The following is a 109802-nucleotide window of genomic DNA, read 5'->3' on the forward strand; positions in this document are numbered from 1 at the left end:
AGGCACCAACTGTTTTTTTTTTGAGAATGTAAAATCTTCCCGGGGATCACAACTGTTGTTTTTTAAGGAAAATTAAACCTTCTCAGGGGGCCCAAGTGACTTTTTTTACAAATATACAACATTCTTTAGGGCACAAATTCTCTTTTTTTAAAGTAATGTGAAACCTTCTGAGAGCACCAATTTTTTTCAGAATGTGAAATCTTCCCAGGGATCTCAACTGTCCTTTTTAAAGAAGATGAAACCTTCACGGGAGTGCCAATTGTATTTTTTTTAAAGGAGGTAAAACCTTCTCAAGGGCTCAAACTCTTTTTTTAAAGAATGTGTAACTCCCCAAATGTCTTCTTTTTAAGAATGTGAAACCTTCTCGGAGGCATCAACTGTTTTCTTTTTGAGAATGTGAAATCTTCCCGGGGATCTCAACTGTCCTTTTTCAAAGAAAATTAAACCTTCTCAGGGGGCTCAAGTGACCTTTTTTAGGAATATCCAACCTTCTTTAGGGCACAAATTTTCTTTTTTTAGAGTAATGTAAAACCTTCTGAGAGCACCAATTTTTTTTCAGAATGTGAAATCGTCCCAGGGATCTCAACTGTCCTTTTATAAAAAAGATGAAACCTTCTCAGAGGGCCCAAGTGTCTTTTTTTTTAATATGGAACCTTCTCAGGGCCTCCAACTTTTTTTTTAAAGAATGTGAAACTCCCCAAATGTCTTCTTTTTAAGAATGTGAAATCTTCTGGGAGACATCAACTGTTTTTTTTTGAGAATGTGAAATCTTCCCGGGGATCTCAACTGTCCTTTTTAAAGAAAATTAAACCTTCTCAGGGGGCCCAAGTGACTTTTCTTAGGAATATACAATCTTCTTCAGGGCACAAATTCTCTTTTTTTAGAGTAATGTAAAACCTTCTGAAAGCACCAATTTTTTTTCAGAATGTGAAATCTTCCCAGGGATCTCAACTGTCCTTTTTTAAAAAAGATGAAACCTTCTCAGGGGGCCCAAGTGTCTTTTTTTTTTAATATGGAACCTTCTCAGGGCCTCCAACTCTTTTTTTAAAGAATGTGAAACTCTCCAAATGTCTTCTTTTTAAGAATGCGAAACCTTCTCAGAGGCACCAACTGTTTTTTTTTTGAGAATGTGAAATCTTCCCGGGGATCTCAACTGTCCTTTTTCAAAGAAAATTAAACCTTCTCAGGGGGCTCAAGTGACTTTTTTTAGGAATATCCAACCTTCTTTAGGGCACAAATTTTCTTTTTTTAGAGTAATGTAAAACCTTCTGAGAGCACCAATTTTTTTTCAGAATGTGAAATCTTCCCAGGGATCTCAACTGTCCTTTTTTAAAAAAGATGAAACCTTCTCAGGGGGCCTAAGTGTCTTTTTTTTTTAAATATGGAACCTTCTCAGGGCCTCCACCTCTTTTTTTAAAGAATGTGAAACTCCCCAAATGTCTTCTTTTTAAGAATGTGAAACCTTCTCGGAGGTACCAACTGTTTTTTTTTGAGAATGTGAAATCTTCCCGGGGATCTCAACTGTCCTTTTTTAAAGAAAATTAAACCTTTTCAGGGGGCCCAAGTGACTTTTTTTAGGAATATGCAACCTTCTTTAGGGCACAAATTTTATTTATTTAAAGTAATGTGAAACCTTCTGAGAGCATCAATTTTTTTTCAGAATGTGAAATCTTCCCAGGGATCTCAACTGTCCTTTTTTAAAAAAGATGAAACCTTCTCAGAGGGCCTAAGTGTCTTTATTTTTAAATATGGAACCTTCTCAGGGCCTCCAACTCTTTTTTTAAAGAATGTGAAACTCCCCAAATGTCTTCTTTTTAAGAATGTGAAACCTTCTCGGAGGTACCAACTGTTTTTTTTTTGAGAATTTGAAATCTTCCCGGGGATCTCAACTGTCCTTTTTTAAAAAAAATTAAACCTTCTCAGGGGGCCCAAGTGACTCTTTTTAGGAATATACAACCTTCTTTAGGGCACAAATTCTCTTTTTTTAAAGTAATGTGAAACCTTCTGCGAGCACCATTTTTTTTTTTTTAAAGAATGAGAAACTTTCCCGTAGTTCCCGAAAGTCCTTCTTTAAAAAAGGTGAAACCTTCTTAAGGGGCACAAGTGTGTTTTTTTTAAGAATTTGAAACCTTCTCAGGGCCACGAATTGTCTTTTTTTAAAGAATGTGAAACCTTCTTGAGACCACGAATTGTTTTTTTTTAAGAATGCGAAACCTTCTCGGGGCCACAAATTGTTGTTTTTTAAAGAATATGAAAGTTTCTCGGAGATCCCAACTGTCTTTTTTGGAGAATGTGAAATCTTGCGGGGAATCTCAAGTGTCTTTTTTTTAAAGAACGTGAAAACTTCTTCAGGGGGCCAAATGTCTTTTTTCTAAGAATATGAAACCTTCTCGGGGCCACAAATTGTCTTTTTTTAAAGAATGTGAAACCTTCCCGGGGTTCCCAACTGTCCTTTAGTAAAGGTGAAACCTTCTCAGGGGGCACAAGTGATTTTATTTAAGAATGTGAAACCTTCTCGGGGCCACAAATTGTCGTTTTCTGAAGAATGTGAAACTTTCTCGGAGACTCCAACTGATTTTTTTTTAAGAATGTGAAACCTTCTCAGAAGCTCAACTGTATTTTTAGAGAAGGTGAAACATACTTACGGGTCTCAACTGTCTTTTTTAACAACTTGAAACCTTCTTGGGGCCCCAACTGTTTTTTTTTTTTTTAGAGAATGTGAAATCTTCCCGGGGATCCCAAATGTTCTTTTTTAAAGAAGGTGAAACTTTCTCAGGGGCCCCAGCTGCTTTTTTTTGAGAATATGAAATCTTCTCGGGGCCACAAATTGTCTTTTTTTAAAGAATGTGAAACCTTCTCGGGGTCAAAAATTTTCTTTTTTTAAAGTAATGTGAAACCTTCTGAGGACACCAACTGTTTTTTTTTTCAGAATGTGAAATCTTCCCGGGGATCTCAACTGTCCTTTTTTAAAGAAGGTGAAACCTTAGGGGGCCCAAATGTCTTTTTTTTAATAATATTAAACCTTCTCGAAGGGCCCAAGTATCTTTTTTTAAGAATATGAAATCTTCTCGAGGCCACAAATTGTCTTTTTTTAAAGAATGTGAAACCTCGGGGGCCCCAACACCATTTTTTTTAAGGGTGAAACCTTCTCGGGGCCACAAATTATCTTTTTTAACAAATGTGAAACCTTCTCGAGGGCACCAAGTGTTTTTTTTTAATAATGTAAAACCTTCACATGGATTTCAACTGTCCAACTGACTTTTTTTACAAAATTTAAAATTTTCTCAGCGGAGCATCAACTGTCTTTTTTTAAGGTGAAACCTTCTCGGGGTCCCCAACTGTTTTTTTTTAAGAAGTGAAATCTTCTCGAGGATCCCGACTGTTTTTTTTTTAAGAAGTTGGAACCTTTTCAGTCCCTCCAATTGTCCTTTTTTAAAGAATGTGAAACCTTCTCGAGGGTCCGAAGTGTTTTTTTTTTAAGATTCTGAATGACATCGGAAATCGTTCCTCTGGATCGAATTTACCTGTCCAAAATTTTTGAGAATTTTCGAAGGCGTTTGAAAAATTGTTTTCGCCTAGTGCTCCTGAGTGTTTAGGTTCGAAGAAGTACAAAGGTGTGATTTTTCAAATCAAAAGGTTAAAATGTACAAAACTTGGTATATTATTGTTGTGCGTGTAGAGGAATTCGATTTTTGTAGGTTTCAAAGACCTCCTAAACTCACGTACCGAAGCAAGTAAAAAATTTAAACAAACTTCGACATATTTAACAACAGAAGAAGCACTAAATTCAACTATATTGAAAATCGAAAGGATACAACCACGAAGTACTAAAATTATGCATAAACCGGAATACGTTGCCCATAAAATTCAAAACAAGCTAGCAAATTTCAATAAAGAAATTCCAAAATCTGATAAAAGCAAAGCTGTACAAATTAATGGTACATACAATAAGGTAGTTCCGACCTGAAAAACGGGTATTCAAATGAACGAAAGTTTTACAACATTTTACCATATAAATTATAATAAACAAAACGGAAATTCAACTGAAACAACTATCGACTATCGCGTTAAAAAAAGTCGACTTTTTTTAACAAAAATTGTGTAAACACAAGATAACTTGACTCGAATTTTTATAATTAAAACCACTCATAACCTACTTTGTAATCTTTAATTATCACAATAAATAATTTACGTTACAGAACACATAAAATCAACCACCCGTCTAATACTGATTTCGCTCCTCGCCGCTCCTCCTCAGACCCCTACAACATACCAAATTAGCACCCATTCGCACCCATTTCCCAGTACCCACCTCCACACACGCTCATGCAGACCTTCTGGGTGAGGAAATTGTTCCCGTTACCGTCGCACCCCCCGAATTTGAACTCGTGGCACTTCCCCGTCGAGGGGTCGTATCTCCACCGGGGTAGAAGCGCCCGGCAGTGTCCTCGAGCCTCGGGGAGCTTGCACATGACTGTAGGGCTCTGGGTTTCTGAAAAAGGAACGACAGTTCGAACCGTCGAGGGCTGAATGGGACTCACCACTAGGGGACGTCGTCGGCTTGCCGGAGACGACGCTCACGACCACGGCCAAGACCAGGACTGCGACAAGAGTTTTCAGGGGCATTTTCGTCTTCACTCGGTGCCGGTTGGCTGATATCACTGACGCTGACGAAGAACTGCCGGTATTTAAAGAGACATGCACGTACGTCACACGTGGACAGGTGAAATCACTGCAGACGTGGGACAGAGGCGGACGCGAAGGTGTAAAACCCAAGAAAAATAACCGACAATAAACATAAAGGAGTAATAGCTGCGATAATATCGAAAGTCTTATTCACGGTGTTTCACAGGGTGCTGTCACCGGACCGCTCTTAGTCCTGGTGTATACAACTTCAAGTCGGTTTTCTCAGCGGGCCCTGACGCCGCCCCTGGCGATGGCATAATCTCGACTTCTAGAATGACGGTTCAGTGGACTTTTGGGCTGACGCACAGACGGATCTGGGTCAAAAATATTTTTGTTGTTACTAGTACAAGTGCGTTCTTATGCAACACTGTGGGATCGCTGAAGTTCAATGAATGGGTAATTAAGCAATTTCGCAAAAAGGTGAACGAACCGCGCACTGCCAGGGAGTGGAAATAATTTATATTTTTTGGCGAATTTTCTGACGTCCGAAACGATGAATGGCTTTCTGTTCAATCGACTCGCTAATTTCGTTCAGAGTAAACAAGTTTCACTTCTCAAAACCCGAAATGAAAAAATTAGCGTAGAAATAAATGGGGCAACAACTGGCCGAAATTTGGCGTAAGGTGTTTAAAAAATTCCTTGACCTCGTGGATTTGGCAACTTGTTGAATGGACGCATCTTGTACAACATCCTGTTTGAAGCCCCACATTAAGAGGTAGTTTCTTCATGGGTGATCACGCGTCGTGCATTTTTATTTATTTATTTATCAGTTTTTATTTATTAATTTACAATTTTCGGGACTTAATACACACAAGAAAACAATAAACGGCCTACATTACAATGTATTGTGCAACAGTTAAAACTTCTATGTATTGTAGTTACAACACAATAAGTCGTTTAAAAGCTTGTGGCTTTAAAGTTCACTCCTGTTAAGACAATGTTTGCCATTAATCTACACATTATAACATTTATTCATTTACAGACGATTAGACAGCACTTCAAGATTGACACAAAATACCCACTACCGAATTATCCCGTGTAAATAAATAAACATTAAAGCAAACACATAATGCATACGTCTTCCAAGCCATTTACTAAAAATTCAATTGTTCCGCATTATACAAAAAAAAACTCTTCTTTGTGTCCGATAAGACACCTACATTATAAAACACCAAAAAACTAAAACAGTTGTCATCAAATTGAACTTAGATACGACTTATCCTTTATCCCCCAGAAAATGCAATTTGCTGATATTGCAGACCTCCCAAGAATTCGAGTTCAGCGCCTGAAAGATTCTTCACATTTTTTTTAATAAGACACCACAGCCCCTGAAATTCTTTCAAATCGCTAAAAAAAGACCAGGGATTCTTTCAGATCCTTAAAAAAGAAACACCCCAATCTCCCGATATTCCTTCAAATTGTTTCAAATTTAAAACACCTGAGGTTCTTTAAATTTCTTTAAATGTAAAACACTAAGTACTCCTGAGATTTTTTAAAATTCTATATAAAATAAAACACCAAAAGCACCCAAAATTCTTAAAGTTATTTCAAAAGCAAAACAAAAAAGGCTCCCGAAACTCTTGTTGCCGGCAGGATTCTTTAAAACTGTCAAAAATAAAACACCAGGAACCCCCGAGGTTCTTTAATTGTTTCAAAACCAAACGCAGAAGCCCCTGAGCTCCTTTGAAATTCTATTAAAAAAGAAACTTCGGTAGTTCATGGGAATCCTTAAAATTCCTTAAAAATAAAACACCAGGAATTCTGAGATTGAACTTTATTAAAAATCAAACAAAAGTCCGGTGATGCCCTAAACATTTCAAATTTATTCACAAAGAAAGCACCATAGCCCAAAACTCTTTAAACTCTTTCAAACATAAAAATCTGGGGGGCAGGATTTTTCAAAGGTGTTTAAAAATAAAACACCAAGAACCTTCAAGATTCTTTCAGTCTTTCGAAAACAAAAAACCAACAAGGCCCCCAAAACTTCTAAAATTTTTCAAATTTCTAGAAAAAGACCAGGGATTCTAGGCATTCATTAAATTCTTTCAAAATTAAAATACCAGGAACCCCCTGGAAATTTCTTTAGAAATAAAACACTAGGATTCCCAGATGTGTTTTAAATTATTTCAAAACTAAAACACCGGAAGCCCCTGAGATTATTTGAAATTCTATTTAAAAGAAAAGCAAAACTCTGGTGGTCCATAGGATTCTTTAGTTTTATTCAAAAATAAAACACCACGGGTCCCAAAGATTCTTTTAGATCCTTAAAAAAACACCACACTTTCCCGACATTCCTTAAAATTCTTTCAAATTTAAAACACCAAGAACCCCTGACATTCTATAACATTCTATAACAAAATAAAACACCTGAAAGTTCTTTAAACTAAGGTATTTCAAAACGAAAACACCGAGGGCCCCTGGGATTATTTGAGATTCTATAAAAAATAAAACCCCGGTTACCCGTGAGATTCTTTAAAATCCTGTAAAAAAATAAAACATCAGGGACCCCCGAGGTTCTTTAAATTGTTTCAAAACCGAAAACAGGAGCCTCTGAGATTCTTTAAAATTCTATTTAAAAAAATACAAAACTCCGGGATTCTTTAAATTTCTTGAAAATTAAAACACCAAAGCCCACGAAATTAATTCTTTAAATTCAAAGTTAAAATACCAGGAACCCCTGAAATTCTGGAAATTTCTTTATAAATAAAACACTGGAAGTCCCAGAGATGTTTTAAATTATTTCAAAACCAAAACACCGAAAGCCACCGAAATTATTTGAAATTCTATTAAAAAAAAAACTCCGGTGTTTCATGGGACTCTTCAAATTTTCGCAAAAATGGAACACCAGGAGCCCCGATATTCTTTAAATTGCTTCGAAACCACTACGGGCTTTTGGAATTCTCCCATATTCTTTAAAAAAACACCAAGGGCTTCCGACGTTCTTTCCCTGAAACCCTTTAAATTTCCTTAAAAATAAAACACCGAGAACTCGAGATTCTTTAAAACTTTATTAAAAATCAAACAAAAGTCAGGTGGTGTACGAAACACTTTAAATTTTTTCACAAAGAAAGCACCATGGCCCCAAAACTTTTTAAACTCTTTCAAACATAAAGATCTAGAGGGCAGGATTAAAATAAAACACCAAGAACCTCCAAGAGTCTTTCAGTCTTCCGAAAAGAAAAAACCAACAAGGCCCCCAAAACTTCTAAATTTTTTTTCAAATTTCTAGAAAAAGACCACGGATTCTAGGCTTTCTTTAAATTCTTTCAAAATTAAAATACCAGGAACCTCTGAAATTCTGTAAATTTCTTTAGAAATAAAACATTAGGATTCCCAGATGTGTTTTAAATTATTTCAAAACTGAAACACCGAAAGCCCCTGAGATTATTTGAAATTCTATTAACAAAAAAGGCCAAACTCTGGTGGTCCATAGGATTCTTTAGTTTTAATTCAAAAATAAAACACCACGGGCCCCTAAGATTCTTTTAAATCCTTAAAAAAACACCACACTTTCCCCACATTCCTTCAAATTCTTTCAAATTTAAAACACCAAGAACCCCTGACATTCTATAACATTCTATAACAAAATAAAACACCTGAAAGTTCTTTAAACTAAGGTATTTCAAAACGAAAACACTGAGGGTCCCTGGGATTATTTGAGCTTCTATAAAAAATAAAACCCCGGTTACCTGTGAGATTCTTTAAAATCCTGTAAAAAATTAAACATCAGGGACCCCAAGGTTCTTTAAATTGTTTCTCTGAGATTCTTTAAAATTCTATTAAAAAAAATACAAAACTCCGGAATTCTTCAAATTTCTTGAAAATTAAAACACCAAAGCCCACGAAATTAATTCTTTAAATTCAAAGTTAAAATACCAGGACTCAGGGGTTCTGGAAATTTCTTTATAAATAAAACACTAGAAGTCCCAGAGATGTTTTAAATTATTTAAAAACCAAAACACCGGAAGCCACTGAAATTATTTGAAATTCTATAAAAAAAAAACTCCGGTATTTCATGGGACTCTTCAAATTTCTTCACAAAGAAAGCACCATAGCCCCAAAACTCTTTAAACTCTTTCAAACATAAAAATCTAGAGGGCAGGATTCTTTAGAAGTGTTTAAAAATAAAACACCAAGAACCCTCAAGATTCTGTCAGTCTTTCGAAAACAAGAAACCAACAAGGCCCTCAAAATTTCTAAAATTTTTTCAAAAACAAAACGCCGAAAGATTGTTCACATTTTTTCAAAAATAAGATACCACGTCCCTTGAGATTCTTTCAAATCACTAAAAAAAGACCAGGGATTCTAGGCATTCTTTCAAATTCGTTCTAAAACAAAACGTCGATGACTCCCGACATTCTTTAAATTCTTTCAAAGTTAAAATACACCCGAAATTCTTGAAATTTCTATAGAAATAAAACACTAGGAGTCCCAGAAATGTTTTAAATTATTTCAATACCAAAACACCGGAAACACCGAATTATTTGAAATTCTGTTAAAAAAAACTTCGGTGGTCCCTAGGATTCTTTAAATTTCTTTAAAAATAAAACACCACGGACTCCTGAGATTCTTTCAGATTCTTAAAAAAACGCCACAATCTCCCGACATTCCCTCAAATTCTTTCAAACTTAAAACACCAAGGATCCCTAAAACCCTCTAAATTTCCTTAAAAATAAAACACCGGGAATCTTGGGATTCTTTAAAACTTTATTAAAAATCAAATCAAAGTCCGGTGGTTCCTGGAACACATAAATTTCTTCAAAAAGAAAGCACCATAGCTCCAAAACCCTTTAAACTCTTTCAAACATAAAAATCTAGGAGGCAAGATTCTTTAGAAGTGTTTAAAACTAAAACACCAGAAACACCCCAGATTCTTTCAAATTTTAGAAAACAAAAAACCAATAAGGGTCCCCAAAACTTCTAAAATTTTTTCAAAAACAAAACGCCGAAAGATTGTTCACATTTTTTCAAAAATAAAATACCACGTCCCTTGAAATTCTTTCAAATCTCTAAAAAAAGACCAGAAATTCTAGGCATTCTTTCAAATTCTTTCTAAAACAAAACGTCGATGACCCCCGACATTCTTGAAATTTCTATAGAAATAAAACACTAGGAGTCCCAGAAATGTTTTAAATTATTTCAAAATGAAATTCTGTTAAAAAAAACACGGACTCCTGAGATCCTTTCAGACTCTTAAAAAAAACGCCACAATCTCCCGACATTCCTTCAAATTCTTTTAAATTTAAAACACCAAGGACACCTGGGGTTTTTTAAATTTTTTTAAATCTAAAACACTAAGTACCTCTGAGATTCTTTAAAATCCTATAAAAAATAAAACACCAGCGACCCCTGAGGTTCTTTAATTGTTTAAAAATCAAACACAGGAGCCCTTGAGATTCTTTGAACTTCTATTTAAAAAAAAAACTCCGCTAGTTCATGGGACTCTTTAAATTTATTCAAAAATGGAACACCAAGAGCCCCGATATTCTTTAAATTACAGACGAAATTACAAAAAGACCAAGGATTCTACGCATTCTTTCAAATTCGTTCTAAAACAAAATGTCGAACGCCCTCGGCATTCTTTAAATTCTTTCAAACTTAAAATACCAAGGACCCCTGAAATTCTTGAAATTTCTTTAGAAATAAAACACTAGGGGTTCCAAAGATGTTTTAAATTGTTTCAAAACAAAAACATCTGAAGCCCCTGAGATGATTTGGACTTCTATTAAAAAAATAAATTTCTTCAAAAATAAAACACCACGGGCCCCTGAGATTCTTTCAAATTCTTAAAAAAAAACACCACTATCTTTCGACATGTCTCCAAATTTTTTCAAATTTAAAACACCAAGGACACCTGAAGTTCTTCAAATTTCTTTAAATGTAACACACTAAGTATCTCTGAGATTCTGTCAAATTCTATAAAAAAAAATAAAACACCAAAAGCACCCAAGGTTCTTACGATTATTTCAAAACCAAAACACCGGATCCCTGAAACGATTTGAGATTCTATAATAAAGCAAAACTCCGGTGACCCCTGAAACTCTTTAAATTTCTTCAAAAATAAAACACCAAAGGCTTCCGAAACTCTTTAAATTCTTTCAAGCATAAATCGTTGCGGGCAGGATTCTCCAAAACTGTCTCAAAAATAAAACACCAACTATCAGTGAGATTCTTTTTAAATCTTATAAAAAATAAAACACCAGGAACCCCTGAGGTTCTTTAATTGTTTCAAAACCATACACAGGAGCCCCTGACATTCTTAGAAATTCTATCAAAAAAAAACTCCGATAGTTCATGGGACTTTTTGAATTTCAAAAATGAAACACCAACAGCTCCCATATTCTTTAAATTGCTTCAAAACCCTGAAATTCTCCCATTATTCTTTACAAAAAACACCAAGGGTCCCCGACATTCTTTAGTTCGTTTTAAAACCAAACGTCGATGCTTTAAAATATTTCAAACTTAAAACACCCAGGACTCCTGAAACCCTGTAAATTCCCTTAAAAATAAAACACCCGGAACCCTGAGATTCTTTAAAACTTTACTAAAAATCAAACAAAAGTCCGGTGGTCCCTGGAACACTTCAAATTTCTTCAAAAAAAATTGGTCTAAAGAGTTTAGACAGTACTTCCCTCGCTGTCGGAAACTTGACGACTGCATGCCTATTGTGTTTTTTTTCTCATTACATTTTTGTAGTGGGAATTTAAAAAAAAATTGCGATGACGTCATCAACATTTTTGCAAGGACACGTATATCAGTTGGGATAGATGTAGTGTAATACTAAGAATAAAATTATTATATTCTCAAATTTTCGGGAAAATGAATTGGGTCGTTTTGAATATTGATTTGTAATAATCAATAAAATAACGAAACAATTTACTCACGTATACGGCAACTGAAAATCGTTTATGTATAAACATTCTTAATTTAAGATGACAAGCGTAACAGCATACGTGAGAGTCAAACAGAGAAACTGTAAACAAAACGACCATCGGTTTTATTGCTTCGACTTCCGCTTATTATATAAAACATTGGGTTTTATTTTAATTCTTGACGGTGAAATTCACAATTGGTTGATTATAAACATGTCTATTTCACATTCGCGGAACCAAGTGAGCGCATAAAACAAATGCAGGTCTGTAATGTTAAAGTCGATGTAAATAAGCGTGCTACCCTTATGTTTCAACCGAGTTTTTCCTTTAACAAATTTTGTGTCTACCAAATTGGGTTGGTTGGGGTGTAATACTAATAATAAGTGTTGCCTTTAATTTAATCAATTAAATAAATTGACTTCATTAATTTTTTTGAACCACCTCTTAAGAAAATCTAAAAAATATGAATGGAATGATAAATCACAAGTACAAACTCATCATATTTTTTGCATTTTAGATAGGATTTATTCAGCAAAATTTAAGGGTGACGTCATCAATTTTTTTAGGAGGGATGAACAAATACATTTTGAACAAAAGTTTACCATGCTTATAATAACTTTAGAATATTCCCAAGATTTCAAAGCATTCGGTTTTGTAATTCCTGATTAAATCGATAAAATAAATTCACGCCTTCATTAATTTTTTTGAGTCACCCTGCATATGCAAATCCAAAAATATGAATGGAATGATAAATCACAAGTACAGACTCATCATATTTTGTACATTTTAGATACGATTTATTCGGCAAACTTTTGAGCTGACGTCATCAGTTTTTTGTAGAAGATAACCAAATATATTTTGACTAAAAATTTATTATGCTCTTTATAACCTTAAAACATCTGCAAGATTTCAAAGCATTCGGTTTTGTAGTTCCTGATTAAATCAATAAAATAAATTTACGCATTCATTAATTTTTTTGAGTCACCCTGTATATGCAAATCGAAAAAATTTGAATGGAATGATAAATCACAAGAAGAGACTCACCATATTTTGTACATTTTAGATAGGATTTATTCAGCAAAATTTTGTGGTGACATCATAAATTTTTTAGGGGAGACGACCAAATACGTTTTGATCAAAAATTTACCATGCTTATGATAATTTTAAAATATCTTCAAGATTTCGAAGCATTCGGTTTTGTAGTTCCTGAGTAGTAAATCAGTAAAATAAATTTACGCTTTCATTTATTTTCTTGAATCACCCTGTATATGCAAATCCAAAAAATATGAATGGAGTGATAGATCACAAGTACAGACTGATCATATTTTGTACATTTTAGATATGATTTATTCGGCAAATTTTCGAGCTGACGTCATCAAGTTTTTGGAGGGGATAAGCAAATATATTTTGACTAAACATTTATTATGCTCTTTATAACCTTAAGACATCTGCAAGATGTCAGAGCATTCCGTTTTGTAGTTCCTGATTAAATCAATAAAATATATTTACGCATTCATTAATTTTTTGAGTCACTCTGTATATGCAAATCCAAAAAATATGAATGGAGTGATAGATCACAAGTACAGACTCATCATATTTTGTACATTTTAGATATGATTTATTCCACAAACTTTTGAGCTGACGTCATCAAGTTTTTGGAGGGGATAAGCAAATATTTTTTGACTAAAGATTTATGATGCTCTTTATAGCCTTAAAACATCTGCAACATTTCAAAGCATTCTGGTTAGCAGATTAAAAATTAAATTTCAAAATGTTGTTTTATAATTTTGATTTTTTTTCCAAAAATCTGGACGTTTCGGGTGAAAAGTCGATTTAGAGTTGTAAACTACATGTGTAGGACTATGTTATTTTATACAATTGAAAACCCATTTACTATGTACAATTTTGAAGTGACGTCATCGCATTAGTGGTGGGGATGATTAGACAAATTTTGGTTAGCGTTTTACCATCTACATGATATTCTTAATATATGTACAAAATTTCACAACAATCGGTCGAGTACTTTCGGAGATTATCTGTCTAATAAAAATCCGGGACAACAGACGGACAGACGGACAGACGGACGGACAGACGGACGGACGGACGGACAGACAGACGGAAATGGGAGACCTATTTCTTCGTCTTCTAGGGGTCATGAAAGATCGAGAAAACGTAAAAGTAGAGAGTCGGCCGACGGACTCGATTACAATACTTCCTTTGCTTACGCTCGGGAAGTAATAAAACATCATCCACCCCCGAAGTTCTTTAAATTGTTTCAAAACCAAACACAGAAGCCCCTGAGATTCTTTAAAATTCTATTAAAAAAAAAATAAAACACCAAAACGCCCCAAAATTTTTAAATTCTATCAAACACGTAAACCTAAACCTGGGAGGCAGGATTCTCTAAAATTTTGGAGGTCAATTTTTTCAGAGTCTTTCAAAACAAAAAATCAAAAATAGTCCCCAACACTCTTTAAATTCCTTAAGAAAATAAAGGTGGGGAATTCTGAGATTCTTTAAATCTTTTCAAAAATAAAACTCCATGGACCCCGGAGATACTTTCAAATCCTTAAAAATATACGAGGGGTCTCGACATTATTTCAAACTTGTTCTAAAACAAAACATGGCATTCTTTAAATTCTTTCAAGGTTAAAAAGTCGGGGACCACTGAGATTCCTTAACTTCTTTAAAAATAAAGCACCGGTTCCCCTGAGAGTCTTTAAAATTGTATAAAAAATAAAACACTAGAGATCCCGAGATTCTTTGAAATTCTGTTAAAAAAAACACAAAACTCCGGTAGCCCTGGGACTCTTTCAATAGATTCTTAAACAAAACGTTGAGAACCTCCAGCATTCAGAAAGAAATCAGCTGAATAAGATTTTTTTTTGCAAAGATATTGACCCAGAGAAACTCTGCTACTGCTGCTTAGCAACGAACCGCTCTTTGACAAATTCGTTCGAAAACGCAACATATTTGCAAACTATTGAACATATTAATATCGCAAATATTGTACGTTGTTTCCATTTTTGTGTCGCTCTCCGCAAACAATTTATTTATGCCCAAATAAATACGCGCCTACATAGTACATATTCAGCGGCATAATTATGAGCTGATTTATTTTTAAACGCATTCGCATTGCCATGTATTGAATAATCCGAAGCTCGCATTCGTTGTGGTTCATTTTGTTCGATTTAAAACTGCAATTGTTCTTTTTCTCTTCGCGTTTAGCACTTTCTCGAAGAAGTGTGCTCATCGCATGTGAGCGTAGGTCAGTGCTTTTCCACTGAAACCGATAATGAGTGAAAGTGGCGTAAAATACTATAAACGAATTACGAGCGTCAGCGGCTAGTTCAATCGGCTTAGCAACAAGGGATTTAGTCCACGGAATACATTAGCGCCAGCATTAATCAAATCGATTTTAATAACCGCGAGCCAGCATCCGAGTCAACGCTCTAAATGTGTTCTAAAAGCGAAATTTTTGATAATAGAATCCTTGACGATAACGGCGAACGAAAGCCGAAACACAATTATTCTTCAATTAGCACGCAAACCCGGTTAAGTTGGTCGGACGCAATCCGATTACATGACCTTTTTTCTTTTATACAAATTAAATCAGTTCCATCCCTCATTCAAGACGACAAATTAAAAACGAATCTGGACACGGCGTTTTTGCGCGCTTAATAAAGCGGGAATTCGGCGGGAATTCGCTCCCGCCGGCCGCGCCGCAACCAGTTATACAGTCGGGATACAAATGATCGGCGTCAAATTAAAACATAATTAGTTAGTCGAGTGAATTGTAGGGGCTATATGGTAGTCCTGACCATTACTTTGCGGTGCGGAGAATTGTTACTTTGTTCGGCGCCGAAGATGGTGATTGACAGATGGGGTTACGTTTAGCACTCCTGCCCCTTCGAAGACTGTCGTAATTAATCTTGTTTAGGCAATCGATTTTAAACAAAACTGTTTCTGGGGCGTTTATCACTTCGCCCGGAACGGCTTGCTAAATGTACGGCTGCGGCGAGAAATTTCAAACATCTTCAAAATTTTTCAAGGGTTTTTCACAACCGGAAACCGATAAATAAACAACTATTTACTCAACACTGTCGTGATATTTTGTAAACTATTCAAATAACAGAACTTATTCGCATTTCTATGTAGCACAAAGTTAAAAATTCACACAATGCGTCATTTCATAAATCCGAATTGAAAATAAACCACGTAAAAACCAGTATCGAATTTCAATTAATAAAGCCTAATGATGATGCATTCTGGAAACTAGTTGGTTATATTTTAACAGAACGTTTGACTTTTGGCCTGTTCTAAACATAAAATCAACGGCTGAAATTAAACATGATTAACGAGCGGCTGACTTGTCAAAATCAGATGTGCCCCCATCCTCCGACCGATGCCTCGGTAATAAAAGCCAAGGCGAGCCGACGCCGGAACGCCAAAAATGCAACATTCAGAAATATCGTTTCGCAACAAAGTTGCAGAAAATCGTCGCTCCTAAGATTTTTTTCCAACACCGACGCGTTTTTATTAAATTTAATGCCTAATTTTTGTATACTAATAGGTGTTGTTACTATTTTCGTTCGATTGTTGAATAAAATTTTAAATACTGTAACCTCATTTGACATATACCTTGTAAAACTTTTATGACTTAAGCGACCTATAGATGTATTTTGTGAATTATATTTAATCATATTTAAACATTGTAAATAATTTATAGCGTTGACCGACCAACTCCAATCGTTTCGAAAATTTACCCAAAATTCAAACATTATCGAGTAAACGAATCACAGTACCTAATAAATTAAAACTGAAGTCGTACTTGCCCCGTTTTCGGTCCCAACACAACACATTTTCACTAATATTTGTTAATAATAAATTATAAATTCGCGAAAACAGCCCTACTTTTAAGCCGCCCCGGACTCCGATGTTGCTGCCATCAAACAGAAATTAAAACTGAACACAAAGGACCGAAAACGTGACCTTTGGACAGGTAGCTCACGTGACAGTGACGTCATCGTACGTCACAATGAGATTCCAAAAATAATTTTTCATATTTTGGCCGAGAAATTGCACATTTTCGGGGTTAATTTAATAATATTTAAACAAATTGATTTGTTTTTAGTAATTTTGTGTTTTTAACAAAACGGTGTTCGATTTAATTATCATATATTAACACTTATCGTATTTAAAAATTATAAATAAATCTTCATAACCTAAGCAATCCTCGCCACACCCGGAACTCCCGGAACGCTCAGAACATTACTTGTAATCCGTGGAATATTTGAAACCCTTAAAATCCCTCGAATTTTTGGACCCTTGGAATCCTTGAAATATATAAAAACGTTGGCACGTTTGGAAGCTTTCGGACATTTGGAACCTTCGAAACCCTTAGGATATTTGTCATCGTTGAAACCTTTGGAAACCTTAACAACCTTAAAATCCTTGGAATCCTTAGAATTTGTAGGAAATTTAGACTCATTGAAATCTTTAGAAGCTTTTAAAACCTTTGAACCCTTGGAATGACTGGAATCCTTAGAAGCCATTGAAACCTTGTAACCTTCGGAAACTCTGGAAACTGTGGAACTTTGAAACATTTTGAATCTGTGGAATTTTTGCAAACCCTTACAATACTTACAATCATTGAAATTCTTGATATCCTTGGAATCCCTGCAATTTTTAGAATCGACAGAATTTTCGGATTCCTTGAAATTTTCGGATTCCATAGGGTCTTAATATATTTAGGTTCTTTAGAATCTCTAGAACCTTTAGAACATATAGAATCTTTGGGATTTTAGGAAATGTTACTTGGTATCCTTATAATCCTTGGAATACTTTGACAGCTTCTAATTCTTGGAACATTTGAAATTCTTGGAATTCTTGGAATTTTTGGAAACCTTGGAACCCTCGGTGCTCTCGGAATTCTCGAAGTTCTCGAAATCCTCGCCATCTACAAAATTTTTAGAATCTTCAGAATACTCAGAATTTTCAGTATCTTCAGAATTTTCAGAATTTTCAGAATCTTCGAAATTTTCAGAATCTTCAGAATCTTTAATATATTCAGAACCTATGCAATTCTCAAAACACTCGGAACTCCTGGAAACCTCTGAACATTACTTGGAATCCTAGTAATCCTTGGAATACTTGAGACCATTGAAATCCTTGAAGTGTTTGAAACCTTTGGGCTCCTTGAAATATATAAAAACCTTCGAAACCCTTAGAACACACTTGAACGTTGGAAACCTTGGAATCCTTAACAGCCTTGAAACACTTGTAACCCTTAGAATCTATAGAAACTTTAGAATCATTGAAATCTTTTGAAGCTTTGGAAACTTTTCAACCCTTGGAATGATTGGATTCCATAGAATCCATTAAAATCTTGTAACCTTTGGAAAATCTGGAAAATTTGGAACTTTTGGAACATTTGGAACATTTTGAACATGTGGAATTTTTGGAAACCCTTGCAACACTTGCAATCCTTGCAGTTCTTGGAACCCTTGGTATTCCTGGAATCGTTACAATCTTTGGAACCGTCTGAACTTTCGAATTTCTCGAAATTCTTGTATTTCATAGGATTTTAATATATTTCGGTTCTTTAGGTTCTTTAGAATCTTTAGATTATTTAGAATCTACAGAATCTTCAGAATGCTCTTATGCTCAAATATTATTTAATTATATCGTGAAAATTTATAGCAACTTCAATCGTTCCGAAAATTTCCCTAAAATTTAAACTTTGTCGAGTAAACGAATCGCGGAACCTGATAAATTAAAACTGAAGTCGTACTTACCCCGTTTTCTGTCCTTTTCGGAAAAATATCCATTTTCTTTCGTGTTCACAACAATAACACAACACATTTTCCCTAATATTTATTAATAATAAATTATAAATTCGCGAAATTGCTCTGTTTTTACGCCAAAAGGATGCGACGATCTTGTCACCATCAAACAGAAATGAAAACTGAACACAAAGGACTGAAAACGTGACCTTTGGACAGGTAGCTCACGTGACAGTGACGTCATCGTACGTCACGATGAGATTGCAAAAATTATTTTTCATATTTTGGCCGAGAAATTGCACATTTTCGGGGTTAATTTAATAATATTTAAACAAATTGATTTGTTTTTAGTAATTTAGTGTGTTTAACAAAACGGTGTTCGATTTAATTATCATGTATTAATACTTATTGTATTTAAACTTTATAAATAATATAATTTATGTTTAAATATTATTTAATTACATCGTGAAAACGTATAGCTTTGATCGACCAATTTCAATCCTTTCGAATATTTCCCCAAAATTTAAACTTTGTCGAGTAAACGAATCACGGAACACGTTAAATTAAAACTGAAGTCGTACTTTCCTTCGGTTCTTTTCGGAAAAATGTCTATTTTTTCGTGTTCACGACACCAACACAACACATTTTCACTAATATTTATTAATAATAAATTAAAAATTCGCGAAAAGAAGTCTACATTTAAGCCAAAATACTTTGCCTTTTTTTCTTAATGTTCGTAGTCTTCTTTTCGCAACAGGAAACTTAAAGCGTGTTTAAAACGGAAATATGGATTTTGTAATTACGCTCCGCCCCTTAGTCTGACAACGAATGGAAAATTCATCACGATTAAGAACTGAGATCGGGGTGGGGCTTGTCTTTTTTTTGAAGAACTTGTTTCACAGCAATTCTTGTAGAAAAATACGGATTTTGCAATTCGACGATTAAGAAAAAATTTATCACAGTTGATATAGGGCGGGTGGGCGGGGCTTATATTTTGCATTTTTTTTTTCTTCTTAATATATATCGTTTTTTCCCCATAACAAGAAACTGAAAACATGTTTAAAATGGTAAATTTTATCCCATACACTTCTTTACTAATTTACCCCTTTAAACATGCTTTCAATTTCTTGTCGTGAAAAGAAAAATACGGAAATATATTAAGAAAAACAAAGGCAAAATACAAAACCAAAGGGCGGAGTTTATTGCAAAATGCTTATTTCTCTACAAGAAACTGAACTGAAACATGTTTTTAAGTAACATGTTGTTGAAAAGAAACTATATGTTAAGGAAAAAAATCCAAAAAATAAGCCCCACCCACCCGCCCTAATCTCAATTGTGATGAATTTTTCATTCGTTGTCAGACCGAGGGGTGGAGCTTAATTGCAAAATCGTTGTTTCTCAACAAAAATTTACCATTTTAAACGTTTTAAATATGTGTGTTGTCGTGAAAATATTGTTACGTATATCCAGAACAAAGGCAAAGTTTAAGTTTTGCCTTCCCACCGCCATTAAAATTGTAATAATGTTATTCGTTGTGAATATTGAAATTGTAAAAAATCGTTATATTTCATATTGTAAATTGTGGAGACCAATTTTTTCTTTTTTATTAAATTACTAAAAATTCAAAATTTGAGTTATGCAACCAAACATACAAGTGAAAATTTGTATTAATAAACATAAGTACGTGGTTTATTACATTTGGATATGTAGCAAAGCATAAAATACTTTGGCCACAAGCTTGCTATTAAGCCTTTTTGGGAAGTTTTGCAGAAGTATATGTACTTACAAAGTACTGGTAATACGCATGATATTACGGATTCCGTTTTGATAAATCTTAATTCAGGAAATTTTTGATGTTTAGAAATATCATTATTAATAAACTATTTTCGTACATAAATCATGCATAAATCTCCTCATTAATAAATGATCACCGGAACAAATATTTTATCGTAGTATATAATTCTACTGTATAACACTTTTACTGAGAAGACTTTCACCAATAATCCTCGGTAGTATAGTGGTCAGTATCCCCGCCTGTCACGCGGGAGACCGGGGTTCGATTCCCCGCCGGGGAGGATTTTTTTTTGTTAAAATAGCACAATTTAAAAACCAATTCAATTTTTTCTTTCAAACAACTCAACTCACATAATATACCAAGTTTTTCCGCAATCTATACACACAAATACTCTTGAAAAAAATTAAAATAAAAATGACAACCACGTGACAGCTACTCAGCAACACATAACCCAACTTCTCGTGCAATGTAAAATTCGCAACCCAACATTTCCGAGTAATGAGTGTCTTTCACGACGAAATCGAAATCGAGGACTTCGAGTACGACGAAGACGACGAAATCTACTACTACCCATGTCCTTGCGGCGATAGATTCCAAATTTCGAAAGTACGACCCACATAACCTCAAATTCCCATGTCTTTCTAACTTAAAATTTCAGGAAGAACTGCTAACCGGAGAAGAAGTAGCCACGTGCCCTAGTTGCTCCCTCATAGTTAAAGTCATCTACGACCAGGAGGCATTCCAGGAGGAGCAAAATGAAGTAACGAAACTCTCAGAAGACTTGAAGAAGCTCGAAGTAACTAAATAAAATGAGCGGGAGAGGCGGACGTGGGGGCAGAGGCGGGCGCGGCGGCATCTCGAAATCCTTCAACCGGGAGCAGTTGAACGCCATGGGGGTTTTAAGCAACGAGGTTCTACCCGGACCGGTGACGCAGCCGCCGCCTTTGTACCCCTTACTAGATCACAAACCTGTGCCTTTAACAGTAAGTAGTAAGTTTTTCACACTACGTGGTTTGACTTGAAACTTGCAGCCTTCAGTGGAAACTGACTACCTCTTAATTCTCAAACAAGATTTGATCGACCATATGCAGTTGTCACCGTCGTATTTGAAAATGCCGTACGACAAGAACAAGCAGCCGGAGCAAGAAATTGACAAACTGGTGGCGCAGCTGCCAAGTGTGAAGGAGAAGTACGACTGGAAGTTGTTTCCGTCGGAGCTTCGCCCCAAAGTTTTGGCCCACCGGGTTAATAAAGCCAAAGTGAGTAAAAGCGTGGATGTGCAGCAGAGGTTGAACCAGCTGGAGAAGATTGAGGAGAAGACTGGCGATAAAGTCGTCAAAGAGGAGGAGGACGAGGAGGTGCAGGATGAAGAAGAGGAGATTATTGAGGAGGATCAAGATGAAGAGATGGACGACGGGACGGACTACGCTAATAACTACTTTGACAACGGGGAGGGGTACGAAGACGAGGATGATAACTTAGATGACGGACCTATTTTTTAGTGTGGGGGTGTGTAAATATTGAAAGCTCACGACGATTGAGGTTTATTTTAAATAAATTATTTATAAATTAAGGCACCAGTTTTGTAAAAGAGCAGTTCCGAGTCATGGAGGCACTATTCTTGCGACAATATGTACATATTGCAACGAACCAAAAATTTAAATATACATGTTATTCAGGACTATAGAATTCGCTATCTGCGAAATGCACACAGTCTATGCTAAATAATAAATTAAAAATCACATTGTTAATCAAATATAGCTAAGCAACCAGAGGGGATCTATTGAGTAGGCTTACTAGAGATCAATCACAAAACTTCGTTCTCCTCTCTGATTTGTACACTAAAATTGGGCTAATATTAACTAGGCAGTACCGCTTGAGTCCTATGATACCCTGTACTCGGATGGAAGACTTTGTAATATAACAACATAAATATTAATCCGGCGAAAAACGGGATAATATTTAAGTAAACGATCGGCTTATAGTAGATCTGCTCTTGCAGAGTGGGGTCTGCACTACAGTACCACACCACGTTCGCGATAGTGTTTTCTACAAAAAGGACTACATAGAAGAATAAATATTTTAAAAAAGTTGGTCCTTCAACTAGAGTAACGGGCGTGAAAATATACACCGTCCCGAAAATCGAGTAAAAAAACATATCGTAAACTTTGTTATGTTTACAAAAATTATTCTTCTGGTTCGTACACGACAACCACAACGTCATCACGAACCAATGGAGCAAAATTACCAAAATCGTTGGCACTAGATGCTTCGACGCTATCACACTGATGCATAAAATTCTAGAAACTGAAAAACAAACAATTAATCAAAGACAGTTTACAAGCGCTATATAAAGGTCAGAGTAAAAATTATTATGTCGCCAACCATCCTCCGCAAAGAATTGATGACGTTCTACCTTGCGCATGCGCATCATAAACATAACCTAAAATCTATTTATTGATTGCAAAATCAACTTAATAATTTTTCCTGTCCTTCAGCGCTTTCTACGTACTAACCCGTGACTAGAAAATGCCACATGAATTGAACTAGAGTACCCGGCCAGGAAATGTTGTTTTTATTTTTAAGCGAAACCCGCAACAACCTCTGATAAGAGGCCATCGACCACGCCATGCTCACGAACGAACTTCCGATTGAAAGCAACTGATGAAACACTAAAACCACACAAGATTAGATAAGATTAAAACCACCCACGTAACTCTGACTTACAGGTGAACGTGTCGCTCTGATTCAGGCTATTTTTATCATTACTATTTGTACTAAAAATGATCGCGAGTTGGAGTATTTGCTGCGGCGCTGCTTCGAGGAAACACTCGAGCACCCGCAGCAGCGCGACGTCAGAATCCTCCTTCACCATCAACTCGTAATATTTCCTCTGATTCTCAGGATCTTTATTTTTCTCGGCCCGTTTTGACTTGAGCGCGTATTGCAAAGCGTCAAAGTATCGCAGAACCGGCGCCAGTTGAAATATCAGAACGGCGAAACAACATAATCTTCTTTTGGTAAATTTGTCAGTCAGAGTGGCGCTGCGGTCGGCGTTGTCTTTGTCACTGTCGAGCATGTACATTCTTATACTGAAAACCGTGTTTATGAAAGCCGGTATGAGTATGAAAGCTAGAGTTGTGAAGAAGTAGGCGAATTGCTGGTGGTCGTAGTAGCGGTAGGCTATGTTACAGTCAAACAAGACATCGAGGAGATGGCTTATTATAGAGATGATGAAACCGGCTATGTCCCAGTTGGTCACACGGTCCACTGAAGGCAGTCGGTCTACGACGTCAGTAGTGGGCGCATACATCTTCGTTTGATATATCACTGTCATTATTCGCAGTTGGACGACCCGTCTTCCCACGATTCAACATCACACTGGAACCTGAGGCACTTTTGGCACTGAAAAACTAACATTGACATAGGTTATCAAAGCAAACATATTCCACTTTTATGCATACCATTTATTATCCGAATTTTATTATTCATGATTAGTTTCACGTAAATGACTCATGACCGAGTCTGGACACCTCCAACCTCAACAATTAATAAAATAAAGCTAAAAAAAAGAGATATGTCAATTTTTTTGTTGTGACGTTAGGGATTTTGACGACCGCTAAAAACCCCACGCGATCCACCACAAATTATAAAAAATTCGTCTACAAATTATTAATTATACAATCGCAATTAGTTGCGGTTCCCCTAGAGCTAAATTCTTTCAAAAATAAAATGCGGAGGACCTGTGGAATTTTTTAAAGTCCTTCAAAATAAAGCACCAGTTATTTCAAACATTTATCAAATTTCTCTCAAAAATAAAACCACCGGTGTCCTCTACGATTGGTCAAAGTTCTTCAAAAATAAAACATGTGAGATTTTTCAAGCTTGTTCTAAATTGTAATGCCGGTTATCCTAGAGGTTCTTCAAATTCCTTTCAAAAATAAAACATCCCGGACCTATGAGATTTTCTAAATTCCTTTAAGAATAAAACACCTGATACGCCTGAGATTACTGAAAAGTCTTTCAAAATAAAACACCACATAAAACGTTTGCAAAAATATAACATTGATAACATTCTTTAAGCTTCTTCAAAAATATAACAGCGGGTATCCCAGAGATTCTTTAAATTTCTTCAAAAGTAAAACACCAGGTGTGTGTGAGATTCCTAAAACTTCTTCAAAAACATAACACTGGGTATCCTAGAAATTCTTGAAATTTCTTCAAAAGCAAAACACCGGATGCCTCCGAGATTCTTCAAACTTTCTCAAAAATAAAACACCGAGTGTCCCTGAGATTCCTAAAACTTCTTCAAAAATAAAACACCGGTAGGCCTGAAATTCCTAAATTTTCTTCAAAATTAAAACGTCGGATGCCCCTGAGATTCTTCAAACTTCCTCAAAAATGAAACAACGAGTGCCCCTGAGATTTCTAAAACTTCTTCAAAAATAAAACACCAGGTGCCCCTGAGATTCCTAAAACTTCTTTAAAGATAAAACACCAGGTCCACCCGAGATTCCTAAATTTTCTTCAAAAATAAAACATCGGATCCCCACGAGATTTTTCAAACTTCCTCGAAAACGAAACACCGAGTGCCCCTAAAATTCCTAAAGCTTCTTCAAACATAAAACACCAGGTGTCCTTGAGATTCCTAAAACTTCTTCAAAACTAAAACAACGGGTGCCCCCAAGATTCCTAAATTTTCTTCAAAAATAAATAATCGGATGCCACCGAGATTTTTCAAACTTCCTCGAAAATGAAACACTGAGTGCCCCTGAGATTCCTAAAACTGCTTCAAAAATAAAGCACCCGGTACCCCTGAGATTCCTAAAACTTCTTTAAAAATAAAACACCGAGTGTCCCTGAGATTCCTAAAACTTCTTCAAAAATAAAACACCGGTAGGCCTGAAATTCCTAAATTTTCTTCAAAATTAAAACGTCAGATGCCCCTGAGATTCTTCAAACTTCCTCAAAAATGAAACAACGAGTGCCCCCAAGATTCCTAAATTTTCTTCAAAAATAAATCATCGGATGCCCCCGAAATTCTTCAAACTTCCTCAAAAATGAAACACCGAGTGCCCCTGAAATTCCTAAACCTTCTTCAAACATAAAACATCAGGTGCCCTTGAGATTCCTAAAACTTCTTCAAAACTAAAACAACGGGTGCCCCCAAGATTCCTAAATTTTCTTCAAAAATAAATAATCGGATGCCTCCGATATTTTTCAAACTTCCTCGAAAATGAAACACCGAGTGCCCCTGAGATTCCTAAAACTTCTTCAAAAATAAAGCACCCGGTACCCCTGAGATTCCTAAAACTTCTTTAAAAATAAAACACCAGGTGCACTTGAGATTCCTAAATTTTCTTCAAAAATAAAACATCGGATGCCCCCGAGATTCTTCAAACTTCCTCAAAAATGAAACACCGAGTGCCCCTGAGATTCCTAAAACTTCTTCAAATCTAAAACAACGGGTGCCCTCGAGATTCCTAAATTTTCTTCAAAAATAAATAATAGGATGCCTCCGAGATTTTTCAAACTTCCTCAAAAATGAAACACCGAGTACCCCTGAATTTCCTAAAACTTCTTCAAAAATAAAACACCGGGTGCCCCTGAAATACAAAATTTTCTTCAAAAATGAAATATCGGATGCCCCCAATATTCGTCAAACTTCCTCAAAAATGAAACACAGAATGCCCCTGAGATTCTTAAAACTTCTTCAAAAATAAAACACCAGGTGCCCCTGAGATTCCTAAAACTACTTTAAAAATAAAACACCAGGTGCACCTGAGATTCCTAAATTTTCTTCAAAAATAAATCATCGGATGCCCCCGAAATTCTTCAAACTTCCTCAAAAATGAAACACCGAGTGCCCCTGAAATTCCTAAACCTTCTTCAAACATAAAACATCAGGTGCCCTTGAGATTCCTAAAACTTCTTCAAAACTAAAACAACGGGTGCCCCCAAGATTCCTAAATTTTCTTCAAAAATAAATAATCGGATGCCTCCGATATTTTTCAAACTTCCTCGAAAATGAAACACCGAGTGCCCCTGAGATTCCTAAAACTTCTTCAAAAATAAAGCACCCGGTACCCCTGAGATTCCTAAAACTTCTTTAAAAATAAAACACCAGGTGCACTTGAGATTCCTAAATTTTCTTCAAAAATAAAACATCGGATGCCCCCGAGATTCTTCAAACTTCCTCAAAAATGAAACACCGAGTGCCCCTGAGATTCCTAAAACTTCTTCAAATCTAAAACAACGGGTGCCCTCGAGATTCCTAAATTTTCTTCAAAAATAAATAATAGGATGCCTCCGAGATTTTTCAAACTTCCTCAAAAATGAAACACCGAGTACCCCTGAATTTCCTAAAACTTCTTCAAAAATAAAACACCGGGTGCCCCTGAAATACAAAATTTTCTTCAAAAATGAAATATCGGATGCCCCCAATATTCGTCAAACTTCCTCAAAAATGAAACACAGAATGCCCCTGAGATTGTTAAAACTTCTTCAAAAATAAAACACCAGGTGCCCTTGAGATTCCTATAACTTCTTCAAAAATAAAACAACCGGTGCCACCAAAATTCCTAAATTTTCTTTAAAAATAAATCATGGGATGTCCCTGAGATTTTTCAAACTTCCTCAAAAATGAAACACCAAGTACCCCTGAGATTCTTAAAACTTTTTCAAAAATAAAACACCATGTGCCCTTGAGATCCCTAAAGCTTCTTCAAACATAAAACACCAGGTGCCCCTGTGATTTCTAAAACTTCTTCAAAACTAAAGGTGCCCTCAAGATTCCTAAATTTTCTTCAAAAATAAATCATCGGTTGCCTCCGAGATTTTTCAAACTTCCTCGAAAATGAAACACCGAGTGCCCCTGAATTTCCTAAAACTTCTTCAAATATAAAACACCGGGTACGCCTGAAATCCTAAATTTTCTTCAAAAATAAAACATCGGATGCCCACAATATTCTTCAAACTTCCTCAAAAATGCAACACCGAATGCCCCTGAGATTCCTAAAACTTCTTCAAAAATAAAACACCAGGTGCCCCCGAGATTCCTAAATTTTCTTCAAAAATAAATCATCGGATGCCTTTTCAAACTTCCTCGAGAATGAAACACCGAGCGCCCCTGAATTTCCTAAAACTTCTTCAAAAATAAAACACCGGGTGCCCCTGGAATCCTAAATTTTCTTCAAAAATAAAACATCGGATGCCCCAAATATTTTTCAAACTTCCTCAAAAATGAAACACCGAGTGCCCCTGAGATTCCTAAAACTTCTTCAAAAATAAAACACCAGGTGCCCTTGAGATTCCCATAACTTCTTCAAAAATAAAACAACGGGTGCCCCCAAGATTCCTAAATTTCCTTAATCAAAGCAAACATATTCCACTTTTATGCATACCATTTATTATCCGAATTTTATTATTCATGATTAGTTTCACGTAAGTGACTCATAACCGAGTCTGGACACCTCCAACCTCAACAATTAATAAAATAAAGCTAAAAAAAAAGAGATATGTCAATTTTTTGTTGTGATGTTAGGGATTTCGACGACCGCTAAAAACCCCACGCGATCCACCACAAATTATAAAAAATTCGTCTACAAATTATTAATTATACAATCGCAATTAATTGCTCAAACACCGTAAATATTTACCCAATAAACCTCCGGTCGACGTTCTTTTAAAAATTAACAACAACAAACATAACCCCAAGTACGTGACAGCTGGCGGTGACACAAAAATGTTCGCAAGACCCAAACTAAGTTTTCGCTTTTAATTAATACTACACTAGTTTAAGTAAAGTCGCTTCGATGGCTTCGCGGAGTCTCACCGACGTTTTTTTGTTGATGCGGAACAACGCGGTTCGCAGTAGGCACATCTACCCAGACCAGGTTAGTATTTCGCAAACGCAGCCCCCCATTGACCCAGCTTCCAGGACAACTCGGAGCGGATGCACCTAGTCTCGCTGAACGACGTAGAAGAGGGCTTGGGTGACCGCAACGACAACCGAATGCCCCCAATGTGGATAGACTACTTGGAGAAAGCTCAAATGATTTTGCCAAAGCTGAAAGTCAAGATTAACGAACTGAAAACGCTACATTCCAGACATTTACACAGGCCTACGTTTGACGAGAGTTCGGCTGATGAAGTGGCCATTGAAAATTGCACGCACGAAATCACGCGGATGTTTAACGAAACACACAGACTGGTGCAGATTATCAAGAGCCACTCGTCTGAAGGTAAATCGGGTGATTTAGTCCGTCGTGTCTAACTGCGGGTTTTAGGTCCCATGAAAGAACAACGGTTGACCATAAACGTCTACCATTCACTCGCGAGTGCTTTGCAGGAACTTTCAACCATGTTTAGATCGACCCAGAACAGCTATTTACGCCAAATTCAATCGCGTGAAGACCGCTCCAAAATCTACTTCGATAATCAGTTAGAAGATGAGGATTTGTATAGTCGGGAAGTAGACGACATCGACAATTATTTTATCAACTCGAAGCAGATGAGCCAGCAGCAGTTGTTGCTATTGGAAGAGGAGAACACGCGGTTCGCGCAAGAGCGCGAACAAGAAGTCAACGCCATTGTCAAGTCAATTGTCGATTTAAACGAGATTTTTAAAGATCTTAGTCAGATGGTGGCAGATCAGGGCACTGTGCTAGACAGAATTGACTATAACGTAGAACAAACTCAAATTCAGGTGTATGAGGGTTTCAAACAACTGCAAAAGGCTGACGCTTATCAACGCAAGAATCGCAAAATGTGCGCCATTCTTGTCCTGGCGATAACCACAATCCTACTATTTTTCATCTTAATCATTGTCAAATCCTAGTCATAACACGTAATTTTTATATAATTTATCCATTATCTACTAAGCCAAATATTTATTTATGTAAATAAAAACAAGTCAAGTTTAACATGTTTTTTATTTAAATTATATATAACACCCATGAAAATATGAAAGTATACAGTAACACAAAATAGTATTATGCAGTCTATTATACACAATGACGCCTCATAACTGAAATCTTTGCTAAATAAGCAACATCAGAAATTAAGACTAGACTTCTTTGTAAGATTCTAAAAGAAGCTTTTTGTACTCATCTTTTTTCTTCCACTTGTCGGCCGCGGTGGTGTTTAGCGGACTACTAATATTAGGTTCGCCCAATAAGGCTTGAATAGATAACAGAATAGTCCTAACGTCGTACAAAGCCGACCACTTCTCTTTCAAAATATCGAGGCAAATATTACCACTTGTGTCCACGTTGGGGTGAAAGCACGGCGTTATGAATTTAACTACGGGGGCCGTGTAGGGGTAGGAATTGGGGAACTGCAAACTCAGTTTGAACTTCAAATTGTCGTACACTGTGTCCTTGGGCCCCATGATGGTGCCTACCCACTTGAATAGATTGTCGCCCTCTGGAAACGCAGAGATGCTCTTATCTTCGGACATCATCAGAGTCATCAGTTCTTTGTGTAGTCTAGGACGAAAGACACGATCAGGGCTGCGCTAGCTGCAATTTTCGCTTTTCTTACCTTTTGGTCACTGCGTGGTTGTCGTTGGACACTTTTTTCGAACTTTCAGCTTGTTTTACATTTTCGGGCATCTGTTCCACGAACGGGTTGAAATTTTGGGCCATTTTCACAAAATTCACTTAGAAATTATCCTAAATCTACTTTTAATTGATTTGTTGAAAATTCGTTACAATGCAGATGGATGCCAAACGTCAAGTCGGGTTTAAATCGGCCAATGGCGGGCGGCGACGGAGTCACTAGATTCAAACAGCGAACGAAACAACAAAGTTGAACAAAGTCCCTAGTTTTTCGAAAATTTCCAAACGAGATTTCGAGATTTGGCTCCAAGAGTGTTCCAGTGATTTAAACCAAACGTCGAAATTCGTTGATTCCGATAATCCATTCCAGCGCGATACACCCAGCGCAAGCTTCGCGTTATTTGGTTAAATTAAGTTCCATAAAGTGAGGTTAGGCTGCATTGTTATTTTTCAAACTATTGAATGTTGTTGTTGTTGTTTAGATCATGCAGCGGCAACGAATCGCCCGAGAATTGGAAAAACTGGCGAGCGCCCCCCCGACGGGAATCAGCGTTGCCCCCAGAGACGACAAGCTCAACTTTCTCGAAGCGCAAATGATCGGCCCTGACAACACCCCATACAAGAATGGGGTGTTCAAAGTGCAGTTGCAGATTTCGGAGAAGTATCCCTTCTCACCACCCATAGTGAAATTTCTCACTAAGGTGTACCACCCTAACATTGACGACAACGGGCGCGTCTGCATGGATCTAACTAAACTACCACCAAAAGGTTGCTGGAGGCCGACTGTAGGTCTAGAAGGCGTGTTAATAGCAGTGAGAATGCTCCTAGAGAGCCCCAACGCCGATGACCCGTTAATGGTAGACATAGCAGATGAATACAACAACACCTACTCTGAGTTTGTTAAGAAAGCCCAAATGTATACAGAAAAGTATGCCTGTTAAATGAGTTGTATTTTGAGTTAATAAATTACATTTAATTACTGAGAAGCCCTCCTTTCCATTTCGATACTCCCACTATCAGTACTCTTCAAGTGAAGACTCCTCCTATTATCCTTCTTGTTGCTAGCGCTACTATCATTCAAATCATCATCTTCCTCACACTCTTCCGCCAAACTACTCCGCACAGCTTCAGCAAAAGCGTCAGGGTACTGCGTCGACAGCTTCGTTTTTATGGCACGAATTTTTTTGAAAATGTAGTCCAAGTCTTTTTTCGTTTCAAGCAACAACTGCGTGTGCTTCTTGAACTCTGGCCCGATAGTCTTGAGACGGTTGGCACTTAATGCGTTACAGTTTGTGAGCATTTCGTTTGTTTTTTCGAATCTTTGTAGCCTTAAATGAGAGAGGTGTTAGGTTTTGGGGGGTTATGGTGTGGGTGAGTTACATTTGTTTCTGGGCTCTTATCATTGTTTCGACATCTTGTTGATCAACTATTCCGGCTAAGCCTTGTATGAAAACCTCCGGGGCGGTGTAGTTTTGGAAACACTCGATGCTGAAATCGCTCTCGGGGGTACCTTTGCTGTCGTCCATTGTGAGAAATCGCGTTTTTATTCTTTTTTGGAAAATTTCATTTTTAAGTGAGGTTATGGTTAAGTATACAATTTGTGGGTGACGTCACGATGCGGAATGGTTGCGCACGACAGGACCGAACTTAAAATTGTTGGAGGGGCGTGTGGCGATAAATTCAAATTAACTTAGTCAAATTTATTAGATATCTATTTAAACATTTGTTGTTCGAAATGTACACGCTGAGAATGCAACTTTGTTATCACAGTAACATGTATTAGTCCGACAAGTTCCATTTGTGAAGCCTTGGTCTAAACAGTTCAAGTGACAAGTTTTTTCAGGAGTTGGTTTTGGTAGTGATCGTAAAATGCGACCTAAGAAAATATTTTTTAGAGATAGGACAGATTTTAGTAATGTGCATTTATTTTTTGTGTGTTTTGTAATTACCTGTAGCACTGCCATCTTCAGCAGGGTAACAGAGAACCCTATTCACTGTAATATGCGACAAAAGAACAACCGCAAACAAAATTATTGTAGTCTTCATTGTAAGTTTTTTAACAAAGTGCAACGTCTGCCTGGTCTTATAAACAATTTTAAAGCTAGGTGGATCCCCACTTCTAGAGAGTGCATGTGGAATAGTAATTCCCCAGCAGGTTAATAAAATCAACATCATAAAATTCAAATTCTTGCAACTGCACACACATGATATATTATTTTTAGCGTTTGTTGAAAAATCCGTTGAGATAACCTCAGATCTAAGGTCAGGCTTCGTTTTAATAATAGCTTTTGGTTCATATTTATTTATTTATCATCCTCGACATTACATATTTTAAAAATATATCTATTTTTTATCAATTTACTTATTGCTGCAGTAACAAGCGTTACCCCTACATCTCCCAACTTGGAATTCTTGTGACCAACAAACTAAATCGCACTCAGACTCTGTGATTGGCTTTCCCGACTTGTTAAGAATGTGACAAGTTTTTTCTTCTCTTTTCGGTCTCAGTTTTCGTACCAAAGCATCTGAAATCGTCACACATTAATTTTCTTATTTATTACAAAAAAAAAGTTAAATATACTTACACGTTTCATAGTGTTCGTCGATTGGGATAGCACTTACGGCGCCCAAAATGATGTTGAAAAGAAGTATAACTGACAGAAATGTTACGAGGACCTTCATATTGAACCAGTGGCAAACTTTAATCTGAGCTACTACAAATCTGAACGTCATTTAAATACCATGGCTTAAAGTCAGGGGATTTTTTGGTACACAGATGTCAGAAAATTTGTTTAAAAAAATTGGTCTAAAGAGTTTAGACAGTACTTCCCTCGCTGTCGGAAACTTGACGACTGCATGCCTATTGTGTTTTTTTCTCATTACATTTTTGTAGTGGGAATTTAAAAAAAAAATTGCGATGACGTCATCAACATTTTTGCAAGGACACGTATATCAGTTGGGATAGATGTAGTGTAATACTAAGAATAAAATTATTATATTCTCAAATTTTCGGGAAAATGAATTGCGTCGTTTTGAATATTGATTTATAATAATCAATAAAATAACGAAACAATTTACTCACGTATACGTATCAGAGGCAACTGAAAATCGTGTATGTATAAACATTCTTAATTTAAGATGACAAGCGTAACAGCATACGTGAGAATCAAAGAGAGAAACTGTAAACAAAACGACCATCGGTTTTATTGCTTCGACTTCCGCTTATTATATAAAACATTGGGTTTTATTTTAATTCTTGACGGTGAAATTCACAATTGGTTGATTATAAACATGTCTATTTCACATTCGCGGAACCATGTGAGCGCATAAAACAAATGCAGGTCTGTAATGTTAAAGTCGATGTAAATAAGCGTGCTACCCTTATGTTTCAACCGAGTTTTTCCTTTAACAAATTTTGTGTCTACCAAATTGGGTTGGTTGGGGTGTAATACTAATAATAAGTGTTGCCTTTAATTTAATCAATAAAATAAATTGACTTCATTAATTTTTTTGAACCACCTCTTAAGAAAATCTAAAAAATATGAATGGAATGATAAATCACAAGTACGAACTCATCATATTTTTTGCATTTTAGATAGGATTTATTCAGCAAAATTTAAGGGTGACGTCATCAATTTTTTTAGGAGGGATGAACAAATACATTTTGAACAAAAGTTTACCATGCTTATAATAACTTTAAAATATTCCCAAGATTTCAAAGCATTCGGTTTTGTAATTCCTGATTAAATCGATAAAATAAATTCACGCCTTCATTAATTTTTTTGAGTCACCTTGCATTTGCAAATCCAAAAATATGAATGGAATGATAAATCACAAGTACAGACTCATCATATTTTGTACATTTCAGATACGATTTATTCGGCAAACTTTTGAGCTGACGTCATCAGTTTTTTGTAGAAGATAACCAAATATATTTTGACTAAAAATTTATTATGCTCTTTATAACCTTAAAACATCTGCAAGACTTCAAAGCATTCGGTTTTGTAGTTCCTGATTAAATCAATAAAATAAATTTACGCATTCATTAATTTTTTTGAGTCACCCTGTATATGCAAATCGAAAAAATTTGAATGGAATGATAAATCACAAGAAGAGACTCACCATATTTTGTACATTTTAGATAGGATTTATACAGCAAAATTTTGTAGTGACGTCATAAATTTTTTAGGGGGGAGGACCAAATACGTTTTGATCAAAAATTTACCATGCTTATGATAATTTTAAAATATCTTCAAGATTTCGAAGCATTCGGTTTTGTAGTTCCTGAGTAAATCAGTAAAATAAATTTACGCTTTCATTTATTTTCTTGAATCACCCTGTATATGCAAATCCAAAAAATATGAATGGAGTGATAGATCACAAGTACAGACTGATCATATTTTGTACATTTTAGATATGATTTATTCGGCAAATTTTCGAGCTGACGTCATCAAGTTTTTGGAGGGGATAAGAAAATATATTTTGACTAAACATTTATTATGCCCTTTATAACCTTAAAACATGTGCAAGATGTCAGAGCATTCCGTTTTGTAGTTCCTGATTAAATCAATAAAATATATTTACGCATTCATTAATTTTTTTGAGTCACTCTGTATATGCAAATCCAAAAAATATGAATGGAGTGATAGATCACAAGTACAGACTCATCATATTTTGTACATTTTAGATATGATTTATTCCACAAACTTTTGAGCTGACGTCATCAAGTTTTTGGAGGGGATAAGCAAATATTTTTTGACTAAAGATTTATGATGCTCTTTATAGCCTTAAAACATCTGCAACATTTCAAAGCATTCTGGTTAGCAGATTAAAAATTAAATTTCAAAATGTTGTTTTATAATTTTGATTTTTTTTCCAAAAATCTGGACGTTTCGGGTGAAAAGTCGATTCAGAGTTGTAAACTACATGTGTAGGACTATGTTATTTTATACAATTGAAAACACATTTACTATGTACAATTTTGAAGTGACGTCATCGCATTAGTGGTAGGGATGATTAGACAAATTTTGGTTAGCGTTTTACCATCTACATGATATTCTTAATATAAGTACAAAATTTCACAACAATCGGTCGAGTACTTTCGGAGATTATCTGTCTAATAAAAATCTGGGGGCAGACGGACAGACGGACAGACGGACGGACAGACGGACGGACAGACGGACGGACAGACGGACGGACAGACGGACAGACGGACAGACAGACGGAAATGGGAGACCTATTTCTTCGTCTTCTAGGGGTCATGAAAGATCGAGAAAACGTAAAAGTAGAGAGTCGGCCGACGGACTGATTACAATACTTCCTTTGCTTACGCTCGGGAAGTAAAAAGGAATTTATATAATTATTGTTTATTAAACTCCTTCAACTTAATTTACAATTTATTTCTAAGACTAACTCTAATACATTATGTGGGGCTGCAATAACAAGCATTACCCTTACATCTTCCAACTTCGTAACTCTGTTCCCAGCAAACTAAATCGCACTGAGATTCTGTGATTGGCTTTCCCGATCTGTTAAGAATGTGACAAGTTTTTTCTCCTCTTTTGGGTCTCAGTCTTCGTATCAAAGCTTCTAAAAATAGTCACCCATAAACCTTTCACTTTATATAAATAAAAGGTAAATAAACTTACCCGTTTCGTAGTTTTCATCGACCGGAATAGCATTTACAACACCCAAAATGATGTTCACAAGAAGTATTACAGACAGAATTTTTACTAGGGCCTTCATCTTGTAGACAACAGTCAAGCTGGATGCAAACTTAGTCTGAGAAACAACAAATTCGGACGTGATTTATATGCCACGGTTTAAAACTGGGGGATTTACGCATATCTATCTGAAAAATTGTGACGAGAGGGACTTTTTGAAACAAAAGTGAATAAAAAATTTTCTTTGATTTTTTTTAAGGTAACATTTATTTAAACGAAAATTTTTCCTTCCTTCCTTTCCAGAAAAAAACATGAACCTTTAACTGTACTCTTACTTATTTATGTTTACGTTTGTTTGACCGCGGGGATTTTTTTATACCCATAGCAATGAACTCTGGCTTGTAAAGTCACTGAGATAATCCATGACGCAACTTCTGTACACAGAACAGAGTTTAATACCTGCAAATTGTAATTCCCCACGTTTATTCGCAGCACGCTTAACAATAAATCGGTCACAATGTTTACAATTATTGTATTAGTTTATTTTTATTTTAATGAACACGTTTTTATCCAGCGACTATTAATGACTGAAACAAATTTTTGTTTTTTTTTTCATTGTTTTTTTAAATTTACTGTTACATCATAAAATTAAAATCATTATTTAATTCATGTTTTAAGTTTCTTGTTATGAAAAAAAGACTGCCCCGCCCACCCACCCCATCTCAATTGTGATGATTTTTTTTATTCGTCGTGCGCATGGGGGCGGAGCTTAATGGCAATCCTCATTTTTTTCGAAGAAATTACGATGTGAAACATGTTCTTAAGTAATCGTGTTGTTCAAACAAAAACTACGTGTATTAAGTAAAAAGAGCCAAAGATTAAGCCCTACCTATAACCGCCCCAATCTCAATTGTGTTGAATTTTGTATTTGTTGTCATACCGAGGGGCGGAGCATAATTGCAACATTTATATTTCGCTACAACAATTTACTATTTTAAACATGTTTTAAGTTTCTTGTTATAAAAAAAGACTGCGCATATTATTACACACTTATAAGAAAGCAATAGCCCCGCCCACCCGCCCACCTCTTGTTTCTGGTGACTGATCTTAATACTGTTACTTAATGGAAACACAATTATCTTATAGAATCTTAGGCAAACACGTTACACCATTGGCAAAAAAATTGGCAAGCCGTAAACAAAGTACCTAGAAAGTATTAAATTGGTATTAAATAAAAATATCAAATCTGAGAATTACAAAAAATGCAACATTACTGATGCTCCTCCCACTCACTCAAGCTCCACCTTAAAATATCGTTTCATTGGCTCGGAGATCAGGGAGGCGCTAAATTCTACTACAATGTGTCTATTTTAACTAACTTTTTTAATATTTCTATATAAACGTTGGTGGCAAGGTCGTTTTTCGAATAAGTGCTAAAATAAAAAAAAAAAATGTTTTCTATAGATTCAATTGTTTGTCAATTTAAACCCAACTTCCATCTCAGAGCCAATAGAAAGGGTCATCAAAAGGGAATACGGGTAGGTGGGTGGGGCTACAATCTTTTAAGAAAATATCAAATGTGATAATTACATTTAAAAAGCAACATTACAGATGCTCCTCCCACCCACTCAAGTTCCACCTTAAAATATCATTTCATTGGCCCGGAGGCAAGGACGGCGGTAAATTGTGTTTACTTTAAAATGATTTTTTTTTAATATATCTATGTAAACGTTGGTGGCAAAATAGTTTTTCGAATAAGTGTCAAAATTTAAAAAAAAATTGTTCTCTATAAATTCAATTATTTGTCAATTTAAATCCAACTTCCAATTCAAAGCCAATAAAAAGGGTCATCAAAATGGAATAAGGGTGGGTGGGCGGGGCTCCAGTCTTTCTCTCAAGCAATAGCCCCGCCCACCCACCCACCTCTCGATTCTAGTGACTGATCTTATTTCTGATTCAATTATTATTTGTAATTATTTGTCAATTTTCAATTTAAATCCAATTTCCAACTCAAAGCCAATAAAAAGAGTCATCAAAATGGAATAGGGGTGGGTGAGTGGGGCTCCAGTCTTTCTATCAAGCAATAACCCCGCCCACCCACCCACCTCTCGATTGTAGTGCCTGATTTTAATACTCTTAATTAATAGAAACATTATTGTCTTATTCGAATCATAAGCAAATATGTTATACTGTTGGTATAAAAAATTGATAATTCGTAAACGAGGTATCTAGAAAGTATTAAGCTGGTATTAAAAAAATATATCAAATGTGAGAATTACCTTTAAAAAGCAATATGACTGATGCTCCTCCCATTTACTCTAGCTCCACCTTAAAATATCGTTTCATTGGCTCGGAGACAAGGGCGGCGCTAAATTGTACTACATTGTATGTACTTTAAATGATTTTTTTTAATATTGCTATGTAAACGTTGGTGGCAAGGCCGTTTTTCGAATAGGTGTTAAAAAAAAAACAATAGTCCTTTATAGATCCAATTGTTTGTCAATTTAAATCCAATTTCGATCTCAGAGCCAATAAAAAGGGTCATCAAAATGTAACAAGGGTGGGTGGGTGGGCCTATCCTTTTATAAATTAGCAATAGCCCCGCCCGCCCACCCACCTCTTGATTCTAGTGAATGATCTTAATTCTGTTAATTAATGGGAACATTATTGTTTTATTAGAATCTTAGACAAATATGTTATACCGTTGGCAAAAAAATTGATAAATCGTAAACAAGGTATCTAGAAAGAATTAAGCTGGTATTAAATAAACATATCAAATGTGAAAATTATATTTAAAAGGCAACATTACTGATGCTCCTCCCACCCACTTAAGCTCCACCTTAAAATATTGTTTCATTGGCTCTTAGACAAGGGCGGCGCTAAACTGTACTACATTGTGTCTACTTTAAATGATTTTTTATGTATGTATTTCTAAGTAAACGTTGGTGGCAAAGTTATTTTTCGCATAAATGTTAAAATTAAAAAAAAATATTCTCTATAAATTCAATTATTTGTCAGTTTAAATCCAACTTCCATCTTAGAGCCAATAAAAAGGGTCATCAAAATGGAATAAGGGTGGGTGGGGCTACCCTCTTATAAACAAGCAATAGCCCCGACCGCCCACCCACCTTTTGGTTCTAATGACTAAAAATGATAAATCGTAAGCAAAGTATCTAGAAAGTATTAAGCTGGTATGAAATAAGCATACCAAATGTGAGAATTACATTTAAAAGGTAACATTACTCATGCTCCTCCCACTCACTCAAGCTCCACCTTAAAATATCGTTTCATTGCTTCGGAGACAAGGGCGGCGCTAAATTGTACTACATTGTGCCTACTTTAAATGATTTTTTTAATGTTTCTATGTAAACGTTGGTGGCAAGGTCGTTTTTCGAATAAGTGTTAAAATAAAAAAAAAAATAGTTCTCTAAAAATTAATTTATTTGTCAATTTAAATCCAACTTCTATTTCAAAGCCAATAAAAAGGGCCATCAAAATGGAATACGGGTGGGTGGGTGGGGCTCCAATCTTTCTATCAAGCAATAGCCCCGCCCACCCGCCCATCTCTTGATTATAGTGGCTGATTTTAATACTGTTAATTAATTAATAAAACATTACTGTCTTATTAAAATCTTAGACAAATATGTTATAACGTTGGTAAAAAAAAGGATAAATCGCAAACGAGGTATCTAGAAAGAACTAAAGTGGTATTAAGTCAAAATATCACAATTGAGAATTACCTTTAAAAAGCAATATTACTGATGCTCCTCCCACTCACTCAAGCTCCACCTTAAAATATCGTTTCATTGGCTCGGAGACAAGGACGGCGCTAAATTGTACACATTGTGTGTCTTTTAAATGATTTTTTTTAATATTGCTATGTAAACGTTGGTGGCAAGGCCGTTTTTCGAATAGGTGTTAAAATAAAAAAAAACAATAGTTCTCTATAGATTCAATTATTTGTCAATTTAAATCCAACTTCGATCTCAGAATCAATAAAACGGGTCATCAAAATGTGATAAGGGTGGGTGGGTGGGGCTATCCTCTTATAAAGAAGCAATAGCCCCGCCCACCCACCCACCTCTTGATTCTAGTGACTAATCTTAATTCTGTTAATTAATGGGAACATTATTATCTTATTGGAATCCTGTACAAATATGTTATATCTTTGGCAAAAAAATTGATACATCGTAAACAAGGTTTCTAGAAAGTATTAAGCTGGTTTTAAAAAAATATATCAAATGTGAGAATTACCTTTAAAAAGCAATATTACTGACGCTCCTCCTATTCACTCAAGCTCCACCTTAAAATATCGTTTCATTGGCTAGGAAACAAGGGCGGCGCTAAATTGTACTACATTGTAACTACTTTAAATGATTTTTTAAATATTTCTATGTAAACGTTGGTGGCAAGATAGTTTTTCTAAATAAGTGTCAAAATTTAAAAAAATAGTTTTCTATAAATTCAATTATTTGTCAATTTAAATCCAACTTCCAACTCAAAGCCAATAAAAAGGGTCATCAGAAGGAATAAGGGTGGGTGGGTGGGGCTCTAGGCTTTCTATCAAGCAATAGCCCCGCCCACCCGCCCACCTCTTGATTTTAGTGACTGATCTTAATACTGTCAATTAATAGAAACATTATTGTCTTACTAGAATCTTAGACAAATATGTTATACTGTTGGCAAAAAATTGATAAATACTAAACAAGGTATCTAGAAAGAATTAAGGTGGTATTAAATGAAAATATCAAATGTGAGATTACATTTAAGAGGCAACATTTCTGATGCTCCTCCCACCCACTCAAGCTCCACCTTAAAATATCGTCTCATTGGCCCGGAGGCAAGGGCGGCGATCAATTGTGTCTACTTTAAATGATTTTTTTAAATATGTCTATGTAAACGTTGGTGGCAAGATAGTTTTTCGAATAAGTGTCAAAATTAAAAAAAAAATAGTTGTGTATAGATTCAATTATTTGTCAATTTAAATCCAACTTTCATCTCAGAGCCAATAAAAAGGGTCATCTAAATAGAATAAGGGTGGGTGGGTGGGGCTACACTCTTTTAAGTAAGCAATAGCCCCGCCCACCCGCCCTTCTCTTGATTCTAGTGACTAATTAGAATCTGAGACAAATATGTTATATCGTTGGCAAAAAAAATGATAAATCGTAAACAAGGTATCTAGAAAGTATTAAGCTGGTATTAGATAAAATTATCACATGTAAGAATTACATTTAAAAGACAACATTACTGATGCTCCTCCCATTCACTCAAGCTCCACCTTAAAATATCGTTTCATTGGCTCGGAGACAAGGGCGGCGCTAAATTATACTACATTGTGTCTACTTTAAATGATTTTTTATGTATTTCTAAGTAAACGTTGGTAGTAAAGTTGTTTTTCGAATAAGTGTTAAAATTTAAAAAAATAGTTCTCTAAAAATTCATTTATTTGTCAATTTAAATCCAACTTCTATTTCAAAGCCAATAAAAAGGTTCATCAAAATGGAATACGGGTGGGTGGGTGGGGTTCCAATCTTTCTATCAAGCAATAGCCCCTCCCACCCGCCCAACTCTTGATTATAGTGGCTGACTTTAATACTGTTAATTAATAGAAACATTACTGTCTTATTAAAATCTTAGACAAATATGTTATAACGTTGATTAAAAAAAAGGATAAATCGCAAACAAGGTATCTAGAAAGAACTAAAGTGGTATTAAGTCAAAATATCACATTTTAGAATTACCTTTAAAAAGCAATATTACTGATGCTCCTCCCACTCACTCAAGATCCACCTTAAAATATCGTTTCATTGGCTCGGAGGCAAGGGCGGCGGTTAGAGAAATACTACATGGTGTCTACTTTATATGATTTTTTTTTAATATTTCTATGAAAACGTTGGTGGCAAGGTCGTTGTTCGAATAAGTGTTAAAATTTTGTTAAAAAAAACAGTTCTATATAGATTCAATTATTTGTCAATTTAAATACAACTTCTGTCTCAGAGCCAATAAAAAGATCATCATAATAGAATAAGGGTGGGTGGGTGGGACTACAATCTGTTAAGCAAGCTATAGCCCCGCCCACCCACCCACTTCTTGTCTAGTGACTGATTTTAACACTCTTAATTAGTAAAAACATTATTATATTACTAGAATCTTAGACAAATATGTGATACTGTTGGCAAAAAATTGATAAATAGTAAACAAGGTATCTAGAAAGAATTAAGGTGGTATTAAATTAAAATATAAAATGTGATAATCACATTTAAAAGGCAACATTAATAATGTTCATCCCACTCACTCAAGCTCCACCTTAAATTATCGTTTCAGTGGCTCGGAGACAAGGGCGGCGTTAAATTATACTACATTGTGTCTACTTTAAATGATTTTTTATGTATTTCTAAGTAAACGTTGGTAGTAAAGTTGTTTTTCGAATAAGTGTTAAAATTAAAAAAAATAGTTCTCTAAAAATTCATTTATTTGTCAGTTTAAATCCAACTTTTATTTCAAAGCCAATAAAAAGGGTCACCAAAATGGAATAAGGGTGGGTGGGTGGGGCTAGTCTTTTAACCAAGCAATAGTTCCGCCCACCCACCCACCTCTTGATTCTAGTAACTGATATTAATACTGTTAACTAATGGAAACATTATTATCTTATTGGAATCTTGTACAAATATGTTATATCTTTGGCAAAAAAATTGATAAATCGTAAACAAGGTATCTAGAAAGTATTAAGCTGCTATTAAATAAAAATATGACATGTGAGAATTACATTTAAAATGCAATATTACTGATGCTCCTCCCATTCACTCAAGCTCCACCTTAAAATATCGTTTCATTGGCTCGGAGACAAGGACGGCGCTAAATTGTACACATTGTGTGTCCTTTAAATGATTTTTTTTTTAATATTGCTATGTAAACTTTGGTGGCAAGGCCGTTTTTCGAATAGGTGTTAAAATAAAAAAAAACAATAGTTCTCTATAGATTCAATTATTTGTCAATTTAAATCCAACTTCGATCTCAGAGTCAATAAAACGGGTCATCAAAATGTGATAAGGGTGGGTGGGCGGGGCTATCCTCTTATAAAGAAGCAATAGCCCCGCCCACCCACCCACCTCTTGATTCTAGTGACTAATCTTAATTCTGTTAACTAATGGGAACATTATTATCTTATTGGAATCCTGTACAAATATGTTATATCTTTGGCAAAAAAATTGATATATCGTAAACAAGGTATCTAGAAAGTATTAAGCTGGATTTAAAAAATATATATCAAATGTGAGAATTACCTTTAAAAAGCAATATTACTGACGCTCCTCCTATTCACTCAAGCTCCACCTTAAAATATCGTTTCATTGGCTCGGAGACAAGGGCGGCGCTAAATTGTACTACATTGTAACTACTTTAAATGATTTTTTAAATATTTCTATGTAAACGTTGGTGGCAAGATAGTTTTTCTAAATAAGTGTCAAAATTTAAAAAAATAGTTTTCTATAAATTCAATTATTTGTCAATTTAAATCCAACTTCCAACTCAAAACCAATAAAAAGGGTCATCAGAAGGAATAAGGGTGGGTGGGTGGGGCTCTAGGCTTTCTATCAAGCAATAGCCCCGCCCACCCGCCCACCTCTTGATTTTAGTGACTGATCTTAATACTGTCAATTAATAGAAACATTATTGTCTTACTAGAATCTTAGACAAATATGTTATACTGTTGGGAAAAAATTGATAAATACTAAACAAGGTATCTAGAAAGAATTAAGGTGGTATTAAATGAAAATATCAAATGTGAGATTACATTTAAGAGGCAACATTTCTGATGCTCCTCCCACCCACTCAAGCTCCACCTTAAAATATCGTCTCATTGGCCTGGAGGCAAGGGCGGCGATCAATTGTGTCTACTTTAAATGATTTTTTTAAATATGTCTATGTAAACGTTGGTGGCAAGATAGTTTTTCGAATAAGTGTCAAAATTAAAAAAAATAGTTTTCTATAAATTCAATTATGTGTCAATTTAAATCCAACTTTCATCTCAAAGCCAATAAAAAGGGTCATCAAAATGGAATAAGGGTGGGTGGGTGGGGCTACACTCTTTTAAGTAAGCAATAGCCCCGCCCACCCGCCCTTCTCTTGATTCTAGTGACTAATTAGAATCTGAGACAAATATGTTATATCGTTGGCAAAAAAATTGATACATCGTAAACAAGGTATCTAGAAAGTATTAAGCTGGTTTTAAAAAAAATATATCAAATGTGAGAATTACCTTTAAAAAGCAATATTACTGACGCTCCTCCTATTCACTCAAGCTCCACCTTAAAATATCGTTTCATTGGCTAGGAGGCAAGGGCGGCGCTAAATTGTACTACATTGTAACTACTTTAAATGATTTTTTAAATATTTCTATGTAAACGGTGGTGGCAAGATAGTTTTTCTAAATAAGTGTCAAAATTTAAAAAAATAGTTTTCTATAAATTCAATTATTTGTCAATTTAAATCCAACTTCCAACTCAAAGCCAATAAAAAGGGTCATCAGAAGGAATAAGGGTGGGTGGGTGGGGCTCTAGGCTTTCTATCAAGCAATAGCCCCGCCCACCCGCCCACCTCTTGATTTTAGTGACTGATCTTAATACTGTCAATTAATAGAAACATTATTATCTTACTAGAATCTTAGACAAATATGTTATACTGTTGGCAAAAAATTGATAAATACTAAACAAGGTATCTAGAAAGAATTAAGGTGGTATTAAATGAAAATATCAAATGTGAGATTACATTTAAGAGGCAACATTTCTGATGCTCCTCCCACCCACTCAAGCTCCACCTTAAAATATCGTCTCATTGGCCCGGAGGCAAGGGCGGCGATCAATTGTGTCTACTTTAAATGATTTTTTTAAATATGTCTATGTAAACGTTGGTGGCAAGATAGTTTTTCGAATAAGTGTCAAAATTAAAAAAAAAATAGTTGTGTATAGATTCAATTATTTGTCAATTTAAATCCAACTTTCATCTCAGAGCCAATAAAAAGGGTCATCAAAATGGAATAAGGGTGGGTGGGTGGGGCTACACTCTTTTAAGTAAGCAATAGCCCCGCCCACCCGCCCTTCTCTTGATTCTAGTGACTAATTAGAATCTGAGACAAATATGTTATATCGTTGGCAAAAAAATTGATAAATCGTAAACAAGGTATCTAGAAAGTATTAAGCTGGTATTAGATAAAATTATCACATGTGAGAATTACATTTAAAAGACAACATTACTGATGCTCCTCCCATTCACTCAAGCTCCACCTTAAAATATCGTTTCATTGACTCGGAGACAAGGGCGGCGCTAAATTGTATTACATTGTGTCTACTTTAAATGATTTTTTATATATTTCTATGTAAACGTTGGTGGCAAGGTCGTTTTTCGAATAAGTATTAAAATAAAAAAAAAATAGTTCTCTAAAAATTAGTTTATTTGTCAATTTAAATCCAACTTCTATTTCAAAGCCAATAAAAAGTGTGACCAAATTGGAATAAGGGTGGGTGGGTGGGGCTAGTCTTTTAACTAAGCAATAGCCCCGCCCACCCGCCCACTTCTTGATTCTGGTAACTGATCTTAATACTGTTAATTAATGGAAATATTATTATCTTATAGAATCTTAGGCAAATATGTTATATCTTTGGCAAAAAAATTGATAAATCGTAAAAAAGGTATCTAGAAAGTATTAATCTAACAAAGGTATCTAGGAAGTATTAAATTGGTATTAGATAAAAATATGACGTGAGAATTACATTAAAAAAGCAATATTACTGATGCTCCTCCCATTCACTCAAGCTCCACTTTAAAATATCGTTTCATTGGCTCAGAGACAAGGGCGGTGCTAAATTGTACTACATTGTGTCTATTTTAAATATTTTTTTTATATTTTTATGTAAAGGTTGACGAGGAGATCGTTTTTCGAATAAGTGTTGAAATAAAAAAAATAGTTGCTATAGATTCAATTATTTGTCAGTTTAAATCCAACTTCCATCTCAGAGCCAATAAAAGGGTCATCAAAATGGAATAAGGATGGGTGGGTGGGGCTACAGTTTTTTAAGCAAGCAATAGCCCCGCCCACCAGTGAGAATTACATTTAAAAGGCAATAAAAAACAAAAAGACCATCCGTACGGAAAAGTGAGAAGACGAAGACAATCGTCACGTGTTTTGAAATGACAGCTGTCATAAATTTCAATCTGGCAATCAGAAGCTCCATCACAAAATTTTAAATATGTAGCCAACCGAACAAAAAAAATCACAGACGTTATAGTCACTCGGTGTTTTCCAAATGTGTTTATTGAACATATTTAAGTTGTGTGGAACAGGACAGAAAAACACACTTTTAAAAACGTTAGAAATATTTTTATTGCAAAAAAGAATAATCACAACCTATTATTTACCTATCCTTAAAACTACAAAAATCTGAATTTGGCCTTAAGTTCGTTCCGTCAGTCTAAACTTCAGAGGTTGCTCAGGTACATACGTAGGCGTTATTTTATAAGACAAGGGTCCATAATTATACTCAACTTTATATTTTCTAAAGATCTGAAAATTTCAACTATTACAATTTTAAATACACCCCTCGAAACACAAACCTTTGCCAGCAAAATTTGTAACTCGGCTTCAGCAAACCGCCTGCCAAGACAAGACCTCCGACCATACCCAAAGGGCAAACTCACAAATGGGTGCGTTTTGTGTTTGACAGGACAACCATGGGTCTTGAGCCACCTTTCCGGAAGAAAGCGCTCCGGTTTGTCAAAATATTCCTCGCTGTTACTCACCACCAAGTGTGGGAAAATAACGTGAGTCTGAAACCCAAAAATAAAAAATATAAACAGTTTTGGCTATGTCAGTTTTAGTTACCCCCTTTGGTACGTGATACCCGGCGAGAACTGTGTCCTGCTGAAGACTTCGCCCGTTTCCGATGATCACGGGGTACATCCGGAGGGTCTCTCTAACACAAGCTTTCAGATAGGGGGTTTTATCGATGATGGACACGTTAACTTTGGAGTCGTTTTCAGGCAAAAGCTGCCGCAGTTCTTCGAAGAGTTTCTGCTGCTTGTCTGGATTCTGCGACAACTGGTAGAGCGTGGAGGCGGCGGCTATCGAGGTCTAAAATTCCGCCCTTTGTTCGACTGTGGCTACAGTGACTAAAACTTACCGTGTCCACCCCCACTAGCAACAAATCCAGAGCTAGAACCGCCGCCAGTTTGGGATTGTTGGTCTTCAACAATATCCTCTCCACAATCGAAACGTCCTTCTCCTTAATCTCGTCGAAATTTTTGCCCTCCATCTTCTCCATTGACTTGTTGATGTGTTGCAAGCACAACCTACAAATTATTTAATAACAAGGAAGAGTGATTCCATTCACCTTGCTTGCAGTCAAGTTCAAAGTCAACTTTCACGTTAGAAATCGAAAGTGAGCCGTCTCATTATCTAGGTTAGCGGTTCGCGTAATACTTACGTTCTGAAATCCTCCAAAGCGCCGATGTATTTCCTGAAGGATTTGTTCTTGTACACCCTCCAAACGGGCATTTTGAGCTCCACTTCGGCCACGTTCCAGAAAAAGGTGTTGATGGAGTTGATGATTTTTTGGGACTGCGAGTGCGGGGGTAGGTTGGGCTCGAGGCACCCGAGACGGGTGTCGAGGGAGACTCTAGCCACGGCTGAAACAGGTAAATCAGGAAGGGTGGAGTCTGGAGTGAAACTTACATTCCAGAGCCCATTTGTAGATTTCCATGAGGAAGTGGTCGGGAAGCTCGTGGTTCGCGTCGAGCATTTCTTCCATTCTGAAAAAAAAATGCAAATTTAAAAAAAAATGTGATCTTGATTCCTTTGACACTTGAATTTCAATACAGGTGCTTTCACAGGTCATCACCTCAGCCACTCCACTCGTACCACATGTACAATTTTCATTTATTTCGAAATTATCTAATAAGTTGTTATTACATAAAAACACAAGCTGCACACTTACAATTCCATAAATCTGTTTAGTCTTCCTTGTTGTGGCTCGATTAACATACATGACATAATAACACAAATTTTTCCAGTACCGCCTGGGAACCACGAAACAAAAAATCCTTATTAATCTGTCACAGGATATCACGTAATCGCATTTTATAAACAAAATAGCGTTCGAGCTAATTTAGAAACACGGAAGAAATTTTAAACAAATCCGTTCGTGGTGTTCATTACCCAAACAAAACAATGCTCCTTCAGGTTCCTTATTAACATAATCCGCGCAGATTGAAATCATTTCCTGGATTGTAAAATCGACAGATTTATGGTTTGTTGTGATAAGCAAGTTTTCTCAGACGCAGGAACCACCTGAAGTCTTATAAAACTCTACTTTTACCACAAGTGGGTCACGGAACGCTATTTGGTATTATGCAATACCCCCAGGACCGTACCAGATACTTCGACCGATAATTACATATTTGAGATAATAATCCGGAAATCACTTACCGGTGTAAAAAATCGCCGGCTATGACATCGAGCGGTTCGACATAGTTTTTGGCTATGTGGGGCGGGAGCAGCGCGTGTTGGACTTTCTTCCTGAATTCGTCCCATTTCGGGCCATGCACCCCTATAACTCCTGCGTTTCCGTCGAAGAAGTCCTTCTTCAGGATTTGTTTATAGTAGTGTAAGGACGGCATGGAGGGTCGATGGGGCATGGTTTCCTCCATCCTGAAAACCTTCTCGATGTCGTCGCCATTGAACACAAACAGGAGATCCGGATGCCCTATCAAACCCCCCACTTTGACGATCCTTCCGTACTCCTTGTTCAGCGACCACATGACCTTATCCAGTTCCTGGATTTTATACTGGCCTATGATGGGCGCGAAGCGCCACGCGTTTCCAATAAAGGGCAGCTCTTTAGGTCCCGGAACGGCACTATAAGGTTTAGGGACACTGTCGACCCTTTCGACCCTCTCCACCACAGGAACCTCGTCGAACATTCCAGGCATTATACCCAAAGCAGTCGAATAAGGGCGATCTGTACCATAGCATCTCTGTGCCACCACCAGGACCCTCTTATTGGAAGCCAACAGTTTTCGCGAAACCGACATTTTCTCCCTTACAAAAGCGTAATTTAGGGGTAGTTTAGGGCTACGATTTACTTACTTTATTAAATTGCGACACTAATCCTACAGCATGGTCTTGAAACTACTCCGGGTGGTTGCTTTTGCTTATCTTTATAAACTCGGTTGTGTTGAGGGGGGGAACGCTTTTAGAACTTTTGCAATGCTTCAGTCAGAGTGGGCGAGACATATACAGGGGGTTATGTAACGGCAAGATCTTTGCCGAGCCTATCAAGCCGTGAACTGGGTTGCGTCATCGAAATATTCTCCCAAGAAAGGTCTCTTCCTGGTGCCCTACATTTGGCGTTTAATATGTAGATGGAATTGTTAAGGTGGTGGTTTATGGCAGACATAAAATGTTAAGTAGCGTGGAAATTATTGTCTCATCGGGTGTTAGCATTGAGGTGCTAATTAGCTGATTTGCATGAATATTGAACTGATGCAAAGTTGGAGATTTATGGGTCGATTTTTTAGTAGTGTTGGAAATCGTCTTTCAATATTGCTGAATGGTAAGTAGCAAAGTGAGAAAATCACATACAAAGCCATTTTTCGATTTTGAAAACATTTTATTTGGAAAACGTCGCCAAAAATTCCAAAAAAATTCGGAGATATAGAGTTCGATGTGTTTATTTTAAAAAAATCTAGCCTGTTTATTGTTCGGGGACAAAATTTTAGAAATATATGAAATTCAATTTTTTTTCAAAATCCAAAAACCTGTCATATTTCAATAGACGATTCGAAAATAACTTCCGGAGGTCGAAATCTACAAAAAAATGCCTTTGATTAAGGTGTCACGAAGGTTGAAAAATGCCGACATTTTCATAAGAGAAAATACTAAAAAATTTTTATTTTGAAAAAAAATTCCTAAAAATCACAAAAAAATTTTGGAAATAGATTTCGACGTGCCGATTTCAAGAATATAACGTGTTCTTGATAGTTACGATTTTAGAAATATTGGTATTGAAAATTATACCGAACCGAAGCAAAAGTTCGGTATTGTGCAAATTTGAAAAATTATTCCTTATTTTAGAATTAAAATTTAGACTACATTTTTTGTCAAAAAAAACAAAAAATCTTATCTTATCTTATTGGCTGTGACACGAAAAATTGATTTTATATTGACGAACTAAATAAACTAAAACGTAAAATTAACCCCACCCACTTGCGTCTGCATTTCATTGGCTTATTCTATTTATTGTGTATTTTCTATTGATAACTAGTGGAATCTAGACAAAAAAGTGTAAAACTAACTCCACCCAGCTCCGTTTTTGAATTTAATTGGCTTATTTTATTTTCTCCGAGATGAAAATTTTATTTTAGTTCGTCAAGTGGTCCAATAAACGCTTAAAAAAATTCAAAGTGGCCCCTCCCACCCACCCGCTTTCCTTTCTGACCACTCATTTTATTGGACAAAAAGTGGATTGTAAATTGATAAACAGTGGAATCTGGACAAAAAGGTAAAATTAACCCCACCCATTTCCACTTTTGATTTTCATTGGCTTTTTTGATTAGATGAAGGTCGAATTTTATTTTGTCAAGTAGTCGAATCTTCGCTTAAAAAAAGTGGCCCCTCCCACCCACCCGGTTTTCTAACTTATCAGTGATTTTATTGGACTAAAAGGAGGTTTTATATTGATAAACAGTGAAATCTAGACAGAAAGGTAAAACTAACCCCACCCATTTCGCTTTTGATAGGACGAAAAAGGACGAAAAGGACGAAAAAGGGTAATAAGGACAAAAAAGGACGAAAAGGACGAAAAGGACGAAAAAGGATAATAACCACGAAAAAGAACGAAAAAGGACGCAAAAGGATAGTAAGAACGAAATAGGACGAAAAAGACGAAAAAGGCCGAAAAGGACAAAATGGACCAAAAAGGACTAAAAAGGACGAAATGGACGAAAACGGATAATAAGGACGAAAAAGGACGAAACGGACGAAAAAGGATAATAACGACGAAAAAGGACGAAAAAGGAAGCAAAAGGATAATAAGAACGAAATAGGACGAAAAGGACGAAAAAGGACGAAAAGGACAAAAAGGACGAAAAAGGACGAAAAAGGACGAAAAGGACGAAAAAGGACGAAATGGACGAAAACGGATAATAAGGACGAAAAAGGACGAAAAGTACGAAAAAGGACGAGAAAGGACGAGAAAGCACGAGAAAGGACGAAAAGGACGAAAAAGGATAATAAGGACGAAAAAGGACAAAAAAGGATAATAAGGGCGAAAAAAAAACGAAAAAGAACGAAAAAGACCAAAAGGACGAAGAAGGACGAAAAACGACGGGAAAGTACGGAAAGGACGAAAATTGACGACAAGGACGAAAAAGGACGAAAAAGGACGGACAGTGTGAAATGGACGAAAAAGGACGAAAATGACGAAAAAGAACGAAAAGGACGAAAAAGGACGAAAAGTACAAAAAGGACGAAAAAGGGACCAAAAGAACGAAAAAGTATAGTAAGTACGAAAAAGTTCGAAAAGGACGGAAAAGGATAATAAGGACGAAGAAGGACGAAAAGGACGCAAAAGGATAATAAGAACGAAAAAGGATGCAAAGGACCAAAATGACAAAAAAGGATAATAAGAACGAAGAAGGACGAAAAGGACGAAAAGGACGAAAGGGACGAAAAAGGGACCAAAAGGACGAAAAAGGATAGTAAGTACGAAAAAGGACGAAAAGGACGGAAAAGGATAATAAGGACGAAGAAGGACGAAAAGGACGCAAAAGGATAATAAGGACGAAAAAGGACGCAAAGGACCAAAATGACGAAAAAGTATAATAAGGACGAAGAAGGACGAAAAGGACGAAAAAGGATAGTAAGTACGAAAAAGGACGAAAAGGATAATAAGGACGAAAAAGGACGATAAAGGACGCGAAGGACCAAAATGACGAAAAAGGATAACAAGGACGAAGAAGGCCGAAAAGGACGAAAAGGACGAAAGGCGCGAAAAAGGGACCAAAAGGACGAAAAAGGACGAAAAGGACGAAAAGGCCGAAAAGAACTAAAAAGGATAACAAGGACAAAACAGGACGAAAAAGACGAAAAGGACGGAAAAGGATAATAAGGACGAAGAAGGACGAAAAGGACGAAAAAGGACACAAAGGACCAAAATGACGAAGAATGATAATAAGGACGAAAAGGACAAAAAACGACGAGGAAGGACGAAAATGGACGACAAGGACGAAAAAGGACGGGAAGTATGAAAAGGACTAAAAAGGATAATTAGGACGAAGAAGGACGAAAAGGAGGAAAAGGACGAAACAGGATAATAAGGACGAATAAGTACGAAAAAGGACGAAAAGGACCAAAGGGACGAAAAAAAATAATAACGACGAAAAAGGACGAGAAAGGACGGAAAATGATAACAAGGACAAAAAAGGACGAAAAGGACGAAAAGGACGGAAAAGGATAATAAGGACGAAGAAGGACGAAAAGGACGAAGAAGGATAATAAGGGCGAAAAAGGACGAGAAAGGACGGGAAAGGACGAAAAGGACTAAAAAAGATAATAAGGACGAAAAAGAACGAAAAGGACGAAAAGTGCGAATCAGGACGAAAAGGACGAAAAAGGACGAAAAGGACGAAAGGCACGAAAAAGGACGAAAGGATGAAAGGACGAAAAGGATGAAAAGAACGAAAAAGGACGAACAGGACGAAAAAGGATGAAAAAGGACGGCAAAGGACAAATAGGACGAAGAAGGACGAAAAAAACCAGAAAGGACGACAAGGACGAAGAAGGACGAAAGGGACGAAAAGGACGAAAAAGGACGAAAAAGGACGAGAAATGACGAGAAAGGACGAAAAGGACGAAAAGGACGAAAACGACGGAAAAGGACGGAAAGGACGAAAACGACGAGAAAGGACGAAAAAGACGAAAAGGACGAAAAAGGACGGAAAGGACGAAAATGACGAAAAAGGACGGAAAGGACGAAAATTACGAAAAAGAATAATAAGGACGAAAAAGGACGAAAGGAACGAAAAGGACTAAAAAGGACGGAAAGGACGAAAATGACGAAAAAGGACGGAAAGGACGAAAAGGACGGAAAAGGACGAGAAATGACGAGAAAGGACGAAAAGGAAAATAAGAGTAATAAGGACGAAAAAGGATAATGAGGACGAAAAAGGACGAAAAGGACGAAAAAGGACGAAAAACGACGGAAAGGATGAAAATGACGAAAAAGAATAATAAGGACGAAAAAGGACGAAAGAGACGAAAAGGACGAAAAAGGGCGAGAAAGGACGAAAAGAACGAAAAAGGACGGAAAGGACGAAAATGACGAAAAAGAATAATAAGGACGAAAAAGGACGAAAGGGACCAAAAGGAGGAAAAAGGACGAGAAAGGACGAAAAGGACGAAAAAGGACGAAAAGGACGACGAAGGACGAAGAAGGACGAAAAGGACGAAAAGGACGAAAAGGAGAAAAAGGATTTCATCTTTTTTTACATAAGTTGTTTAAAAAATAATGAGTTATAGTCAGAGATTTATTATTATAAGTAGTTCATTTTTGAAGGGCGTAGGCAAAATTATGCAAGACAATATACACACATTAAAGACGACAATTATATTTTCGATTCGAATAATCCACGATTACATATTAAAACAAAATAAACAAGCAATTTTAAGTTAACAATAATGTGACATTTTAAGGACACAACTTTTTGGTCAAAACGTCCATGTTGACGTTGATTTTTTTGCAAACATTGTAACGCATGAAAATTGTTAACTCTTTTACCGATTTTTTCCATCTTGCAGTCTCAATCCGGGGACATACCGTAAATTACAGAAACACTTTTTATGTGTTTTTTATACCTCGGCTGCGTCTCGAATAAAAATAAAACCCGTCTCAGTTTATGTTTGCAAAATAAAAATATCAAATGAACGAATCAGTTTTACTAACGTTATTACAATGAAGCGGCATTTTACCGTAACAAAACTCATTTTTCACGAATCCCTATAGAAATAATATCCTTCGAATTATGTGGTCGTAAAGAATTTATCTCTTGTCGAGCCGACAATAAACAATATTTTATTTTAACGTTGATAAGAAAAATAGAAAACACTTCCTTGTGGTTGTTCCTGGTGTACGAAGAAAATCAGAAGCAAAAAGTGGTTGTTTATATCATCATCGGGCATTTTTGAAATAGTCTTACTGGAAGCAGTAAGGAGTGACAATTAATTTCATCAACTTTCCAACAATGCAATGCGTAACTACTAAAACAAACAGTTTTACTTGTCGATCTATTACAAAAATTGTCAACCTTTCTGAGAAAAAAAATTAATCACGCGCATTCCTGACCTCGATAACAATTAGAACAAGTCAAAGATCGTCGATTAAGCACAACATTGCCATTTGTTAGTCACAGCGTCGTCCTTGCGATTTAACACGGTATTTCCCTATAGTAAAACCAACCTTGAACAGTGTTGTTGAACTTGTTCATGCTAATATTTCAACATCGCTTTGGTTGGTTATTACCGTTATTAGTGTCACCACCACAAATGTCTTTCATAAAAAATGTCGAAACGCAAAATCAGCAAAACAATGATATTGCATCGAACAATAATAATTAGCCTAATTTAGGTAAACGCCAGCGTTTTCAGTCTTATTATTATTAGTCAACGCAAAAATGACATGAATCACCGTAATTGCGGCACGAGCATGCTCATCGAGTGAAAGGACAATTCAAACACTGTAAACAACAAACAGACATTTAACCCAGTTAATTACAAGCAAGATTACGCAACCCCGTCTCCGATTTTCACACCCCTTTGAATATCCCGTAGTTCGGGGGCAGCGGCGGCGGCTTGTCCACATCCGGCCCGTACTTCTCCAACCCGAACTCCGGCTTGCTGGGTATCCACCCGTACTGGTGGTTGGTGGTCTGCGGAACAGGAGCGATGCTCCTGCGGTCCTTCTCTCCCGTGTCCTTATTAACTTCGTTCAAGAACTCCGAGGTCTTCGAGATTTCCTCCAGCTTCCGGTGCAGCTCCCTGAAAACACACATCAGTCTGACGAAGAAGTCGCCACAGTCGTACTCGTATTCGTCCAGAACCCAGCCCCATTTCCTCTTCCAGAGTTTGTTGGTTCGCTGGGTCGCGCGCTCGTGGGTTCGAAGCATGCGGTCCTCGAGGACCGCGTTCTTGATTCGCTTGACGTCGGAGGATTTGCCAAAAGCCATTTTGTAATAGTGTCAAAAATGATGGAGTTGTGTCATTAAGATGCCACTTGATGGAATGAGGGGTAAATAGAAAGTCATTAACGGTGCTGCGATAATAGGAAGATTGCTTGAAATGAGGAAATTTTGACGATTTGATTTTGTAAACGATTTTGACATAGGTTGTTGGTGCCTAGTTTTGGTCGCTTTCAGTTTGCACTGTTCATTAAGGAAATGTAATAGTGTGCAAAAGCGGTGTTTGTGGGGATTGGGTGACAAAATTTACTAGTGTTTGACAAAAAAAAAGTGTAAACGGAATTGTTGTGGTACTGCAGCAGTCTGGTTAACTTTGAAACTTTGTGAACAATTTTGATAAATAATATTGATACCGTTTTCAAATTACACCAAAATTGAAAAATTGAAACATTTTCAATGACAAAAATCGGTAAACCGAAAAATTGAAAAATCTATAAATCGAGAAATTAAACAATCTAAAAATTAAACAATTTAAAAATAGAAGAATTGGAAAACCAAAAAATCTAAACCGGGAACTTGAAAAATCGAATAATCGAGAAATCAAAACATCAAGGAAAACAAAAAAATTAACGGAAAATCTAGAACTTAAAAATTGAAAAATTAAAATACCTATCGAAAAATTGAAAAACCGAGAAATGGAAACATCAAAAAATGAAAAAATTGAAGAACCGAAACATTGCAAAATCCCAGAACTGAAATACTGAAAAACTGAAAAATGGAAGGAAAATTGAAAATTCGAAAAAGTGAAAAAATTCAAAACTGAAATCTTGAAAAACCTAAAAGTGGAAAGAAAATTGCAGAATCGAAAAAGTGAAAAAATCCAAAACTGAAACAGAAAAATTCAGAAATCGAAAAATAGAAAAATCGAAAAATTTAGAAACGTCAAAAATTGAAAACTGAAAAATAAAAAAATTTAAAAATCGTAAAACTGAAATATCGGAAAATTGAGGAATTGAAAAATGAAGAAATTCGAGAAACCGAAAATATGAAGAATCGTGAAATCGAAGAATCGATAAATTGAAAAATCCCAACAGTAATATGTCGAAAAATTGAGAAATCGAAATCGAGCAAAATTGAAGTATCGCAAAGTTAATAAATTGAAAAACTGAAAATTTTTGAAAAAAAAATCGTATTAAAAACTAAAAATTCAAAAAATCGAGAAATTGAACAATCAAAAAATCAAAACATTGAAATCCCAGTAAGTTGATAAATAGGAAAATTTAAGAATTGAACAACAAAAAAAATCTAAACCTGAAAACTCAGAAAATCGAATGATCGAGAACTCAAAACATCAAAGAAAACAAAAAAAAAATATCGAAAAAATTAAAAACCGAGAAAACACAATATCAAAATTTTGAAAAATTGAAGAAACGAAATATTGCAAAGTTCCAAAGCTGAAATTTCAGCTTTGGAATTTTGTAATATTTCTTACAGGTTATCTCATTACTCAAAATCAGTTTTATCTCAGAAGGTGATGATTGTTTTAATCCTTAGAAACTTAAAGCATGTTTAAAATGGTACATTTTTGCACGGAAATATGGATTTTCCAATTAGGCTCCGCCCCTTAATATATGTACAGTTGTACATAGTATTCTTTGAATATACCCGATACTCAAACAAATGTCTTACATAGTAGTTTCCTGTAGAGAAATAATAAGAATTTTGCATTTAAATAAAAAAAAAATCTCGACAATTAAGAAAAATCATCACAATTGCGACAGGGTGGGTGGGCGGGGCTTATATTTTGCCTTCTCTTTCTTAATTTACATAGCCATTTATTCATAACAAGAAACTTAAAACATGTTTAAAATGGTAAATTTAAGCCCCGCCCCTCGATTTGACGACAAATAAAAAATTCATCACAATCGAAAATTGAGAACGAGGCGGGTATGGGTGGAGCCTAATCTTTGGCTGTATTTTTTTCTTAAAATACACAGTATTTTTTGAAAAACACGATACTCAAAAATATCTTTTTAATATCTGGTAGAGAAATACAACGAATAAAAAAATCATCACAATTGAGATAGGGTGGGTGGGCGGGGCTTATATTTTACCTTCTTTTCTTAATATATATAGCCATCTTTTCATAACAAGAAATTTAAAACCTGGTTAAAATGGTTTTGGCAAGGAAACATGGATTTTGCAATTATGGGGCGGGGCCTAATTGCAAAATTGATATTTTCTTGTACAAATTTTCCATTTTAAACATGTTTTAAAAAAGACGAAATCTGAGCCCGCCCACTCGCCCTGCCTCAATAGAGATGATTTTTTTTATTCGTCGTTAACCAAGATTAACTGCAAAGTAAACCTTTCACAAGAAACTAAAAACATGTTTTTGAGTATCGTGTTAAAGGAATACTATGTATATTAAAAAAAAAACCGGAAAATATAAACCCCGCCCACCCACCCCATCTCAATTGTAATGATTTTTTTAATTATTAGAAAATTAAAGCACATTCAAAATGGTAAATCTTTGTAAAGAAATATGGATTTGGCAATTAGGCTTCGCCTCTATGCCTGCCAACAAATGAAAATTTCATTACTATTTAGATCATTGATGAGCTTAATTTTTGGTTTTCATTTTTTCTTTATATACAAGGTACTCTTTTAATAACACGAGACTCAAACATATCTCTTACATGGTAGCTTCTTGTAGAAAAGTAATAAGAATTTGGCATAAAAGTTTTGAAAAAAATATCTCGACAATTAAAAAGAATCATCACAATCGAGATAGGGCGGGTGGGCGGGGTTTATATTTTGCCTTTTTATTCTTAACATACATAGCCATTTTTTCATAACAAGAAACTTAAAACATATTTAAAATGAAAAATTTGTATAAGGAAATATCGATTTTGCGATTAGGCTCCGCCCGATAATTGCAAAATCCATATTTCCATATTGAAAAACCTAAAAATTAAAGAATCGAAACAGTGAAAAAATCCCAAACTGAAACATTGAAAAATTGAGAAATGGAGAAATGGGAAAATCAAAAAAATTGGTCTAAAGAGTTTAGACAGCACTTCCCTCGCTATCGGAAACGTGACGACTGCATACCTATTATGTTTTTTTTTTCACATTAGATTTCAAAGCATTCGGTTTTGTAATTCCTGATTAAATCAATAAAATAAATTAATTTTAAGGTCACCCTATATATCCGAATCCAAAAAATATGAATGGGATGATAAATTACAAGAAGAGACTCATCATATTTTGTACATTTTAGATAGGATTTATTCAGCAAAATTTTGAGATGACGTGATCAATTTTTTAGAGGGGATAAGTAAATATATTGTGACTAAAACGGTCCTGGTTTAATAACAGAAAAATATTGTTCGTCTATGAAACAAGCTCGTCTTAGACAAAGTATTCGTAAAAAAAATATGTCGTATGCTGGTCCCGACTACGATTATATGGTTTAAGGCTCGCGTCTGGATCGGTTTCGCCCTATATTAAATACATTGAAAACATCGTCGTGGTTTCCGGAGTTGCATTTTAAAAATACGGGATATATCGCTTTAAAAAAATTATATTTCGAATTAACAAACTTGAGTCCAGGGGACCTCCATATTTATATTCATATCTAGTCCGCAGTTTTTACAAAAAAAAATTATAAAGTTGACCAATTTTTACACCAGATTTAACCGGTACATTGATGCATTTTTTGAAGAAGTGCTGAAGTGATTTGCATTCTGAGATAGGAGGTCCCCTGGGGAAAAGTGTGAGCTTTCTTTTGATACCATTTATAATCCTAAAAAATTCACAACTGAGGTAAATAACTCTCGAAAAGACAGAATCTGTTGAAACGAGAAATCGGCATTAAACGAGCTATGATGCCGTAGCAGAATACAGGTTTACTTAGATTCTGGTTTGGTTGCAGACTTAATAAAATATAATAAAATAATAATAGGTCTCAAATCTGATACCACAGATGCTTTTGGTTTCTTAGGCAATGGAATAATTGTAGCTATTTTCCACTGATTTGGAAATATGCCAGTTTTAAAGGAATGATTCATTATGTGTGTTAAGGCTGATTGACAGTAAGGAAAAACAATTTTTACCATTTTTAGGGTCATTTGATCTACACCAGCTGCATTTGAATGAATTCTATTGATGGTATCCTTAATCTCAACTTCTGTAATTGGTTCAAACTGGAGTTCATTTGTTATGCCTGGACGTATGTTATTCTCAAAAAAGGACATTGTGTCTTGGCTAACAGAATGGTTATTGTTTTGCTCAATTAGGTACTGGTTAAATTGATCGGGTGTGATATTCTCTGAAATGATTTTAATTGGTTTTTTGTGAATATTTAGCTTCTCAAGAGTTTGCCATAATTGTTTCGGACTTCTGTTACAAACATGAATTCGATGTCTCATATAGGCAATTTTTTCTTTTTTAATGGCTTCGGTAACAAGTTTACACAGTTCTTTATAGTATATACGATGATTTTCATGCCGAGTAACTTTGTATTTTTCGTAAGCTCTATTTTTTATTTTAATCATTTGCTTTATAGTTTCAGTTATGTAGGGTGTATGACAGTCTTTAGACTACAGTAAAGCATTTGACACAATAAATCATGATCTTTTGTTAGCTAAATTGAACTATTACGGATGTAGTAATTTAGTTGTTAATTGGTTTCGAAGTTATCTTAAATGTAGAAAGCAAATCGTTAAAATTGGAAAGAAAACATCTGGAATAACCAACATTACTGAGGGAGTCCCGCAGGGTAGTGTACTGGGTCCTGTGCTCTTTACTATTTTCACAGCCGATATGCTTTGCTGCATTCTACCGAAATTTGTGTTTCATTTGTATGCAGATGACACGCAGCTGTATACATCTTTCAACGTACAAGAAACATTTCAAGCGGCGGTTTCCATTAACAAACAAATCAATGACATCATTAGTTGGAACGGACGTAATGGGTTACATCTGAATAGGAAGAAATGTGAAGCACTATGCATTGGTTCAGTACATAATATTAGTCGTGTACTACCTGATTTAAAGAGATTAATCAAAATAGAAGATGATAATTTACAGTTTAGAGACAGTATAAAAATTTTAGGAGTCCACATAGATAGTCAATTAAAATTTCATCACCACGTGAATTATGTACTAAGCAAATGTTATCCAAAATTTGGGTATTTGTATCAATTCAAGAATTATTTAGATAGCAATGTCAAGTGGAAATTGTGTAATACTTTACTGATCTCTAATTTTGATTATTGCTCATCCGTTTATTATCAACACCTTACAAAGGAATTCAAATATAAATTACAGCTAATGCAAAACACATGTCTTCGATTTAGCTATTTATTACCATTCAGAGAACATATCACACCTAACTATTTCAAACTAGCCATTTTAAAAATTGAAGAAAGATTTAATTTGATATACATAAGGGCCGTATATAGCATAATCAAAAAGGGAGAACCAGTGTATTTAATAAAATGTCTAAGAAGGAGAGAAGATATACACCAGCGCAATCTTAGAAATAAAGAGCCCTATGATATTCCTAAACACGCTACAGAAAAATTTAAAGCTTCATTTTCATATATTTGTACAAAAATTTTAAATGAATACGGTGACAAAATTGTAAGTAGTAATAGTTTTATTTCTTTAAAAACTCAAATTGTTGCATATTTTCTATCGAAATATTTAAGTTAAAATAAAATAACATATTTGTTTTAAGTTTATTTAGGCTTTAGAGGGGATGCTGAAAAACGCACAAAGTGCGATGCATCATCCTTTTAGAATACAATCCTGTATTGTTTCTAATAAATATTATTATTATTATTATTATTATAATTTAATGTGGACCTTGTCCACCAGGGGGAGCTGTTTTTACTCAGCGATTTATCGGAATAAAATTTTGATATCGCATTTCCGATTTTACAATACCATTTCGGTTTTTAGAAGTGACAAAATAACGTATCCATCTTTTTTACTGTTTTAGTAAAAAAGATGGATACGTTAAAAGTTAGTTATTAAGTATGTTTTATTTAAGAGATCAAAAGGTATTTACAATCCTCCGCAGCTGAGGCACATATAAATCTGTTTTATATTAATTATTTTTTATCCTCTATGAAAAAATAAAATTGAAACGTGTTTTATTATATATACTCTGAAACGTCATTGAGTTGTTGGTGAAGATGAAAGAAGTAAAACGATGTCAAAGTTTTGTAATCATAATCAACCTACGCCGATATAGGTATGATTAAAAAGAGATGAATTGATGGCAGGTAGAAAAGCATATTATCTTCTGTAGGACAGTAACAGAACAAATCGGGTTAGCGACTTTCTATCCAGACTGTAATACTCAGTATAATTTATATATGTTTTAGGTAGACACTGACAAAGTGGTAGTAACATTGGCAACTGTTCCAAAACTGAGTTTTGCCGAAAAAAGTTACTTTACGTGCATTTCAAACAATAGGACTCTACCATTTCTACCAGCCAGATGTAAACAACCACCTACAATAAATTTAACAACTTTTGTTTGTCACCGGAAGTGGGACTGGTATTGCGGACTGAAATTATCCCTTGTACACGCTTTCGACTCCATTTGAGTAACAATTTTTTTCCGAATTTAAAATTACGTTCAAGCTGTTGTTCAAGCCTAAAATAAAATTTAAAATTAAATCTTTCCGAAACAGTATGGCAAATATGTAGTGAACAAAAAATATTTACACCTTATACAAAAAAATGAGGTTTACGATGCGCAAGCATATGATATACGTAAAATTAAAAGTGCAAGTCAAAGTTAATATGCATACAAAATAGCAGCTGCTTCTATTAAAAATTTAAAATTAATTATTTAAATCCTTACAAAACGATATACTAACAAACAGTTTAAGCAAAGTCAAATTTTTAAATAAACTGCCTTCTGCCATGCAGTTAGCCGCCAAAATAATTAACATGAATATTTTAGTACTTACATAAAAAACCACCGTTGAATGCTTAGAATTACTTGCATACAACGTACTAATGATTTGCGTTGAAGAAAGTAAAAAATTTTGCTATGTGGCTAATAGCTTCAAGGACACGCTATTATTCATTTTCAAACGATTGCGGCTAATAATTTTAACAATTTATTGTTATTTACTTGGTAAATATATTTTTATTTTTATTACTATTGTTTTGTTGCAAACGATAAAGTAAATAACAAAACCAAACTCTTATACATTATTAAGTTTAAGAAAAATTTTCCGCCAAAAATATTCTATTTGTAATGAATGGGCATCTCCGAGAGTGCAGATAGTAGGAAAATAATAAAAATATTTACTTATACCGGAAATATTGTTAATTCTCTTATTTCAAGTTTAGCCTACAAATGTGGCAAATCCCTCCCGTTCGTAAATAGTACCTTGGCGCGACCAATTTTTGCTTTACATGATGTTCCTGTAATTCAGACAAACAACACATCCTTGATAGGAATAAATCACATATCTACAGATGATTCCCCGACAGTAGGAGGTACTTTAATATTTACATATATTTAATATATTTACCGAAAACAATTTAAGTACGGAAACAAAATAAATAACTGGAAAGAATTAACTGTAGCCAAAATAGGAAAATGAATCAGTGAGTTTTACATCTTTCCGGTTTTGAACGGTCAAGGGTAAATTCAGGTACCCGGGTTTTGTTTGCAATTATTATGGCTAGACAGGCACTGCGGCTTGTGTACTAAAACTTATTTCCGTACAGTAAAATGTAGAATTCTACGGATCGGTGCTGCATTTATTCACATTTTAGCAATTCACTAACAGGAGGCAGCATCTCCCGGGTCGTTTTATTCTCACTTTGACCAGGCAGATATTTGGCCTCCAGACGCGAGCCTTAAATATTTTTTAGAAAATCCTGTCATGGATGTAGAAACATTTGTGACAGCCAAAGAGGTTTTTTTGAGAAAATTATCTTTGAATTTAGACCAAATTGAAATAGACATTAGGCAACAGGCACATTTGGGTAAAAGAAAGAGGAATTAGGGTTACGGCTTCAAATTTTGGACGTATTTACAAACTTAGACCGACTACAGCAATAGCTGAAACTGTGGAGTCTCTGTTGTACAGTACATTTAGAGGTAATAGTCATACATACTATGGACAGCAAAGTGAGGAAAAAGCTGTCAAGTGTTTTGAAATAAATAAAAATATAAAAACTGAACGGTGTGTCTTGTTTATTTCAAAACAATTTCCTTACTTGACTGCTAGTCCAGACAGGGTTCTAGAGGATAGGAGTGCATTAGTCGAAATTAAATGCCCTTCAAAATCGCAAGATTTGTCTCCCGAAGAAGCGGTTAGAAAAAAAATAATCAAATTTTGTACATTGACAAACAGAGAATTGAAACTAAAAAAAAATCATGATTACTACTTTCAAGTCCAGGGACAAATGCTTGTTACGGGTATTTCACAAGTTTATTTTGTTGTGTGGACACCCAAAAGAATAATTATAGAAAAAAATTATAAAGACGAAGAAATATGTAAAAAGATGGCAGATAAACTTGGCAGATTTTACTTTGGCGCATTATTGCCCGAAATAATTGATTTAAGAAGAAAGGGGAACCTGCCTTTGCCAGAGATTTTTTTAAAATAAATAAAATTTGTTTCTATTTTTTTATGTACTTTAATAATTTACTAGGAGCACATTTTTCATCACCAAGACTTGCATATTTTTATTATAAATATATTCTGAAAATGATCTCTCGGCAAATGAAAACATATACGAGCACTTTTTTCGAGTAAACAGTGAAGGGAGAAGTTACTGGGCGTAGGGCTTTTTTAAAACACCTCCTTTCTGGGAGAAGTAGTAGATACACTTAGCTACTTATACGTGTTAAACAAAAGCTGTATTTTATATATTTTTTATTATTATTATAAATATGTTTATTAGTTTTATTAATTAACAAAGCAAAATATATATTAACAATAATATTACAATGAATTTTTAGTAATCATGTGTATTGAATTCAGGATCCTGAGTGGAGTAAAAATATTATAGTTCCCCAGTTTTAATTCGGTTTTATGATAGTACCTCTTTGCGTAAAAGTTAATTTCCTTAACAATAGATTACTGCGGCCGGTCCTGGCGACTTGTTATAAAACTGAGTTCCTTGCCATAAATTAGAAAAATCAGTCGAGAACTCTAACAATCAGCTTATGGTAGAGCAGCGATAAGGGTTTCACCTGGAAAGTCGCTTCCGTAAATTTTAGTGGTGCTCCTATCGGCAAAGTACTGAACTAACTGCTCAAATTCTGTCGAATTGATACCCATTTTTTTCAATAATTGTTAGTTTTTGTTAAAAACTCTGGTAACCAATAGATCATTAATTTTCCTCTGATTTTTCTGTCGATTTTTCGACGTATTTTGCATTAATTTGTGGTATATTTTGATTTTAATAAACACATTATTATTTAAACAAATTGTACCACTAACAAACATTTAATGACTCTGCGCCCTGTAAAAAGTGATGTTTTATCCATGTGCGAATTTTCAAGCGATTTTATGATGGTTATGACTCAAAAAACTCGAAAAGAAAACATACAATGGTGCTTTTTTACGATATTTCTCAGCCATATTTTTTTAGTTGATTGAACTGGTCTCTGCGCTCTAGATTATGAAAAAAGCTGCAGTTTGATGTATGTTACATCTATATTAATATTATTTTTTCATACAAAAAACCAAAAAAAAGTTATACCTCTTCTAGCGAGTCCCCTTAACATGTCCTTGTGTCTGTATATTGAGTTGCCTACTTCACTTAAAAGAAAATATAAGTAAATAAAGGCTTTCTACAATTACGAAAAATGTTTAACATGTAAAATTGTGATGTCTGTCTAAAATCTTTATTATAAAAATTCTGTGTAAAGTTGTAATTAAGATAACACTTTATGTATATATTTTAATGACGTGTATAAACAATTTAGGTGCAAAAATACGAAAATAAATTATAATAATAATTATTATTACTATTATTTACTGTAATATCAGGTTGTCATTTGATACAGCTCTTGTGACAATATTCAAAACATGGAGAAGATCATAAGAACTCTGGATCTAGTTTCTTCTGAAGTCGTTTCAAGCTGTCCCTTTTATAATTGTTAGGAAAGTCCGTTACAGTCGCCGTCTGATAACTTTCTCGTCGCTGACATACCTCCCTATTTGAGTTGAACGGGTATTTTTTAAAGATGTACCTAAAAACACACCCATAGACTCGAGTGTCAGCTATAGTGTAACAACAGACGCTAGAAGAAGATATCCCAGGCAAATTAAAGTGACAGCAGTCATTATTATTAAACATAAACCAGTGACTTTTTGAAAGAAGCTCCAGTCTTTTTCGGTGTACGAACCTCTCGGAAGCAAACGATAACGTTTACCACTTTTGACATCTTCAAGTAACATTTCGTAAGATTGGGTCTTCATAAAAACTGCTACATTACGAGGGATTTGTGCTTTAACGTAACCATTTTGTTCTTGTTGTAGGTTTGTTACATTCCAGTTGGAGTTCGCATCGTCAGGGTTAATTAAAATAGTAAAATTCGAGCTTTCGGTTGTAGCACCATCTGGTGTCGGTACGTGTAACTCATAGTTTGTTTCTGACCATACTTTTATAATAGGGTTCCCCGACAAATTAAACTCTGGAGGCTTCGTTTCCACTTCAATAGTTACTTGTTCGCTTTGACAGTTTACACTCGACACGACTAATTCAACTTTGCCTTCTCTGCCAACTGAAATCTGAAAAATCGTTGAACATTTTACAAAAACTGATTGAATTGACTCACGTTAAATTCGCCGTTGGAATTTTGTGAGCTTTCGTTTTGGACCCGAATGGAGAGGTTGTTTAGGTGATGCCACCGGAAAGATATTTCTGGTGGAGATGGTACTACAGTGAAATTTTGCAGAATGTCTTTTACTAAAACATAATAAATATTTATAAGAACAAATAGTTGTGTAGCTAACCCAGGGGCACAGAGGAAAGTTCAACAGACTTGGGGGCTCCCAGTTTTTTGACTTTTCGATTTTTTGCTCGAACCTCAATTTTAGTTATGTTAGGTTCTAGTTGTATGTTTGTAGAAATGAAAGTGTCACGGTTGTCATTATCTGGTGGTATTGTTGAGTTCCCTTGAGAGATAATGTATTTTGACACTTGACCGGTTGGTGGGTCCGGTGGTAACCATCGTAACCAGACGGTACTACTATTCCGACAGTCAATTGTCAGGTTTCGAACTTCCTTGGGTGCTACAAAATTATGTTATACTTTTGTAGATTTTAACTTTATCTGAGTTGTATACTGTCTGGAGCAGTTTGAAGTTGGTATGTTTTCGACCGCTGATAATTCATTCTTGTCGCTGTTACTATTACACTGTAATTTCTAGACGCTTGTAACTCTATATTCTCTTCAATAATTTTTTTGTGAACTTCCATGTGGTGCGTAAAACTGTTACCATCAGTGTACATAAAAGTGTAATTTATGGGTCCACTAAATTTTGAACAGCCCTTGAACGAAATCACCATTTTATTCTGGTTGTAGGTAATATTATCAGGCATTTCATTGTCGTCAACGGTTGTGGCAAGTGTGGTATTACTGATTTTGTCATAAAGGTGCCATCCTGTCCCATTTTGTAAAATGTATGCAAATATTGTGCAGGTTGTCGAAGGTTTTAAGTGTTTTATGACATAACCGGAAAGCACACTTGTTGCAGTATACTGGCAGAACGATTGTGTACACTGAAATGTGACCATTTTTTTTATGTAAATTCAGGGCAACTGTGTAAAAACATACCGTAAAATTAAAATGATATTTGGAGATTTCGTTTTTCGGTGGAAACCGTGTTAATCTTAAGCTGTTATTTGTTACTTGAGAGAAGTGTAATTCTGAAAGTTTTCACATTCAAAATGGAAAAAGTTTCAAGTGGACACCTTACTTTTGGGTGTGACCAGCTCAGGTATTTCTTGATCTGAGTAGTAGCGATCTGAGTTAATTAATAGTAGTCGTATTTTATACCGGAATTTTATTGTATCAACACTAGGGATCGTAAAAGTTTTGTCAACTAGGTCTTTGGAGCTACAGTATGTGCTAGAATTTTTAAAATGCGCGTCGTTTTCCTAAAAAGTATTAAAAATTACAAGAACCAACACTTTTAATGTCAATTTTTACTTCTTTGTACTGGATTATGCATTCTCGTGGCTGGCTGAAAGCATACGTAAAGTTCTCGACACGTATGGTTATGGAGTTGTTAGAAATGTTTTCAAGTATTGGAGCTTCCAGCACGACTGGGTTTTTAGATTTTCTTCTTCTGCTGTACTCGATGGAACCGGCGCAGTCTAAAATACCCCAAAATGAGACAAAAACAAATGTAGCAATAAAAATATAACACAGGCACAATCGTACAGACATGCTGATTAACTTGAGTAATTTTAAGTAAACCTTATTTTTTTTTATCAGTATGATTTGCGAGCGTGCAAATATTTGCAGTCGTGAAAACACCTATGTCTTGATGATTTGACAAACGTAATTTTTAGAAAAAAATCGAATTGACTAAATAAAAGTAATCTAATCATTCTCGTCAAGGCAAGTGGCGTGAACTTGGTTAAATACGCACGAAGTTAAACAAACGCATAATAACGTGAATCATTCTCTGTGTAAATGTTTGACGGTAGATTACTGATTAAAGAAAATATAACATTTTAATACATATATTGAAAGATAAAATTGCAAGCGTAATTAAAGAATAAATGAGTAAATATAAATCTAAAAAAACATGAGGTTAAACTTACATAACAAACAATTGAGTTCCATTATCAAAACCTTAAAATCTAAAAAATTAATAGTCTTTCAATAAACCGAAACGCTGAGAAATTAGTACCATAAATGAACAACGGTGGGAACATTAAATTCTCATGAAGTGCGAGGTTTCCCAAAACTATGGCAGAATAATCAGAAAACGGGATCATATAATAATAAACCCAAAATAAAATGATCAACTGCAAAGAAATCAGATAAAAGTGGTTCCGATTCAGAAACTTCCCAAAATACATTTAAAATATCCGTGTCACGAACGCAGGGGTTGACTCCTTAAACCGAGAAAGCATTGGATAGATTTTCATAAAAAGGCGATCGGTAATTTATCGAAAAAATCCTTCCCGACGACCAAAAGCTGACGCAAGGCCAAGAGTACCACCCGCAAACGAGAACATCGCTAGACGAGGTATAACATTTTTTTGGTTTTTTGTATGAAAAAATGATATTAATATAGATGTATCTACATCAAACTGCAGCTTTTTTTATATTCTAGAGCGCAGAGACCAGTTCAATCAATTTAAAAAATATGGCTGAGAAATATCGTAAAAAAAGCACCATTGTATGTTTTCTTTTCAAGTTTTTTGAGTCATAACCATCATAGAATCGCTTGAAAATTCGCACATGGATAAAACATCACTTTTTACAGGGCGCAGAGTCTTTAAATGTTTGTTAGTGGTACAATTTGTTTAAATAATAATGTGTTTATTAAAATCAAAATATATCACAAATTAATGCAAAATACGTCGAATAATTTTAACAGGAATATCAGAGGAAAATTAATGATCTATTGGTTAGCAGAGGTTTGAATAAAAACTAACAATTATTGAAAAAAATGGGTATCAATTCGACAGAATTTGAGCAGTTGGTTCAGTACTTTGCCGATAGGAGCACCACTAAAATTTACGGAAGCGACTTTAAAGGTAAAACCCTTATCGCCTGTTTTACCATAAGCTGATTGTTAGAGTTCTCGACTGATTTTTCTAATTTATGGCAAGGAACTCAGTTTTATAACAAGCCGCCAGGACCGGCCGTGGTAATCTATTGTTAAGGAAATTAACTTTTACGCAAAGAGGTACTATCATAAAACTGAATTAAAACTGGGGAACTATAATATTTTTACTCCACTCAGGATCCTGAATTCAATACACATGATTACTAAAAATTCATTGTAATATTATTGTTAATATATATTTTGCTTTCTTAATTAATAAAACTAATAAACATATTTATAATAATAATAAAAAATATATAAAATACAGCTTTTGTTTAACACGTATAAGTAGCTAAGGGTATATACTACTTGTCCCAGAAAGGAGGTGCTTTAAAAAAGCCCTACGTCCAGTAACTTCTCCCTTCATTGTTTACTTGAAAAAAGTGCTCGTATATGTTTTCATTTGCCGAGAGGTCATTTTCAAAATATATTTATAATAAAAATATGCAAGTCTTGGTGATGAAAAATGTACTCCTAATAAATTATTAAAGTACATGAAAAAATAGAAACAAATTTCATTTATTTAAAAAGAATCTCTCGCAAAGGCAGGTTCCTCTTTCTTCTTGAATCAATTATTTCGGGCAATAATGCGCCAAAGTAAAATCTGCCAAGTTTATCTGCCATCTTTTTACATATTTCTTCGTCTTTATAAATTTTTTCTATATTAATTCCTCTGGGTGTCCACACAACAAAATAAACTTGTGAAATACCCGTAACAAGCATTTGTCCCTGGACTTGAAAGTAGTAATCATGATTTTTTTTTAGTTTCAATTATCTGTCTGTCAATGTATAACATTTGATTTTTTTTTTCTAACCGCTTCTTCGCGAGACAAATCTTGCGATTTTGAAGGGCATTTAATTTCCACTAATGCACTCCTATCCTCTAGAACCCTGTCTGGACTAGCAGCCAAGTAAGGAAATTGTTTTGAAATAAACAATCCAGTTTCAGTTTTTATATTTTTATTTATTTCAAAACACTTGACAGCTTTTTCCTCACTTTGCTGTCCATAGTATGTATGACTATTACCTCTAAATGCACTGTACAACAGAGACTCCACAGTTTTAGCTATTGCTGTAGTCGGTCTAAGTTTGTAAATACGTCCAAAATTTGAAGCCGTAACCCTAATTTCTCTTTCTTTTGCCCAAATGTGCCTGTTGCCTAGTGTCTATTTCAATTTGGTCTAAATTCAAAGATAATTTTCTCAAAAAACCTCTTTGGCTGTCACAAATGTTTCTACATCCATGACAGGATTTTCTAAAAAATATTTAAACCATAATCGCAGTCGGGACCAGCATACGTACATTTTTTTACGACATATTGTTTTACGAATACTTTGTCTAAGACGAGCTTGTTTCATAGACGAACAATATTTTTCTGTTATTAAACCATCACCGTTTTAGTCACAATATATTTACTTATCCCCTCTAAAAAATTGATGACGTCATCTCAACATTTTGCTGAATAAATCCTATCTAAATTGTATACAATATGATGAGTCTCTTCTTGTGATTTATCATTCCATTAATGTTTTTTGGATTTGCATATACAGGATGACCCCAAAAATTAATGAATGCGTAAATTTATTTTATTGAGTTAATCAGGAACTACAGAACCCAATGCTTTGAAATCTAATGTGAAAAAGAAAACATAATAGGCATGCAGTCGTCACGTTTCCGATAGCGAGGGAAGTACTGTCGAAACTCTTTAGACCATTTTTTTTATTTTCCCATTTCTCCATTTCTCAATTTTTCAATGTTTCAGTTTGGGATTTTTTCACTGTTTCGATTCTTTAATTTTTCTTCCATTTTTAGGTTTTTCAAGATTTCAGCTTTGGAATTTTGCAATATTTCGTTTCTTCAATTTTTCAAATTTTTGATATTGTGTTTTCTCGGTTTTTAAATTTTTCGATATTTTAATTTTTCAGTTTTTAAAGTTTTAGATTTTTAGATTTCTCACTATCTCGACTTTTCGATTTTTCCGTTCCATGATTTTTCAATTTGTCGAATTTTTAAATTTTAGATTTTTTTTTTCTTTGATGTTTTGAGTTCTCGATCATTCGATTTTCTGAGTTTTCAGGCTTGGGTTTTTTTTGTTGTTCAATTCTTGGATTTTTAAAATTTTTGTTTTTTAAATTTTCCTATTTATCAACTTACTGGGAATTCAATGTTTTCATTTTTTGATTTTTCAATTTATCGATTTTTTGAATTTTTAGTTTTTGATACAATTTTTTTTTTCAAAAATTTTCAGTTTTTCAATTTATTAACTTTACGATACTTCAATTTTGCTCGATTTCGATTTCTCAATTTTTCGACATATTACTGTTGGGATTTTTCAATTTATCGATTCTTCGATTTCTCGATTCTTCATATTTTCGGTTTCTCGAATTTCTTCATTTTTCGATTTCTCAATTTTCCGATATTTCAGTTTTACGACTTTAAATTTTTTTTATTTTTTAGTTTTCAATTTTTGACGTTTCTAAATTTTTCGATTTTTCAATTTTTCGATTAACTGATTTTTTGATTTTCCCATTTCTCTATTTCTTGATTTTTCAATTCTTTCTTCAATTGTGATTTTTCAATTTTTCGATTTCTGAATTTTTCAATGTTTCAGTTTTGGATTTTTTCACTTTTCCGATTCTTCAATTTTCTTTCCATTTTTATGTTTTTCAAGATTTCAGTTTTGAATTTTTTCACTTTTTCGATTTTTCAATTTTCCTTCCATTTTTCAGTTTTTCAGTATTTCAGTTCTGGGATTTTGCAAATTTTCAAATTTTTGATATTGTGTTTTCTCGGTTTTTAAATTTTTCGATATTTTAATTTTTCAGTTTTTAAAGTTTTAGATTTTTAGATTTCTCACTATCTCGACTTTTCGATTTTTCATTTCTATGATTTTTCAATTTGTCGAATCTTTAAATTTTAGATTTTTTGTTTTCTTTGATGTTTTGAGTTCTCGATCATTCGATTTTCTGAGTTTTCAGGTTTAGACTTTTTTGTTGTTCAATTCTTAAATTTTCATATTTATCAACTTACTGGGATTTCAATGTTTTGATTTTTTGATTGTTCAATTTCTCGATTTTTTGAATTTTTAGTTTTTAATACGATTTTTTTTTTCAAAAATTTTCAGTTTTTCAATTTATTAACTTTACGATACTTCAGTTTTGCTCGATTTCGATTTCTCAATTTTTCGACATATTACTATTGGGATTTTTCAATTTATCGATTCTTCGATTTCACGATTCTTCATATTTTCGGTTTCTCGAATTTCTTCATTTTTCAATTCCTCAATTTTCCGATATTTCAGTTTTACGATTTTTATATTTTTTTATTTTTCAGTTTTCAATTTTTGACGTTTCTAAATTTTTCGAAATTTCAAGATTTCAGTTTTGAATTTTTTCACTTTTTCGATTTTTCAATTTTCCTTCCATTTTTCAGTTTTTCAGTATTTCAGTTCTGGAATTTTGCAATGTTTCGGTTCTTCAATTTTTGGTGTTTCGATTTCTCGGTTTTTCAATTTTTCGATAGGTATTTTAATTTTTCAATTTTTAAGTTCTAGATTTTCCGTCAATTTTTTTGTTTTCCTTGATGTTTTGATTTCTCGATTATTCGATTTTTTAAGTTCTCGGTTTAGATTTTTTGGTTTTCCAATTCTTCGATTTTTAGATTGTTCGGTTCTGCGCATGTTGTTCTCAATGTCTGACAAGCGCAACGATATTTGCAATTTGCGAATATGCGAATTTTGTTCTTACGTTCGGGGATTGGTGGCCGAGTTTGATTATCTCTTCGAATAGTACTATGTGCAGATTAGGACATGCGTGTTAAATAATTAAGTTAAAGTGGTGCACAAGAAATGGATTATTTCTTCATATAGATAGCAAATATAATTTTTCCTTAGAAAATCATCTGGATCGATACAACGAATGAACTTCTCACTAAAGAAAATCCAGACATGAATCAAGTGTGAAGTATTTTTTTATTGACTTCTCTTAATTCCATAGAAACTAGAAATATTAAATAAACAACAGATACAGAGTAAACTCGACATTTCTTCCAGTAGGTTTATACGCAATAGAAAAAATTTAACCATTTTAAATTTTCGATGTAGGTAATTATGTACGTATTTTACGTAACTCTCACGGATTATGCTTGTTACATTAATTTTTTTAGGTAATTGACGTTCGTTTTGTCCTGATTCTACATTACTTATTTACGCAATATTTACCATGCGTGTTACGATTAAGTAACAACTATTTCGAATTGTTCCGTCGAAGAAACTCTCAACACAATTCAATTAGTTCTCAGACCGGTATTTCAAACATTAGTAACGACTTTATAATCCACCTTATAATTGCAATGACGTCAATCAACCAAAAAAAAAAAAACGTACATAACACACTATTACATCAGGTTTTGAAATAAAAATGCAGCTTTATTAATATCATAAAATAATTTATTATTGCTAGAGTTTTATTAAAATTTTTCCTGGCGTGTTAAATCGACGCAGTTCCTGCACATTTTTGTTGCTCGTCTTCCTTATAACAAAACAGATTTGTCTTTTCATATATGCTAACTTCTATTTCACCTTCCGTATTCTCCGGCTTGTTGACATCTTGACTCCCATCAGCATCAACGCAATAACACGTCCCTCTTCTGCACTGGACGGGATTAAAATTGCCATTCTGGCAACACTGCGGTTTTTCGAGTGCGCCCTCCATCAGAAGCAAAGTTCTTGCACAATCTAAAACCAACCATTAAACAAATTTAAGCCCACTATTTCCGTCTTTATTTCAACGTACTGCAGTCCATGTCCGTCTCGTCGCTCCCTTGGTACTCACCGATCTGCGTCCCGTTAGGAAACGAGCAATAATAATACACAGGATCTCTGAAAACGTCGCTCAAAAAAAGTCAAAAAAATCAATCACACTTACGTCGTCTCGTTCTTCTGCACCGGTGCATATTGTCCCTCCAGGTCGCACTTTGGGTACTCCTCCATTTCGAAAACAGTGTCGTAACCGTCGCTTTTGTAGCCCTCAAGCTCTTCCAAAATGCTCAAATATTTTTCGGCGCAAGCGTGGTAGTATTTGTTGGTTTTGTGGAGGTTTTTCTTGACTGTAACATCACGTGAATTGACGGCCTACACTTGTTTAGAAAAGTCTTACAACAATTGGGTAAAGTTGTGCTGGAAATCAACGATATGTTTACGGGGGCTTCATTGGGAAAAGTCGGGGCCCCGTCCTGGGCATCTGTGCACATGCAAGCGTCCCCTATGCACTGAATCGTGTCGTAGTCGCCGTTGGAGGCGCACCGGAAGTGTTGGTTCGGATGTAGGGCGGTCTTGTCGAAGAATTTTAGAACCTCGTGGTATTTTCGGGAACACTCTGAAAAAAAACAGTCTTGGGTTTAACGGATTTATATTTGTATTTACGTACCGCATTTTAGATTCAGATCTGCTGTGCTAGTAAAAGGAATCTCTCCAAAAATTCTCTTTCCTAGTTTGTCTACGCAGAAACACCTAAAATTTTGCGTGTACAGTATGTTGCAATATAATAATGAAAAGAACACACGTTTGCCCGAGTACGCATTTGTATGGTTGGTATAGACCATCGTCGTCACAGTCCGGACGCGTTTCCAAAAAACCAGAAGTTTCCTCCTCCCTTCTTTTGTCGTAGTCGGCTTGTGCTTTGCTACATGGATAAAGAGTTGATAACGTGTCATCCTTAGTCACTGCATCCGTCACTGGAAAATTTTATTATTTTTGATTTAATTTTCTCTTACATATGTACTCACTTTTTACGCATCTGCTGTCTGCACCTTGAACGTCCTGAAAACACGTAAGTCCTGGACCACAAATCGATTCTGGAATTAAGCCCCCGACTTCGCCTCTTGCGCAGAATTCGTTTTCATCTAAAAACTAGCTTCTAGAAACTGATTAAATATTTATTGGGTTTGTGTCATACTTAGGTTTTCCAGACAATACTGACAACAGCCGCAAGGATCCGGAGACGGTAAGAACAGCCCGTTGTATGTCGAATTTTGTATTTTGCATTTTTCGGGAAGCGCAGCACAAGGGTTTTCAGTTATGTAGGTCTGAAAATTGACCAAAAACATCAAACAGAATTCGGAAACAAACACTCACAGAGCATGTTTGGCCAGAGCAGAGGACGGCGTCTTCTTGAGCACGAAGAATTTTCACCACACAAAGAAATAAAAGGAGAAATTTCATGTTTGAAGGATAATTCTATTGACGAACGAATATTGAGACAATCAGATTAGATAACAGTTTCCTCTGATTGAGGTGATAAAGTGACGTAAAGATAACATTTTAAATAGTTTAATTTATAATCACGGTGTCAATGTCTTCACAATAAGTGTGTGTGTGAATTAATTTCGTGGGCTAGAATTAAATTGAAGCCCATCCTGTCCCGCCGTGCTACTTTTTTGTCTAATGGAACTTTCCCGCAGCCAATTCGCACTCACGAGAATTATGTCCGCCGGGATCTGTCACCTGCGTCGGTAAAGCAGGTCGCAGCCCCTTTTGGATTTCCGTCGAAGTACCCTCGAAGTGTGTGTAGTAAAATTTAGTAAAAAAAACTGGCAAAACCCAGGATTTTGTAAGTGAAATTGCCCAAAACTCCTGCGATGGCCGATCTAGACGACTTTTTTGCGAAGAAAGACCGCAAGAAGTCCAAGAACACGAAGAAGTTTTCAACGACTGATGAAGTAGCAAAAAAACTCGAAGACAACGCAAAGAAATCCGAGAAACTGAAAAAAGAACGCGTGCCAGAGGGAGATGAGACTTCCACGCCGGTGCATGTAAGAATTGAGCGCGATAAAGTGGTGTTGGAAGCGAGTGTGGTTAGGAGCGTTTGAGGCCATATTGTACCTTTTTTCCAGGACCAGGACGAATGGAAGGACTTCGAAGAGGAAAAGAAAGACTACAGCGGGCTCAAAATCGGTAATCTGACAATAGCGTCGCCCCCCGAGGGCAGCACGGGCGCCACGGAAGCCAGCACCGAACAGCAAACAGGGTGCGACGAGGCAGGACCAGACAACGAGAAGAAAGTGGGGCCGTGGAAGCGGGTGGACGTCGAAGTGCAAGAGGAACCCGTCAAGGTCGGTATCGCGCTCTGTAGTTTAATCGTGGTAATTGTGTTTGTTTAAGGTGGAGAAGAAACCAGAAGCGCCGCCAGTTAAGACCATCGGGGGCGCCTACGTGCCGCCGAGTATGCGGAACCAGTCACAGCAAGCCCCGGTTCAACCTAGTCGCCTACGATCAAAAGCTGCTCCAGATATCCACAATGAAGAATTTTTCCCCACGTTATCGAAAACGAGTGACCATAGGAAGTAAGCGAATTACTAACTAATGTATATAGTGATGTAACGATTGTAAATAACATGTAACTAACAAGTAAAGTTTTGTAAACAAAGCTCTAGTGATTTGTGTTTCTCTTCCAGAAATCGTAGTGAAGGAACTTTTGAAGTAGTGCAGCACAGCAGGGCGGGATCCCACCGGCAAGTAGAGCAGGCGAAAGCGAGTTCGGGGCAGGGCCCTAAGCTGTCTCTCGAAAATCGCTACAATACTCTTAGCGATAGCTAGTGATTCGTATTAGTTAGAGACGTGTTTCTAATAAGTGATGGCCGTATTGACTGTGGAAAACAAGATGGATGTCCCATTTCAGGCAATTCTCAAAGTCTGTCCCAACTACCTTAAATTTTATGTTGAATTCTGTTTTTTAATGAAATTGTAGCTAAAAGAAAACCTAGGAAATTTTATTAAACTATTGTTTAGGTCTCAGAATTTTTGGTTTAAAAGTTATCTTTTTTTACAAAATAAATTTACAAACATTTTGGCAAGTTTATTTTTTTCCCTGGCTAGCGGAGTTTGCGTCGAGGTCTTCGAGCGTGCTGTCTTCGCTGAAATCAACTTTTTTCAGAAGGAAAAATATCTAGTCTATGGTTCGACGAGTCGTCACGCAAGTACCTTGACACGTATTTAAGACCGTGGGGGCCTTCACTGCTATAAGACTCGAAGGTGGTTTGTTTTAAAAGCTCGCTTTTAAAGTTTTTGATGAAATAAATCCAAGTTGTGACTTTTTTGTTGTCTTCTAAGCACTGTACTTCGCGTTCTTCTCGTATGTAGTAGTTCGGGTGGTCCTCCAGGATATCCAAATTAGCGAAGACTTTGTCGTTGACTTCGTATAGTTCACCTTTAACATTAGTTCCTTCTCCTACAAAAAAAAGACTGAACTGATTTAACCTGACCTGACCTGATTTGACATAATCTGACCTGACCTTATTTTAATAACAAAAATCCCTAGTAAATCTGTTTGGTAACTTTTTATCGGGCTATCTTAAACTCTGTGTTTTCAAGCAATAATCACAAATATTACACTTTCTACTTCACCTATCGTAAACTATATAAAAATTCTAAAATACGATTATATTTTGTCGTAATTTATTTTAATCACAACTCTTTTAGTATCACATTTTATGTTGGTCATTCTGTAACGCCAACTTCGAGCAAATTTAAAAAGTGACAGATTTTAAAAATGAAGTCAAAATTTATAGACCCCAATTTTATTATTATTCGTTTATAATTACCTGGACTATACAACAGAAACGGAATGTTATATTTGGTCCCAATAATCAGCGGATACTTCTCCACAGTCTTCGCCTCACCCATAAACTTGAAATAACCCCCGGCATCCTTCGAAAACCAGCCATGGTTCGGTTCCCCCCTTTTCAGCGTCCCGTACACAAAAACCTTGTGCAAGCGGCTCATCCTTCCCAGTACGGACCTGCCCCCTGCTCTTCCAATAGCGCCCCTACGATTTTTTATGGGTAATGCAAATCAGCTGATCGTTTGACAGAGGGTGTGGTTGTCAAACACACCCATCAATTAAAATTGAACAGGTAGGAAAACACACTAATTAATTACTTTATTAATAACAGCAACGTACCGTTCTACTTTGTACCTGACCACGAGGAGATAACAAGCGAGCATTCAAAGTGGTATTATGACGCGGTAAATTTAAATATTTTGTTAATAAAGTAAGAGGGATTAGGATTGTTTAATTTGGCGTTGTTTTAGCCCCGCCAGTCGACCAAATGAGCTCCAGATAACAGCAAGATGTGGTATTTGATTGTGACGGGTCGGAGTGTGCTCTGGATGGCGTCGAGTCTGTTGGCTACACTGTTGGTGTTAGCGGCGCTGGTGAGCCCCGTGTGGCTCGTCTCCGATGAGAAATCGGCGAAATTTGGTAATGAAACCGTTGTGTACACTCCCAGTGTGGGGGTTTACACGAAATGTAGTAAACCGATTAACGTTGAATGGGCTTCATGCACTGTCATCGGTGTGGGGGGACTAGCCACGGATTCGTACGTGTATCCGGCAGTGTGGAAGGCCGCCACAGTCTTCATAGTCATTGGTATGATCTAAATTTTAAATATAATTCAAGCTAAGAATTCTTCTAGGACTCATAATAATGTCCATCACCGTCATGACAAGTGTGCTAAGTTGCTGCATTCAAAGTATATTCAAGAAAAGCATATTCACGTTGTCTGGGGCGGCACAGGCGGTTGCAGGTTTCACAAATTTTTTTTTTTTTTTTTGATGTGTAACAATTGTATTTTTTTCAATTTTAGGTATTTGTTTCATTTTGGGCGTGATGTTGCATCCGATGGGTTGGGGGGTTGGAAGGGTCCAGGACCTGTGTGGAAGACAAGCGTCGCCCTTTTACCCCGGGGACTGCAGTCTCGGAATGGGGCTGGGTTTAGCGGTCGGGGGCACTTTATTGGCGTTCGTCTCAGCATGTCTGTCTCTTCCTGCGGAAAATTCCACCAGCAGTGATAAAGTGCAAGATCAAATTTATGAGGGGCAAACTCTTATATGTCTGGCCTGAAAAAAGCGGTAAGTTGTCTCGTACCAGCGGCAGCTCTTTGTGGCTGCCTGGCTGCAAGTCATAAATTAGTGGAACGCCCGGAAGTGGCCAATTTTGTATTTTGCACAATCTCGAGATATGTGGCAACAAACGATCAATCGAAGACGAAATGGAGCCCCGCCCGCCCGCCCTATCTCAATTGTGGTGATTTTTTTTATTCGGCGTGAGCCAATGGGGCGGAGCTTCCTTCATTTTTTCTAGTTTTCAAGTTTAAATTGTTCAACTTTTCAATTCAATTTCTAGATTTGGCAATTTTTCGATGTGAGTTTCCCAAGTTTTCAATTTTTCATTTTTCCATGTGCAATTTTTCGTTTCAGTTTCAGTTTTTTCAAGTTTTCTTTCTTCAATTTTGCTATCTGTAACTCATTAAATTTGTAGATTCTGCAGTTTTTAGATTTAAAATTTCACGAGTTTTCAATTTTTAATTTTCATGAGTTTTCAATTTTTAGATTTTTCAGTTTTTCGAAAAAGAACGAGAAAGTACAAGTTTAGGAGTAGAGTCCAAAATTATTGGATAATAGATTGACTTTATGTTTTTTTTTTATTATATCTCTTGTTTTTTGCGCCAAAAAATTGTTAAAAGAAAACTACGTATATAAAAAAAAATTACAAAAATTAATCACCACCCACCCGTCCCGATCTCAATTGTGATGAGTTTTTATTCCTATGAAGGGCGGAGTTTAATTTAACATCAATATTTCTCTAAAAAATTGTATCCTTTTAAAAACATATTTCATATAGCAATTTCTTGTAGAAAACTGAGAATTTTGCAACTAAACTTCGCCCTTCAGCTCACGATGAATAAAGCATTCATCACAATAGAGACAGGGGTGGGTGGGCGGGGCATATATTTTGTCCATTTTTTTAAATATAAAAAGTTTTTTTCCCAACAAGAAACTGAAAACATGTTTAACTTTTCTGTTGTTGAAAGAAAACTATATATTAAAAAAAGAAACAAAAATTAAGCCCCGCCCACCCGCCCCGATCTCAATTGTGATGAGTTTTTCATTCCTAATCAGACAGAAGGGCGGAGTTTAACTGCAAAATCCTCATTTCTCTACGAGAAATTATATGAAATATGTCTTTACATCAATATTTCTCTAAAAAATTCTACCCTTTTAAAATCATATTTCATATGGCAATTTCTTGTAGAGAAATGAGGATTTTGCACACTAAACTTCGCCCTTCAGCTCATAATGAATAAAATATTCATTACAATAGAGACAGGGGTGGGTGGGCGGGGCTTATATTTTGTTCATTTTTTCTTAATATAAGAAGTCTTTTTTTTCCCAACAAGGAACTGAAAACATGTTTAACGTTCCTGTTGTTGAAAGAAAACTCTATATATTAAAAAAACAAACAAAAATTAAGCCCCACCCACCCGCCCCTATCTCAATTGTGATAAGTTTTTCATTCCTAATCAGACCGAAGGGGGGAGTTTAACTGCAAAATCCTCATTTCTCTACAAGAAATTATCATGAAATATGTTTTTACATTAATATTTCTCAAAAAAATTCTATCCTTTCAAAACATATTTTATATGGCAATTTTTGGTAGAGAAATGAGGATTTTTCAAACTAAACTTCGCCCTTCAGCTCATGATGAATAAAACATTCATCACAATAGACACAGGGGTGGGTGGGCGGGGCATATATTTCGTCCATTTTTTCTTAATATAAGAAGTTTTCTTTTCCCAACAACAAATTGAAAACATGTTTAACTTTCCTGTTGTTGAAAGAAAACTCTATATTTTAAAAAAAAAACAAACAAAAATTAAGGCCCACCCACCCGCCCCGATCTCAATTGTGATAAGTTTTCCATTCCTAATCAGACCGAAGGGCGGAGTTGAACTGCAAAATCCTCATTTTCCTACAAGAAATTATCATATGAAATATGTTTTTACATCAATGTTTCTCTAAAAAATTCTACCCGTTTAAAAACATATTTCATATTGCAATTTCTTGTAAACAAATGAGGATTTTGCAAACTAAACTTCGCCCCTCAACTCATGATGAATAAAACATTCATCACAATAGAGACAGGGGTGGGTGGGCGGGGCATATATTTTGTCCATTTTATCTTAATATATGAAGTCTTCTTTTCCCAACAAGAAACTGAAAACATGTTTAACTTTCTTGTTATTGACAGAAAAGTCTATATATTAAAAAAAAAAACAAAACAAAAATTAAGGCCCACCCACCCGCCCGATTTCAATTGTGATTAGTTTTTCATTCGTAATTAGATCGAAGGGCGGAGTTTAACTGCAAAATCCACATTTTCCTACAAGAAATTATCATATGAAATATGTTTTTACTTCAATATTTCTTTAAAAAATTCTACCCTTTTAAAAACATATTTCATATGGCAATTTCTTGTAGAGAAATGAGGATTTTGCAAACTAAACTCCGCCCTTCAGCTCATGATGAATAAAACATTCATCACAATAGACGCAGGGGTGGGTGGGCGGGGCATATATTTTGTCCATTTTTTTAATATAAGAAGTCTTCTTTTCCCAACAAGAAACTGAAAACATGTTTAACTTTCCTGTTGTTGAAAGAAACCTCTATATATTAAAAAAAATAAACAAAAATTAAGCCCCACCCACCCACCCGATCTCAATTGTGATGAATTTTTCATTCCTAATCAGACCGAAGGGCGGAGTTTAACTGCAAAATCTTCATTTCTCTACAGAAAATTATCATATGAAATATGTTTTTCCATAAATATTTCTCTAAAAATTTCCACCCTTTTAAAACAAATTTCATATGGCAATTTCTTGTAGAGAAATGAGGATTTTGCAAACTAAATTTCGCCCTTCAGCTCACGATGAATAAAACATTCATCGCAATTGAGATCGGGTGGGTGGGCGGGTCTACATTTTGCCTTTTTTTTCTTAATATGTGTAGTCATCTTTTCACCACAAGAAACTTGAAACATTTTAAAAATAGTAAATGTGTATAGGGAAACATTGATTTTGCAGTTAATTGCAAAATCCATATTTCGTTGCAAAAGTGTACCATTTTAACTATGTTTTAAATTTTTTGTTGTGGAAAGATGATTATGTTTATTAAGAAAAAAAATGCAAAATATAAGCCCCGCCCACCCACCCTAGCTCAATTCTAATGATTTTTTTATCCGTTGTAAGTCGAGGGGCGGAGCGTAATTGCAAAATCGATATTTCCGTATACAAATTTACAATTTTAAACATGTTTTAAGTTTCTTGTGAAAAGATGACTACACATATTAAGAAAAAAATGCAAAATATAAACCCCGCCCACCCGCCCTATCTCAGTAGTGAAGTTTTATTTATTTGTCGTGAGCCAAGGAGGCGGACCTTAATTACAAAATCCTTATTTCTCAACAAGAAATAAAAACATGTTTAAAATGGATCAAAGAATAATATGTATATAAAGAAAAAATTTTTGAACTCTTGTTCAATTAAATTTGTATTAATAAATTGAATTTGAGATTATTTTAATAAATTAAAATCGTCACGTCGTTTGTTTCAGGCAAGTGGCATAAGTTTAATACTCGTCATCGCATACCAAAACGGTACTAACCAGTGCCTTATTGTAATCTCATGGGAACAAGTTTTGTTACTGTTTATACAAGTGATATTTTATTTCGTCTATGGTGCTCTCTGCATTGTACTGCTATTTTGTACTTATTTTAAGAGTATGTTTATTAGTTTTGTACTTTTTATACCAAAAATTTTATTTTTAAGTTGATATATGCATTATTTAGCCTTGCAGTTATACCTAGGACTCCAAAATATATAGTGTTCAATAAAAAATTTCGAAATACGTGAGTTTTATTGAAAAATTAAATTAACAAATTTAAATAAATAAATTATTTGGCGTTCTTAGTTTTATTTACGTAAACCCCATGCCCTGTTTTCTTCAAATGGTCAAACAACTTATTCTTTGAGGGAAAATTTGACTTGCACGTTACACAACAGTGACTTAAGTCTATTTCTTCACTAGTTACGTTTTTCTTTTCTTTTTTTGACTGCTTCTTTTTACTGTTTTTAATATCCTGTGCAATATTTTCTTCTTCTTCAGTTTTTTCTTCACTCACATTTTTAGTTTTACCCTGCTTTTTGTTCTTCTTTTTCTGCTTTTTTCTCGACTCAAAATCAAAATTATCATCAGAGTCTACAACTTTCGGTACGTCAAGCTCGCAATTCGTGTCTTCCTCATTATTAACTGTTAAAATATTCCTAGCTTTTTTATTTTTCTTTTTCTGCTTTTTTGTTCGTTCCACTGAGTTTTCTGAGTCGTCTTCACTGAGTTCCTCAAGTGGTGAATTATCTACTTCTGCCACTATTGCATCCTCCCCAACTTCCTCTTCTTCCTCGTCGTCGTATCCTTCTTCTTCTTCTTCTTCCATCATAATCAGTTTCAATTTTTCCACATTTTCTCTATGTTTCTTACTGGATTCGTGATTTTCTAACGCTCTCGGGGTTTTAAATACTTTATTACACGCCACACAGTAGAGATCACTGCAGTCTTCCTCTTCTTCTTCAGAATCCGACACCTCCTCACCAAACTGCTCCACCAAATGTTTCTCAATCTCCTCCAACTCCGACTTTACGTTATCAAACTTGGTCCACTCAGCCTGCGCCCCCGACTCATTCAACTGTTTCTTCCTCTCCATCCTCCTCTGTTTACTCAACACCTCCTGCTTCTGCCTGTTCTCCAAAACCTTCGCCTCCATCAACTTCGTCCGCTCCTGCACCCGCTTGTCCCTCTTCCTCACAAAAGCCACAAGATTCCTCACCTCCTCATTCCTCTCCTTTTTCGCTTTCATTCTAACCTTCTTATTCTCTTTCTCCGCCGCTTTAAATATTTTTCTATCGCGAATCTCCTTAATGTCGTACGGATCCAACCACACGTAACTCTTTTTCGTGCAATAACTCGACCAGTACGAGTAGAACGGCCCCACTACCTCGTCGTAGTCACTCTGCGAGCCCCCGAATCGCGGCACGTCACAAAACTCCTCCTTATCGTCCATAAACTCAATATCTTCTTTGATAATTTGGTCGAAAACGTTGCGATACACCGCGTAGAAGCCCTTCTCGTCATCTCCATAACCCTTGAAGCAAGTCGTCGTGAAAAACTGGAATAGGTCGAGACTGTTGTCTTCGAACTCGGAATTGGCGCCTCGAAGGATTTGCTCGCGGTGTTTGTCGTACCAAGCCCGTTCCTGGGGGTCACTGAGCACCTCGTAGGCTTGCTGCACCAGCTGAAACTGCTCCTTGGCGTAGTCGGTGTTGTTGAGGTTCTTGTCGGGGTGCCACTTAAGGGCGAATTTTCGGTACGCCGATTTGATTTCGGGCAGGTCGGCGTCTCGAGGAACATTGAGAATTTCGTAATGGCACTTCATCGTTGGGGAAAGAACGTGTGTTTTGATTAAAGGATTTGGAAATGTGGACACCTAACCTTTCTGAAGAGTGACAAGTTGTCAAAGCAGGATCCAGCCCCTATTGTGTAATTTTGACAGGTCGAAGTGTGTTTTTATACGGTGGCAAGTTGGGGACTTTTGTGATACGTTGTGCAGTTGTGGAGCCTTGACGATCAGCGGTATCAAAGAAAATTCTATTAAGAGTAACGTTGTGTTTGTGATGCAGGTCAATTTTGATTTTTGTTTCAATTAGGAAGACTTGAATGTGGTGGAATTGTGTGTTTTTTTATGGTGCGTAAGCAGTGATTGTGGATTTTAACTATCTGTGGTTAACTTGTTTCAGTACTGCTGGTTGGTAAATACCCAGAAGTGACTTGTCTAGGGTTTTTTCTGAATGAACGCGCCACGTCGAAACGTCACCTTCATTCGGTCGCGTTTGGGGCGTTTGGGCTAGGACGTTCTGCTCGAATTTGTGACAAATGTCAAACAGCTGATTGCTTGTGTGAAAATGGCGAATCACAGGTCAATTTATAACAGAAATTCGCTTCTGTGTTAAAAATCCGTCCCCTTTAGGCCAGTTACAGATAACAGGTACTGTCCATTTGAAAGTTATGTGCGTTGCGAACCACCGAAACGAGTTGTCAAAAAAGTTTGGTTAGTAATTGTTGGAAATGTCATTCCCAACGAGACGTATCACCCTTCTGTTATTGTACCACTTAAGACCGTCCTGTCTCGTTATGTGAAAATTTATAGCCTCCAGAAATGGTTTAATTACCCGCGGACACTCCAACGCTACCGAATATGTGCAGGGTCACATGACACACTTAGACCACAAACATTTAATTGACTCTAATTTACTCTAATTGAGACACATTTATCCTTAAGTAAAACACAAATAAATCCAATTTGTTTATTTATTTTAGTTTCATCAAAATGCCAGGCAATAGCTTGGTGGTGCCGGTGGTGCTGTGGGGCAAACACCCTCCCACGCACTGCATTTCCTGCATATATCTATCGAAAGACCAAAAGACTTTGGCCACGGGATGTTACGATGGACAAATTTGCCTGTGGTAAGTCGACACAAGCGACTACTTTATGGGTTAACGCGTTGTTTCAGGCAAGTCCATCCAGACACCCTGCAAATGACGCCCCGGTGTCTACTTGTAGGACACACAGCTCCCATTCTATGTATATCGAAAGCGTCAATTTTGCAAGATAATAACTACATCGTGTCCAGTTCAGAAGCTGGAGAAATGTGCACGTGGGACTTGGTCGATGGACGGTGCAGAGAACACGTGAAGCTACCCCAAGTGCACACAAATATGCAGGTAATTATTAATTCACTAAAACATAGATAACAATGTTTGTTTTATTTGTTGTTCTCCATCAAACAACTTCTGTTTGTGTTAACCTTGACGTCGAACTCAATTGTATTTTAGGCGTACCACATGAGTAATTGTGAGGATGTCAGGTTATTTTGTAACGGCTATTATCCAGAAATAATAGTGATGGATCCGTTCAGTTTGGAAATATTGTTTATGTTATCATCGAAACAGAATCCGGATTGGATAAGTGCCCTTCATGTAAGTAGTTGCTTGTGGTGTTAAAACGTGTTTGTTTTATTCAATCAGGTAGTGCTGGTTTCATAATTAAAACTGAAACCATTGTGTGACCTTGTTTAATGGAATTTTATTCAGGCATGCCGACGTGTAAACACAAAGTAAAACTGAATCAGATTTTTGTTTTATAATTCTGGGGAATTTTTGAAATGGTGTTTACTTTATTTTTAAAATATGACTAGAAAACGTATAAAGTTACAACGCAAATGTTATTTATGGAACGCGGTTTTAGTTTTATTTGACGCTGAAATAATTGTAAATATTTTAAATTGTTCAAAGTAACGTGTTTTAAAAAATCGCGCTAAGTAAATATTTTGTTTTATGATTTTTTTGTTCAGAAAAAGTGACCTTGATAAAACTTTATTAATGCTACTTTCTAAGTATTCGCTAATCACCAATAATTATATAGTTTTATAAGAGCTTAAATTTTAATCAGCTATCGTGATACAATAAAATTAAATTATCTTACATTAAAAACTGTATTAAGTTCTAAAGTCTTACGATTATCGATAAAATAAATGGCTCAAACGTGTTTTTTAAACGATTTGCTTTTTGACATGACGTCATCAACTTTCTGGAGGGGGCGAAAAATCAATGTCTTGTAATTTCCAAAGTTCGTCGTTTGTAAAATTTATTTGTACAAACAACTTCTACGCGCAGGGCTAAAAATAGGGGCGGATTAATAAATCATAGGAAAACGGTGCCACCCACCATTTTGACCGAAATTATCCAATTTATTGTTCATTGAAGTTAAAATAGTTTTACAAAGTGAAAGCATCCTCTGAACTGCATTAATAAATATTTAGTGTTTTTTTGTTTTGACGTAATGTCACCAGTTTTCAGCGCAAGTGTCATACAAAATTTTTGAAATTTTATTTCCCATTATGGTTTTGTGTCATTATTGCAATTAATGACCCAATTAATTATATTTACTGTTACTGTTGTTGTTTTATTTTTAGTGCAACGTTAGTGTGATTGCGATGAAACGATCTAATGAGTTTTTTAAATGCGAATGTTGGGAAACATTTCCAGGTCCTGCGCCCTTGCAACCGCAAAGACGACGTGGTCCTGGCCCTGACCACGACCGGGATGGTGAAAGTGTGGACGCTCCTCGGCCACGAAACCAAACACTCGGAGCCCATCTACGAGAACGAAAGCAAACAAATCAAACCTTTGAACGCTGTTTGCATCCAGTGCTGTCCAAACAATCAACGAACGGTGTTGGTGGTCGTGAGTAAATATTGGCAAGTGTATGACGCAGGTAAGCGCGCCGCCGTCGACACGCCCCCTTTTGACGGTCCATTTCCAGGCGACTTCAGCATCCTGTGTTCGTATTTGGCGCCGCGAGGGGAACGGTGGATGTCCGGCGACTTCCTGGCGGCAGATCGCATCATCATGTGGTCCGACGCCGGGAAAGGGTACCTTTATAAACTGCCAGCGAAGTAAGATTTTTTCTTTGGCGCGTTTTCACACGTACACGGTACACAGATACATTGTAGGATACATTATAATTAACTTGTTGGTGCGTTGGTAAACTGTTAAATTTGAAAGACGATGACTGGTTGTTTTTCCGCATTTTTCATTTGGTTTTGTTCTGATTATTGATGCACCCACCATTAGCCAGACCAATATTAATGATAATTTTTTTTTCATCATGGGACACAGCAAACTACGTGGCAAGAATGTTACCAATAGGTTAGACAATCATTCCATTTACGTGTTTTTTTCCTGCTTTGCGGCTGAGTTAATGCGGACTGCTTGGGAGCATGCGCCGACTCTGCATCAGTGATTGGGTACTGCGAAAATCACTCGTGTAGGGGATGTTTGCACACATTTTTTGCGCTTCTTTACTTGTGTTGACAATTTTGCATGGTTTGTTTCTTTTTATCGTCTGAATTAAAAACGACTTTTTTCTTACCCCCCAACTTTAACATTTGTATATTCATCCTGGAGCCAATCTCTACAAGAAGAGCTTTTCGTTTTAATAATTATTTGTGGTGTGTTTTTACTTCTCTCACAGTTCCGCGGTACCCTAAGTCACGGTTTAATTTATCAAATCTACTTGCAGCAGTATTCCCGATAACAAAAACTTCCACACGCCAAGTATAGAGAGTGATAGTCCTTTTCTGTATTGTCTTCTAAGCCAACCCGACAACAAGGTAGTGTAAGAGCGAAGTGGTGAAGCGTTTTTGAGGTTAGAATTTTAGTTGTTGTCGTGTCCGCCGGCCATGCGCTTTGTGACGACGCGCCGCCAAAACAAGGAACATCGATACCTACTGAGGGGGGATTCGGAGGGCTACGTTTTGGTGTGGAACATTCCCGAGATATCGCCTGCTCAGTTGCACGAAATCCAGAATCAAAAACCACCGCAACCGGTACAAATGACGGCTACTTTGACCACCAGTTTGTCTGAGGCTTGGGCCAGCATGGTCCCGAGTCCTGTGGGAATTCTAGACCAGCTGGAAAAACGGGAAGGAGGATGTCTGTATACTTTTGTGAAACAATATGAGTTTGCAATTAGTTTAATTCCAGCTATAAAATTAACCGCTAGCATTTACCTACCTCTGCAAAGTCGACTCGTGGTTGGCCGGGAGGACGGAACCATCATCATAGTGTCAGCAACTCAAACCGTCATGTTACAACTCCTCCACGGACACCACCAAGAATTCAACAGTAAAATTGTCTAAAAATTTTTGTGCGTCAAGCCTCATTGTTAATTTCAGACTGGCCCCCGCACCAAGTCCTGTCGGGTCACGGAGGCCGCGTCAACTGTCTCTTGTACCCCCACAGGGAACACTCCCGCTACGACAAAAACCACTTGGTGTCCGGAGGCGTGGACTTCGCCGTCTGCCTCTGGGATTTGTACGCCGGGACTCTGCTCCACAGATTCTGCGTCCACGCCGGAGAGATAACCCAACTTTTGGTCCCCCCTAACAACTGCAGCGTAAGTTTTAACCCCCTAACCTTGACCACAAAGTCACCGACGTTCTTTCAGACGCGAATCCAAAAGTGTGTGTGTTCAGTGGCTTCAGATCACTCCGTCACATTACTAAGTTTGACCGAACGAAAATGCGTCTGTTTAGCATCGAGGCACCTCTTCCCCGTCACCACGATAAAGTGGCGCCCTCTGGACGACTTCATGATCATCGGCTGCTCGGACGGCACCGTCTACGTCTGGCAGATGGAAACGGGACACCTCGACCGAGTCCTACAAGGTTTATACTCAATTTTTTTTAACTCAATGTAACTAAGTCACTCTAGGAATCGCAGCTGAAGAAGTGTTGTACGCCTGCGAGGAAAACGAAGCCACGAACGCGTCGTCCGAAGTGGGCTTGGCGAACCCCGCGGTTCACTTTTTCCGGTAACGACATCACGATTTTTTTCTACGAGCGACGACCACAATTTTTTTTAGGGGTTTGAGGCATAGGAATTTGTCTGCGATTCGGCACGCCACTCAGAGGGGTCTACACCAGCTGCAGCAGCTGGGGGCGCACGCCAACAACGACGATCCTCACATGCAGAGGACGCACAATTCGCCTCTAGTCATACAAGGAGTCAAAACGAATCCCAAGGACGCGGAGAGTCATATTTTGTTCTTTGATATTGAAGCGCTGATTATCGAATTGTTGAATGAGGAGTACGCGATGATGTCGCCCGGGAGTCTGGAGGCGGCGGGTTTGATTGCGCAGTCGGAGTATTTGAAGGTGGCGGCGCTCACGCAGAGCGCCAGTCCTGATGCTCACAAGAAAATCGTAGGTGAGCGGATTTTTTTGTGGTTGTAGTTGGTGCTGGATGTTTTTAAGAAGTTTTTAATGGTCGTGATTATTGCCCTTGGTACGACAAAATCGTATTTTTCGTTTTTAATATCGCGATCACGAATTTTCCAGACACATATTGTTTTAATGATTTGAATTTTTACGTCTACTGCGCGTCATATTTGGAGTAAGCGTATCAAAAACCTTGATCTATTCCATCATTCATCATGCGATCGCGCTAACGGAACTCTTTGGTCTCCACCTTCCAAAAAAGTCTCTTGTTTCAAGGGCAATAATTTAAATTTATAATCACGCTAACCAAGGACCGGTAAATAACTCAAACTTTTTTTTGTATGTTTGCATTAAGACTTCTTTGGAAAAGTGAAAGATAAGGCGGAAAATATGGAGAGAATTATTAAGGAAAAAGACAAACATGGTAAAAATATTTTTTTTCTAGCTTAGTGTACATAGTTTCAGCTACAGATTAGTTTCGAGTAATTAATAGTTACATATTTTCCATAAGTATGTGTTTGTGGATGTCCCTCCGGGGTTTTAACGCGCTTTTTCTAATCAGGAATTTTAGCAAAAATGAAGGAGGGGGCGGAGACGGTCCACACGAAAATCCAGGCGAAGGCGGAGAGCGTTCTCAAACAAGGAGGCGACGCCCAGAAAGGTAAGAAAAACCTACAGTGCTTTTAAAAAAAAAAACAGCTTTTGAGTGTCGTTGCGTTTATTTTTATTTTAACAAATACAAAAAATCGAAACGGTGTTAACTCCCAGAGTTAAAGTTGACTAAGTTGGTCGTTTTTGAGTGTCGGGACTCTGCGACTATCTTCGACCACAGAAAAAAGCTTCGTCCCGACACTCAAACCTCTCTTGTCCAATTCGCGCATTTAGTAAACATGGTAGGAGACGGCGTGTCCGGGGGTGTTGACCACGGTGCTGAGGGTGGCGGCCCTGTACACTGGGGCGGCGTGGTAAGCGTAGGCGCTGTGGACCACGGGAGCGGCGGCGTAGGCGGCTACGACTCCCCTGCGGACGCGGGACTTGACTAAAGCATGCGCGCTCAAATGAGCGGCCCTGGCGGCGGCCACCTCAGGGGTGTCAATGGGGGCTACAGGCACGACGGCGGGGGCGACGGGGAGGGCGTTAGAAGCCACGCGGAATCCCAAACCGTCGGCGACGTAGTTGGCGGCGATGACTTGACCGTCGGGGGCGACGTAGCTGTAGGAGCCGACTTTGTTTCCGGCGGCGTCCTGGACGGCGTTGTGGGCCTGGAAGGGCTCAGAGTGGCCGTAGGAGGCCTGGCCGAGCTCGTCTTGGGCGTGGTACTGGGTCTTCTGGACGACGGGGGCGGCCACGATGGGAGCGGCGACGGCGTGAGCTACGGGAGCGGCGACGGCGTGAGCTACGGGAGCGGCGACGGCATGAGCTACGGGAGCGGCGACGGTGTGGGTGGTGTAGCTGGTGGCCACGGGAGCGGCGACGGCGTGGGTGGTGTAGCTGGTGGCCACGGGAGCGGCGACGGCGTGGGCTACGGGAGCGTGAGCTACGGCGGCGACGGCGGGAGCGGCTACGCCGTGGGTGGTGTACTGGGCGATGGGAGCGGCGACGGTGTTGTAGCTGGAGTAGGCCACGGGGGCGGCAACCTGGTGGGACACTACGTTAGAGTAGGCCAAGGGGACGCCGCTGGGTTTGGCGAGGGCTACGGCCAAAAGGCAGGAGAGGGCAACCTGAAAGGGTTTACGAATAATAATAATGACTAAATTATATTACATAATAATATTGAGGTGTTGGGTGTTGTTACCTACCAAGTACTTCATGTTGATGTGTTTGGTCGATTTCAAGAGTCAACTGAGTGATTTGTGTTCGTGGTCTTCGTTTTATACCATTCTGATGTACCCTTGTCCAGATCGGTACGCCCAATACTTGTTTGCCTTAAACTGCGTGACATTAATACCTATTCTAATTTGTCATAAGTGTTGTTTTCCTGAATTTTGGTAGTAGTGAGCAGTGATATACGGACCGGTAGTTGAATGGTCCGTCAGCTTTTTTAAAAATCGTCACTAATTAAAAAAAATGCTCTTTATTGATCTGATAAGAATCGTGTGTTGGTGCTGGTTATGGTAAATTCTTTTAAAATTCATTGTTTTTAAATTAACATAACCCAATTTAATAGATATCAAACTTCTCGTTCAATAATTTATAAAATATATGTATAAAGACTTTTGGTTTTATTTCCATATTTTTTACCAGGTTTTATGACAAACATAGGGTTTTTTTTCGCAGAATTATTCATCTGAGTAAGGTATGTGAGGAATTTTTATAGTCAACAATATCGATTATGTTTTAACATAAAATTGGCAACAGTAAGTCAAGTGCGCTTAAAACAATAAGTATCATCTTAATCCTTGTAGCATTTGGCAAAAATGTTTCAAATTTTATCACATTTTAATTTTCTAAACGATAAACTATATTGAAATTTTGACCAATGAGAACTCTCTGTTTACTTCCAAATTTTAAGTTTACTTTAAGACCATCGAGAGTATGGCAACACCGGAACACAAAAGATGTGACAGTTTGAAATTTGAGCGAAAATAACTCTTTGTTTTGACTTTGACAATTTAATTTGAATTTACGAAAAAATATTGTCTATCAATGTCTGCTCGCTTTTGTAGCTTTTTTTTGTCTCTGTCTACTCTGTAATAAAGATCATAATCGCTTAAAATTTGTGTCTAATATTGACGCTGTCAGTCCCTGAGGTTCTTTGATAAACGCCAACCAAAATTTCTCGGATTCATCTCTTTTAAAAAACTGATGATGTCATAAAATTTAATTAAGTCAATATTAACTGAAGTAGACACATATTAACTGTCCTTGTATGGGTTACCAAAAAAATTATAGTCAGATTTTGTAATTTGTGCAGCAGCTGATTAATTCGTCGATTGTTAAAAAAAAATCGTCAATTTTTTTCCGAAATTTAGACACATTTGGAATCTTCTGGTTGACTATTAATGATTGTGATTTTTTTGTCAGATTGGCAACATGTATAAAATTTTGTGTTGTTAAATTGAAATTTGGGGCACCAAGTCATTTTATCAACTGTAAACTAACATGTTAACATTGCTGCCAATAATTCAGAATTACCAACACAAAAATTTGCTTTAATCATTAATAGTCATTCTGTGTTTTAATTTTCGAACTAATGGAATAACACGATTAACGTGATTTTGACAAATGTCTATTTTTACGTCAAGACTTTAAATTTACAGAATATTAATAATTTTTTTTCCCCATAAAAAACTATTAAATTAAATATTTTTTCGTTTTATACTGTAAGTTGGTGACGTCATCTCAAAAAATTATTAACAAACGAAAAAACCTCAAAAATTTATATGCGTGAAAAATAAAATCTAAACGTTACCGGGTAAATTTCCAGCCCTTGAACGTACATTTGCAGTTCATTCAAATGAGAGTTTGTGCCAGTCATTGTCCTTTACTCGTTTAGACTAATTTAAATTATCTATTAATGATAATTTTCCAAAACTGGACCTCATAACCGAGATCTGCCACAAGCCCCAATTGCTCAGATACACGTATTTTTAGCTTTTGACATTGACCTTTAAGAACTCGCGCCGTTAATTATTGTCTTAAGAAAAGTGTGAACTTCCAAATTACATTTAGGCGACCTTGCCTCGAGCAAGGGTGGGGTGCCCAGAGGATTCAAGTCCTACTATAACATTACCAAGATCTACTACACAGCCACGAAATACGGATCCGCCGTATCATGTAAATGCACGTTTTAGTAAAAATTATTTGTTCATTATCCACGTCGGGTTATTGCCTGAGTCAGGAACACCCGGACCACACCTACGTTGATCTTGTTATTTCGGCAAGGTCGTCGTCATACTTAAATGTTAATATACGGGTTATGCAAAGGTTTTTTTTGGAACAGAGTTTGTAAAATAACGGCCAAAATTTTAACAAACAGATGTTATTATAATTATTAAAATTTACGACCTGGAGGTGCTTTAAATAAAACCGTTTTACAGATGGAGTCGACGGAAACTCGCGTTCTAACAGCAAACCTATCCTGGGTCCCTTGGACACCAGCCACGGCATGGAAATCGCCCAACTCCTCCTTTCCCTACTCCACTCCTGGGGCCTCGACAACGACCTCGACCGCGTCTGCCAGGTGAAGCTGGGTCTCCTCAGACCCATGGTCCCCATCTCCTTCGGCCTCCTTTCCAAAGCCAACCAAATGTCCCTTTTCCTCCCCACCTGGAACAGCGCCATCTTAGTAGACGACGACAGCATCCCCGACGACTTACCCTCCCTCGAGGACAAAATCTGCAACATGTACCCAGAGCTCGCGAAACGAGAACACTTGACTCGCATCTTCACCTCCCACACCCACTGGGAGCTGAGCACGACCCTCACCAGCAACCACCTGCTGGCCATCATCGCCCTCAGTCACACGTTGATGTCGATGAGCAACGCCACCTTCGTCCCCGAGCAGGAAAGAAACCGGAAATTACACCGTCAGTCGACCCGGGTCAACTGGAGCAAAACCGACGAGGAGCACGAGGAAATGTACACCCAGCAGCAGGCGCAAATCAAGCAGGGCTGGTCTCTGCTGGCCACGCTGCACTGCGTCCTGCTGCCGGATAAGGTCGTGGAGGCGGGGGCGAAGAATTTCAAGCGCCCTCAGGTGGAGATGATGGCCAAGAGGTGGCAGCACCACTGCGTGGAGGTGCGGGAGGCGGCGCAGACGCTGCTCTTGGCGGAGTTGTCAAGGTGTGTATCATGCATTCGCTAAAGGAGGGTAGTGTATGCTATGTTTTGTTGACCAGGATGGGCCCCAAGGGGCGCAAAGCCCTCGTGGACGCCTGGGCGCAGTACCTGCCTCTCTACACCCAAACCGAGACCATCAACCAGCAAGCTGTGTCGTCACCCGGGATGAACCACGTCAATTCTGGCCAGTTGCAGCAATCACCGGAGACAGCTGTACGTATTTACATTTGTGTGTACTCCAGAGAGTGTCGGTGTTTTCGTAGGAAGAAGAGTTCGAAGAGGAGGAGGAGGAGCAGGTGCGGAAACCCTCGAGCTTGTCCGAGCTCAAACGCAAGCAATCCACCGCCGTCATACTCCTGGGGGTCATCGGCGCCGAGTTCGGCCAGGACATCACCGGCGTGGACAACAACAAGCGGCGGGCGAGCGAAGACAGGCGGAAAAGCTCAGTAGTGGAGGGTTTCGGTCAAGGCAATAATAATCTAGCAAGACTGACTGCGATGGCGCTGTCGCACCTGCTGCTGGCGCCGCCTTCGCCGAAGCTGCCGGCGCACATTCCGCTGCGGAGGGCGGCCATTGATCTGATCGGGAGAGGGTTCACGGTGTGGGCGCCGTTTTTAGATATTAGCAAAGTTTTATTAGGTGACTTGCTGCAGCGAGTCGTGGCTTAACTTAAGTCGGTTTTTGTCGCTAGGTCTTTTAGAATTGTGTTCGGACGCCGACAGGCTGGTGCCGAGTATGACATATGGGTTGCCTTTGACGCCGCAGGCGGACTCTTGTCGGACGGCGAGACACGCGTTGACGCTGATAGCGACGGCGAGGTAAAGGCTGGCGTTGGAGATTGGTGGGATGATTATGTGTTTTTTTCTAGGCCTGCAGCGTTTATTACGACGATGGCCAAGGAGGTGGCACGGTACAACGCGATGCAACAGAATGCACAGACTTTAAATATTAATATGAGTAATAACGTGTTGCATAAAGCCAAACCCGAAATTTTGCGGGGTGTAGAGTTGTTAATTGATAAGATGCAAAATGAAATGAGTGATCTCTTAGTTGAGGTGAGTATAGACAAAAATCATGTTATGCTAAACGAACTTTGTATTTATTGCCAAAACGTTTCTGTGAAAAAAAATTTGCAGTTCTTCGTTATGGTCAACATTTTTAAAGTTGTTTATATTATTTTCGTCTTGGACTAAAAATCCATCGTTGTTTTATTATTTATTTTTGAATTGGTGTTTCGCGGTTTATGCAACCAGTTAAACACGTAGCAACAACAAGTGCTACAGTTACATAGTAGGCCAGTGCTGATAATTTTTGAGAACAAAAAAATTTAGAACAGGCTGATACCCATTCCAAAAGAAAGAAAATATAAGACAAATAAAAGGAAAAATAATTTACGGGCGATCTGACGTCGGGAAGTGGAAGAGGGTGAACTTTTAAGGGTAGAAAACGTTTTATCCGATTTCCGGCAAAACTACAACTCCTATCGAAAAAAGTTAAATGGCAAAGTTTTAGGTAATAAAAGGATCTACAACTTTTGTATTTAGACTTTTTTTGCATAACCTCAAAATTTATGCGAAAAATGCAAATAACTGCGTTTTTGGTTTTTTATTTTTATCTCCCACAAAAAAAAAAATTTTTTTTCACGAAATTTGGTGAAAACTTACCTATTTATGTCCCAAACTCACTGTAGTTTTTTTGATTCAAAATATTTATTTTTCCCCCTTATTTTGATTTAATATCCAAAAACCACCCTCATTTTTAATCGAAAATTCTCACGTCAAAATGTTTGCTTTTTTAAAAAAGTCCGTGTGCTTTTTGTTCGTTGAAATCTCTAGTTTCTGATAGTGTAAAAAAAGTATACATTACTATGGCAAATTTTCACAGGAAATCCAAAAAAAAAGGAAAAAACTCGAATCCGATTTTTTTTTAATCATGTAAAATTTTGAGATATTTATTAAAATTTACACTTTAATTACTCGAAAAAAGTAAGATTCCATGTTACATTGACAAACCAAAAAATTTTTCTTCAATTGATTCAAAAGGACCAAAAGATCAATATCTTTACCCAAACTATGACAGTTTTATTAGTATTTCTGGCAGTTTCTATGGAGATCTTAATTATGTCAGCATCAGCATCTTATGCTTGTTTAAGTGTAAATACAAAAGTTGTAGATCTTTTTATTACCTACAACTTTGTTATTTAACTTTTTGCGATAGGACTTGTAGTTTTGCCGGAAATCGTGATAAACCGTTTTCTACCCTTAAAAGCTCCCCCTCTTCCACTTCCCGACCTCAGATCGCCCGTAAATTATTTTTCCTTTTATTTTTGTTATATTTTCTTCCTTTTTCAATGGGTATCATCCTGTTCTATTTTTTTTTTTCACCTTTTACCATTTTCAAAGGCTTCGGCACTGGCCTATAGTCCGAAAGAGACGCAACAAATCAGTTCACTGTTTGATTGTCGACTCTATTAAAGAATAAAAAACAAATTTTTACTCTCCGAGCGTAAGCGAAGGAAGTATAGTAATCGAGTCCATCGGACGAATGGCCACTTTTATATTTTCTCGACGTCCCATGACCCCTAGAGTACAAAATAAGCAGTCTCTCGTTTCTGTCTGTCTGTCTGTCCCTGGTGTCTGTATCGATTTATATTAGACCTGTAATCTCCCAAAACTTCTGGACCGATTGTTGTCAAATTTTGTATGTATATTGGAAACATAAAATGCTAACCAAAATTTTGCTAATCACCAACAGTTTGTTGACGTCATCTCAATGAATCGTATCTTAAAATGAGTTGAATCTTATACAAAAATATACTCCTATACTTGTATTATACGAATCCGCTTTCACTTTTTTGGCTTAACGTTCAAATTTTCGCACGGTATAATAACGTCATCTTTATTATTATTTTTTTTTAATATATAGACTTTTCTTTCAACAACGAGTTTTCAGTTTCTTGTTGGGAAAAGAATACTTCGTATATTAAGAAAGAGTGGACAAAATATAAGCCCCGCCCACCCACCCCTTCTCAATTGTGATGAATATTTTATTCATCATGAGCTGAAGGGCGAAATTTAATTGCAAAATCCTCATTTCTCTACAAAAAATTGCAATATGAAATATGTTTTTAAACGGGTAGAATTTTTTAGAGAAATATTGATGTAAAAACATATTTCATATGATAATTTCTTGTAGAGAAATGAGGATTTTGCAGTTAAACTCCGCCCTTCGGACTGATTAGGAATGAAAAATTCATCACAATTGAGATCGGGGCGGGTGAGTGGGGCTTAATTTTTGTTTGTTTGTTTTTTTTAATATATAGAATTTTCTTTCAGCAACAGGAAAGTTAAACATGTTTTCAGTTTCTTGTTGGTAAAAGAAGACTTCTTATATTAAGAAAAAAAATCGAAAAATATAAGCCCCGCCCACCCACCCCTGTCTCTATTGTAATGAATGTTTTACTCATCATGAGCTGAAGGGCGGAGTTTAGTTTGCAAAATCCTCATTTCTCTACAATAAATTGCCATATGAAATATGTCTTTAAAAAGGTAGAATTTTTTTGAGAAATATTGAAGTAAAAACATATTTCATATGATAATTTTTTGTTGAGAAATGAGGATTTTTCAGTTAAATGTCGCCCTTCGGTCTGATTAGGAATGAAAAACTCATCACAATTGAGATTGGGCGGGTGGGTGGGGCTTCATTTTTGTTTTTGTTTTTTTAATATGTAGAGTTTTCTTCCAACAACAAGAAAGTTAAACATATTTTAAGTTTCTTGTTAGGAAAATGAGACTTCACATATTACGAAAAAATGGACAAAATATAATCCCCGCCCACCCGCCCCTTCTCAATTGTAATGAATGTTTTATTCATCGTGAGCTGAAAGACGGAGTTTAATTGCAAAATCCTCATTTCTGTACAAGAAATTATCATATGAAATATGTTTTTAAAAAGGCAGAATTTTTTAGAGAAATATTGATGTAAAAACATATTTCATATGATAATTTTTTGTTGAGAAATGAGGATTTTTCAGTTAAACTTCGCCCTTCGGTCTGATTAGGAATGAGAAACTCATCACAATTGAGATTGGGCGGGCGGGTGGGCCTTAATTTTTGTTATGGTTTTTTTTAAATGTAGAGTTTTCTTCCAACAACAAGAAAGTTAAACATGTTTTCAGTTTCTTGTTGGGAAAAGAAGACTTCGCATATTAAGAAAAAATGGAAAAAATATAAGCCCCGCTCACCCACCCCTTTTCAATTGTGATGAATGTTTTATTCATCATGAGCCGAAGGGCGGAGTTTAATTTGCAAAATCCTCATTTCTCTACAAGAAATTACCATATGAAATATGTTTTTAGAAGGGTAGAATTTTTTTGAGAAATATTGATGTAAAAACTTTTCATATGATAATTTCTTGTTGAGAAATGAGGATTTTGCAGTTAAACTCCGCCCTCCGGCCTGATTAGGAATGAAAAAATCATCACAATTGAGATCGGGCGGGTGGGTGGGGCTTAAATTTTTTGTTTTAATATGTAGAATTTTCTTTCAACAATAAGAAAGTTAAACATGTCAGTTTTTTGTTGGAAAAAGAAGACTTCGTATATTAAGAAAAAATGGACAAAATATAAACCCCGCCCACCCACCCCTTCTCAATTGTGATGAATGTTCATATTCATCATGACCTGGAGGGCGAAGTTTAGTTTGCAAAATCCTCATTTCTTTACAAGAAATTGCAATATGAAATATGTTTTTAAACGGGTAGAATTTTTTTGAGAAATATTGATGTAAAAGCATATTTCATATGATAATTTCTTGTAGACAAATGAGGGTTTGCAGTTAAACTCCGCCCTTCAGTCTGAATAGGAATGAAAAACTCATCACAATTGAAAACGGGTGGGTGGGCGGGGCTTATTTTTTTTTTAATATGTAGACTTTTCTTTTAATAACCAGAAAGTTATACATGTTTTCAGTTTCTTGTTGGGAAAAGAAGACTTCGAATATTAAGAAAAAAAATGGACAAAATATAAGCCCCGCCCACCCACCCCTGTCTCTATTGTAATGAATGTTTTATTCATCGTGAGCTGAAGGGTGGAGTTTAGTTTGCAAAATCTTCATTTCTCTACAAGAAATTGCCATATGAAATATGTTTTTAAAAAGGTAGAATTTTTTAGAGAAATATTGATGTAAAACATATTTCATGTGATAATTTGTTGTAGAGAAATGAGGATTTTGCAGTTAAATTTCGCCCTTCGGTCTCATTAGGAATGAAAAACTCATCACAATTGAGATCGGGCGGGTGGGTGGGGCTTAATTTTTTTTTTTAATATGTAGGGTTTTCTTTCAACAATTATAAAGTTAAACATGTCGTTAGTTTCTTGTTGGGAAAAGAAAACTTTATACATTAAGAAAAAATGTACAAAATATAAGCCCCGCCCACCCACCCCTGTCTCTATTGTAATGAATGTTTTATTCATCATGAACTGAAGGGCGGAGTTTAGTTTGCAAAATGCTCATTTCTCTACAATAAATTGCCACATGAAATTTGTTTTTAAAAAGGTAGAATTTTTTAGAGAAACATTGATGTAAAAACATATTTCATATGATAATTTCTTGTTGAGAAATGAGAATTTTGCAGTTAAACTTCGCCCTTCAGTCTGATTAGGAATGAAAAACTCACCACAATTGAAATCGGGCGGGTGGGTGGGCCTTAATGTTTGTTTTGTTTTTTTTTTTTAATATATAGACTTTTCTGTCAATAACAAGAAAGTTAAACATGTTTTCAGTTTCTTGTTGGGAAAAGAAGACTTCATATATTAAGATAAAATGGACAAAATATCAGCCCCACCCACCCACCCCTGTCTCTATTGTGATGAATGTTTTATTCATCATGAGGTGAAGGGCGGAGTTTAGTTTGCAAAATCCTCATTTTTCTACAAGAATTTGCCATATGAAATATGTTTTTAAAAAGGTAGAATTTTTTAGAGAAATATTGATGTAAAACATATTTCATGTGATAATTTGTTGTAGAGAAATGAGGATTTTGCAGTTAAATTTCGCCCTTCGGTCTCATTAGGAATGAAAAACTCATCACAATTGAGATCGGGCGGGTGGGTGGGGCTTAATTTTTTTTTTTAATATGTAGGGTTTTCTTTCAACAATTATAAAGTTAAACATGTCGTTAGTTTCTTGTTGGGAAAAGAAAACTTTATACATTAAGAAAAAATGTACAAAATATAAGCCCCGCCCACCCACCCCTGTCTCTATTGTAATGAATGTTTTATTCATCATGAACTGAAGGGCGGAGTTTAGTTTGCAAAATGCTCATTTCTCTACAATAAATTGCCACATGAAATTTGTTTTTAAAAAGGTAGAATTTTTTAGAGAAACATTGATGTAAAAACATATTTCATATGATAATTTCTTGTTGAGAAATGAGAATTTTGCAGTTAAACTTCGCCCTTCAGTCTGATTAGGAATGAAAAACTCACCACAATTGAAATCGGGCGGGTGGGTGGGCCTTAATGTTTGTTTTGTTTTTTTTTTTTAATATATAGACTTTTCTGTCAATAACAAGAAAGTTAAACATGTTTTCAGTTTCTTGTTGGTAAAAGAAGACTTCTTATATTAAGAAAAAAAATCGAAAAATATAAGCCCCGCCCACCCACCCCTGTCTCTATTGTAATGAATGTTTTACTCATCATGAGCTGAAGGGCGGAGTTTAGTTTGCAAAATCCTCATTTCTCTACAATAAATTGCCATATGAAATATGTCTTTAAAAAGGTAGAATTTTTTTGAGAAATATTGAAGTAAAAACATATTTCATATGATAATTTTTTGTTGAGAAATGAGGATTTTTCAGTTAAATGTCGCCCTTCGGTCTGATTAGGAATGAAAAACTCATCACAATTGAGATTGGGCGGGTGGGTGGGGCTTCATTTTTGTTTTTGTTTTTTTAATATGTAGAGTTTTCTTCCAACAACAAGAAAGTTAAACATATTTTAAGTTTCTTGTTAGGAAAATGAGACTTCACATATTACGAAAAAATGGACAAAATATAATCCCCGCCCACCCGCCCCTTCTCAATTGTAATGAATGTTTTATTCATCGTGAGCTGAAAGACGGAGTTTAATTGCAAAATCCTCATTTCTGTACAAGAAATTATCATATGAAATATGTTTTTAAAAAGGCAGAATTTTTTAGAGAAATATTGATGTAAAAACATATTTCATATGATAATTTTTTGTTGAGAAATGAGGATTTTTCAGTTAAACTTCGCCCTTCGGTCTGATTAGGAATGAGAAACTCATCACAATTGAGATTGGGCGGGCGGGTGGGCCTTAATTTTTGTTATGGTTTTTTTTAAATGTAGAGTTTTCTTCCAACAACAAGAAAGTTAAACATGTTTTCAGTTTCTTGTTGGGAAAAGAAGACTTCGCATATTAAGAAAAAATGGAAAAAATATAAGCCCCGCTCACCCACCCCTTTTCAATTGTGATGAATGTTTTATTCATCATGAGCCGAAGGGCGGAGTTTAATTTGCAAAATCCTCATTTCTCTACAAGAAATTACCATATGAAATATGTTTTTAGAAGGGTAGAATTTTTTTGAGAAATATTGATGTAAAAACTTTTCATATGATAATTTCTTGTTGAGAAATGAGGATTTTGCAGTTAAACTCCGCCCTCCGGCCTGATTAGGAATGAAAAAATCATCACAATTGAGATCGGGCGGGTGGGTGGGGCTTAAATTTTTTGTTTTAATATGTAGAATTTTCTTTCAACAATAAGAAAGTTAAACATGTCAGTTTTTTGTTGGAAAAAGAAGACTTCGTATATTAAGAAAAAATGGACAAAATATAAACCCCGCCCACCCACCCCTTCTCAATTGTGATGAATGTTCATATTCATCATGACCTGGAGGGCGAAGTTTAGTTTGCAAAATCCTCATTTCTTTACAAGAAATTGCAATATGAAATATGTTTTTAAACGGGTAGAATTTTTTTGAGAAATATTGATGTAAAAGCATATTTCATATGATAATTTCTTGTAGACAAATGAGGGTTTGCAGTTAAACTCCGCCCTTCAGTCTGAATAGGAATGAAAAACTCATCACAATTGAAAACGGGTGGGTGGGCGGGGCTTATTTTTTTTTTAATATGTAGACTTTTCTTTTAATAACCAGAAAGTTATACATGTTTTCAGTTTCTTGTTGGGAAAAGAAGACTTCGAATATTAAGAAAAAAAATGGACAAAATATAAGCCCCGCCCACCCACCCCTGTCTCTATTGTAATGAATGTTTTATTCATCGTGAGCTGAAGGGTGGAGTTTAGTTTGCAAAATCTTCATTTCTCTACAAGAAATTGCCATATGAAATATGTTTTTAAAAAGGTAGAATTTTTTAGAGAAATATTGATGTAAAACATATTTCATGTGATAATTTGTTGTAGAGAAATGAGGATTTTGCAGTTAAATTTCGCCCTTCGGTCTCATTAGGAATGAAAAACTCATCACAATTGAGATCGGGCGGGTGGGTGGGGCTTAATTTTTTTTTTTAATATGTAGGGTTTTCTTTCAACAATTATAAAGTTAAACATGTCGTTAGTTTCTTGTTGGGAAAAGAAAACTTTATACATTAAGAAAAAATGTACAAAATATAAGCCCCGCCCACCCACCCCTGTCTCTATTGTAATGAATGTTTTATTCATCATGAACTGAAGGGCGGAGTTTAGTTTGCAAAATGCTCATTTCTCTACAATAAATTGCCACATGAAATTTGTTTTTAAAAAGGTAGAATTTTTTAGAGAAACATTGATGTAAAAACATATTTCATATGATAATTTCTTGTTGAGAAATGAGAATTTTGCAGTTAAACTTCGCCCTTCAGTCTGATTAGGAATGAAAAACTCACCACAATTGAAATCGGGCGGGTGGGTGGGCCTTAATGTTTGTTTTGTTTTTTTTTTTTAATATATAGACTTTTCTGTCAATAACAAGAAAGTTAAACATGTTTTCAGTTTCTTGTTGGGAAAAGAAGACTTCATATATTAAGATAAAATGGACAAAATATCAGCCCCACCCACCCACCCCTGTCTCTATTGTGATGAATGTTTTATTCATCATGAGGTGAAGGGCGGAGTTTAGTTTGCAAAATCCTCATTTTTCTACAAGAATTTGCCATATGAAATATGTTTTTAAAAAGGTAGAATTTTTTAGAGAAATATTGATGTAAAAACATATTTATATGATAATTTCTTGTGGAGAAATGAGGATTTTGCAGTTAAACTCCGCCCTCCGGCCTGATTAGGAATGAAAAAATCATCACAATTGAGATCGGGCGGGTGGGTGGGGCTTAAATTTTTTGTTTTAATATGTAGAATTTTCTTTCAACAATAAGAAAGTTAAACATGTTGTCAGTTTTTTGTTGGAAAAAGAAGACTTCGTATATTAAGAAAAAATGGACAAAATATAAACCCCGCCCACCCACCCCTTCTCAATTGTGATGAATGTTCATATTCATCATGAGCTGCAGGGCGAAGTTTAGTTTGCAAAATCCTCATTTCTTTACAAGAAATTGCAATATGAAGTATGTTTTTAAACGGGTAAAATTTTTTTGAGAAATATTGATGTAGAAGCATATTTCATATGATAATTTCTTGTAGACAAATGAGGGTTTTGCAGTTAAACTCATCACAATTGAAAACGGGTGGGTGGGCGGGGCTTGTTATTTTTTTTTAATATGTAAACTTTTCTTTTAATAACCAGAAACTTATACATGTTTTCAGTTTCTTGTTGGGAAAAGAAGACTTCGAATATTAAGAAAAAAAATGGCAAAATATAATCCCCGCCCACCCACCCCGTCTCAATTGTACTGAATGTTTTATTCATCGTGAGCTGAAGGGCGGAGTTTAATTTGCAAAATCCTCATTTCTCTACAATAAATTGCCATATGAAACGTGTTTTTAAAAAGGTAGAATTTTTTAGAGAAATATTGATGTAAAAACATATTTCATGTGATAATTTGTTGTAGAGAAATGAGGATTTTGCAGTTAAATTTCGCCCTTCGGTCTGATTAGGAATGAAAAACTCATCACAATTGAGATCGGGGTGGGTGGGTGGGGCTTAAATTTTTTTTTAATATGTAGAATTTTCTTTTAAGGATAAGAAAGTTAAACATGTTGGCAGTTTCTTGTTGGGAAAAGAAGACTTCTTATATTAAGAAAAAATGGACAAATTATAAGCCCCGCCCACCCACCCCTGTCTCTATTGTAATGAATGTTTTATTCATCGTGAGCTGAAGGGCGAAGTTTAGTCTGCAAAATGTCCATTTTTTCTTAATATAAGAAGAAGATTTTTTTTTTCTTTACATACGTTGGCGAAAATAACAATAGATACTGTAATAAAAAACATAAAGTCAAACTATTATTCAATAATTTTGGACTGTACTCCTAATGTAAGTCACGTAAAATAACTTATATAGTTTTGAAAATGTCATTCTACCCTATAAAATTTTATTGACAATCACGAGATGGACAGTAGTACAATGGTAAGAAATATTTATGGCTCACACTGTCCGTCTCGTTATTAACAATAAAATTTTATAGGCTACAAAGAAATTTCCAAAACAATACTTTCTCGTTTTTTTCGACAAACTGAAAAATCTAAAAATTGAAAACTCGTGATACTTTAAATCCAAAAACTGCAAAATTTAAAAATGTAATGAGTTACATATGGGAAAATTGAAGAAAGAAAAAAGAAAACTTCAAAAAAGGCAAACGGAAAAATTGAAATTGAAAAAACAAAAAATTAAAAAAGCGGAACACTGAAAAATTGTAAAAATAAAGCAAATAAAAAACTCAAATCGAAAAATTGCAAAATCTAGAAATTGAATTGAAAAATTTAAACTTGAAAACTAGAAAAATTACAAATCGAAAAATGAAGAAACAAAGAAAAATGAAAAATTGAAGAAACAATTCAAGTCAAATAATCAACTGTCATTTTTTTTAAGAAAGTGAAGCCTTCTTTTTTTCTATTACACTGTGACTGGTACCTTCTACATTGTTTTTACTCCATAGAGGTTATCACGAAAAAGTAAAATTCCGGGAAATCAAATTTTATAATTTTGCAGTATTTGTTGGACTATACTCCAAAAGCGAGGGAAGTTCTCTAATGATTGATAAAACGAGTTGACAAGATGGCAGCTAAAGTCACTATATTAATTAAATAATTACTAATATAGGGTTTTTACTAATGATTTGGTATGTAAATGTCAATTTGACAATCAGGTATGCTATCATAAAATTTTACATATGTTGCCAATATGACAAAAAAATCACCAACATTTAGAGTCACTCGGTATATAAAACTGTAAATTTTTTGTACTAATGTTTTTTTTAATTCGTTTGATTATAATGCGGTCCACCAAGTCGGTTTTCTTTTATAAATCCATCGAACAGGCTGACAATTTTATTAAACATTGACATCGGAAAATTGTATGACGTCAGAAATGTCGCTATATTTTCTTCAATAAATTAATTTGTTATTTTTTAACATTTTAAGAGAAGCTCGGTTAAATATTTGATTGCGATTAAATTTTTAATGAGGCGTATCACGTGATCGACTCTACGCCAATCAGACTTCGCTAAACGCCTTGTTAAATGCGTGATGAACTTATTTGCTTTTTTTGAAATCCTCTTCCAAAAATAAAAATTCGCCTCGTTTCAGTTAATGGACATAATTCTCCACTGTCTCGATCCTAGTCAATTGAAAAATAAGGGATTGCAAGATGTTTTCCCCGCAGTTTGCCGTTTTAATCAAGTGTCACATTGTCCCGCGACAAGAAGAATTGCCGGTAAGAAATTATACACACTTTATACCGCATTTGAATTTGTCCATTTTATTAAACTTAATTGGGCTTTCATCTCGATCGTTTTGGCAGTGGGTTCGAACGCCGGCACCCTGACCATGTACGAGCTGCGCCAAGGCAAGTGCACCACCATCAACGCCCACGGCTCCCCGGTGACGGCGGCCGCCTTCAGTCCCGACGGCAAGTTCCTCGTGAGCTACGCCTGCGGCGAGAACAAGCTGTGTTTCTGGCAGACGAGCACAGGTAAGCCGCGCGATTTTAGCGTCCGTCGTGCCTGATTAAAAGTTGACTTTTTCGCCGTCAGGCATGTTCGGGCTCGGGCAGTCGCAGACCCGGTGCATCAAGTCGTACAGTACCGCCCCCATCGCGGACGTGGCCCGCCTCAACCCCATGCGCTTGGCAAGACTGATCTGGATAAACAACAGGACGGTGACCCTCATGCTGGCCGACGGTTCCGAGACGCGCTTCAACGTATAACAGGCATGCCAGAAAACCGTGGCCTTTCCAGTTGTTGTTGTTCTTTCACGTCTCTTCTTATCCTCTCGTATGTTAGGATGTAAGACCTTATATTCAATTGCACGGTAAATCCGATTCCTTACATATATGTATAAAACGACTTGAGTTGGTTTCTGTGTCACGAGACAATAATTTGGAGATATGGGAGTAAGATTTTGGTTAACGTTGTGTTGTCGCCGGCTTGGGCAGCCACGCGAGCCGGCGATCCGTGTATTATAATAATAGCCTTAATATTCAATGAGTGTGCCTCAGCATACAATCTAGTTACACAAATTAAGTATTAATCGATGTGTTATTATACGCCGGGTAGTATTGATGGGGGTTTTGTTAAAAGGAGAAACGTTGACGTTACCTGTTGTTTGAAACTGACTAACCGATGAGAGCTAGTACAATTATCGAGTCGCTTAAAGTAAACATAGCCTGTTGTATTTGTTACGGATATAAAAGGAAGCTATATTGGGAATATAAATCATCCTATAATTTTTTAAGTAACGTTTAATTTATTAGCATACTTCGCACTTTATATAATAAAGAATAGTGATATAATTATATAGAGGTAACTTTATTGTTTTATGATGTACCATGTTTATAAACTGTACATAAATGTTATTTATTTTTAATTTCGGTCCTTTAAGTTTTGCCGTTTTCTCCGCAAACCCTGCGAACGCCACCGAAACGACCCGAGCGGTTTACCCGATTTCTCTCCCCGACGTTGTACTATTTTTCTCGGCGCAAACCCCCGGGCAGTTTCGTGGCCTAGATATTGTTAATAATTGTGTTGTTGTTGATTCTTTCACAAAGCTTTCGTAAAATGGTGCTCAGCGATTGGGATTTGATCAACGACTAAATGTCCGAGGCCTATTGTAAGTTGAGGTTCTGATCAAAGCTAGATTTAATTTACAACACGATTCCAAAATGAAATGTGATCTCAAGTTTCATTCAACTTTGTGTTTACATCACCGTGTCTTTAAATGTAATAACTCGTATTGAACGATTTATTTTTTAAGTATTTGAACTCTTTGATGTGCGTGTATTGTGAAAAGTACGTTCCCTACCCTGTTTTAGCACCGGAATTTGATACATTTATTCTTGATGAGGATTGGGGGGCGAGGACGAGTACTAGTCAACGTACAAACACGACCAAAATAAATGTAAGATTTTTCGGTGCTCGTGTTATGTATATATTATAACATACATTATTAGCAATATTCTAAGTGTTCTGTGTACATGTGTGTACATGGTTAATTTAGTCAAATATATTATCAATAATATCACCAAGTGTTATTAATCTGGGTTTACTCTTATTAGGTAAGTAAATTAGGTTAATTTCAAGATTTAAGACACTTTTGCTTTGAATTTAAACGCTTTTTGCATTTGCCGCCTCGCTGAAATCGCTCCTGGACAATCCAAATTTCTTATAGAGCAACAAATAAAATGTATAGGATAAAGTACTATTAGTATATAGCGTTAATTTACTATTTTAAAAATGTTTCACGTTTCTTGTTGTGAAAAGATGACTACACATATTAAGAAAAAAAGGCAAAATGTAGCCCCGCCCACCCACCCTATCTCAATTGTGATGATTTTTTTTATTCGCCATGAACCAAGGGGGCGGAGCTTAACTGCAAAATACTCATTTCTTTACATGGAATTAAAAACAGCAAAAAAACCGGCCACCCTGAAAAACTTCGCAAAACCAAACTTTAAAAATTACTCCTATTAATTTAACTAGTGATCGTTATTTTATTAAAGAGCCATTCACTATTGACACATGATGTATAAATTGGCAAAAAAAGACAAATAAACGCAGAATTAAATTTAACAAAATAACAGAAACAGAGCGACAATTTGCTCACCCACCCCTTCTCAATTGTGATGAATCTTTTAAAAAGGTAGAATTTTTTAGAGAAACATTGATGTAAAAACAAATTTCATATCATAATTTCTTGTAGAGAAATGAGGACTTTTCAGTTAAACTTCGCCCTTCCGTTCGATTAGGAATAAAAAACTCATCACAATTGAGATCGGGGCGGGTGGGTGGGGCTTAATTTTTGTTTCTTTTTTTAATATATAGAGTTTTCTTTCAACAACAGGAAAGTTAAACATATTTTCAGTTTCTTGTTGGGAAGAAAAGACTTCTTATATTATGAAAAAATGGACAAAATATAAGCCCCGCCCACCCACCCCTGTCTCCATTGTAATGAATGTTTTATTTATCATGAGCTGAAGGGTGGAGTTTAGTTTGCAAACTCCTCATTTCTCTACAAGAAATTGCCGTATGAGATATGTTTTTAAAAAGGTAGAATTTTTTAGAGAAACATTGATGTAAAAACATATTTCATATGACAATTTCTTGTAGAGAAATGAGGATTTTGCAGTTAACCTCCGCCCTTCTGTCTGATTAGGAATGAAAAACTCATCACAATTGAGATCGGGGCGGGTGGGTGGGGCTTAATTTTTGTTTGTTTTTTAATATATAGAGTTTTCTTTCAACAACAGGAAAGTTAAACATGTTTTTAGTTACTTTTTGGGAAAAAAAAGACTTCTTATATTAAGAAAAAATGGACAAAATATAAGCCCCGCCCACCCACCCATGTCTCTATTGTGATGAATGTTTTATTCATCATGAGCTGAAGGGCGGAGTTTAGTCTGCAAAATGTCCATTTTTTCTTAATATAAGAAGTTTTTTTTTCCCACCAAGAAACTGAAAACATGTTTAACTTTCCTGTTGTCGAAAGAAAACTCTATTTATTAAAAAAAAAAACAAAGATTAAGCCCCACCCACCCGCCCTAATCTCAATTGTGATGATTTTTTTATTCCTCGCAACTTAAAACACGTTTGAAATGATAAATTTTTGTATGGAAATATGGGTTTTGCAATTAGACTTCACCCCTAGGTCTGCCAACGTATGAAAACTTCATTATTATTTGGATCAAAGTTGGTATGGGTGGGGCTTAATCTTTGGCTTTAATTTTTTCTTAATATACGTAGTATTCTATGAACAATACGATACTCAAAAACATGGTTTTAATTTGTCGTAGAGAAATAAGGATTTTGCAATTAAGCTCCACCCCCTTGGCTCACAACGAATAAAAAAATTCATCACAATTGAGATCGGGGCGGGTGGGTGGGGCTTAATTTTTGTTTGTTTTTTTAATATATAGCGTTTTGTTTCAACAACAGGAAGGTTAAACATGTTTTTAGTTTCTTGTTGGGAAAAGAAGACTTCTTATATTATGAAAAAGTGGACAAAATATAAGCCCCGCCCACTCACCCCTGTCTTTATTGTAACGAATGTCTTATTCATCATGAGCTGAAGGGCGGAGTTTAGTTTGCAAAATCCTCATTTCTCTACAAGAAATTGCCATATGAAATATGTTTTTCAAAAGGTAGAATTTTTTAGAGAAACGTAAAAACATATTTATATGATAATTTCTTGTAGAGAAATGAGAATTTTTCAGTTAAATTTCGCCCTTCGGTCCG

The 109802-nt window shown here is 36.0% G+C and overlaps 18 protein-coding genes, 2 long non-coding RNA genes and 1 other non-coding gene across 36 annotated transcripts; 8 read left to right on the top strand and 13 right to left on the bottom strand.

The window, feature by feature from the left end:
- Positions 1 to 4149: 4149 nt before the first annotated feature.
- On the bottom strand, positions 4150 to 4670 carry LOC135126008 (kappaPI-actitoxin-Avd3c-like). The gene is made up of 3 exons (XM_064051796.1): positions 4542 to 4670; positions 4313 to 4492; positions 4150 to 4262 (listed from the first exon to the last, which is right to left on the bottom strand). The coding sequence occupies exons 1-3, from the start codon at positions 4624 to 4626 to the stop codon at positions 4255 to 4257; spliced, it is 273 nt and encodes a 90-aa protein (XP_063907866.1). The 5' UTR covers positions 4627 to 4670; the 3' UTR covers positions 4150 to 4254.
- Positions 4671 to 20346: 15676 nt separating this feature from the next.
- Trnad-guc (transfer RNA aspartic acid (anticodon GUC)) lies at positions 20347 to 20418 on the top strand. The gene has a single exon. It is a non-coding gene; the product is annotated as a tRNA-Asp (tRNA).
- A 151-nt stretch (positions 20419 to 20569) lies between these two features.
- On the top strand, positions 20570 to 20946 carry LOC135126250 (diphthamide biosynthesis protein 3). The gene is made up of 2 exons (XM_064052160.1): positions 20570 to 20744; positions 20797 to 20946. Exons 1-2 carry the CDS (start codon positions 20637 to 20639, stop codon positions 20944 to 20946), a joined length of 258 nt encoding a protein of 85 aa, XP_063908230.1. The 5' UTR covers positions 20570 to 20636.
- A 1-nt stretch (position 20947) lies between these two features.
- On the top strand, positions 20948 to 21711 carry LOC135126246 (DNA-directed RNA polymerase III subunit RPC7-like). The gene is made up of 2 exons (XM_064052153.1): positions 20948 to 21121; positions 21170 to 21711. The coding sequence occupies exons 1-2, from the start codon at positions 20948 to 20950 to the stop codon at positions 21638 to 21640; spliced, it is 645 nt and encodes a 214-aa protein (XP_063908223.1). The 3' UTR covers positions 21641 to 21711.
- LOC135126244 (XK-related protein 6-like) lies at positions 21667 to 27598 on the bottom strand. 3 transcript variants are annotated; one of them, XM_064052150.1, is made up of 4 exons: positions 27542 to 27598; positions 22866 to 23551; positions 22655 to 22810; positions 21667 to 22445 (listed from the first exon to the last, which is right to left on the bottom strand). In XM_064052150.1, the coding sequence occupies exons 2-4, from the start codon at positions 23473 to 23475 to the stop codon at positions 21997 to 21999; spliced, it is 1215 nt and encodes a 404-aa protein (XP_063908220.1). In that variant the 5' UTR covers positions 23476 to 23551; positions 27542 to 27598; the 3' UTR covers positions 21667 to 21996. The 3 variants fall into 3 exon arrangements, with proteins under 3 accessions (XP_063908220.1, XP_063908219.1, XP_063908218.1); XM_064052149.1 differs by lacking the exon at positions 27542 to 27598 and adding an exon at positions 23603 to 23743 and having other exon boundaries at positions 22866 to 23543; XM_064052148.1 differs by lacking the exon at positions 27542 to 27598 and adding an exon at positions 23603 to 23743.
- An 85-nt stretch (positions 27599 to 27683) lies between these two features.
- On the top strand, positions 27684 to 29062 carry LOC135126245 (syntaxin-16). The gene is made up of 3 exons (XM_064052152.1): positions 27684 to 28033; positions 28078 to 28381; positions 28427 to 29062. Exons 1-3 carry the CDS (start codon positions 27953 to 27955, stop codon positions 28975 to 28977), a joined length of 936 nt encoding a protein of 311 aa, XP_063908222.1. The 5' UTR covers positions 27684 to 27952; the 3' UTR covers positions 28978 to 29062.
- On the bottom strand, positions 29053 to 29888 carry Vih (vihar). Its single transcript, XM_064052154.1, has 2 exons — positions 29682 to 29888; positions 29053 to 29626 (listed from the first exon to the last, which is right to left on the bottom strand). Exons 1-2 carry the CDS (start codon positions 29783 to 29785, stop codon positions 29206 to 29208), a joined length of 525 nt encoding a protein of 174 aa, XP_063908224.1. The 5' UTR covers positions 29786 to 29888; the 3' UTR covers positions 29053 to 29205.
- Positions 29846 to 31882, bottom strand: LOC135126248 (kxDL motif-containing protein CG10681). Of its 2 annotated transcripts, XM_064052156.1 has the most exons (4): positions 31648 to 31882; positions 31079 to 31574; positions 30669 to 31026; positions 29846 to 29917 (listed from the first exon to the last, which is right to left on the bottom strand). In XM_064052156.1, the coding sequence occupies exons 2-3, from the start codon at positions 31222 to 31224 to the stop codon at positions 30675 to 30677; spliced, it is 498 nt and encodes a 165-aa protein (XP_063908226.1). In that variant the 5' UTR covers positions 31225 to 31574; positions 31648 to 31882; the 3' UTR covers positions 29846 to 29917; positions 30669 to 30674. The 2 variants fall into 2 exon arrangements, with proteins under 2 accessions (XP_063908226.1, XP_063908225.1); XM_064052155.1 differs by lacking the exon at positions 29846 to 29917 and having other exon boundaries at positions 30630 to 31026.
- LOC135126249 (ubiquitin-conjugating enzyme E2 T-like) lies at positions 29966 to 30684 on the top strand. Of its 2 annotated transcripts, none has more exons than XM_064052158.1 (2): positions 29966 to 30127; positions 30181 to 30684. In XM_064052158.1, exon 2 carries the CDS (start codon positions 30184 to 30186, stop codon positions 30637 to 30639), a length of 456 nt encoding a protein of 151 aa, XP_063908228.1. In that variant the 5' UTR covers positions 29966 to 30127; positions 30181 to 30183; the 3' UTR covers positions 30640 to 30684. The 2 variants fall into 2 exon arrangements, with proteins under 2 accessions (XP_063908228.1, XP_063908227.1); XM_064052157.1 differs by having other exon boundaries at positions 29966 to 30122.
- A 102-nt stretch (positions 31883 to 31984) lies between the features above and the next one.
- Positions 31985 to 32537, bottom strand: LOC135126009 (uncharacterized). Its single transcript, XR_010279989.1, has 2 exons — positions 32284 to 32537; positions 31985 to 32223 (listed from the first exon to the last, which is right to left on the bottom strand). It is a non-coding gene; the product is annotated as an uncharacterized LOC135126009 (long non-coding RNA).
- Positions 32538 to 35048: 2511 nt separating this feature from the next.
- Positions 35049 to 35620, bottom strand: LOC135126010 (uncharacterized). Its single transcript, XR_010279990.1, has 2 exons — positions 35347 to 35620; positions 35049 to 35287 (listed from the first exon to the last, which is right to left on the bottom strand). It is a non-coding gene; the product is annotated as an uncharacterized LOC135126010 (long non-coding RNA).
- Positions 35621 to 45742: 10122 nt separating this feature from the next.
- On the bottom strand, positions 45743 to 48536 carry LOC135126011 (probable cytochrome P450 49a1). The gene is made up of 8 exons (XM_064051798.1): positions 48500 to 48536; positions 47840 to 48451; positions 47087 to 47163; positions 46839 to 47040; positions 46536 to 46704; positions 46238 to 46486; positions 45970 to 46182; positions 45743 to 45919 (listed from the first exon to the last, which is right to left on the bottom strand). Exons 2-8 carry the CDS (start codon positions 48442 to 48444, stop codon positions 45809 to 45811), a joined length of 1626 nt encoding a protein of 541 aa, XP_063907868.1. The 5' UTR covers positions 48445 to 48451; positions 48500 to 48536; the 3' UTR covers positions 45743 to 45808.
- A 5640-nt stretch (positions 48537 to 54176) lies between these two features.
- Positions 54177 to 54667, bottom strand: LOC135126012 (uncharacterized). Its single transcript, XM_064051799.1, has 2 exons — positions 54491 to 54667; positions 54177 to 54445 (listed from the first exon to the last, which is right to left on the bottom strand). The coding sequence occupies exons 1-2, from the start codon at positions 54631 to 54633 to the stop codon at positions 54214 to 54216; spliced, it is 375 nt and encodes a 124-aa protein (XP_063907869.1). The 5' UTR covers positions 54634 to 54667; the 3' UTR covers positions 54177 to 54213.
- A 9846-nt stretch (positions 54668 to 64513) lies between these two features.
- On the bottom strand, positions 64514 to 67054 carry LOC135126013 (uncharacterized). Of its 2 annotated transcripts, XM_064051801.1 has the most exons (9): positions 67014 to 67040; positions 66796 to 66962; positions 66563 to 66743; positions 66421 to 66512; positions 65930 to 66365; positions 65598 to 65876; positions 65420 to 65550; positions 64882 to 65372; positions 64514 to 64831 (listed from the first exon to the last, which is right to left on the bottom strand). In XM_064051801.1, exons 1-9 carry the CDS (start codon positions 67033 to 67035, stop codon positions 64678 to 64680), a joined length of 1953 nt encoding a protein of 650 aa, XP_063907871.1. In that variant the 5' UTR covers positions 67036 to 67040; the 3' UTR covers positions 64514 to 64677. The 2 variants fall into 2 exon arrangements, with proteins under 2 accessions (XP_063907871.1, XP_063907870.1); XM_064051800.1 differs by having other exon boundaries at positions 66796 to 67054.
- A 5802-nt stretch (positions 67055 to 72856) lies between these two features.
- On the bottom strand, positions 72857 to 74709 carry LOC135126255 (uncharacterized). Its single transcript, XM_064052169.1, has 9 exons — positions 74565 to 74709; positions 74386 to 74515; positions 74216 to 74332; positions 73993 to 74164; positions 73858 to 73940; positions 73588 to 73806; positions 73357 to 73537; positions 73225 to 73310; positions 72857 to 73166 (listed from the first exon to the last, which is right to left on the bottom strand). The coding sequence occupies exons 1-9, from the start codon at positions 74649 to 74651 to the stop codon at positions 72919 to 72921; spliced, it is 1323 nt and encodes a 440-aa protein (XP_063908239.1). The 5' UTR covers positions 74652 to 74709; the 3' UTR covers positions 72857 to 72918.
- Positions 74710 to 74790: 81 nt separating this feature from the next.
- Positions 74791 to 76275, top strand: LOC135126257 (protein CDV3 homolog). 2 transcript variants are annotated; one of them, XM_064052171.1, is made up of 4 exons: positions 74791 to 75274; positions 75323 to 75541; positions 75591 to 75772; positions 75884 to 76275. In XM_064052171.1, exons 1-4 carry the CDS (start codon positions 75068 to 75070, stop codon positions 76023 to 76025), a joined length of 750 nt encoding a protein of 249 aa, XP_063908241.1. In that variant the 5' UTR covers positions 74791 to 75067; the 3' UTR covers positions 76026 to 76275. The 2 variants fall into 2 exon arrangements, with proteins under 2 accessions (XP_063908241.1, XP_063908243.1); XM_064052173.1 differs by having other exon boundaries at positions 74798 to 75241.
- LOC135126259 (putative gamma-glutamylcyclotransferase CG2811) lies at positions 76178 to 77492 on the bottom strand. Of its 3 annotated transcripts, none has more exons than XM_064052177.1 (4): positions 77389 to 77492; positions 77030 to 77253; positions 76410 to 76656; positions 76178 to 76342 (listed from the first exon to the last, which is right to left on the bottom strand). In XM_064052177.1, exons 1-4 carry the CDS (start codon positions 77430 to 77432, stop codon positions 76285 to 76287), a joined length of 573 nt encoding a protein of 190 aa, XP_063908247.1. In that variant the 5' UTR covers positions 77433 to 77492; the 3' UTR covers positions 76178 to 76284. The 3 variants fall into 3 exon arrangements, with proteins under 3 accessions (XP_063908247.1, XP_063908248.1, XP_063908246.1); XM_064052178.1 differs by having other exon boundaries at positions 76178 to 76352; positions 77389 to 77491; XM_064052176.1 differs by having other exon boundaries at positions 76178 to 76656; positions 77389 to 77491.
- On the top strand, positions 77248 to 82170 carry LOC135126258 (LHFPL tetraspan subfamily member 2 protein). Of its 2 annotated transcripts, none has more exons than XM_064052175.1 (5): positions 77248 to 77453; positions 77520 to 77856; positions 77903 to 78013; positions 78074 to 78338; positions 81879 to 82170. In XM_064052175.1, exons 2-4 carry the CDS (start codon positions 77559 to 77561, stop codon positions 78328 to 78330), a joined length of 666 nt encoding a protein of 221 aa, XP_063908245.1. In that variant the 5' UTR covers positions 77248 to 77453; positions 77520 to 77558; the 3' UTR covers positions 78331 to 78338; positions 81879 to 82170. The 2 variants fall into 2 exon arrangements, with proteins under 2 accessions (XP_063908245.1, XP_063908244.1); XM_064052174.1 differs by having other exon boundaries at positions 77248 to 77341.
- On the bottom strand, positions 82163 to 83868 carry LOC135126253 (dnaJ homolog subfamily C member 21). The gene has a single exon (XM_064052168.1). The coding sequence runs from the start codon at positions 83752 to 83754 to the stop codon at positions 82219 to 82221; it is 1536 nt and encodes a 511-aa protein (XP_063908238.1). The 5' UTR covers positions 83755 to 83868; the 3' UTR covers positions 82163 to 82218.
- Positions 83869 to 84208: 340 nt separating this feature from the next.
- On the top strand, positions 84209 to 107589 carry LOC135126251 (WD repeat-containing protein 7). Of its 7 annotated transcripts, none has more exons than XM_064052162.1 (24): positions 84210 to 84363; positions 84696 to 84842; positions 84890 to 85100; positions 85212 to 85355; positions 86424 to 86652; positions 86701 to 86833; positions 87057 to 87086; positions 87460 to 87550; positions 87599 to 87872; positions 87924 to 88064; positions 88115 to 88335; positions 88387 to 88606; positions 88653 to 88752; positions 88804 to 89147; positions 89514 to 89582; positions 89721 to 89819; positions 93199 to 93943; positions 94000 to 94153; positions 94204 to 94579; positions 94632 to 94758; positions 94809 to 94995; positions 105661 to 105787; positions 105875 to 106045; positions 106107 to 107589. In XM_064052162.1, the coding sequence occupies exons 2-24, from the start codon at positions 84706 to 84708 to the stop codon at positions 106277 to 106279; spliced, it is 4503 nt and encodes a 1500-aa protein (XP_063908232.1). In that variant the 5' UTR covers positions 84210 to 84363; positions 84696 to 84705; the 3' UTR covers positions 106280 to 107589. The 7 variants fall into 7 exon arrangements, with proteins under 7 accessions (XP_063908231.1, XP_063908232.1, XP_063908233.1 ...); XM_064052163.1 differs by having other exon boundaries at positions 89730 to 89819; XM_064052161.1 differs by having other exon boundaries at positions 84209 to 84363; positions 87463 to 87550; positions 87599 to 88064.
- LOC135126256 (cuticle protein 7-like) lies at positions 89859 to 91058 on the bottom strand. Its single transcript, XM_064052170.1, has 2 exons — positions 90958 to 91058; positions 89859 to 90879 (listed from the first exon to the last, which is right to left on the bottom strand). The coding sequence occupies exons 1-2, from the start codon at positions 90967 to 90969 to the stop codon at positions 90040 to 90042; spliced, it is 852 nt and encodes a 283-aa protein (XP_063908240.1). The 5' UTR covers positions 90970 to 91058; the 3' UTR covers positions 89859 to 90039.
- Positions 107590 to 109802: the final 2213 nt, after the last annotated feature.

Source organism: Zophobas morio, unplaced genomic scaffold (genome assembly GCF_036711695.1).
Source record: "Zophobas morio isolate AGI-343-1 ecotype UQ-CSIRO unplaced genomic scaffold, CSIRO_AGI_Zmor_V1 ptg000010l, whole genome shotgun sequence".
Taxonomy (NCBI): domain Eukaryota; kingdom Metazoa; phylum Arthropoda; class Insecta; order Coleoptera; family Tenebrionidae; genus Zophobas; species Zophobas morio.

Coding starts and splice junctions, on each gene's coding strand:
- LOC135126008 (XM_064051796.1), bottom strand. CDS start 4,626: ATGCCCCTGAAAACTCTTGTCGCAGTCCTGGTCTTGGCCGTGGTCGTG. Junction 4,493..4,541: donor GCCGACGACGTCCCCTAGTG/GTGAGTCCCATT, acceptor TTCCTTTTTCAG/AAACCCAGAGCCCTACAGTC.
- LOC135126250 (XM_064052160.1), top strand. CDS start 20,637: ATGAGTGTCTTTCACGACGAAATCGAAATCGAGGACTTCGAGTACGAC. Junction 20,745..20,796: donor ATAGATTCCAAATTTCGAAA/GTACGACCCACA, acceptor TTAAAATTTCAG/GAAGAACTGCTAACCGGAGA.
- LOC135126246 (XM_064052153.1), top strand. CDS start 20,948: ATGAGCGGGAGAGGCGGACGTGGGGGCAGAGGCGGGCGCGGCGGCATC. Junction 21,122..21,169: donor ACAAACCTGTGCCTTTAACA/GTAAGTAGTAAG, acceptor TGAAACTTGCAG/CCTTCAGTGGAAACTGACTA.
- LOC135126244 (XM_064052150.1), bottom strand. CDS start 23,475: ATGACAGTGATATATCAAACGAAGATGTATGCGCCCACTACTGACGTC. Junction 22,811..22,865: donor TCAGAGCGACACGTTCACCT/GTAAGTCAGAGT, acceptor GTGTGGTTTTAG/TGTTTCATCAGTTGCTTTCA. Junction 22,446..22,654: donor GTGGCATTTTCTAGTCACGG/GTTAGTACGTAG, acceptor TTTGTTTTTCAG/TTTCTAGAATTTTATGCATC.
- LOC135126245 (XM_064052152.1), top strand. CDS start 27,953: ATGGCTTCGCGGAGTCTCACCGACGTTTTTTTGTTGATGCGGAACAAC. Junction 28,034..28,077: donor GGCACATCTACCCAGACCAG/GTTAGTATTTCG, acceptor CCCAGCTTCCAG/GACAACTCGGAGCGGATGCA. Junction 28,382..28,426: donor CAAGAGCCACTCGTCTGAAG/GTAAATCGGGTG, acceptor TGCGGGTTTTAG/GTCCCATGAAAGAACAACGG.
- Vih (XM_064052154.1), bottom strand. CDS start 29,785: ATGGCCCAAAATTTCAACCCGTTCGTGGAACAGATGCCCGAAAATGTA. Junction 29,627..29,681: donor AACCACGCAGTGACCAAAAG/GTAAGAAAAGCG, acceptor CTTTCGTCCTAG/ACTACACAAAGAACTGATGA.
- LOC135126249 (XM_064052158.1), top strand. CDS start 30,184: ATGCAGCGGCAACGAATCGCCCGAGAATTGGAAAAACTGGCGAGCGCC.
- LOC135126248 (XM_064052156.1), bottom strand. CDS start 31,224: ATGGACGACAGCAAAGGTACCCCCGAGAGCGATTTCAGCATCGAGTGT. Junction 31,027..31,078: donor ATAAGAGCCCAGAAACAAAT/GTAACTCACCCA, acceptor CTCTCATTTAAG/GCTACAAAGATTCGAAAAAA.
- LOC135126011 (XM_064051798.1), bottom strand. CDS start 48,444: ATGTCGGTTTCGCGAAAACTGTTGGCTTCCAATAAGAGGGTCCTGGTG. Junction 46,487..46,535: donor TGCTAGTGGGGGTGGACACG/GTAAGTTTTAGT, acceptor GCGGAATTTTAG/ACCTCGATAGCCGCCGCCTC. Junction 46,183..46,237: donor GGTATCACGTACCAAAGGGG/GTAACTAAAACT, acceptor TTTGGGTTTCAG/ACTCACGTTATTTTCCCACA.
- LOC135126012 (XM_064051799.1), bottom strand. CDS start 54,633: ATGGCTTTTGGCAAATCCTCCGACGTCAAGCGAATCAAGAACGCGGTC. Junction 54,446..54,490: donor TGGGTTCTGGACGAATACGA/GTACGACTGTGG, acceptor GTGTGTTTTCAG/GGAGCTGCACCGGAAGCTGG.
- LOC135126013 (XM_064051800.1), bottom strand. CDS start 67,035: ATGTCTGTACGATTGTGCCTGTGTTATATTTTTATTGCTACATTTGTT. Junction 65,877..65,929: donor ACTTCAAACTGCTCCAGACA/GTATACAACTCA, acceptor ATAATTTTGTAG/CACCCAAGGAAGTTCGAAAC. Junction 65,373..65,419: donor ATTCCAACGGCGAATTTAAC/GTGAGTCAATTC, acceptor ACGATTTTTCAG/ATTTCAGTTGGCAGAGAAGG.
- LOC135126255 (XM_064052169.1), bottom strand. CDS start 74,651: ATGAAATTTCTCCTTTTATTTCTTTGTGTGGTGAAAATTCTTCGTGCT. Junction 73,311..73,356: donor GTGCAGAAGAACGAGACGAC/GTAAGTGTGATT, acceptor CGACGTTTTCAG/AGATCCTGTGTATTATTATT. Junction 73,167..73,224: donor CGAGACGGACATGGACTGCA/GTACGTTGAAAT, acceptor GGTTGGTTTTAG/ATTGTGCAAGAACTTTGCTT.
- LOC135126257 (XM_064052171.1), top strand. CDS start 75,068: ATGGCCGATCTAGACGACTTTTTTGCGAAGAAAGACCGCAAGAAGTCC. Junction 75,275..75,322: donor GCGATAAAGTGGTGTTGGAA/GCGAGTGTGGTT, acceptor CCTTTTTTCCAG/GACCAGGACGAATGGAAGGA. Junction 75,773..75,883: donor AAAACGAGTGACCATAGGAA/GTAAGCGAATTA, acceptor TTTCTCTTCCAG/AAATCGTAGTGAAGGAACTT.
- LOC135126259 (XM_064052176.1), bottom strand. CDS start 77,432: ATGCTCGCTTGTTATCTCCTCGTGGTCAGGTACAAAGTAGAACG. Junction 77,254..77,388: donor GTCAGGTACAAAGTAGAACG/GTACGTTGCTGT, acceptor AAAAAATCGTAG/GGGCGCTATTGGAAGAGCAG. Junction 76,657..77,029: donor GTTTCTGTTGTATAGTCCAG/GTAATTATAAAC, acceptor TTTTTTTTGTAG/GAGAAGGAACTAATGTTAAA.
- LOC135126258 (XM_064052175.1), top strand. CDS start 77,559: ATGTGGTATTTGATTGTGACGGGTCGGAGTGTGCTCTGGATGGCGTCG. Junction 77,857..77,902: donor CACAGTCTTCATAGTCATTG/GTATGATCTAAA, acceptor GAATTCTTCTAG/GACTCATAATAATGTCCATC. Junction 78,014..78,073: donor GGCGGCACAGGCGGTTGCAG/GTTTCACAAATT, acceptor TTTCAATTTTAG/GTATTTGTTTCATTTTGGGC.
- LOC135126253 (XM_064052168.1), bottom strand. CDS start 83,754: ATGAAGTGCCATTACGAAATTCTCAATGTTCCTCGAGACGCCGACCTG.
- LOC135126251 (XM_064052161.1), top strand. CDS start 84,706: ATGCCAGGCAATAGCTTGGTGGTGCCGGTGGTGCTGTGGGGCAAACAC. Junction 87,087..87,462: donor GGCAAGAATGTTACCAATAG/GTTAGACAATCA, acceptor TACTTGCAGCAG/TATTCCCGATAACAAAAACT. Junction 88,336..88,386: donor TCCCCCCTAACAACTGCAGC/GTAAGTTTTAAC, acceptor ACGTTCTTTCAG/ACGCGAATCCAAAAGTGTGT.